General features: G+C 44.6%; 11 protein-coding genes and 1 non-coding gene across 21 annotated transcripts in view; 6 read left to right on the top strand and 6 right to left on the bottom strand.

Annotated features, from left to right (window-relative positions):
- Positions 1–21,360, top strand: part of nr4a3 (nuclear receptor subfamily 4, group A, member 3) — a 23,882-nt gene extending 2,522 nt beyond the window's left edge. Inside the window, exons 2-9 of one of the 4 annotated variants that reach the window (XM_071916789.2) lie at positions 1,358–1,528; positions 2,546–2,627; positions 6,127–6,962; positions 12,148–12,277; positions 13,135–13,298; positions 13,438–13,637; positions 17,306–17,484; positions 19,391–21,360. In XM_071916789.2, coding sequence (XP_071772890.1) covers positions 2,564–2,627; positions 6,127–6,962; positions 12,148–12,277; positions 13,135–13,298; positions 13,438–13,637; positions 17,306–17,484; positions 19,391–19,653 — 1,836 coding nt within the window. In that variant the 5' untranslated portion in view covers positions 1,358–1,528; positions 2,546–2,563 and the 3' untranslated portion in view covers positions 19,654–21,360. Of the gene's footprint in view, positions 1–1,283; positions 1,529–2,545; positions 2,628–6,126; positions 6,963–12,147; positions 12,278–13,134; positions 13,299–13,437; positions 13,638–17,305; positions 17,485–19,390 lie in introns of those variants that run through there. The other 3 variants (XM_078287118.1, XM_078287117.1, XM_071916788.2) reach the window with 3 other exon arrangements.
- A 2,928-nt stretch (positions 21,361–24,288) lies between these two features.
- Positions 24,289–33,605, top strand: stx17 (syntaxin 17). Its single transcript, XM_071916817.2, has 7 exons — positions 24,289–24,418; positions 25,190–25,400; positions 25,510–25,575; positions 27,821–28,141; positions 28,406–28,456; positions 30,259–30,345; positions 32,372–33,605. The coding sequence occupies exons 2-7, from the start codon at positions 25,278–25,280 to the stop codon at positions 32,627–32,629; spliced, it is 906 nt and encodes a 301-aa protein (XP_071772918.1). The 5' UTR covers positions 24,289–24,418; positions 25,190–25,277; the 3' UTR covers positions 32,630–33,605.
- Positions 33,606–33,710: 105 nt separating this feature from the next.
- erp44 (endoplasmic reticulum protein 44) lies at positions 33,711–42,918 on the bottom strand. Its single transcript, XM_071916800.2, has 11 exons — positions 42,778–42,918; positions 39,610–39,682; positions 39,321–39,360; positions 38,659–38,774; positions 37,647–37,831; positions 37,426–37,541; positions 37,094–37,268; positions 36,660–36,771; positions 36,396–36,537; positions 35,397–35,499; positions 33,711–35,281 (listed from the first exon to the last, which is right to left on the bottom strand). Exons 1-11 carry the CDS (start codon positions 42,835–42,837, stop codon positions 35,171–35,173), a joined length of 1,233 nt encoding a protein of 410 aa, XP_071772901.1. The 5' UTR covers positions 42,838–42,918; the 3' UTR covers positions 33,711–35,170.
- A 221-nt stretch (positions 42,919–43,139) lies between these two features.
- invs (inversin) lies at positions 43,140–62,812 on the top strand. Of its 2 annotated transcripts, none has more exons than XM_071916827.2 (19): positions 43,140–43,184; positions 43,777–43,891; positions 49,414–49,513; positions 50,286–50,452; positions 52,336–52,509; positions 53,298–53,465; positions 53,658–53,838; positions 54,396–54,505; positions 54,737–54,908; positions 55,922–56,077; positions 56,286–56,407; positions 56,506–56,613; positions 56,760–56,866; positions 56,987–57,196; positions 58,548–58,753; positions 59,185–59,779; positions 60,411–60,565; positions 61,939–62,025; positions 62,117–62,812. In XM_071916827.2, the coding sequence occupies exons 2-19, from the start codon at positions 43,889–43,891 to the stop codon at positions 62,230–62,232; spliced, it is 2,937 nt and encodes a 978-aa protein (XP_071772928.1). In that variant the 5' UTR covers positions 43,140–43,184; positions 43,777–43,888; the 3' UTR covers positions 62,233–62,812. The 2 variants fall into 2 exon arrangements, with proteins under 2 accessions (XP_071772928.1, XP_071772927.1); XM_071916826.2 differs by lacking the exon at positions 43,140–43,184 and adding an exon at positions 43,213–43,328.
- On the bottom strand, positions 61,623–61,695 carry trnat-ugu (transfer RNA threonine (anticodon UGU)). The gene has a single exon. It is a non-coding gene; the product is annotated as a tRNA-Thr (tRNA).
- An 80-nt stretch (positions 62,813–62,892) lies between the features above and the next one.
- On the bottom strand, positions 62,893–73,815 carry tex10 (testis expressed 10). Of its 4 annotated transcripts, none has more exons than XM_071916811.2 (16): positions 73,688–73,815; positions 73,125–73,328; positions 72,817–73,004; positions 72,373–72,699; positions 72,063–72,275; positions 71,701–71,953; positions 71,497–71,609; positions 70,771–71,018; positions 70,311–70,446; positions 69,414–69,583; positions 68,099–68,276; positions 66,808–67,030; positions 64,896–64,976; positions 64,527–64,711; positions 63,550–63,760; positions 62,893–63,384 (listed from the first exon to the last, which is right to left on the bottom strand). In XM_071916811.2, the coding sequence occupies exons 2-16, from the start codon at positions 73,305–73,307 to the stop codon at positions 63,262–63,264; spliced, it is 2,832 nt and encodes a 943-aa protein (XP_071772912.1). In that variant the 5' UTR covers positions 73,308–73,328; positions 73,688–73,815; the 3' UTR covers positions 62,893–63,261. The 4 variants fall into 4 exon arrangements, with proteins under 4 accessions (XP_071772912.1, XP_071772911.1, XP_071772908.1 ...); XM_071916810.2 differs by having other exon boundaries at positions 73,125–73,332; positions 73,658–73,809; XM_071916807.2 differs by having other exon boundaries at positions 73,125–73,332; positions 73,662–73,809.
- A 419-nt stretch (positions 73,816–74,234) lies between these two features.
- On the top strand, positions 74,235–82,157 carry LOC139925437 (uncharacterized). The gene is made up of 12 exons (XM_071916815.2): positions 74,235–74,392; positions 74,722–74,818; positions 75,715–75,745; positions 76,926–77,003; positions 77,093–77,232; positions 77,852–77,977; positions 78,345–78,390; positions 78,495–78,563; positions 78,677–79,164; positions 79,284–79,388; positions 79,594–79,705; positions 81,732–82,157. The coding sequence occupies exons 2-12, from the start codon at positions 74,729–74,731 to the stop codon at positions 81,773–81,775; spliced, it is 1,329 nt and encodes a 442-aa protein (XP_071772916.1). The 5' UTR covers positions 74,235–74,392; positions 74,722–74,728; the 3' UTR covers positions 81,776–82,157.
- A 773-nt stretch (positions 82,158–82,930) lies between these two features.
- Positions 82,931–85,283, bottom strand: rbm12ba (RNA binding motif protein 12Ba). Its single transcript, XM_071916828.2, has 2 exons — positions 85,119–85,283; positions 82,931–84,903 (listed from the first exon to the last, which is right to left on the bottom strand). The coding sequence occupies exon 2, from the start codon at positions 84,876–84,878 to the stop codon at positions 83,223–83,225; it is 1,656 nt and encodes a 551-aa protein (XP_071772929.2). The 5' UTR covers positions 84,879–84,903; positions 85,119–85,283; the 3' UTR covers positions 82,931–83,222.
- Positions 85,284–85,700: 417 nt separating this feature from the next.
- Positions 85,701–95,614, top strand: tmem67 (transmembrane protein 67). 2 transcript variants are annotated; one of them, XM_071916771.2, is made up of 28 exons: positions 85,701–85,905; positions 87,168–87,256; positions 87,386–87,476; positions 87,650–87,749; positions 88,400–88,469; positions 88,593–88,664; positions 88,848–88,910; positions 88,996–89,150; positions 89,311–89,419; positions 89,647–89,733; positions 90,197–90,262; positions 90,372–90,525; positions 90,636–90,756; positions 90,869–90,974; positions 91,236–91,292; positions 91,462–91,560; positions 91,723–91,821; positions 92,132–92,218; positions 92,356–92,455; positions 92,600–92,739; positions 92,857–92,997; positions 93,142–93,222; positions 94,115–94,231; positions 94,344–94,460; positions 94,567–94,674; positions 94,865–94,967; positions 95,072–95,214; positions 95,304–95,614. In XM_071916771.2, exons 1-28 carry the CDS (start codon positions 85,701–85,703, stop codon positions 95,382–95,384), a joined length of 2,961 nt encoding a protein of 986 aa, XP_071772872.2. In that variant the 3' UTR covers positions 95,385–95,614. The 2 variants fall into 2 exon arrangements, with proteins under 2 accessions (XP_071772872.2, XP_071772873.2); XM_071916772.2 differs by having other exon boundaries at positions 85,847–85,905; positions 87,390–87,476.
- Positions 95,615–96,388: 774 nt separating this feature from the next.
- Positions 96,389–103,463, top strand: pdp1 (pyruvate dehydrogenase phosphatase catalytic subunit 1). 2 transcript variants are annotated; one of them, XM_071916774.2, is made up of 9 exons: positions 96,389–96,459; positions 98,574–98,888; positions 98,997–99,164; positions 100,158–100,369; positions 100,491–100,572; positions 100,853–100,947; positions 101,346–101,514; positions 101,614–101,832; positions 102,276–103,463. In XM_071916774.2, the coding sequence occupies exons 2-9, from the start codon at positions 98,640–98,642 to the stop codon at positions 102,654–102,656; spliced, it is 1,575 nt and encodes a 524-aa protein (XP_071772875.1). In that variant the 5' UTR covers positions 96,389–96,459; positions 98,574–98,639; the 3' UTR covers positions 102,657–103,463. The 2 variants fall into 2 exon arrangements, with proteins under 2 accessions (XP_071772875.1, XP_071772874.1); XM_071916773.2 differs by having other exon boundaries at positions 96,407–96,459; positions 98,577–98,888.
- A 4,681-nt stretch (positions 103,464–108,144) lies between these two features.
- cdh17 (cadherin 17, LI cadherin (liver-intestine)) lies at positions 108,145–116,181 on the bottom strand. The gene is made up of 18 exons (XM_071916830.2): positions 116,134–116,181; positions 115,449–115,544; positions 115,052–115,189; positions 114,807–114,942; positions 114,210–114,368; positions 113,625–113,780; positions 112,740–112,945; positions 112,454–112,585; positions 112,186–112,336; positions 111,786–111,989; positions 111,586–111,662; positions 111,286–111,474; positions 110,633–110,877; positions 110,118–110,248; positions 109,491–109,715; positions 109,263–109,373; positions 109,037–109,150; positions 108,145–108,236 (listed from the first exon to the last, which is right to left on the bottom strand). The coding sequence occupies exons 1-18, from the start codon at positions 116,179–116,181 to the stop codon at positions 108,145–108,147; spliced, it is 2,610 nt and encodes an 869-aa protein (XP_071772931.1).
- A 3,643-nt stretch (positions 116,182–119,824) lies between these two features.
- Positions 119,825–122,121, bottom strand: gem (GTP binding protein overexpressed in skeletal muscle). Its single transcript, XM_071916832.2, has 4 exons — positions 121,767–122,121; positions 121,265–121,341; positions 120,897–121,101; positions 119,825–120,735 (listed from the first exon to the last, which is right to left on the bottom strand). Exons 1-4 carry the CDS (start codon positions 122,119–122,121, stop codon positions 120,452–120,454), a joined length of 921 nt encoding a protein of 306 aa, XP_071772933.1. The 3' UTR covers positions 119,825–120,451.
- Between the last annotated feature and the right edge of the window lie 5,656 nt (positions 122,122–127,777).

The raw sequence follows: 127,777 nt of genomic DNA, 5'->3' as shown, positions 1-127,777 counted from the left end.
GCTGGTCTATCAAACGACGAGCTGTCAGTGTTGGTCACTGAAGCCGGCGGACACAGAGTCAGGAGAGGACAGCGGGCTGCAGGTGCCTGTAGCACGGATATTCAGTTATCAGGACTGTGGTGTGACTTGTCAATAGACAGTGTTGGGATAGGCTACATAGCCTACTGCGAGATCGGGTGGTCTCAGATTAAACTGTATCCCTGGCAGAGGGTCTGTGTGACGGGTAGCGTGTGTGTGTGTATGTGTTTGTGTGTGTGTTTGAGTGTGACAGAGAGGGGGCGCTCTGGGCCTTGAAATCCTCCGTCCACGGTGCGCTCTGCTGCAGTGAGAGGGAGTTAGAGGCGCACGGCGCACCGAGTCCGCTGGTTTCGGGTCCGACTTTGAAATCTGGAGTTTCTCCCTCTGTCTCTCCCTCTGGATGAACCCTGAGCAGGCGAATACGGTGGTGATCAGAGGCAAGCAAAGCGGTGGCCTTGAGGCACTGGCACAGACAGCTGTTTTAAAAGTTGTCACCTTTCTAGGTCCGTATTTGTGGATTCAGTTGTGAGTTATACGATGTCTGCTGTAGAATGCTGTTTGTGTCTGTAGTTTAACTGATTGAATTTGCCCGTAGCAGCGCAAAGATTCAAAAATCATTTTCTAGTCAAGTGATAGAATGAAACTTATCGCCCACGTCTTTTCTGTCTTGAAATGAACAAAAATGCTTAGTTGTGGTCCTTAGTCTTTTCTTTGTAGCATGGATCCATGGTAAATTTACTGCCAAAACCCGACTTTGTATGGTTTAAATTTAAAAGGCCTCTTTTTCACTTTTCTGCTTCTCTGGATTTTCCATGGATCATTGCAATGATTTATACTGATTGCATTATTGGCGTATTATTATGTTGTGCGCATAGAAGTTTACATTTGACTCTTCTCTGCCGTTTCTCTCCATCCGATGGACTGACTTTTATGTATCAGATTAGATTTGTGCAAAACATTTATCTTCGGTGTAAATTGAAATACTTAAGCTATTTGTTGTCTTGAACTGTTCTATAAATGTTGTTGGCTGCAGGGATGTAGTAGAGTAAAGCTAAGCTCAGGTTACTTTATTTGCGAAATAAAGTTTATCCTCTTTAAAAATCTGTATGATGAAGGCTAAACTCACAGTATGAGTAGCATCAAATTGATTTAAGTAGCCGAAGAAGATGCAGTCTCTTATCGAAATAAATACATTAATTCATGTTTTCCTTAAAGTGTGATTGATTGTTCGTGTTGGTGGTTGTTTGCCTTAGGATGATCTCTGACTGGAGGTGCTGGTTCACCCACCTTTCTATTTCCCGCCACATCACTGGCTGTAACCCAGGCGTCTCTCCTCCAGACCCAGGTTCGGAAGAGCGCGCCCAGCCGAGCTCAGAGCCCCGGCGATCGGACACTTCCTCCGCGGCGCCCGTCGAGTCCTCTTTGCTCCAGGAGCCCTGTCCCGGCCGCAGCCACGCCACCCCTCCACCCCGGACACCCAGCACCATTCAGCGCGAAGCTCTTTCACCAGGTACAAACCGGGACCCGAGTCCTTTTTTCCTTTCTTTTTCTCTTTCTTTTCCCCACCGTCTCTCTTGTCTGAGCTGATGCTTTTCCATTAAACTGTTGTTGGCGCAGGTTTCTTCTTGTGCATTCATTGGATGTGATAGTGTTTGGTTATGCTTGTTTAGTATTGTGGAAAAAATACAAAAGTTGGTATGAGCCTAGAACAGTATTTTACCCAAAATAATCAAATATCAATCCAAGGCTAAATCACATTTTAACGTAGGATCCTTTAGCTCATAATTTTAATTTTAATTTTAATTCTAGGCCCAAAGTAATAAAGTGATAAAGTTTTAATTGTGTGCCTGTGTGTGTGTGTGTGTGTGTGTGTGTGTGTGTGTGTGTGTGCGCGCGCGCGCGCGTTTGTTGACATTTCAATCATTAGACAAGCTGGCAGAAATAGAGACTTCTGAGACGAGAAGCACCGACCACAAAAGCAGAGAGCGAAATCAAATAAGTCATAGATATCGATCCTCCTAATGACTCAACAAGGTCAAATCTCTTCCAAACCCTTTGAGACCAAAATAAGCCAAATTAACCAGTGCACGTTTTTATTTCTTGTTTGTTTCTGTTTTATTTTGTCTTGAACCTGTCAAATGAAGGAATCAAAGGAGCTTAAAGATCCTTTCTGTTCTTCAGTTCTTCACCTGAATTCATCTCTGTGCATTGCAAATAAAACAAAATTAGCAGATGATAAATCTCTTACTGTAAATAGCAGGCTTTAATGCAGATTTTAAAACATCTGTCTATTGTGACTGGTATGACTGTAAGTGTAATTGTGGCTCTATGTGTGTGTGTGTGTGTGTGTGTGTGTGTGTGTGTGTGTGTGTGTATGAATATAAGCACAGTCTTAAATCAGTTTGCTCATTGTGTGAGAGGCCATCGAATACAAACAATTTATTTGATAATTCATTGACAAGAGAATCACTGAATACGAGAATGTGTTTTTGTATTTATGTCTGCACTTCATGTTTTTATTTGTTAGATCTATGGCATTCTGACAATGAACAAGCGCGCTCAGTTATTGGAACAGCTGCAGTTTGTCCAGTTGAAATGCACACCTCGAGGTTAGAGACTGTTTCCCTTCACCTCACTATACTGCACCACCTATGTCTGACTCTGCTTGGGTTGTCTGTCCTCTCGCTTGCATACACACACACACCCACACACACACAAACACACACACACACACACCTGCTTGCATGCAAGTGAAATAAAAGCAATGGGATGGTCTCATGGTGGTGTTGGAGTTTAAAAGGTCTTCTTAAAATTAAAGAAACTCAAATGTAGTCTGATATAACTCTATTTGTATTGGTGAGTGTGTGTGAGAGGGTGCACGCTTGTGAGTGTGTGTTACTGAGCGTATACAGGTGATAAAGAGGATGAGGTGTTTGCAGAAACAAGCCGTGCAAGTGTGTGTGGTTTTACAGGATCTGCTCAGGATAGGGGCACATGTTATTACTGTAGCAGAATACGGGTGTGCACGTTAGTGTTTAGATCATGGGCATCATTAGTGATGAAAATGTGTGTGTGTGTGTGTGTGTGTGCGCAAGTGTGTGCAAAAACAACTCCTCAAAAGCTTCTTTTATCACCTGCCACACAATCATACACACACACACACACACAAATTGTAATCCATACAGTTTGAGGTAATTGCCAGCTGTGCAGTATAGCAGTATATATTTTACAGTTATTTGTGATATAACATCTCTCTGCTCTTCTCATCCTTTCTTCTCTCTTCAGCCTTTTACTTTTCTCATTGTTGTTATGAGTGCAGCTTAGTGTGAAAGATCATGCACATCCACTCAAAATCCTTTTTAAAAAGGATGGTATTTAAAAAGGGTGGTATTCATAGGATTCTCCTGTTTTTCCATGGATATCCATCACTCTTATAATGAAGTGCATATGTCTGTTGGTGTAATATGCCAAGTGAGAACTTTTTTAGGGAGATAAAGACCTCACTCACACAGTCCCACCCACACACACACCCACCCACCCACACACTCAAAGGGGGGCACCGTGCCCACTCATCTGAGGCTTGACCTACTGACACAACAAAACTACACGCACAGCAGAGAACAGAGTTCACCGCTGCGCTCTGCCGAGTCTTCCTCTCACACTTTTGTTTTTGTCTCCGTGTCTGTCTTGCTCTGTGCTCGGTTGCCTAATCGGTTGCAAAAGCCTTGGTAGCCTAGAAAGGCCCCATGACGCCTCTGACGGCGCGTGTGTGTTTTTCCACGTGGGTTGAGGAGCTGGTCACTTGTTGAAAAAAAAAAAAACTCGATGACGTCAAGAATACATACGCCATGACTCACGTCCCTACCGAAAAAATCCCTCTAATATTCCTATAGGGACTTCTAGTATGTCTGTTAGTCAGTAGTAAACTTATCATACTTTAAAGTATTTTAATCTTTTATGTTATCACTGTGATATTTCTATAGGGAATTATAAATTTCCTGTGATATTTAGGCTATATAGGATCCTTCTCAAATTAATTATAGGGTTAATATAATTTTGCTTCCCGGTTAGCGCACCAGGTGGGCAGGAGAGCACGGAGCTGTCCTGCAGTCCAGTTTGAGAGCTGACCCCCAGCCTGTTGGTAATAATAATTAGGCTACATGGGCAGCTCACGGTAAAAACAAGCAAAAAAAAATCGTGACATGTAGATGACTGTCCCTAACATTGATTTTTCTTTGCTTAATTAATGCTTTGAATCATCCTATTCTTGTTTACCGCTCACAGCCAAAAACTAGGCTACCCTCAGGTATGATTTGATTGTGGTTAGAGCGGCTCTAATGAATGTGTCACTCCGCTGCTTCTGCCATGGGTGACATTTATTTATGTGACCGCAAATTGAAAGTTATATTTTCAGAATGTATTATTATTATTGTTGTTATTGTTATTATTGTTATTATTATTATTATCATTATCATTATTATTATTATTATTGGGTTACGATACTGTGATTAGCCTAAACTGCTTTATTGAATCGAACTTTTATTTTGGTGAAAACGGAACGAAGCCGCATTCTTTACCTTTGCTGTAACAGAACAGGCCATATAATTCACTAAAGACCTTCAATCAGTTTGGATGGAGCTGTTAGTCAGACTTCACTAACAGCAGGACTGAGGCTATGTCCCGTATTTGACTAGATAAACATGACGCGCGGGGAATGGGAGCGATTACGGCAGAGCGCGCGCAGGGCGTCAATGGGAGCAGCGCTCTGTTGACAGTTCCCTGCTCAGGAACGACGAGCAAACATCACAAACCCTGGCTGCGCTGACACTCACGACTGATTACACACACACACACATACAGTCTACACACACACTCACACACACACACCCGCATGCACGCAACCGCACACACGCAGGTGGACTGTATTACGTAACGGGTTTGATAAGACAGAGCATATAGTCCCTTCCATAGATGTGGGTGGGTGGGGGGGGGGGGGGGGGGGGGCAGCTGCTGTGGCTGTTAGAGAGTTAAATCAAGGGAAAACTCAAGCACCAAATAAAAGACAGGGCATCTGCAGCAGTTAGGGGACATGTCTGTGTCAGTGTGTGTCTGCATTTGTGTGTGTGTGTGTGTGTGTGTGTGTGTGTGTAGGCTACATGTGTGTGTACACTATTGTGTGTGTATCCATATGTGTGTGTGAATATGTGTGTAAGTTGTGCAGCAAGGGTCCAGCACCACCATGGGGTTCCATTATTATTTAATCTTATCTCATCTGCTTCGCCATCAGACTAACTAGAGCATGTGCGTGCGCGCGCACACACTAGACACACACACACACACACACACACACTAGTAACAGAAATTTCAGCATTTCAGTAATTAGTAGAATGGATTGGGTCTTGCTTTGATTGCTTTGCCTCAGAATTGTGCATTGATGAACTATGCAGCTTCTCTAACTGAGCAATGTATGAGACTTGGCGGTGTCTGAGTTTGTGGGCGTGTGTATGTACCAAACATTTCTGCTATACTTCTAACATTCAGTGAAGGAACAAAGTGCGAGGAGTTCTAAAGCAGGAAATTGAGTAAAAGGCAGTGGAAAGATTTGTTCAAACTATTTCACATTTCTTGTTTGTGGAACACAGAAAGGTGCATTCGGAAAGTCAATCCTTTTTTTAATGTTGCAAATCCTCTGCCAACTCAATAGCTGAAAAAAAACAAATGCCTGTTCCAATAGAGCTGTGTAGTATTTTGCATTCAAATTTTGGATGCTTTTTAGCACTACCATTGTGTGCATGTGCTTCCCTGTAGGTAGAGATTGCCTTTATCCCCTGGATATCGGGTCATTTGGCCCTCCTGATTCCTGTAATGTGCTTATGTGGGCAATCTCTTCCTTGAAGTCCTGCTTTTGTGTTCAAATCAGCGATCAGCTAATATGTCATTGCATTTTCTTCGCTGACTAATGGTTGTTGTAGTTTTAGTGTTGTAGTCTACTAACACCAGATTAAAGCTACAGTGCATTTGAATAAAAATGAGTGAAATCTATAACAATATATATCCAGGGTCTGATGCCCCGCACCTCTAACCTGTGTGTGCTGTGTCTCCTGGCAGACATGCCCTGTGTGCAGGCTCAGTACGGGCCCGCCCCCCCAGGCTCAGCCTACTCTGGCCAGTCCTTCAGTTACCAGGGCGACAGCTACAGCTCTGACCTCATGACCCCAGACTACACCAAGCTGGACCTGGGCGGGGGTGAGATCTCCGCCGCGGCCGCCACCACCTCCCTTCCCAGCTTCAACGTGTTTGTGGAGGGCAGCTACGAGCCCAAGTCCTCCTGCCTCTACCAGATGCCTGCGCACAGGCCCACCATCAAGAAGGAGGAGGAGAGCTACCCCACCGCCCCTCCGCTGGAGGCCATGTCCTCCTCCTCCATGTACTTTAAACAGTCGCCCCCCTCCACCCCCACCACCCCCTCCCTGCCACCGCAGCCCGGCACCTCCTTCCTGTGGGATGAACACTCCCTGGCCCCTCCGTCGCACCCCCACTCTCTGGGCTCCAGCCTGGAGACGGGCCCCATCAAGTCCCCGCGCTTCCCCCACTTCTACCAGCACTCGCCGCCCCACAGCGGAGGCAGCGTGGGCGGCTACGAGGGGCCGGGAGGGGGACTGGTTCGCACCTCGTCTTCTTCCTCCTCCTCCTCTTCCTCGGTTTCCCATCCTCACGGCCCGCCCCTGGAGCAGCACATGTACCAGCTGCACCGCGGGGCCGGGGGCAGCAGCCTGGCCTTCCGCTCGTTGGCTCTCGGGCCCTGCGCTCCCCTACTAGACAGCCTGCCCTCGCCTCCGCAGCGCGGCCCCCCAGGAGAGGGCACCTGTGCAGTGTGCGGAGACAACGCCGCCTGCCAGCACTACGGCGTACGCACTTGTGAGGGCTGCAAGGGCTTCTTCAAGGTAACGACCCTTCACGAAAAATAAGTTCATGTTCCACCCTCTGTCTCTGTCTCTCCCCTGTAGTCTTTCTAAAAATCATTCAACAATGTCTACTCCTACACCCAAGTAAGACTTTCACAAACAGACACACACAAATAAACACTCACGCACATAACTGACATTCCTCCTTAAAAAAGCACCTAGTATTTGTGATCTAGCTGCGCACTGAACCTGTATTTCATTCGAAACTTTTTTCTTGCATTTGCCTCTCTCCCACTCCGACCCCTCCCGTCGCTCTCTAAATCGTCTTTAGAGTCATTACGAAAGCACAAGACACCCACAGGGGTCATCTCCCCCGGCAACCAAGTGGGCAAAGTGTGCGTATGCATGGTCTGCGTGTGTGTGTGTGTGTGTGTGTGACTGCTCGAGTTGCGTGAGAACAGAGGATGATAAAAACACATATCCTCTCTCAGACGACCAGGGAAAATTGCCCACCACGCTTGATGTTCAACCACACAGAAATAAAGTGTGGTAAGAGGGGCAGTGGAAATGGAATCCTCCCTGAAATCAAAGTTTCCTTTGAGTGTGTTTGTGGTGAATCAGTGACCGCAAAATTGATCACAACGCATTTACAAATATTTGGGACGATATGAGTCAGTTTGAAATTCCGTCCGTCGCTGATTCAATCAAACCCTTTATGACTGTTGTCTCACATCCCATATCACCACACACACACGTGCACACACACACGTATATATACACACACACATACCACTCATTGTTCAATATCGCCAAGAGCCAGTTTTTAGTCAGACAGATTTTTCATTTTCCCTTTGCATGTCATAAAACAACAATATTTCATGAAGCCAGATACTTTCAGAAGACATAACTAACAATTTCTGTGACACCTGCCAGTATTTGACACGTAGTGGCGCAATACTTAAAACAAATCAAATTAAACTCATATTCACTTACATTGAAGTAAATGTTTTCATGCAGTTTTTGTATGCCAACATTTTCAGGCACACTTGTTAAGCATTCTATTGGTTGCATGGGAGAAAAAGAGAGAAATTAAGAGACGGGGAGCAAGAAGGAGGGTGCAAACACAGAGGTAATTGAATAATGCCTCTGGTAGGTGGAAATGAATTATCCCTCTTTTCAATTAGTTTCGCAATTTGTTTTTATTTAGTAATTAATGAAAGCAGCGTCTGGTGGCAGCAGGCCGCGGGCTGTGAGCTCGCTACAAAGCTCAGCACCCACACAACCTGTCAAACCTCAGCATGTCTGCCTCTCACACACATGCAGATGCAGCCAACCACACACTCACACTCACACACACACACACACACACACACATATCTCTCTCTATATATATACTGTATATATGTATATATACTGTATATATATAATTATACATATTTTTCATTCTGTTACACAGCAAATCCCAGATGCCACATCTGAAACCATTAGAAAATGTGCATTTCACACACCTATTCCTTTTCATATTCATATTATCAGGCACATTATGCCAATTATTCTGATGGTTTTATTGTCCCTTAAATATATTTCTCCTGATTAGATTTAATTATGCCTGAATACTTATTAGGCATTAAGTCATAAATAGTAGCGGGTTTCTGGGAATGATTGTTATTTCATTAGTGCAATTTGAAGCACATTTTCACTATGAATTAATTTTACCTCTTACACAAGTAGTCATTTATTTTTGCAGTTTTTATATTTGCAGATTAATATGGTGCCTTATTTATTTATTTTTTTAGAAATATGTCAACTTGCATTCACTAGTTTCCATTAATATTGTGAAACCTTTCAGAATGAAAAAAATAGTATAATACCAAAATTATGCCAGAAGCAATAAATAGCATTAAAACAACCGACAGATTTTTACTGAGTTCTGTTCTAACCAGTATGTCATTTTAGTTGTACTTTACTGTTCATTTAGTGTACTTGATTTTCCTTTACCACTAGTTAGTGGTAAAGGAAAGTATAGTATAGAAGTACAGTATAGAAGTCATATTTGAGAGAGGAGAGAGAAAACCAGTCCAGTGGCGAAAGAAGACTGAAAAATAGTCAGAGGGGTGAAATAAACAGAAGTGATATTTCATTCATTCACAAAAGTAATGCACACACACACACACACACACACACACACACACACACAGACACACACACACACACACACACACACTGTGTCTACTGAGATAGGAAACAACAAAATTAGAGTCAAGAATAGATAAATATTTTTTTATTATAAATCACTGGACTTGAGCGGAGAGGCAGTCATACAGACTCATTCTCTACAGAGAGAGAGAGCGAGAGAGAGAGAGCAGTCTGATTGCCCCTGATTAAGGAGCAGAGGGGAGGGAGGGAAGAGAAAGAGGGAGTAAGAGGGGGAGGGAGGTCCCTAAAGGCTTTTAATTTAAGCCAAGGCTATTAGCACATGTTACATGTCATGAATCTGCCTCTGCATGCCTCTACCCAGCCCCAGAACACCCGCGGCATGTGTGTTTGTGTGTGTGTGTGTGCGTGCGTGTGTGACAGTCCGTCTGTCTGTGAGTGTGCGATTGTGTGTGTGTGTGTGTGTGTGTGTGTGTGTCAGTTTGTCCATGTGAGAATGTGGCTTTAGTGCATATGGATTAACTTATCCCTACATTCTGACTCTCAACATTTAACTTCTGCCGTCGGATCATTACAACATTTTCATTCTTAAATTTAGTCCTCAAATTACTGAATATGGCCAGTAAGGCATAAACACATTTCTGTTTCTGTTTAAGCACTTTTACATTTGTCATTTTTTCCCAACAGTACAATACAGATGGCCACATTGAATGTGATTAGAATAAATTACAGGACAGATCAGATGAATTAATAGAGTATACACCACACTCTCATCCACCCATGTTCAAACACTGACATACACACACATGCACACACACAAACACCTACCCACATGCACGCGCACGTACACACACACACACACACACACACATACACACACACACACTCTTTATTATATAGCCTGACTAAAATAGTCTTACTTAAGTACCATGCACCATGCATAAATAGGACCTACAGATTTGATAATCATATTGAGATAATCTGATCTGGCTGTGTGTGTGCAGTGCATGTGTGTGCGCGCATGTGTGTGTGTGTGTGTGTGTATGTGTATGCGTGCACGTGTAGGTGGCCCATTGATAAGTATCAGAGACTATTGAGTTAAACAGCATTAGCTCAGATACGTAGTGTCTCTGCAGAGACGCCAGTAATACTCCATGCTCCTTATTAGAAAGCAAAGTCACAAGAGTGGAGGGAGACAGGAGACCGGCCAGCACTCACTCATGAGGGCTCAATTTATCAGAACCTTATTGATCATTTCAAACGCAGGCTTTTCCAGGAACCAGCTTCCTTATAAATTAGGCTCTGGGGTCACACACTGAGAGGAAGTATTTCCCCCTCAACCGACCATGAGGGGTCGACAGTGATCGCAGCTTACACCAGTCCTATCTGAATCCCCAATGTATTACAGGAAAAACTCTAAGTCTTATGCATAACATGGGTTTTGGGGAGGGAAAAAAAGTTGCAGGTATCTATAAAATCCAAACCTCAAAGTATCACTCTCAACAAATCTGTAAACAGATCAATTTCTCAAAGCAGACAGAATTTCAGCTCGTTAATTGGATTTTACTGTTGGAAAATACTGCAAATCAGAAAGATTGGAAAAATATCTTGTTCCTTAAGTTCGTATTGGCCTTATAGACCACAATATCTCGAGGCTGCGTGCGTCATCCAGGCAACTGCCTTCTCAACTTTATGTTTAGTTTAAACTCCTATAAACTAAACGGATGCTATTCTCCCTCAACCACATTAGCTTTGGTAATGACCATAACTAACTTATCCCCGCGCGCACGGGTCATTGACCATTGAAGAGATGAGAGGGAGACATTCACAGCGATCAGCGGTGCCATGGCAACGTCTCTCATCCGGCGCTGGCCCCCATTACGCGCCAGTTCCGCCCTCGCGCCGGAGCATATGGAATAATTGGTGTGTTATTGGTCTCCCGGGGGGGACGGGCATGTGTGGCGCGAGGGGTTCCTAATTGGATTTATTTGTTTTGATGTGTTTTAGAGGCGTTAAAGAAGGGGAGGCCGCGACACTTTCCGTGTGTTCCATTTGTTTAATTTACGGTTCGTTTTGGTGCTCGGTGCTTGGATGGACTTGGTAGAGCCAGTGCTACAACAGCGAAGAAAATGTAAACAGTTTGCAAATCATGGTAATTATAGGATAATTGCAGCAAGTTTTGTTGTAGCACTCAGAGTTGCACCCCAGGCGAGTTCTAATTCTGTTTCATGTCAACGACGCCCAAACAGATTAGCAATAGGCCCCAAGGACCCGTAGTGGATAAGATTTATCCCTGGAACCCCATATCTGGAAAGATGGCTGTTAGATGATATAGAAAATAATTATCTAGTTTATTTTATAGTTGGGGAGAGAGACACTTAGGATCAAAATGCATTGTCACACTGTACTAACCAGAGCCATAACCCCTGCGCACTTTGAGAACCACCGATTTAGTCTATACACAACTTTATCCAGTTCCAAGCGCACGGGATAGGTTAAGTGGCGCGCGCACGGGAACGGGATAGACAACTCACTACCACCTCTGTTATTATTGTCTTTCATCCACGCCCGGCCCCACGCGGCCCGTTTCTGATTTCATTTTAATAAGGTCAGTAATAATCGCGCGAGCCAGCCGAGGAGAAAACAGCTCCCGCGGGGCCCATTGAGAGGCGCGATGCGCGAGGCCCCGGAGGTGCCACGAGCTGACCCGCGAGCTTCACAAACAATCTGATCACGCAGCTCTGCGGCCGCTGTCCCCTGTCTCGCGGGACCCGCCTCGGCACGCCACGCGCTCGTCCCCATTGTCAGCTCCGGCGCTAATAAAATTGTCCCTCCTGCAGGCGAGGCATGTTGGGAAATTAATTTTATCTAATTATACTGATGTCACCGCCGCCTTTCAGCGCGTAATTAAAATCTGACCTGCGAGCTTCCGCTTTCATTCTTCGTTGGGGTAGAAAAAAAAAAACAGAAATTGAATTAAACAAATCAAGTATTTGGTGGTTGATTGTGTCCCTCCACTGGCGAGTGTTTGAAGGCTGATTATCGGTATGCCTGTTTCTGCTTTCTCCAGCGCACCGTTCAGAAAAATGCCAAGTATGTGTGTCTGGCCAGTAAGAACTGTCCGGTGGACAAGAGGAGACGCAACCGCTGCCAGTACTGCCGCTTTCAGAAGTGTCTCAGCGTCGGCATGGTGAAGGAAGGTAAGAGAAACCCGGCGACCAGACACCTTGCTTCCACAGAACACACACGATGTCGGCCAGCAACCACACACACACACACACACACACACTGTTGATGATGGTGCAACACAAACCCTAATAGGATAGATTTGACCCCGAGTCCACATGGTGATGAAGTTTGTCTCTCTAATCAGGGTTTAACAGGCCGGTAATGACCTGGCCTGTGGTACAGTCACACACACACACACACACACACACTCAAGCAGCAGTCACTCATCTCTCTCCCATCGAGCAAGGAGAATGGGAGAACTCACATCCTTACCAGTGACCCCCGACCCCTGACTTGCGAAACCGGGGTGTTATCAAGGTTATTTCAAGAGACACACAAACTGACCATCCTGTTTTGGGACTCTCACACTGATCCACTGTTGAGTTCTGCATCTGTGTCATCAGCATCTGATGCTGGAGTCAGCCTGGTGCTTACACTGCCCCGATCTGTAAGTCACCAGTTCTCTGAGGTTTCTCACCTGTGCCGTCTCACACATCAGTGTGCGTGTCAAGTGTACACACACACACTTACACACAAACGCAAACACACCCACACACTACTCTATCCCATTAACTCCTATGCATAGTATACAGCCCGTAAAACAGCTCCACTGCCATCTGCTGGCTGGTACCATGTAGGGATTGTGGGAATGTTGGAGAGCTCCTGTGGCAAATTTCTTTTTTCAGTCATAATTCCATTTCTATGAAATACTGATAAAATCAATTAAAGAAAAGAAGTTCTGTTTACATAAATATTTTCAGATTCAAGTGGACAACCGCTTCATTATTGTCTCTTGTCTGCTCCCTCTCTCTCTCTCTCTCTGTCATAGTGGTGCGTACTGATAGCTTGAAGGGGCGCAGAGGCCGTCTGCCCTCCAAACCAAAGAGCCCCCTGCAGACAGAAGCGTCTCCTCCCTCTCCCCCCCTCAGCCTGCTCTCCGCTCTGCTCAGGGCGTATTCCCACTGCACACCCCGCGACCTCGACTACAGCCAGGTACCCCCATCCCCCTGCTCGTTTTTTTAGGTAGAGATATACATACATTCGAAGAGTGAGATGTAAGAAACTCATTCCTCTCCTCTCTCTCTCTCTCTCTCTCTCTCTCTCTCTCTCTCTCTCTCTCTCTGTCCCACAGTTCAGTGCGGCGGACCCTCCCACCTCCTCCTCGGACGCCCAGCACATCCAGCTCTTCTACCGGCTGCTCACCATCTCGATGGAGACCACGCGGTGCTGGGCCGACCGGCTGCCGGGATTCTCTGAGCTGCAGCGTGACGACCAGAACCTGCTCATAGACTCCGCCTTCCTGGAGCTGTTTGTCCTGCGATTGGCTCACAGGTGAGACGGTGGGGGACGGGCGGCCTGATTTGGCCAAATTTGGATAAAAGTTTGCTTCTTTGAACTTTTCCAGTGTACAAGTCTACACCCATGCACACTTCGAAATATGGACTGCTTCTTCCAAAATACGCAGTACACACCTACGACTTTGTCAGCGACTTTGCTTGATGTGGCATCTCACTTCGTGTTAGGAACAACAGGCAGTGCATATCCTTTACCATTACAGTACAGCGTGTAACTGTGCTGGCATAGCTGTCTGCGCTGTGTTGGTGTATCTCCAGAGTAGGAGGAGTGGAGCTGAGTAATCGCCATATGAACCGCATTATGAATGGAGTCTGTAGCTATGACAGCAGCTACACCCACAGAGTTCCGCTCATCTCGTCTGATATCTGACGCACAGAGAGCTCTGTGTGTGTTCTGCAGGCTAAAACTGTGCTAACATTGTGAGCTGTGAATTGACAGGATCAATTCCATCTAAAAGCTAGTCAGCTGAGAGACTGAAAAGGGCTATTATGGAAAAAAAAAAAACATACATATTCAATTCAGCTGACTGAAATATAAAGGCAATCGACTCAAACATCATTGAACTTGTGCGTTCAGTGAGCACCCTGTGTGTACGTGTGTGTGTTTGTGTGTGTGTGTGCACGTGTGTGTGTCACTGGTGGATACCTGCGGTGCCATTATGACTGCCCCGGCCCGTCTTTACCCCAGAATTGCCCCGGGTTACCACTCTGTCCCTGCAAGGCATGTGGCTGGTTAAATTTATGGGATGGAGGGGGGCCGGGCTACAAGCTCATCCTTTTGTCTGGGCTGTCGTCTAGGGCAGAAAACCAACACAGTCAGACACACAAACGCACTTACTCACACAAACACACACTGATGATGTAGAATCCCAACTTTCTCTCCTTCTCCCAGTGCAGGTCCAGGTGCAGGGTGGGTAGAGGATGGGTGGTGGCATCACAGCCCCAGCAGGGGGGCATCAGGCTGGGACTCTGACTCACTCTAAACGGTGGACTCATAGGGGCCTCTATCAAACACACACATGCTCACACACACTGCTCATCTTCCTATCAGCCAAACTCCCACAGCACAGAGGAAATCACACACAAGCGCAGCACTGTCTTACTTTCTGCCTCTTCCGTGAGAGCAATTGATGTGGTCCGCACTCAGGCTATCACAGTGTCGATGCAGCCTTACATTGACCCTGTGTTGAACCCAGATGCCTTATTAGACCCCCATGCAAGCTTGTGTCTGTGCGCTTGTTAGTGTGTGAGTGTATGTGTGTGTGAGTGTCGGATGTGTGTGTGTGTGCTCAGTGTGTATAGAGTAAATTTGCTCCGCTCCTCTGGGCTGGCATTGCTGTTAGTGCTCCGTTACTAAACAGTTTCTGTGGTTATTGGTTGAGTACCGTGGTGACAGTGTCGTCAAGGGTGAGCGGAATGTGTGGCAGATATCCAGCTGTGTATAAGTGTGTGTGAGTGTGGATGTGTGTGTATGCCCGTGTCTGCCTGCCTGTCTGCAAGCCTGTCTGTGTAGTTTTGCTCATGTGCTACATGCAAACCTGGGTCAAATAGTATTTGCAAGTAATTCCTAGCATTGGTTTTAACCTGCTTAGTGTACCAGACGGGTGGGCTTTACTACATCAGGACAATAGTCTTAGGTAAGTTATCTATCACAGACGTCTATGGTAAATTGGCTTCCAAATATTTTCCCTTTCTAAAATTTCTGGCGCTCACTGTCTTACGTGGCAAGCCCCACCCTTTTGGTAGTCGAAGATGATTTAAACAACACTAAGCATTAGTGTAAAATGCTATATGAGGGACTGTAGCTGTGACTGGAAGGTTGCTGATTTGAACCCCAGCCTGGAAGGGGCGATCTAGGTGGTGAGAGTCAAGGTGTGTGTGAGATGTGTGTGAGTGTGGGTGGGGGGGGGGGTCTCTCATCCTGCCACTTGCCCATTCCCTTTTCCTCCTCTCTAACGCCATCTCCCAACACCTGCATCCACCCCCTCCTCTCATCTGTCTTCTCTCCTCTCTCTCTCTCTCTCTCTCTCTTACCTCTCCTTCCCTTCGCTCCAACTCATGGGAGAATATTTCTGTCCTGACGGCCAGGGCTGAGTGTGTTTATGTTTGTGTGAGAAAGAGAGTCGCCGCTGTCGGGTGAAAACCTTGTATCTCCAAAATGTCAACTTTTCAAGAGCTAAGAAATACAGCCGTGTTTTTAGCGTGACTACCATGCATTTTTGAGTTTATTCCATGGGTTTTAAATGGGTTTCATCAGCCTAAGGGGTTGCAGAATATTCTCAAACTATAGAGGAGCATGTAATCCCTCAATTGGAGTTAATATGAAAATCACCAAACTTGCATTTATGAGGTTTTCACCCGACAGCAGCGGAGTGCTTATGTATGATGGACAGAGCTGATGATGTGTGTGTGCGTGTGTGTGTGCGCTCTGCTGCACGGGGGTGGAGTCCCTCTTAAACTGTAATGAGGATAATTAGACGCACACAGAATTTCATCTCCTTCTCATAACTGCTAAACCATCAGAGAGCCAATGTTTGTACAGGGTGTAATTTGAGGCTCACCCCTTCTCCCCCCCTCCCTCTCTCTATTCTCACCCTCTGCTGTTTTTCCGGGCGCCCTCTTTAGCTCTTTAGCTCTTTCTCCTCCCTCGTCCATCTCTCTTAGTCTCCTCTCCATATAGCAGCCTCTTGCTGTCTTCTTGAGATCTACCCACCATGTCTCTCTCCACCCTCTCCCCCTTTTTGCCTCTTCTCCCCCTTCTCTCTGCTGTAACTCGTCTACTGCCTCTGTATTAGGATTTTTTTTATGAAGGATTTTAATATGAAGGAAGCCATGCTCTTCTGTTCGGCACTAATAAAGAACAGTCATCCAGCCACTCTGTCTCCCTCTCTCTATGGTGGAGAAGTGGGATGGTTGTGTGTCGTGAGTAAACGATGGTTAAATACATCTGAGAAGCTTTTTCATTTCCTCATTAAGGCTCTGTGTTTCCACTGCACACCACAGCCTGGGCGCATTAAACAGTTCACCTATACACACATATACATACACACACATGCACACACACACACAAACACACACACATGCACACATGCCAAGTATTCACACAGCAGCCCTCTGCCCTAACCCTTCACCCCACACCACCAAAAGGAAACGCAGGAATGTTTTAAAATGCTATAATTTGGAAAACACAACCTTAATCAGCTGCATGCCCGTGTTTGATGTGTGTCCCGTTTGTGTGCTTCAGTGTGCATACTGCCACGTTTTCTCATTGTAGTTATTGTAATTGTTTCCTTGCCCAGTAGCGCAGGCCCTATTTACAGTGCACAGGGGAAAATACAGCTTTTCATTGAAAAAGAGCTCTAGCTAAAGAGAGATGTTTTTTCTAGTGTTAACTTGCAGAATTTGGCTTTGAATCTATCTTTAGTCAGCCACCGCCATAGGTAGCCAAAGACAGATTTGACATTATTTAGATCAAATTCCTCCCAATGCATTACCGATCTTCATGTACCTTCTGGCCACGTTGACCAGGTTTCCTCCATAAAATACCTAAAGGATGACAAAACTAACCGGTGTCTCCCTCTCTCTTTCTCTCTCTTTCCTCTCTCTGCCTCTGTCTTCTTCTCTCGCTCTCTGTCTCTCCCTCAGGTCCATGCTGTCGGAGGATAAGCTGGTGTTCTGTAATGGCTTGGTGCTGCACAGGTTCCAGTGCCTTCGTGGGTTTGGAGAGTGGCTGGACTCCATCCGGGACTTCTCCACCCACCTCCAGAGCCTAAACCTGGACGCCTCTGCCTTCGCCTGCCTGGCCGCCCTGGTGCTGCTCACAGGTAAAAACACAAGCCAGTGCTGCTCTTGACTCTTGAAAATAAAATCAGAATATATTCATATAGTGTAATGTAGATATGTAGGAAACAAACCGATTTTTATACTTTTTGGATGAAAAACGTCTTGACAAAAATAGCCGTGTGGAGTCTGGTTTCAAAGTCTTTGCTCTTGGACCTTGAGCTGCTCTTCTCCACTCACACTCATACAAGCTGCTTATGCGTAGGTGTAAGGATACCGGCCCTCACACACCCTCTTTCCTTTGTCCAGAGCTTTGCCTTTGGTGATTCAATGTGACAGCGATCAGGTGGATACATCCACTAACGTCACAGATACGCTCAAACACACATGTGTGTGCATTCGTGTTCCCACACACGTCCGTCTGCAATAAGAACCCGATACCCAGAAGCACCTGCTGCACCTGCCGCACACCTGGCCCTCTAATCAGTGTGCAAGTGTGAAAAACTGAGGAGCATCACGGCTCTCACTGTGAATGTGTGTGTGAGACACAAGAGAAAAGACTTATATGGTACAGGAGTTTAGTTAAACTGCATTAGAAATGCATTAGAAATCGTCAATTACAATTACAAATGTAGCCCAAGGTGATGGAGGAAGCATTTATAATTAGGCGCTGTCATGTAATTTTTTTTTTTTTACATCCTCAAGTCAGAGTCAGAATCTGTACATAAATTTGTAGTGGGTAAAATGCCCCTCCCCCCACGCTCAGCTTCGTCTCCTCCACCCCCCTCCTCTTCCTCCTCCTCCTCCTCTCCTTCCCCGGTCTAGCCCCTCCAACCCCATTCTCCCTCTCTGGGGGAGCACTTAACTCTGTGCCTGATCGACCAGCCCACCGTGGAGCGCCGCTCTGGAATGGCGTCTGCGCTGTTCTCAGTGGCGCTCTGCCACCTCGGCAAAGCACACAGCACACTGCCACCGTAGAGCCGCCAGAGCCACCAGGCGATCGACCGCTTCAGAGTGGCCTGTGCAGAAAGGCAGCCATCGATCCCTCCCCGGGAGCTCGCGCAGATAGAGAAAGAAGGGATAGGGAGAATGGAGAGAGAGAGAAGCGAGAGAGCGTGTGAGAGGTCTGAAAGCCACGGTGAAAGGAGGACTGGAGTGACTCTGCAGCAGCAAACACAGAACAAACAAAAGAGTCACATAAACAAACAATAAATAAGCTTCAGATAGTGGATACCTCAAACTGAGACTGGTCTTACAGCCTCCCTGCAGCACAGGCGGGCTTCGGTGTGTGTGTGTGTGTGTGTGTGTGTACATGCGTGTGTGTGTGCGCGTGCATACACATGCACATGCACATGCACACAGTGGCTGGACACCCTGTTCTCTGCAGAATGAGTTAGTGTCACATTAAGCCTGGTACGGGTGCCATTGGAGTTGCTATGGGCAGCAGGGTGTGTGTGCGTGTGTGTGTGAGCGTGTGTGTGTGTTTCTAATTTAATTTGGCTGCTCACAGGGCCAAATAATCAGCTAATTGTTGGACACTTTTGTTTCTGTCAATGTCTTAGATAGCAGGGAGTATTTGTCTGTCTCTTTGTGTGTGCAAATGTTTATATATAGTGTGTGTGTGTGTGTGTGCATTTGTGTGTGTATGTGTGTGTGTACACAGTGTGCAGGGGGCTTATTAGGTTAGACTGTGTATTGATCTGTAGTGAGTGAGACAGGTTAAGGCCTGTTAAGAACATGAGCCATACAGGCTAATGAGGTGGAATTCAATATAAAAGAAGATGTAGCTAATGCTCTTTCAGCTGAATGAGCTCTGATGTGTGTGTGTGTGTGTGTGTGTGTCGGTGTGTTACCTCTTTTTCCCAGTGTGTCCTGACTTAATTTTTACAGTGTAATGAATTATTCTCCTAACGTCTCTGTCTGTCTGTCTGTCTGTCTGTCTGTCCACAGAGCAAGTCCCCGGCCTGAAGGACTCAAAGCGGGTTGAGGAGCTGCAGAATAAAGTGGTGTGTTGTCTGAGAGACCACCTGGGTTTCGGCCCCTCTTCGTCCTCGTCCAAGGCCGCCCCCCCTCTGAGTCGTGTGCTGGGCGTGAGGGCGGAGCTTCGTTCCCAGAGGACCCAGGGTCTCCAGCGGATCTTCTACCTGAAGCTGGAGGACCTGGTCCCACCCCCGCCGTTGATTGACAGGTTCCTGGACACTCTGCCCTACTGACAGCCGGGCTGAATCCACCGGCAAACACACATCACGTCCTGTTTAAGCCTTTGCCCCCAGGAGCACGCATACACATCCAGAAGAGAGACTCACTCCCCTCTGACTTATGCAGAGCAGAGCGAGAGAGCCAATCCAACGCTTTTCACTCAAAAGGACAACCAATCGAGAACGCCTTTCACTCAAACGGACAACCAATCAAACGCTTTTCACAAATATAAAAGACAATTACTCAAACGCTTTACCACTTTTTATTTGATCCTCCTGTTTTTCTCACATGGGGAAGGACGAGGAGGCCGAGGTGGACGACGGAAAAATGAAATAGACTTTTTACTGTCCTTTCTCCGTCTGGGTGGCAGCTCATCTGGCAAAAAGAAAGAACACCGAGGTTTATGAGCGCTGTGTTTATCTGTGTTCTGGCCGGGCTCGTCCAGTCTGAGGACTTCTTAGTGGGAGGGAAGGGGAGGTGTCAGTGTGACAAATGCAGGCTGTGTGAAAGAATGTTTTTCAAATCTGATGATGTCCCAGCGAAACACAAGCTGCTGTGTATTCTAATTCCTCCCGCGAAAAGGGAGGAAAGGGGGCGTTTTCTTTCTGAAATGTATCATCAGAGATCAGACAGCGTGCGCACATGTAAACATAGATGCAGCGTTGCGTCTGCAGCGACACATCACAAGGCAGGACACAGATAACTCATAAACACGTCAAAGTGGCTATCGAGTTGGGCTCTTGAATCCAAGTGCAATTTCTTAAGTGCTATCTTATAAAAAAAAAAAAAAGGAATAGACGGAGAAGGAACGATTTCATTTCAAACTCTAAATTATTTTAATACAAAGACTCGTCCTGTACTGTCGTACGAGTAGCTCCAAGAGAGAGAGACAGTCTCCGCCCGGCTCTAGAGAGCAGAGGAGATACTGTGCACTAACAATTGATGACTGAGTCACCCAGACTTGAACTTGCTGTAGTATGTTTTTTTTTTTTTTTAATTAACTCATTTTGAAATTAGAGGTTCGAGTAGGAGTATGGAGGAATGAACATGGACAGAATTTGGCTTTTAAAGCACTTACACCCTGAGAGGGGCTAGAAGCACAGACACACACCCTACCTGTTTCCCCCGGGGGGGAGAGGGGGAGGCGGGGAGAGGAGGGTGCTCGACAGATAGCTGTAAGGCCAGGGGTGAAACATTCCGCAGTCATGCTCTTTTTGTATTTGTTTCTATTGTGGAGGCTGTGTGAGCGTGTGGAGGACATGGCTGCATACCGTCTTTGTGTGTACGCTTAGAGAAGCAGGATCATATGCATGGTGTGTTATAAGCTGTCAAGAGCTGCCATAGCCTGTCAAAACAGCTCGACCTGTGTTTGTGTCTCAGACTGCGGCTCTATGGGGATCTCCCTAGGCCTCCACCACCCACTCACACACTCACGGCAGCAGTTTGAAATATGAAAAAAAAGCAAATTCTATAGATATAAATATAAATATATATATATACAAAACTAATATTTTGAAGTGTTTTTAGCTTTTTCAAATATTGTGGTACGAGTTGTGCATTGTTTTTTGAAGAAGAGAAACAAAAAAGAAAAAAAGTTGCTGTTTTTTCAATGTCCCTCTTTGGTTTGAGTTTCCTGTTCGATTATTTTTTTCTTTCTCTTTGGTTCACTGGATTTTCTGTTCAGCACTTTGAAATCATAAACTAGTTCTGATTATTCTGCCCGACTGCGTCCAGTGTTTTCATGATTGCTGTTTCTAAAATGAATTTTACTCTTTCATATTCAAGGGGAAAAAAAAACAAGCTGAATCAAACATTAACAGTGTGTGCAAGACATTTTGAAAGTGAACAAAAGAACAAATGTGAACAGGTATTAGTATATTTTGCATTTGTGTGTGTGAGTGTGTGTGTGTCACCATGTGTTTGGTCGGCGACATGAGCCTCTTGACAGGTAAAAGGCCTCCTCTTTCTCCCAAGGGACCCTGGGCTCTCACAGAGAGTGGAGGGGGATTAGGAGAGTGAGGAGGGAGTGACGGGGGAGGAAGAGGAGAGGAGAGGAGAGCTTCATGTTAGCATGAGGTCCAGATCAGCCTCCAGCCTCGTTAAACACAATCGATCGCCACGGTGACATTTCACAGCACATGCCGTCTATACTGTCACTGCCATCACTCACTCACTCACTCGCCCTCCTGCACGCCGGCCTGAGTGTGAACACACACACACACACACACACACACACACACACACACAGAGACACCCAGGTGATTGATAGTAACAGTGTGGCAGCGACATTGTGGACAGCTCTATCTGTGTGTGTGTGTGTGTGTGTGTGTGTGTGTGTGTGTGTGTGTGAGTGTAAGAAAGAGTGAGGGAGAGATGCACAGTTGCTCTATATGAAACTTATGATCTGACAACCACACTGCACCAAATCGCTATCCCAGGAAAATGTATATTTTTATTAATATTTGTCCCTTTCTAATCAAAATTCATTAGCTTTAGCTTCAGCTTCATTTACTTAGCCACTGTGTGTGTGTGTGTGTGTGTGTGTGTGTGTGTGTGTGTCAGTGATGGCTATGGTAGACAAGACTCTGTCTAACACCTTGTGCTCCTGTCAGGGATCGTGCTGTCGCTGTGTTTCATCAGCATACAGGAAAAGAGCATTCACACCGTTTCCAGATGTAGTGGGATGTGTGAGTGTGTGTGCGTGTGTGTGTGTGTGTGTGTGTGTGTGTGTGTGTGTGTGTGTGTGTGTGCTAATCCTCTTTCTACGGCAGCGACATGTCTGAGTGACGAGTAATATAACATGACCACAGACCAGAGAGCTAAAGACTGAAAACACTCTCTCTCTCTCTCTCTCTGTCTCTCTCTCTCTCTCTGTCTCTCTCTCACACACACACACACACACACAGAAGGAGCTGTCAGTCTCCCAGCCAATCGATCAGTGCTGACAGATAGCAGATACCCCCAGAGTCTTAATTAGAGCTCCCATTAGAACACACACACACTCACACACACGCACACACACACATTCAAAACAGCTACTTTCTGGTGGGTTTAGAACTAATTCTATTCCAATCAGAATTATAACATAAAATGGTTCCTGTAAGACTGCAGTTAAAACATCAGAATAAGTAAATAAATAAATGAACAATGTGACCTCTGTCGCAGTCACATCTTACAGTGATTAGGGCATTTATTGGATGCTGCGTGGTGGAGAGAGACCTATAGGTTATGATCTGGACTCCGACCCACATGCCTGTGAGCACATGGCATGTGCCGCAGCCCGCTGAGCCACCAGGATGTGATCTGATCTGATCACAGCTACTTTAAAAACAGTAAGATGCAGGAGGTAAGAAGAGGAAGGGGCTCCAGCTCCCTACTGGCTTCCTCTCCTGCTGACAAACTTCCTGGATTAGACTGGAACGGATGGCACCTGAGTCCTGGGCCTAACACACAAAACACACGCACACACACAGATACACACATGCACAAACACACACACACATATACGCAGACACATGAACCCAAACATGCTTGATGGTTCACTGTTGAGACGTTCACTGTCAGCTTTGTTCCTCCTCAGTCTGCAGCCCTGGGAGTCCCCCTGGAAGTGGATGGACACACACACACACACACACACACACGCACGCACACATAAACACAAAAGTGTAGAGCACCAGGGGAAATCCCCTATTGATGGGGACTGTATCTTTTACTGTGGCCCCTCGCATGGTAAGCATCCGCTGAGGGAAGAGTGTGTGGGGGGTTGGCCTAAATGTCAAAGGTAAAAGGTGACGAAGAAGAGGAATGGAAACACGCAATAGACCCACATAGACCCGCTCACACAAGTTGATCTAAGAGTAGAGGAGGGGGAACCCCAATTTATCTCTCTATCTCTCACACACTCACACGCACAGAGAGATGTCATGTCATACATAATCAATGTTATTTGCGTGACAGGATCGATGCTGTACATTCATGCTGTCAATAGTGTAAAGCCTAACAGCTAAAAGATGAAAATCAAGTTGACACTTTTGCAAAAGTCAAATCAAATCAAATCACTCACATATTCGCTGTAAGCCATTATTTCCCCTAATCAGCTTTAATAAGCAGGGGGTCTGTGTTATTTAGCGACACTGGGCTGTCACTGCCCTCTCCCTTGGGAAAAAGAAATATAGAAATCCTATGATCAATTTTAGGAAACATCACAGCAAAACTTTAAAACATCATAGCTACTACAGGTCAAAATTACTCCCTCAGAAAATGTATAATAATCCTATAGTATAGAAGATCTTATAGTAATACCATAGGATTTAAACAATATCATGAAGATATGTTCCCTAAGCAGCACGAGTAGCACAGACATACTATGAGTCCATATGGGATTATTATAGGAATATTACAGTGATACCATAGGGCCCACAAATACCATTCAAATACATATAAACTCACTACTAGGAACCACAGACACACTTTAAGTCCCCTTAGGAATATTATAGGAATGTTATGGTGATTTTTCGTTATGGCTGGTATTTTACACGGGACTGCTGTAGATAGGACGGATTACAAGGGAACAGAAAGTGCCGTGACTGTGGGTTTAGGTCGGAAACTATTCTTGTGCGCACTAGGAAGAGAGTTGTTTATAAACAACAGAGTTGCTGTCAGAAACAAAACGAAAGCATTACTGAAAGTTAGCAAATGAAATCGTTGACTTTCTTAACAGCATGCTAGCTGACTCAAATCTTTAGCGAATGAATTACATCCTTCAAAATAATTACACTGGTAAGCGTAAATGTTTGGTAAGTTTCGTTGATCTTAGAGACAATCGACAATGGGCTGTTGGCGAAGTTAAAAAGTTAACGTCTCTACGGTTATTTAGCGGTACACGTAGCTAGTAGCTACACTACGTAACGCTAATGCCACGATAATCAATGAGTTTGATATGGTGATGTTAGCATTTAACAGTTACATAACCAGCTAACTGCTACCATGTGATGTGTATAAGAAGTAACACATTATTCCCATGTTAGAGGACAGTAAAGGGATTGTGAACAGTCAATTCTTTCCCAAAGCTAGAAACTACCGAGAGTCAAGAATAAGATATGTGATGTCTACGAACTGTCCAAGGGCACAGGGATTTAGAGCACCTATACAAGTTGTAATAGAGTGGTATTTCCATTTGGTTATCTATATTATATTTTATGTCTGTTTTAGACACGTTGTATTATATGTCTATATTATTGAATATAGGTTTATCATATGGTGTTATTAATGCACATCTCCCTGGTAAACTCTTTGGCTGTCAGTATATCAAGCAGTTATTAGTTGTTCACTGTCTTCAAGGACAGGATGTGGGTGAGAATCTCTAAAAAATATTTACCTAGCTTATGAAGATGCCTACTTTCAGATAGGTGTGTGTGTGTGTATGTGTGTGTGTGTGTGTTTTTGTGCGTGCGGGTGCGCTCACATTTGTGTGTCTTCTACTGTGTGTCAGAGAGAGTTTATTTGATTTATTTATTCAATTATAATTGTGTGCTCCTCTGGTAATTACAGTGTGTCTATGGGTGCAGAGAGAGAAAGCTGAGCAGGTGCGGAGTGTATCTTAGGCCTAGGTGTTGGCTGTTGGCAGTCAGCGGGGCACATGGCAGAGGAAAGCAACAAGCTGACACTGAGGCGCCTGGAGGCACCAGTACACAAGTTCATTAAAGTGGCTTTACCCACAGACCTGGAAAGGCTGCAGAAACACCACAATAACATAGTGAAGGTAAATCTGGCTGAACACATGCAGCAAACACACTCACATTCACACTCTCTCTCTCTCTTACACCCAGTCCACAGATGGATAACCGATCCTTTTTCGTTCATTTCTGCAGTACCAACGTAGCCAGCAATGGGACCGCCTTCATCAGGAGCATATCAATGCCAGCCGAACTGTACAGGTATATGATGATACATGATCAAATTCACGAAACCACAGATGTGTGGGTGTGTGTGTGAGGAATAGAGACAGAGAGAGATCAGTAACAGGCCTGCCAGTCATTGGTGTTCTCTGGTGTTCTCTAATTTAGTAAAACAAAACATGTGAGCCAATTTTAGCTGCTAACCACTAAGTCATATGATAAGTTCCACTGTGTCATCACAGAAGGTCATTTCACAAAATGAGCAATCCCAGAAAAATGCAACAAAATGTGTAAAAAAAAAAAAAAAAAAAAGCAACAAAAATATATATATATATATGTATAGAATCAGTGTTTGTTAACCTTCAGAAGATACCTTCTTTCTTTATATACACATACATATAGATATGTGTATATAAATACTAGTTCATTAATCATATGAATTAATCAATAAACATTTTTCTGTATAGAAATCCACTATTCTTTTAAAAAAATCAGGGCAAAAAAAAGCTGTTGTGAAACCTCAAATGGACCATCTCTGGTGTGTGTGAGTGTGTTGTGTGTGTGTGTGTGTGTGTGGTGTACTTGCGTACTTGTTCACATGGTGGGTGTGAAATGCCTTAGGGGATGTTGTTGCCTGGAAGCCACCATGTCTCTGAAGGTGAAATAACTCCAAACAGGCACACACCTATCCTCTCACCATTACCCTTCAAACCCCAGGGACACACACAGAGTGCTTTCCCATGTCTGCATGGTGTTAACCTAGGGTGGGGGTTAGTCTACTCTGCCTGTGTGTGTGTGTGTGTGTGTGTGTGTGTGTGTGTGTGTTCCATAAGTAAGATGAATATTGGCGATAATGTACAACAGCATGCCGTCAAAGAGGAGAGAGAGAGAGAGGGATAGAGAGAGAGAGAGAGAGATCACACGTTGTACTGGTCAGGAAGTAGAGTCATTTTCACAGGAAGTGGGCTCTCCTGTCTTTCTGAGAATATCTCTACACTCTGAAATGTAATTACCATATTTTTCTCAGTATTTTTAACTGTTCGGTGTGCCTGCCTGCCTTCCCTTCTGCCTGTTTATTTGCATTGCCGTTTATCAGTCTGTGTCCTCTGTCCTTTGTCCTGCTCTCCCTCCTTCCAGAAAGACAGACAGCAGTCTCTCCCCCACTTGATGATTGACATCTAATAGCCCAGATAACCAGATAACCCCCAGACAAAAGCAGAGACAGACTCAGTAGCCCCACATTAACCCACCTTTACCACAGCAACTACAGCACACACACACACACACACACACACACACACACACACACAGAGGGGAGGGGAGTCAGTAGTGTTTTACCATGAATATCTGCAACTGGGCATGTTGTTTCTCTGTCTGTGTATTTGAGTAACGTATGGTTAATTTGCAGGCTGACAGGTGCATGACCTAACAGTCTCGGTGTTAATCAGTGTTTTTCAGTTTTATGCGTGTGTGTGTGTGTAAGCACGTATGTATGCATGTATGTTTATTCATGTTGTGTAATTAGCAGGATGTGTTATCGGCAGCGTGTTGACCTCCTGAGCCCTGGCCTTGCTGTGGCCTGGGGGGCTGATGGCTGGGATGTAATCCCCCTGTCACCCCCAGGGCAGGGCGGGATGAGGGGCGTGTGTTCCCCAGCCTCATCTGAACCTTATTAAGACCCCCCCCACACACACACACACACACACACACACACACTGCAAACCCCCACCTCCTCCCACCAGAACACAGTTTACTGAGTCGCTGGAGCCCGTTATGTTCAGTGTGTCAGCATGAGCAGTGTGTCAACTGGAGCAACATGCTCACTGAACAACAATCAATTTTTGTTTAGTAGGATTTGTTTAGAAGTGATTATTACAGTTTGGTAGACTTGTTCATTTGAATTATTGTGTAGGAGAATCTTGTTTATAGTTTATACCTTACTATACCAAATGTTTTGTATTTGGGGCTGTTTATTGTGATCACTGTGTCCTATGTTGATATTTTAATAGGTAAGGTGATTGCACAGGTTAGTTATATTATAATGGCTTGTTATGTTGTGTATCGTGTCTCAAGTGTGTGTTGCTGCTGTGATAGTTTATTAATTTACCTACAGGTTTGTCTCTCTCCTCCTGTCTGTCTGTCTGTCTGTCTGTCTATGTGTCCATCAATCAAGTGTCCCAGTGTCCCTGTGTCTCTTCTCTCTTGTAGTTTCTCTCCATCTGTACTTTTTAGTCATGTTAGTCGATCCCACTGAGTAACCTGGTCCTCCTCTGTGTCCCTGCAGCAGCTGAGGGCCAACATCCGAGAGATGGAGAAGCTGTGTGGTCGGGTCCGCGCCGAAGACGCCGCTGCCCTAGAGAAGCTCGTCCAGCCCGTTAGAGACAGGGCGTCGACCGCCACACGAGACTTCCTGCTTTTGCACTCTAGCCCCGCCCCTCAGCCAGCCCAACCTCCCGCCACTCAGCCGTCCAGCTGTCTGTCCAGCGGTTGCCGTACCGATGAGGATGTAGGCGGGGAGCCTGCATCCGTCAGTCAAATTCAGCTCCACCTTCCAGAGATCCCTATTGATCAGAGTGCCGCTGAGTCCTGGGACACCCTGGAGGAGGTTTGTGTGTGTCTGGACCCCATTGTTTACTCCACAACATTTTGGCCCTGTACCCTAACACATAGTCCAGCAGTCATAATATATTTAATATTTATATTATTTTTTTACCCTTGTAAAAGAGCCTACTTTTGGTAAGCTTGGTATTAGCCACTGTGTGTAGCTAAGATATACAGCACATGCAAAATAAATAATGAACATAGCGCTCCAGACATTTGTGTGATCGAAATAGATATGGAAGTGATTATGTGATTATCTGTCTCCCAGGATCTGAAGGAGCTGAGTGGTTTGGTGACGGAGTTTTCTCTGCTGGTCCATGTGAGTAAGACCACTCAACTCTACTGTGTATTTCTACTACTCTGCTGTATGCATTTCACTAACTACATGTGTGCACACCTACCCATGTTAAAGTGCATATCTGAGATCTGAGTGTGACAGAGGTTGTTTTCCTAGTGTTTCTAGGAAGTGGTGTGTATTTGACTGTGTGTGTGTGTGTGTGTCCTTTGAGAGGAGGCAGCACAGCTCAGTGGATGACTACTGGTGGGCCCTTGAGGCCCTCAACTGAAGCAAGAGGAGAGCGGGAGGAGTAGAGGAGAGAGGGAGGAAAAGGGGTGGGGGGGGGGGAGAGAGATGTCCACGGGGGGAGACACAGGGAACAAGGCATACAGCGGAGCAGGTGGAGAACAGACGGCTCAGATTATCGCTCTATCCTCAGGGATGGAGGGAGAGAAGCGGGGAGGCCGGGTGAGAGGAGAGATTAACAGTGAAAGGAGTCAGTCAGAGAGAGAGAGAGAGAGGGAGAGAGAGAGAAAGGGAGGGTGAAGCTACAGTTAGGGTGAAAAGACAGATAGAGGCATTGGGGGGGGCAGAGAGAGCATAGACATGTTGTTGTGGTGTCTCTAGGGTGAAAGGCACCGTTAAGGGAGCAATATTACAGCGCTCAGCCACAGTGGAAATAACAAGTGAGTGTGTGTGGGTGTGTCTGTGTCTGTATGTGAGTCTCTCTGCAAGTGGCTGTTTGTGCGTTTGTGCATGTGTCTTTATCTGTATGCTTTTCTGTGTGTGTGTCTGTTAGGGCCGCATAATTAATCGTATAAGTGTATTTCGTGAATTTAGTTTCCACAATAATAATCATAGAATTCGGCAATATCTCTGTAATCGAAAGTAGTCAGGATGTTGATATACGATTCAAACAGTACAATAAAATAATTTTGTTTACTAAATTATCAAAACTAATAATCGGAATTAATAAGCGTGACCACAATATTTAGCAGAATATTCAGGATTATAATTTTAGCCCGAATCGTGTGCCTCTAGTGTCTGCATCGCTGTGTGTCTGTTTGCCTTTGGGCTTTAGAAGGAGAGAGAAAACAGCACAGAGAAAGAGAAATAGAAAGAGACAGGACTTCTTTCTGATAAAAAAAAATAAAAAAAAGAGGCATGGTGATTTGTGAATCTGACAGCTCTGCCTTCCTTTTAGAGCAGGTCTTAAATCTTCCAAAACCATCACACCAGGAAGCTTTTACGTGGATATGTATAACAAAAGCAGTAAAGACGGACAGGGCCAGGATATAGACGGCAGAACAGAATCTATCAAACGATGGCTTTCAGTTCAGTGTGAGGTGGTAAAAGAGCGAGGAGGGAGGAGAGGAAGAGAAGAAGAAGAAGAAGACGTGTGCTCTGGTTGTTGTTTGGTCACTGTGTCTGTCCAGCGCTCACAGAGAGAGACAGCTGCCACTCTGAATATTTCATGAGCTCTACACAATGCCCAGCACCCCCCCCCACCCACACACACACACACACACCCACACACACACTCAATCCCACCCACCCCACCCCCAATGTAATCCCCCTCAAATCTACCTAGAGCCTCCATATACCCCCATGCCACACACACACTGGCACGGACACACACTCACACACGTACACACACTTCCCATATGAACTGATGGGGTGTAGCAGGATTTTCGGCAGGTAAAACTAACTACATGACAGGTGTTTGGTGTTTTACATATGTGTATATGTGGGTGAGTGTGCTTGCTTGTATGTGTGTGCGTGTGCGTGTGGTGTGTGTGTGTGTGTGTGTGTGTGGTCTCCAGTGTATAACCCCTGTCCATCAGTCCCAGCAGGAGAAGATTGACAGCATAGAAGACAACGTCAACACAGCCGCTGCCAACGTGGAGGAGGGGACCAAGAGCCTGGGGAAGGTGTGTACGTGTGTGTGTGTCCTGACGATGTTGCTGTCTGCACTGATGCATGTGCCCCGGTGTGTGTGTGTGTGGTGTCTGTGTGTCTCTGTGTGTGTGGTGTTTGGGAGATGGGGAGATCGATGGCACTTTGCCTCCCAGCCATTCCACAGCGTTTGTCCCTATTGATCCGTTCGAATACGGAGGAAAGCTGCAATTAAGGAAATAGAGAGAGGAGAGGGATAGAGAGGAGTGGAGGGGAGGAAGAGTGATAGAGAGGTAGGATGAGAGGGGTGACAAGAGAGAGTCTATGTGTTTGCGCGTGTGTGTGTGTGTCTGCGCGCGTGTGCAACATTAAGGAGAGGTTTGAATGACTGTTTAATAGCTTTTCAGGAGCAGCATTTGGGTTTCCATTGTCAATTCAATACACTCTTTTACACTGTTTTGCACGTGCACACACACACACACGCACACACACAGAGTATAATTCAGACAGACAACTCAGTGCCTTTTGCACATATTACAGACTCAAAGTGTTGAACTTTGTATCTGTAATACCCAGGATGATTAGCTTACAATACACACACCTACATAATCTATTTTCCGCCTGGAAAGTGTTTATCAAAAAAAAAAAACTTCTTAGTTTGGCATTACATTATGTGTGAAAGAAAAAAAGGAAAGAAATCAGATGACGTTTCTTTTGATCTTTGCCCTTGCCATACTTTTAGGTACATAGCAATGGAGGTGTGAAGTAATTAGACTGTAATTAGAAAGTAAACAGACGCTCACAGATGACTGTGAAGATGACGATTATGATGACAATGATGATGACTGTGATGATGACGATGATGGTGACAATGATGATGACGGTGACAATGACAGAGTCAGGACTCCTATGTGTCGAGGAAAACCTGTAAATTCTAACACTAGTGCTCATGGACAACACATGGGGAGTAAATAACTGTAAGTAAAGTAACTGTCATGAAAAACTTGGAAAATCAAGAAGGCTGTCACTCTCTGAAAATTTGCTAGAAATAAGCCTTTAGTAGCTATTTAAATAAAATCTCTTCTGGGGAGAGTATTCTTTAGGACTGTTGACCTCCACCTCCACCTCCACAAAGCCTGCAAGATAATGGCTGATAGAAATATCCCTTTTTAAATAATTCATTTCAGTTAAATTCACCCAAATAGGAAGCTGTACAAAGGTTGACCTCTGTATGGTGGGCAGGTGTGGTTGCTGTGTGTCTCAGAAGAGCTAGTAGGCTGCACATTAGGCGAGGGGGTGTGCAGAGATAAAGGAGATGAGAGGGACGTCAGATGTTTCAACGTGTGTTTGAAAGCCTGTTATCTGTCATCAGGTCAGGCAACATTACACACACACAGTCACACAGTCACACTCACAAATACCCACATTTCTCCCATCCTCTACAACCTGTACCCAGAGCCTTTCAACTCAACTTGGATGAAATTAAAATTCCCTCAACTGCCACGGGGGTGGGGACAAGGAACGCTCGCTTTTGAACTAGATTAATTTAACGGTGAAGTGTTAATCAAGTGTGTGTATATGTGTGTGTGTGTGTGTGTGTGCGTGTGTGTTAGGATGGTCAGAGAAGTCACTCATTAATTGCCATCAGCAAAGAGCACCTTCCACTGTGATGATAACAGCCGTAATAACTCACAGGCCACATCTCTCTGATTTCTCATAAATGAAGATAATGAAAACGCTAGGCTTTGATGCAGCTATGGAAGTGTGAGTTTACATTTACGCGTGTAGGCCTGTTTGTGTTTTTTTTTTTCCCCCTCTGTGTGTTGATGTGTGATCATGAAAGGATAGACACATCCAAACACTATCGCATACTGTCTTGAAGCCTCAAAGGACTAACACCTCCAAAGGTGTGCGTGTGTGTGTGTGCTTGCGTCTTTCGTTTTAACTGTTGAATTAGGAGTCGGTGGGGGTTTTTTTTTTTCCATTCTTGTCTCTTTCACTTAAATTCAACAAATTAAACTGCAGTATCTCCTCTTGCTTTCTCTCCCTCTGGCTGTCTAGGCGGTGGGCTACAGGTTGGCGGTGCTGCCGGTGGCTGGAGCGCTGTTGGGCGGAGTGTTGGGGGGTCCGATAGGCCTGCTGGCGGGGTTCAAAGCCGCAGGGGTGGCTGCCGCTCTGGGAGGGGGGGCCCTGGGCTTTGCGGGGGGCAACCTGGTCCAGAAGCACCGCCGAGCCGGAGTGGAGCTACAGATGAAGCAACTGACAGCGCCGCCGCCGCCAGAACCGCCGGCTGACCCACAGTCGAGCAAGGACAAGTGACCGAGCGTCTCCGGTTAGCCAATCATAGCCTGAGCCGAGGAAGGTCCTCCAGGTCGACTGACCAATCAATTGCTGTGACTGGAACTCCTCACAGACTAGACCTCCAGCTCCGCTCTCTTACTAATGAAAGACCGCTTCCAAGACGCTCACTATTAGAACTAATCCCCTAGCACTGCTGTAAAACAATGACTTCATTTTCTTCCACAGCCTTATTTAAGAGTTGCATATGTTGATGTGTTTGTGTGTGAATGGTGTTTCTGTAAGGGTGTTTCTCTGGCTGATCGGTTTTATTCTGAACATGGCAAATATGAAGAAAGCAGTTATTTACACTACAGAGCTTAGTGTGTGATTGGGTCAGTCTGCCATCCCTATGAAGTGCCTTTCTAGAGTAGAAGAAATGTTTGGCACTGGAATAGATTCCTCTTATATCAATTAAACAGACCCAACCCTTCTCTGTCAAACACTACCACTGTCTAACTACAGCACCAAACATGAGTGTGTGTGTTCCTCAAGCTAAGACCCCATCTTTCTTTTTCAGTGTTGAAGTTTTCCACCAGTGTTTGCAAGTTTACAGACGAACATGCCTCAGTATCCCCTTGTTGAGGAAGGGCTCTCTGTGTGAAGTTGCTCTCTGTGCGCAGTATGAAATGCCAGGCTGCTGTCCTGAAGTGAACTCTTCACAACTCACCGCTCTACTACTGAGACTACTACTACTGACGTTTTCCTAACTTCCCTGTGGTGTGTTGTAGTCACATACACTCATTGATGTATATGAAACTGAAAAAGCAGTACTACAGCTATGTTTATATAGAGACTGTATATAGATAGTTTTTTTTTTTAAAGTGTGAAAACCAAATTGTACAAAAAACGCCAAAGTGCACTTCATGGATTACGGTGGTCTACTTCAAACAGCATAAGAACCTGCCATTTATTGCTTACTATGCTGCTGTTTTCTTGCCAAATAAACTGCTTCTATTCAGTCAAAGTCCGTGTCATCCATTAGATGAAATTAACACTCAAGTGATAAGATTACATTTCAGGGAGATGAATGTTGGAATACAAAGCATCAGACAACACAGGATCCTGTAAAATGGTTTTAATTTACTTTTTTCCATTTTTTTACTCTTCCCCTCTGAGATGACTGATTTAGAAATGGCATCACTCCTCCTCCATCTCGACCCTCCCCTCTGTTCCTCTCCTGTATGTGGGCTGATATGTCACTATGCAGGCTTCTGTTGGCCTCTACGGAAGGGCAGGGCGCACAGTACTAACTTAGCAATGGGTCCCAATCTATGGTCCCAGTACTCTTATCTGGCCTCCTGTTTCGGATCCATTCAAACTGATCGGATCTCAGGGAAATAGACTTGTACCAAAACTTCGAGGACAAATGTAAAGAGACAAAACCATTTTAAGAGAACTAGTATAAAGTCCCAGACCGCAAATATTCTGTTCATCACATAGGTTTTTTCCCCCCTAACCTCTCAGCGTTTAAAACTCGGGACCAGACGTGGGAAGGATGTAGTCTTTCTCCCCCGGCATGAAGACATATTTTACAACAGGTAAGCAAAAACAACAGTCATTTCATAGATTCATGTTGCACTACACCTTCATTTTAAAACATTTTTTCCCCCCCTATTTGATTCCCGGGAGCACAGCTCAGAGGCTCTATGGCAAATCAGCGACATAATCATCTATAACCATTTAGTACCAAGGAGAGAAGGGGTGCATCTCAATAGGCTGGAGTAGCTGCGTCTCCTTGTCTTCTGCCTTGGGTCCGATTAGGAATTACATTATCAAAGTATCTCAAAATATCTCTTGCTTTCTATTCTTTCGCAACTCAGCGTGCATGGAGAAGATATGGAGATGACGCCACTTCAGACAGACATGTTATTGTACATTGTGCTATACAAATGAATTAGACTGGACTTGGTCCTATTGAGATGCAGCCATGAGGTCAGAGAGACTCCACAGGCGTCTCCCAAAAGACAGGCTGAACTGGACTACCCACAGATTGGAACCATAGAACTGGAGTGAGGGAACTCTTCTGTTTTTCTACCCCCAAAAAACAAAAAAAACAAAAAAAACAAAAAACAGGGTGATGGAAAAAGAAAGGAATAAAATAAAGAAAACTCTGCATTTAATTTAGACCAATGATGACAGACACGCCCACGTAGCACAAACATATTTACAAGCTCCAAAAAATAAAAAGTAAAAACACTTCTTCTTGATGTCCTAATGCCCCTAACCCCTGCCCACACACACAGTTTTCTTCTTTCCCCCCCTTCCTTTTTATCCAAAATAAAAATTGTACGTGTAAGAGTTATGAAAATATAGGTTATTCCAACATGGTTGTGTCATGGACTGCACTCCTCTCCTCCTCCTCTCTTCTTTTCCTCCTCCGCTCTCTCTCTTTCTCTCTCTCTCTTCAGTAAGGGTGTTGGGTGTTGCTGTTCTGTCCCGCTGGCCTGTCCCAACCCTAACCCCCTCCCTGACCCCCGGGGCGTGGCATGGAGTCACAGGATTACTGGAAGGCCGTTGAGGTCACAGCTCGTCGCGGTCCCTGCTGAGGATGGTGTAGCGAGTCTCGCTGGGCGCCAGCTTCTGGAACGAACTGTCCGGGGGGTTGCTGGCCACTTCTCCTCCCGTCTCCTCCTGAGGGTGAAGGGGGCACAAATACACAACGTCACACTCACAAAAACGGGAGTCAAACTTCACGTGACGTAGCCAACGGACTTCCAAGTGGTGTGTGTTGACGCCGCTGCCTGACCTGTCCAGGCGTGCTGTCCGTGGGGTCGGGTCCGTGGTGGAACTCTCGGTGTAGCTTCCCAGAGTGAAGGTCCAACACAAACTGTCTCAGCTTGCCAGGGACACTGTAAAACACACACACACACACACACACACACACACACACACAGAGATATACATTGATTGCGGCTGCACCCACAACGCATTCCCACACACAAAGGTCAGCAATAAAGACAGCCCGGGTCGAAGTACAGAGCAGATTAACCACAGACACAAAACAATATTGCTTTGGGCAGCAATAGAAGATATTAGTCCTGGTGGTTGTGTCATGAAAGCAACATTAATCCATATCAACCCTGTCCTGTGAAGTGTGCTTATTAATGACAGAAGGTCATGAGCTGTTATCGTATCACACGGGCAAAGCTGGTCCCCAATCACAGCTAACCCTGTGTGTCAGAGCAGCATGCAAGCACACACACACACACACACACACACACACACACACACACATATATATATATAACATACACTGCACTAATGTAATTACAAGCTGTGTGCCACATGCAGTGGTGGGGAGATAGTGATGTGATGTAATTAGGTTGTGTTGGGCTGGTCAGTCCTCGGGGCTCTGTCTATCTGATCAAACTCTGATTGGGGAGGAGGGGAGGCAGAGTGGTGGGGGGCAGAATAAATAAGATTAAATTAGATTAGACTGGATTAGTTTAGCACTAATTGCACGTGCCAAATCATGTCACATTAGCTCCGGTGTCCTGGCCCATTAATAAAGGATTTTAAGAGGTGTGACATTTCTCTGTTGTTCTGTAGGCAGCGTGTCATGGTGAGTGTGTGTGTGTGTGTGTGTGTGTGTGGATGGCGCGATTGTCTAGTGAAATTAACTGTATTTAAGGAGACCAGATCACAATATCTACAATTTCTAAGTACTAAATGGCTGCACACATACAACAAATTCACATGCAATACTACATCGTTTGATAGAGAAAGTAAAAGATGGGGTACTTACGCTAGGTCTTTGAATTCGGGAAAGACATACATGTGTCTGAATGAGTCTATAGCGATGACAGGACAGTCAGCGGGAGTCTTCTGGATGTGCAGCAGAGGATGGCGGAACTTATCGCAGTCCGCATGCAGGAAGTTTATAGACCCTGAGGAGGAGAGAGGAACACAGTCTTGTTGGACCAGGAGCAGTTCAGCTCTCGACAAGGATCAAGGGTCAAGGATCAAGTATTAATGACGCACGCACACACACACACACAGACACACTCACCTTTCTCGCTGATGAGCTGGCGAGCCACCTCATGTTGGAACTTCTCTAAGCTCTGTGTGTCTTCTTTAATATGGAACAAGATGAGGAATGGGATCCCCTCTTCAGTCAGCTCCTGGAAAACACACACACACACACACACACACACACACACACACACACACAGTGGGTCAAAGAAAGATGGAGTCTTCCTGTGGTTCAGTCTGCTGATGGACTAACTTGGACTAACATGGACTGTATCCATCTATCTCTATATGTACATCTACTTCTCTATATCTATACATACAATTCAATTCAATTCAAATGAGCTTTATTGGCATTAAATACAGTATCTGTCTATCTATCTGTCATACATCTACACACAAACGCACAAAAATCCCCACTAATGGTTTATTACCATGCTGACAATGTGCCATGTGCAGAAACGGGGAACAAACCTCTCCGTTTTCGAAGGTGATCTCCCTGACCAGAGGGACACACTTGTCCTGGGCCCAGGCGTAGGTCAGGTCGAAGTTGGTGAGCGACCCCAGGTAGACCATGTCGGGAACGCTCTCCCCCATGGGCTTGTAGATGACGTTGTCTCCACTGAACCTCTCCGATTCTGACACCGTGCTGAAGAGGAGAAGCAAAAAAGTGTAAGATGGCGACAACAAACTAGAACTGAAATGGAAGAATGCCATTTAAAATTTGACCTAAAAAAATTAAAAAAAAAAAAACTATATGGAAAATCTCTAAATCTCTAAAGATGGTGCTCGTCTTTATGTCTCACCCAAAGGCAGCCAGGAACATGCAGTCATCTCGAAGGATGTTGGCGACCTTCTCAAAGGAGTGGTAGTTGTCTGAGTCCTTTTTTTCAAAGTAACCTATGATGTTTCGCTTGCTCCTCTGATGAATAAGAGAGGGAGAGTCTTGGTAAAAGAACTGGCACCATTTATTTTATTAATATTTGCACATTTAGTATGTGTATTTTTTATATTATTTGCCACTCACATCCACAGCATTAACCTCCTCCAGTGAGTGTATCTCTTTGACGGGGTCGACCTTCTGCTGGCGGATGAAGTCGGCAATGGCTGCCACTGACCTCTGCCCCCTGTACTCCCTCTTCATCATCATCCCGTTACGGAACAACTTCAACGTTGGGTACTTGGTGATGCGGTACCGCTGAGCTATGTCGGCTACAGGGTAACGGGGGAGAAGTAAGTAAAGACGGACAAATCAATTGATGAAGAGGGAGAAGCGGAGTAAAAACACATGGGGATGGGAGGCTGGGGAGAGGAGCGGTGACAGAGACGGCGGTTAAACCTCAGTCTGAAAACACTGCCTTCAGTCAGCTCTGATCTCCCACATGAAAGCTGCCCCCCACCAAGAGTAAATATTCTCTCTGCACACAGTGAGCGAGTGTGAGTGTGTATGTGCGTATGTGTGTGCTTGTGTGTGTGTGTGTGTGTGTGTGTGCGTGTGGCAGGTGTCAATCTCCCTGCAGGGTGTCTCTAAGCCTCCAGTCTTCACAGGAAGCAGCAGTTTTGTCATTAGTCTTCAAACAGTTTGCAGGTCATCAATAATTCTCTTTAATTTGCTTTATCTCAAAAGGCTGAGGCTGGCGGTTTATGTGTCTGTGCTTTGGTGTGGTGGGCATCTATGTGTACATATGTGCATCGAATGTAGTAAGGGGTGTGTGTGGCTTTTTTTGTTTGTTACTTGTATATAGAGAGTGTGTGTGTTTGTGTTTTAGGAGTTTGGGGGATCAGATAACCATTGAAAAGGTATTATAATAATATTTTATTAATAACAATAATATTAAGAAAAATAAGAATAAGTCAAGTTTGTTTGTTGGAATTTGTGTCTGAAAAACATTTTTCAACTGTACTGACTCCATTATTTTCACTCTGACATTTACAACGCATAATGTGTTGTTGTTGTTTGGCACTTTTCTTGACAAAGTCACAAAGTGCCGAAAAAGAACAGAAAATAGTTTGGAACTAAATAAGGAGACAAGACTCACGATGTTGGTCACAGTCGACACGAGCAAACACCACCTGCTTGGCGTCAGGATACTCCTCCCTCACCACGTTAGATGCCTCCTCAAAAATTGGATGGAGCATCTGACTGAACCTACACCTGTGGGGAGGTGGGGGGGGAGAGAGAGACAAGAGAAGAGAGAGAGAGAGAGAGAGAGAGAGAGAGAGACAGAAAGAGAGACGAGAGAGAGAGAGAGAGAAGAGAAGAGAGAGATAAAGAGGAAAGGAGTGGTTTGAGGACAGAGGGCTTTGCATGATTTTCTTAAGCAAATTAGATTTAGTTTTATTTTTTGAAGTATCTGCCCCAGCAGTAGTAAATTTTGTAGCATTTGATTATGCTGTCAACTGATTATGCTGTCAGTTGATACAGGAAGCAACACACATCCTAAAGTCAGCTTTCACGCATCACCAGTGAAACACATATTACCTGATGTTGACTGGAACGGTTTAAAATACAAGCACAGTCACAGCCCTCCAATTCATAGTATTACATTTCATTTGGAAGGCAAACAGCAGGTGATAGCAATCAGATTCTGTTTACGGCAACATGTGACATTAAAAAACAGTAAAAAAAATAAAAAGCAGAGGTCCTGAGAAGAGGACTGGGGGAAATACGGTGACAGTGCAACAGCAGAAACACACTTACCAGTCTGCATAAAAATTCACTAATGCCACCCCAGCATTATCTGCAAGGAAACACACACAGGAAATACATATAAGCCTCGACATTTTATTAAATACAGTCATTAACACATATTTTACTGCTAGTAAAATTTCTGCTCAATTAGGCTAATTCTGGAGCTGAAGGAATGAAATAACAAAAAACAAGACAAGAGGAAGGTGGGGAAAATGAATAAGCATCCCTTGAAAACAACTAAGAAAAAGGAGAGAATGGATGGTTTCCATGCTTTGAAGAGTAAAGTGTGATGCCTTACTGAGGATGTCATCGATGTTGCCTGTGTCCAGACTGGTGATTTCTGCTTGTCCAGGAGTAGAGAGGCCCATCGCCTATAGACACACAAGGGAGAGAGGGATCAATAATTAAACAAACACAAAAAATCATGCAGGCATGCTGATAAAGACCACTATGTGGCAAAAACAGAATTTAAGGACAGTTGACTGAATGTTGTTTGAGTCTTGTTAAGTGAATGAGCAAACAAGCTATAAAAGAGGACTAAGCCTGACAGCATAATGTCCAGCATATCTAAACACTGACTCAACATGGATGATGCTGAACACCAGCTTTCATCATGTTCTCAGACTCAAAGTTCACATGAAGGGACCAAGGCACCAAAAACCCCACGGGGCATCTGGTGGTTCAGTGGGCTGAGGCACATACCACGTAAACGCAAAGTCCTGGGTTCGAATCTGGCCTGGGACCTATGTCGCATGTCATCTCCCTCTCTCTCCCAATCTTTTCTTTCTCTCTCTACTTTGAAATATATAAGAATAAATTCCCCAAAATTATCTTAAAAAAAGGAAGTATATAGCTTTGAAAATGTAAGCTTTCATCTAAACTACCAAACAGATATGAATCCATTTTCTTGCCGCTTATCCGGCTCAGGCTCGCAGTGGCAGCAGGGCAGGCGGAGCAGCCCCGACGTCCTTTTCCCTAACAACTTCCTCCAGCTCCTCCTGGGGGATCCTAAGGTGCTACCAGGCCAGCTGGGAGATGTAGCCCCTCCAGCGTCTCCTCCCAGTCACTTGTGCCCGGTATATCTCCAAATGGAGGCATTCAGGCAGCATTCTTAGCAGGTACCCGAACCACCTCAACTGGCACCTCTGAACGCGGATAAGCAGCGTCGACACCGAGGTCCTCCCGGATCGCTGAGCTCCTCACCCTGTCATGGAGAGCGAGCCCAGCACCCCTGCGGAGAAGCCTCATTTGGGCTGCTTGTATCTGCGATCTCATTCTTTCAGTCTCTACTCAAAAGCTTGTGACCATAGGTCACAAAAAGATAATGCACAGTTTTGCACACACTTTATATACATCACCTTTTTTCTCAGACTTTTTATCTATGGCATCTTATCTTTTAGAGGACATGGACTAGAAGCTTGGTGGGTCTAATGCTGCATTCCAGAGATGTTGGAAAGTCGAAATTTCCAGATTCCTACACAGAAATGCAATGGAACGGACCTTCAAGTAGGAATTCCAAGTCAGAAACTCGGGCAAGATTTCTCACCCCCGAATTTTCTGAGATGCAATTATCTGATGTCATGTCAACATGGCAGCATACACTGTAAATGCTACACAGCTTTACTTTTAACATCCTCAAAAGACACTTAACCTTAAATGCATCAAAACACCTGAATGGTAAATGGTTAAACATAGGAATTTGAAAAGTAAAGCTGCACTTAAAGCTGCTAACATTCTATGCTACCGGGCTAGCCAACATTGCCATATATTATTGAAATAACATTAGCTGTTGCATAGGGAACACTATTTTATGTTGGGCAAATTCAGTCTCGCAGGCATTTCTTCCCTGGTTTTTCCGAGCTGGACCACTGTAACACACAGAGGTTGTAATTACGACCTACCAACTGGGAATTTCCGAATTCCGACTTTGAATGTAATGCAGCACAAGGCCAGAGGAGCACACCTCAACTGGCACGGAGTATGCTCTATACAAGGAAGAGGAACTGGCTGGGAAGTGGGAACAAAATATGTGTCAGAGAGAAAGGGCCAAAACAGCAGAATGGTATCCACTGCCGCTACTGTGTGTCAGCCAGGCTAGTTAACACTTCAACATTCATGATGGCTGAAAATGATTCCTGTAGTGTGCGCTTATCTGATCTGATGTCTGCTGACTTGAGATCCTCCTCAAACAGGATATGTGCCAGCCTACCTCCCCCAGGTTGTGACAAGCAAACACATCACAATAAAACAGGTAGAGCTGGCTCTGCTTCAAGCTTTGTTTGTGGAAACTGTGTGGTAAACCCTAAAAATGTAAATTATGTTATCATAGTATAAATATTATAATATAATGTATACAACACAAAAGGTTTTCTGCCCATGCATACATTCACTCACAAACAAATCTATATTCAGAGCTTAACACAAACTGTGGAGTACCAGTATGTTAAGTTGATCTTACAGTATGTGGAAATTCTCCTGACTATCCTTGTTTTAGCATTGGGTTACTAAAATATTTCTTGATTCCCTTTACAAGGAGAGCCATCTCAACACTGAGCACAAAAAGTTGCAACCATGCTTTTTATGACAAAGATACAGCCATGGTCTGATGTGAAATGTCATAACTGCTGTGATTAACTTTGTAAAGGCACTGGTCTGCAACCAGATGGGAAACAAAAGTTTTCATTTCAGGCCCAAACTCTCAAAACAGCAGAACAGCTGCGCTGTGTCTAGTTCCGGGTTGTCAGCCAATAAGAATGAGCCACAACAGAGGAATTCACCAACCGGCTAGCAACATTCCGGGGGACAGATACAGATTCACGAACGAGTCTGGCAATAACTTTATGCATCCGTAGTGTAAATCCATTAAACAAACGTTAAGCCTGATTAAACATAGCAGACACACCAATTCATTAAACAAACAGATTTAGCTAACCATGCTACCAATTAGCAGTTCATGTACAGATGTCAAGATTTGGCAGCAACTAGCTGAATGCTTCTCTTCTCTTCTTAGTTCATCAAACTAAGTTATCAGTAGTCCAACTTTCTCTGATGTATTAATTGGAAATTCAATTAATACATGTGATGATGTAACGCTGTGTGGGCAACATAGCATCTATGTAAGCCGAGTTAGTTAGCTTAACACTGTAGTTAGCTACTAAGTTAACGTTACAGTTGGATAACTTCGTTGTGACAGAAGTAGCTCTGCGTCGCTGGCCGATACACAGTCATAGGGCCACCTCAGTGATCTTGCTAGCTAGCTGCACTTCCAAAAGCGAGTGAGCCGGCTCGCTAGCCATGTTAGCCACTTTACTAGCCATGTCCCATGTCAACAGAGGTATGTCGGCTAGCTAGTAGCTATCTAGCAGCAAGCTAACTAACGTTACTGGGCTAACGTTAGCTTGGTTGGCTAGCTTAACAGCAATGGACTATTTAGTATAGATTACAGGGCTGAGATGCAGATGCTTACCAGCAATATACTCGTGAAGAAACGGATATCGAGAGAGGGAAATATTGGTAACAGTTTCATTGTATAATAGAGTTAGTGGAGGTTATGATGTTGCTCAGTCTTCCCAGTCTATCTCGACGCCACTCTCCTCACTACAGCAGGAAACGGACGGCGAACCAATCTCACGGTGACCACGGAACCGCGAGTGATACTTCCTGGTATTTGTTAGGCTCTGTGGGAATTGTAGTTTTATCAATAGATAAATGACTGACCTCGTAGATGGTAAAAACTTCATTCATGGCGGTTTATTGCTAAACAGTAGGTAATGGGAGTTGTAGTATTTTGTTACCCAGACGGTGGCGATCCAACGGGACGCCTTGGAAGAAAACTTCCCAAAATTTTTCATCTGAGAGAAAGGAAATAGTAAGGTAAAGAAAATACCAACAAAGAGAGTGTGGAAAGAACATTTTAAAACACGATGACATTAACGTGATATCCAGTTTAGCCAGTGCCACGCATTTGTTCTGTGTGCCACAGTACGCTTATGAATTAGTGATTTCTTTAAAACTGGGGTGAGTTGCATCATTTTTGGTTAACTTTGTAACGCTAGCTTCCTCTAAATTTCACCAAGGCGTCTAGCTATGCCTTTTTAGCTCAATCAAACATACCATTAGCCAAAAACATACTTTGTGGTAGACATTTGATTGTGGTGGAAAGCATTCATGTAAGTTACCCTCCGAAATCTCTGCAGATACACACATTCAGCAAAATAGGGTATAGTTTTTTATTCAAACACCATGCCCACAGTTGTCCGTAAACCGTAAAGCACATAAATTATTGTACCTCATCAGATTGTAAAGACTGAGTAACAAAAGTAAATATCTCACTCCGAGACATCTACCCACTGCCACTGTCACCCACGATATAATCAGTGCTGTAGCGGTGTTGTGTTGGCAGTTAGTGTGTGAACAGGTGGGCAGGTCTCAGTATGTGAGTGATCCTCTTTCTCTGTCCCAGCAGGAGGCAGGATCAGGCCAGGTAGGGGACCTGGACGAGCATCCACACACCCACCAAGGATGCACTGAACTGGGAAACATCTGCTGAAGTGCCGCCTCCCCCCCCCAACACAGCAATGGTAAGAATCCAACACACACACGAAAGGTATCCAACACCATTGTAGGCTATAAATCCCAGAAAAGTTTTAATTTCTGCTGCAATTGGGCTTATCCATTTATAGCCTGTGGTTATTTTTGCGTTTGTCATATACTGCCTATTTGTATTTCTCTGTTTAGACTATGTGTGACAAACCTAATTGTGTGTGTAACAACCTAATTGTTAAGGGGATCAAGATGGAATGTTGAATTGAATCCCAGTATTAATATTTTATGGGCTAAAGCTGTCCATAGGGGGTTCCCAGTGTGTGAGCAACTCACAGATGGAGTCAGAGGAAGATTTCTTTTTTTTCCCTTCTCTCTCTCTCTCTCTCTCTCTCTCTCTCTCTCTCTCTACCTATCTGTCTATCTCTCTGTTGGTGGTTGGATGGATGGTATGGGTGGATATGGGTGTGGGTGTTTGCTTCCTCTGACTCATCTTTTTGTACAAGTGCATGTGTTCTTTTTGGGGAGTGTATAATTTCGTTAGAATCTGCCTAATGACGTTGAAAACCAGTGAATGAATTCATTTTGGTGAATAACCATATTTGCATACTGTCTGAAGTCGCCTTCATGTCTAGTAGTCCTTGTCAGTGTCCTATTACACTACAGTGTTATGCAGTACACACTGGCAACCCCCCCCCCCCCCCCCAACATCAGATATCATCTGTCCATCTTCTCCCTATTGCCCCTCTCTTCCTTTTTCTGTTTTCTCCATCTTTTTTCCATCCCCCCCTTGCTCCCATTGATTTTTTTGTTTGTTTTTCCAGCTGATTATGTCCCTGTACTCTGATTCGCCGGTGGGCACATTGCTCTCTGCACTCTAATTGGACATTTAATTAGATCACAGTTTTAGTCCAATTAGACTCTGAGGTATGGGAAAAGGGTTTGAGGGGAGAAAGGGAATGGAGGAGGAGAGGAGGAGAGGAAAAGTCCCCAAGCTGGTCTCTGCACCTCCCCCCCTTCTCTCCCCTCCCCTCCTATCTCTCTCTCCTTCCTTTTTCTCTTTCTGTCTTTCTTTCTGTCTGTCTGTCTGTCTGTTTCTCTCTCTCCCTCTCTCCTGAGGCTGTCTCATTAGTGATATAATGGGATGACACACAACACACAACACAACACCCCCTAACTTTTCGGAGTGGTTTCAGCAGTGGCTGCACCGCACAGACAGAGCGACTGTGTTTCACTGTTTCCGAGGCCATGTGGTAGTTTTTAGGGGTTCTGGTCTGTAATGACTCCCCGTTCCTTTAGAAAGTCTGGTGCACTCCTCCTCCTGTCCGGTGCGAGTTGCTACGGGAGCCGCAAAAGAGAGGAGCGCGAAAGTTGTTTGAGACACAGCCTGGGTGTTATCAATGCCTCTGATTAATCTGCAGCACCGCCTGACAGACTGCCAGTCACAGCAGCATCGACCAGCTCACACCACACACACACACACACACACATACACACACACGCACACACATTAGCGACATGCAGTGCAGAAGCCTATCGACTCAGTGGAATGTTCCGGTATGATATCACTACACCTAATGAGACTAAGATAAGCCTCATTACCAGCAGCACTCGGTTAGATGCCAGTCAAACCCACGGCTGCTCCACACCGGTGTTAGCTCCCCTATGGTTCCACCCTCTTCCCCCTTTGTTGTCATAGTCCAACTCTCAGCTCTCCGACTCCAAGCATAAACAACACTGTGCCCCGACGGACCGAGGCGCTCCGGCAAACACAAACACACACACAGGTACACGCACATAGACACACACGCGTATGCACACACTCATGCTCAGGTGTAAGTCCTAGGAGAACACAAGTCAATCTCAATGTCCCTGGAGCAGTCGAACGCACCGCCTCTCCCTCTGACTCCCTCCTACCCTCCACCCTCGGGAGACAGATAGAGAACCAGCCTCTGCTGTGTCCCCTACCCCACACACACACACACACACACACACGGTGTCCTACACTGCCTACCTGCACCACTGATTTTGTCTGTGTATGTTCTGCGTATGTAGATATATACGTGTGTGCATGTATAGATGTGTGTGCGTGCGTGTGCGCTGAAGACCGACAGACAGCGAGCAGTGGTGTTTTAGCCACAGGCGTCAGTACCTGACCCCCGTGGCTGTGAGATTGACAGCTGTGGTCCCGCCTAATTGCATTACTCTCCCAGGTGATTGGCCCAGACCCTGGGGGCTCATTTGTCAGGATGCATCATGGTAATGATGTAAATTAGCAGATCTATGTGTCACTCAGCCTTTCCCCCCCTGCTGATTGGCCCCGCTGTGCCCCAGGGCTCGGCCCCCAGCTGAGGGAGCCAGCTCATTGGTCCTTGGGGAACCAGGAAGTCCCCCAGAAATAGGGCTTACAGATTGGGCGTCCCTATGGGCTGATATTATCTTTCTTCCCACCTCTTTACCTGTCACTCAAAACTAGGGACAGATCCCCCCAGCCTGTATCTCCTATCAGAGACATAGATACACTCACACACATGCACGCGCGCACACACACACACACACACCCATGCAAGCGTAGGTGGTATAGACTGTAATAGCCCCACATAGGCTGAGGCCCTAAACACACTCTGTAATAACTGTTATTCACTTGTATAAAAATACACTTGGATAAAAAGTGTGTGTGTGATTGTGCGTGTGTGTTTCTCTCTAGAACAGGAATAAAGGCCTCAGGCTCAGGCTCAGTTCCCCACTGCTTACCCAGCATGCCCTAGCTCTGTCCTCCCGCAACACCAGACACCTTCACACAGACAGACAGCCAGACGACCAGATAGACTCACACACACACATGCACACACACATACACTTTGACTCCCTGTTTTCTGTGCCTAACTGTCTCAATAGCGTCCATTCAAGTGTTACTTACAGGCCTGGTGTGTGCGTCAGGAGGCAACAGCGTATATGTGTCAAACACTCCCGTAGTGTTGCTGAAAGGTTTTGTGGGAGTCGCTGGATTCTTTATTACACTCACTGAGGTTATATGAGGCAGAATATGAATAAAGACTAAATAATGTCAGCATCAGCATGAATCGATAGTTATACAGATGCACAATCACTTGGCCTGGACCTCGGCCGTGATCAATAGTTTACTCTGAGTTATTGTCTTCATATTAACAAGTGGAGTGCTCCCTGAGGAACAGATATGAATGGCTAAATGAAACCGCTCCGCTGCTCTCAACAGGACTCGTCGACTTGTTTTTACTCCGTCCTTTGTTTGATCTCAGACACTGCATCTCAAAAGCCTTTTTAGCCAAATTTGGACGCACTGTAGGTGTTTCCAAAACACTCAAGTCCTCATGAAACTCTAATTGCCTACTCTTGGCAATATGAATGTCCCACACATCAATATTTGAGCAAATTATATGTTTTTCTTTTGCATTTAAGATTATTCATAAATCAATTCATATTTTTATTGTAGCAGTTGGGGGCTGTCATATTGACTCCAAAAAGAAAAGAAAAGAAGAATATGTCGGCAAAAGGAAAGGGAAAGTTTGTCGGGGTGTAAAGAGCTCTAGTCATTAACAAGAAGCACATCAAACAGTAGAGAGCAGCTTGGTTAATTTAGCTCCCTGTGTAATGGGTTGGTAACACCAGAAGCAGGATAATACTGTTGTTTTTGAAGGTGCGGCTGTATGGCATCTTTTTGATTTCAGCATGTGTTAGATATTACCATTTGAAGAAATTGTGTGTGTGTGTGTGCGTGCATGCGTGCAAGCAAGATACAGAAAGAGAGAGAGAGTGAGCGCATGCATGTGCGAGTGAGTGAGTAATCTTCGTAAATTAGAGATGTTTGTGGTTGATTTTGGTGAAGCCCCCGTAAAAACTCTCTCTCACGGAAAATCACTTCCCATGACTTGGCACATGTGCCAGACACTCACACGCACACACACATACACACACACACACGCACACGCACACACACACACACACACACACACACACCTTTAACTACTGTACCTACGATCTCTCCCTCCCACCCTCCTTTACACACACATAGACCTACTTGACAGTAAATGTAGTAACTAACCCTTATTAAGTCTCTATGACAAAGCGGGGCTACCTGGCAGAGCGTGAGAAAGCAGCGAGCATGATGGGTAATTGCCACGCGGCACGCAGTGTCTACAGGAGCACTCTTTATGAGGTGAAGGCAGGGAGGGAGAGGGGGATGAGAAGGAGGGATGGAGGACACCATGGTATTCCCTCCTCCCTTCAGCGCCCTCACTTCTCCTCCCTGAGCTCAGAGGTTCTCAGAGCTGCGACTGAAGTGATCGGGGGCGGCCACCCACCTCCATCACTGAAGACACCCAGTGTAAACCCTAACATGCTTCATCAACGCCTCTATGTTTGGGTGAGGGGGAAGCGTCCTATCCTATTGCAAAAAAACCTCTTCTCACAGCAGATTTCTTAAGAATTAGTGGGATGGTGAATCAAGTCTGTTTGTGTGACTGTTAATGAAAATGTCTTGGAGAGAACTGAGATTGTGGCATGAGTTTGTGTCTCTGGCGTTTATGTGTTTAGGGGCAATAATTGATTTCTGTGTTGTGCCCCGCAGGGCTTGTCCCACATCTCTAAACACACACACACACATACACACACACCCGTGGCAAGGCCTGCTGCAGTATTAATGAGACATGAATAAGACATGAAGAGAGACCCCCCTCTTACACGCTCACACAGTCCCCACCAGGGTCTCCCCCTCCCCAGCTGCTTCCTGTCTGCAGATTACCCAGCCTTCACTGGGCTCTGGTTAAGTGGGGCCAGGAAGAGATTTAACCCCCTCAGCAGGGGCAGACACACACACACACACACACACACTCACCCTACTGTCAGCATACATTAGCTCTCTTATTGCCTTATTGGAAAGCATCTGTGTTATCATGTATTTGACTACTGAAGGAGCTTTAGGTGTGTGTACGGGTAAACAGAGCCAGCTATCAGGTTGAAATATGATTGATGTCAAGGGAGGATAATTTTACAAGCTTGCTTCTCTGTGGCTGGTATTTATCACTGCAGCCTAGAATACATAATATATCCAAAAAATGTATCCAAAAAAATTGTCATTATTCGGCAAATTTGTATGGGGTTCAATGATATGGCAGTCAAGTTGACCAGTGTTTCCTGCAGATTGTTTTGTCGATGTGGGGTGGAGTCCCAGGTTCACTCCTGGACACATTCCTGTCGGTGTTGCCGTTTAAGTATGGCTCTTATTTGGATATTTATATCATGATACTGTATATGAACAATTTTGTTGTAATTGCAACTATGTCCTCTCTGTCCTCTTCCATTCATTTTGCTTCGGTGGGGGGCCACCGAAGCAAAATGAATGTAAAGGAAACTCTCTGAGTGGAAAAGCCTCTGAAACAGAATTTATATCATACTCATACATATTTATTGTAGAACTGATCAATAGTACACTGGTTGTCTTAATTTCACTATATTAAACACATGATAAATAAGCTGGAAGTCGCTCCAGCTCGAGGTTTGACCTGACGTGTCTGTGTTGTAGGCATCAGAGCCCTCCGGCCCCGGCCCAGCCTCTCTGGGCTCCCAGGTTCATGCTGCAGCTGTCAACGGAGACAGGAGCACCCTCCTCAAACTCATCACAGGTAGGTAACACAAGCAATCAACACCTCAAATATATTACAGGTAGGTAACACACTCACACTCAGTACTGCAACGACATCACATAGGTATAGCACACACGCAAGGCAGGGTTCAGTTCACTTGAATGTGTGATAATGTGCTGCTTTATTGATCTCAGTAAGGAAATTCACTTTTCACTTGCCCCCTCCGCAGGCAGGTCAGAGTGCAGGGTGAGCTGCAGCTGGTAGGAACCCAGGGTGTTGTGCAGGGACACTACAGCAGGGCAGGTGCTTCTCAGCATGGGGGCTTGAACCCGGGTTGAAGGACCCTCTCCCTATGTACTATGCCGCCCCGCTGCCAAAGTGTTGCCGTGGGCTTGACATTTAGCTGTGGTGATATTTAAACCTGAATATGTGGACAATAGAGTATCAGTATTGTTCATATAGATGTATGAAAAATGATGTATGCATCAAATGAAGATTGCGACCTCTAAGTGTCAGGGAGGCAACATGGTCTCCCATCTCACTATGCCTCCCGGCTTCCCCGGACAAAGTGATTCATTTCAAAAAGTGGAAGCGGGTTTCTACAAAATTTAAGCAGTAAAAAACTTTAAGCATGAAGAGGTTGTCAAAACCAACCTTTTAAAAATTGTTGATAAATGCTCCATCATAAGCAACAGAATTGCAGTTTCTGTTTACATTTTGAAAGCGAATTGACTCTCTCAAGTAATGCCAACCCACCGTCTTAAATCTCTAACCCTCCTTTGTTTGTATGTGTGTGTCCGTGTGTGTGTAGCGGAGCCCTCGCTGCGGGACCGCGAGGACCAGTTTGGGCGGACCCCTTTGATGTACTGTGTGCTGGCTGACCGCCTGGATTGTGCGGAGACTCTGCTGAAGGCTGGAGCCTCAGTCAACAAGACAGACCACAGCCAGCGCACCGCTCTGCACCTCGCCGCACAGAAGGTACGGCCTGGACACGCACACATACACAGGCATACAGTATACAGCAACACACACAAATGCTGACATTATACATGTGGCAAAGTTTTCACCTGATGTAGTGAATGTCAAAGTAGGAGCTGAATAAATGTGACAAATTGATTGATGAATGATTGCAAAAGAATGGATGAATGGGTGATAAATGGATTTGTAATGGAGGAGTGGATGGGAGACTAGATGAGATCTAGTAGAGGTTTGGTGGCAGAGAGAGAGTTGAATGTTGAGTTTGACCGTCTTTAAGCTCCAGTGGGAAGCCAGTGCCCCCTAGTGGCTGCAGTTATGGCCTTAGGGCTGGATGGGGGAGCAAATTCTCAACTCTAAATAACCCCCAGACAAACACACATGTACACACACACACACACACACACACACACAATGATGCCAGGTCTTATCCCTCTATCCATCCCATGCTGCCTCTTTTTTCTCACGACCATATAGCTGTCATTTTCACCAGTACACACTCGTGTACACACATCACACATGGTGCATATGACGCAGTTTACATACTGTAGTTTCCTTCAGGAAAATGTCTTGGTAGGGGAGAAAGGCCTCTTACACAGAATGTAGGCCATGTAGCAGACAAAAACTCCCCATTGAAACCAATAGTAATAATTATACTAGTAATAATAAAGACAAAGTTACCAAATGCTTTAGTAGCAAAAAAGTAGACAGTAGCAAAAAAGAACTAGAGCAAATACAGTGTGACAATAATGGGCTACAAACATATTTGAAAAGATACAAAATCATAATGTTAACAGTTAAATACAAGTTTATAAAAATGAGCTTTTAGCTGTTAGATAGAAAGATAGAAAATTGACTGTCTTGATTTCATCAAGTAAGTTGTATCAAGGTTTAGTGTCCCTGATTGCAAATGCTCGATCACTCTTTGACTTGAGTCTAGGCTTAGGAAAAGTCAGAAGAGACAATATTAATGAAAGCCCATTCTGCCTATTCAGTAGCATGGGAAACAAATGAATGTGGTACAAATAATTTCCCTTCATGACTTAGGTATTTATCAGTACCTTCTTTTACGGAGCTGCACTGCTGATACAGGATCATCATCATTGAAGTAAAGGGGATCGTAATAGGCTATGGGGGTCCCTCTCACAGGCTGTGCACGTGTGTGTGTGTGTGTGTGTGTGTGTGTGTGTTGGGAGGGGGCTAGTGATGGGAGGCCCTGTCTCTCTGACATCTGATCAATAAGTGGCTGAGACAGGGAGAGAGGCCAGGGATTACTGATCTAATTGGACTGAGAATAGGGAGGATGGAACACACACACACACACACACACACACACATACGGTCTAGATGCATGCTCACACACAAGATAGATTTGTCAGACTGTGACATGGTGGTCACAGGATGGCAAATATACAAAACATACACACGCATACACGGACGTGCGCACGCGGACACACACCCTGCAGTTCTCTGGCAGCTGTTGCACAGTACATCACCCAGCAGGCCGGTGGTGAGAGGTTGAGAGTTGAGACCGGTGGTTAGTCTGAAGCTGAGGATGAGGATGATGATGATGATGATGATGTGGAGGGGATGACAGGCGGAGAGTGGCTGTTTAGCCCCTGTTTACCGTTCAGCAGCCCATCACACACACACACACTGAGGAGAGAGGCAGGAGGAGAGAAGATGGATGACCTACAGATTGAACCAGACACCTCTAAAAGCTGGGGAGTGTGTGAGTGCGTGTGAGTGTGTGTGAGTGTGTGTGTCAGTGCTGCTGTCTGATGCTCATTGCTCATGACTAATGTTGAGAAGAATGGGTGATGTCTCTGCTACTTAGGCTAGTATACCTTTTTACAGTTGTGTGTGTGTGTGTGTGTGTTTTGCAGGGGAATGTGCGCTTCCTGAAGCTGCTGCTGTCTAGGCGCGCTGACTGGCTACAGAAAGATCTAGAAGAGATGACCCCACTCCACCTGGCCACTCGACACCCCTCCCCCAAAGCCCTCGCCCTGCTGCTCAAACACATCGGACCTGGAGAGGTGGACACACAGGACAAGAACAAGGTACTGCGGTACAGACACACACACACACACACACACACACACACACACACACACACAAACACAGCGTCAGAGAGCGTTGGGAAATAGTTTGTCTATACAACTGTCCATAGTTTGTGTTCAGTTGGAGAACCAGCCGGTCTGGGCGTCTGACCAATAACCCACAAAGAGATAATTGACCGACTGAAGATGGTTCCCCAGAAGCAGCAGGAGTTTGAGGTCACAGGCATACGTGCACATGCACCTACAGGCACACACACACACACACACACCACACACATAAACGTACACACAGAGACACACACACACACAGAGCAGTGAATGATTGAACAATCTGTGGCTTTGTCCTGTGTTCCGCTGATAAGACTACAAACACACACACACACGCACAAACATACAGTCTCCTCTGTCTGTAGGAGCTGATGTCTATCTGACATCAGTAGTTAGTTTTGTAATAATCCAATATGCATCATCGTGTCAGATGACAGTGGTTTCAGTAAATCTCAGAATAGCTTACGGTTTCAGCTCACTGCTGTAACTTCAATACAAAGCTTTGTGTAGCGTGTTGCCCTCACATATCCTCGCCATGTCATTGCGCAGTGATCGTGTTTTACTTATTTTTATGTTTATCACACGAATAAACAGACACACACACACACATTCTTACACATATAAACACAAACACACAACTCCCTACATCACCTTTCTCTCTCTCTGTCTCTATCCCTCTCTCTCCCTCTCTCTCTTTCTCTCTCTCTGTCTGTCTCTCTTTTTTCTCTCTCTCTCTGCAGCAAACTGCTCTCCACTGGTCAGCCTTCTATAATCGACCAGAACATGTTCGCCTTTTGATCAAGCATGACTCCAACATCGGCATCCCAGACAGTGAGGGGAAGATCCCTCTGCACTGGGCTGCGCACAGCCAGGAGCCCAGCGCCACGCAAACCGTCCGCTGCATACTGGTACACACTGTCATGCATGTACACACACACACACACACACACACACAACTGAATTTGGTTGTCATCATCGTCCCCTATCCTCACGTTACCAGAAGTCTGCATTGCTTTTTCTTTTGCATGTATTGATCTGGTTCTCTTGTGTGTGTGTGTGTGTGTGTGTGTGTGTGTGTGTGTGTGTGTGTCCATGTGCAGGAGGCAGCTCCCACTGAGTCCCTGTTGAACTGGCAGGACTATGAGGGTCGGACGCCTCTACACTTTGCCGTTGCCGACGGTAACGAGGCAGTGGTGGAGGTGCTGACGTCGTACGAGGGCTGTAGTGTGACAGCTTATGATAACCTGTTCAGGACACCGCTGCACTGGGCTGCTCTACTCGGTGAGGCAACAGGCCTAGATGTGTTTCTTCTGACCTACAGAAGCCTAGACTGCTTGTCTCTAGCCAGGGATGGAAATTAAAGATTTCAGGCACTAGCTCAGCATTTTCACTGGGATGCAATCTGCAGATTATTTCCAGTATCCCCAATTCAAATTCTGGCTTGTGATTGGCCACTGGATAACAGGATTTGTGAAATAGTTTTTGTAAAAAGTTTATCTCCTGTCTTGCAGAAAGTGTTATATTGAGGTCTGGACTGCATGTAATTTTATAGTATTTATGGGTATAATTTTTGTTAATATTGAATATAAACCCTCGGCATGACTGTTGACCTTTAAAGCACACAAAAACAAATTACAGCTGTTTGCCTTTGTACAGCAGTATAGTGGAGCATTTGTCCCACCTCCCATATCACACGTCAATCTGACATCCTTGTTGTTATCTTTCACCCTGACGAGCGTTTGTCTGCATTGTGTCTGTAGATATTTGTCTTTCTCTGTGTGTGTGTGTGTGCGTGCATGTGTGTGCGTGCCCCTAATTTACATATGAGTGTTTTTCAGGCCATGCCAGGATTGTGCACCTGCTGTTGGAGAGGAACACATCAGGCACTATTCCCTCAGACAGCCAGGGAGCGACACCTCTGCACTATGGAGCTCAGAGCAACTACGCTGTGAGTCAAACACACTCCGACACACAAATGCTGGAAAATCAGTTGAGTCAGCATCACACAACATCATCCGATATACAGTATTCCTGATAATGGAATAAAGCTATTTGATATTCTGAATACTTCTGAGAATATAGGGCTGTGAAGGCAAAGGCGAGATATTGTTTTATTTGCTTGACCTTTCAGCATGTGTGATCCCAAGTTCCTGAACGTCATCTCTGTGTGTGTGTGTAGGAGACAGTGGGTGTGTTTCTGTCCCACCCATCAGTGAAGGACGAGCCCGATTTGGAGGGGCGGACGGCTTTCATGTGGGCTGCTGGGAAGGGCAGTGATGATGTCATCCGTACCATGTTGACCCTCACCCCTCACATTGATATCAACATGGCCGACAAGTACGGAGGCACCGGTGAGCGAAACATGCCCGTTTCTGCTGTGTTGTTTTTCTCTGCAGGAGGAACTGAAGCTCCTCTAACTGCTTTCATTGACAAGGGGAACCCCACCCACCCCAACACCCACCACCCACAACCACCCCACCACAGCCCCCACCACTCCTCTGTGTGCTCACAGAACATGGTGACGTAAATGCCCCAGTGACACACATACGCACACACACACATTCACACAGACCTTGGTGTACACCTCTGTGCTCTGTTTGTTTTGGCGCGTGGTGTCTGAGGTTACACAGGTGCTTGTTTGAGGCTGGGGATGATGATGTCACAGGGGATTCCCCCCGGGTGCTGGAGCAAGAGAGCGGAAGAGAGAGAGAAAGAGGGAAGTGATACTGTCAGAGAAATTAGTGTATCCCAGTGAGTTCATTGAATAGACTGCCACCACTGCCAACTCTGTCCCATGACTTCCTTGTGTGTTGATCACACACACACACACACACGCACACACACACAAACCCCCACACATGACTTTCTGCCATGCTTCGACCCCTGGGCTGTTTGGACCTCTAATCTCCATGGCGATAGCCCCTCTGCTCAGCCAGGCAGTCATTGTTTATGCATGCATAATATGCGCTGGTTGAGTCATGCTAATGAGACGGTGTGAAGGGCAGTGGAGCTGACTGGTGCCCAGATCACTTCCATGCACTTGACTCTAGTCCCTACTGTCTGGGGATCTGTGGGGGGGTGGGGGGTGTTAGCCATGAGGAGGCTTAAGTGGATTGCTCCTCATTGAATTTCTCTGTCTGTTTAACCCTCCATTGACCAGGATTTAGCTGCAGCCCAGAGAGGAGCTGCAGTTAAGGGCATGAATGAACAAACAAGAGACAGAGGAGGAGCAATTGGCCTGGGGGTATTTATTGTCCAGTTAGATTCAGGGCCTCATATTCTCATCTGATGGTAATTCTTTTCTGTGTGTGTGTGTGTGTGCGTGTGTGTGTGTGTGTGCATGTGCGTGTGTGTGTTCACGCAGCGCTGCATGCGGCCTCCCTGTCAGGCCATGTGAGCACAGTGAGGCTGCTGTTAGAGAGGGGAGCCATGGTCGACTCTTTGGATGTGATGAAACACACACCGCTGTTCCGCGCCTGCGAGATGGGACACAGAGACGTCATACTCACACTCATCAAAGGTGGGTGTGTTCGGTATATACGTGTGAGCCAATAATTACGCTCTCATGTTTTTGCGTACGTTAATTGTGGGGAAAAAGGCTTTTGTGGCTTTGTGTCTGTATCTTTTAGGGTCACAGGAATATTGTCGGGGGCAAATTGCTCCAACCCTTGCACTTGCACGTTGATGATCTAGGAATTGAAGCGAAATTTGACTTTTGTATTCTGTAGGTTCTGCGCGTGTGGACCTGGTTGATGTGGATGGTCACACTGCACTTCACTGGGCAGCGCTGGGTGGGAATGCTGAGGTGTGCCAGGTACTGATGGAGAATGGGATCAGTCCCAACGTACAGGTATGAATGCACACACAATTGATGTTGATACAATATTAATCATTCTTTATCCGACTGTTGGAAGAGGTTTGTTATCTTATATGTGACTCACTGTCCAGGACCAGGCGGGGCGGACTCCTCTACAGTGTGCTGCCTACGGAGGCTACATCACCTGCATGGCTGTTCTCATGGAGAACAATGCTGATCCAAACATACAGGACAAGGAGGTACGAATCCGCTTACACATCCACAGAACCATACAGAACATATGCACACAAACTTCTACGCATCTGTACATATTATAGGAGCTGTTGGATACCACTAATATATATACTACAGTATGATTTTGTGCTTTCTTTGTATGCGTGTACAGGGGCGGACTGCTCTCCACTGGTCTTGTAACAACGGCTACCTGGATGCGGTGAAACTGCTACTGGGCTACAATGCCTTTCCCAATCACATGGAGCACACCGAGGAGAGGTGAGGAAAGAGAGAGAGAGGTTAGAGAGGTAGTCATGGAGGAGGAATTGGCAGCAGAGGGGAGGAGACAGGGAAGAGGGAAGAATTGATGTATGAATTACATGTGTGTGTGTTGCGTAGGTACACCCCCCTGGACTACGCTCTGCTGGGGGAGCACAGCGAGGTGACTCAGTTCATGCTGGAGCACGGCGCTCTGTCTATAGCAGCCATCCAGGACATCGCCGCCGCCTCCATCCAGGCCGTCTACAAGGGCTACACCGTCCGCAAGGCCTTCAGGGAGAGGAAGCAGCTCCTCATGAGGCACGAGCAGCTGCGCAAGGACGCCGCCAAGTGAGAGACGAGCACACACACACGTCTACGCAAACACACACGCACAGGAGTATTTACATATCCGTGCTCCTAGGCGTACACAGAGCCACACAAGACTTTCACTTGTTTCAAACTCAAACACATACAGGTATTAATGCCTTGGTCATTGTTTCTCTTGCTCCATGCTGCTTTTGTTCATTGTAATGCACACTCACTAACGTCTCTCTCTGCGTCACACAATGCCTTTTTGTAGTTTACAATTACAGGCGTTGTATTCATCTCTCATTCTTTGGTTTCTATCTCCTTTATCTCTCTCTGTCTTCCTCTCCTCACCCACATAGGAACAGTCACACTCCCTCCATATCCATCTTTCTTTCTGTCATCCCTGCACACACATACATCTTCCCCCTGTCTCTCTCTTCTGGTTTGTTCTCCTTTTGTCATTTGCTCACCGTCACACCTTTAGTCTTCCACAATGCTATTGAGATGTAAATTTGTTTTAAGAGGGCGCATTGCTTTCCACTTTTGCTCTGTTTTTCTTATTTGAAGCAGACGATAAAAGTCTCTTATGAGATTTTTTTTCATAAGATATAGTCAGAAAATTCTACCACAGCTTCTCTTCTTATTAATATGATTTTTTTTCTTGCTAGAAAATAGCTGTGGCCAGATGTATAAAACTTTCTGTGGCACCACCACAAACAATTTGTGTAGGCACAAAGGTGTGAACTGTTCTGAATGAATCAAAAATCAAGTCTGTCTAGTAAAGATGCTGCTATATAGAGGCATTAGTATTGGCATTACTAATAATATATCAGATATGTCAAATGGTAAGAGCTGCTGTTCCAGTAATATAGACAGTAATAAAATTCTGAATTGTGCTTTTCATCAAGGGCCAGAAAATCAGCATGACCTCAGAATACACTTAAAAAAACACGCCCTAGTGATAGAGATTTTACGATTACCACAAATGTTAGTATTGAATTCAACTATGTAAATTATTTTAGTCATTATTATTATTAGATTATCTACCCTTCTTAACACAGGGTTTGAAACCAAGTGACAGCAGTGGACACAGGAGCATTGGAAGAATTGTGTTCAATTAAATAAGCTCATAAATTGTAATTTAAGTGTCACTGAAGGTTTTCAAGGCAGCACACATGTACTAAATAGTTTTCTCATTCAGTTTATTTCAGTTTTTAATTTAAAACCAGATATCACCCATGGTCCACGGTGTGTGGAATCGTGTACACATTTGTTTATTTATCTGACCCTTGGCTGTTAAAGTGGTGCCATTCAGACAAAATGGCCTGTCATGTTTAGGTTTGACTGCTTCATCGAGATATTGTTAAATTATTTTCTTCTCTGTGTTCAGGAAACGAGAGGAAGAACAGCGGAGAAGGGAAGCAGAGCAGCAAATCTCGTTGGCCAGTGCAGAGAAACGAAAGATCTCACTGGCACAAGCGGAGCAAGAGAAGCTCTCCTTGGCGAACATTATGAAGGATTTATCAGTGAATGACTCAGTGGTGGAAACAAAGAAAAAAGTTGAACGCACTAAGAACAAAGAGGAGGGACACAAAGGTACAACACATACACAAATCCCTAAGGTTGTAATGATATGCTCAGCTCACAATTTGAATCAGTATATGATGTTGGGTTGATGGTTATGATATTGTGTTAATATTTGAGGGTAAAATAAAGTTTTAGCAATGTTGCCTGTGCCAGTGAGCAATGCTATTTGTGTCTTCACTCACATGAGAAATTAAATGGATAAGGAAGAGTGTCTTGCTAATTTGATATTGATTATGTATAATAACTCATCAAAATGCATTTTCAACTCGAAGATATATATTTTTTTGTTCCAAAATAGCCCTATATTGTGACAATATATTCTTGCATGCCTAGAAGTAAATACTATAAAAGCACATTAAAGCACAAGCATTCAGCACAAAATGTCTCACATATCTCTCTTTCTCTTTTTCTTCTCTCTCTTTCGCTCACCACCCCAACAGCCCACAGGAGCAGATCCTCCAGAAGAAGTAAGGAGGCTGAGCCACGTGACGCCACTGACACTCTGACCCGTCCCTGTCATGTGACCTGTGACCCTGCGCCCGGTGCTCCCCAGACCACCAGGCTGAAGGAGCGGCTCTCACCTGCCGGCTGCAGCCGTCCGGCCAGCCCCAAACACAGACCCCCCACCACACCCAAGGTCAAGAAACGACCGCCCTCGAACGCATGCACTCCTTCCACGAGCTGCTCCATCATGGACCGAACTGACGCCATCACTAAAGAACGCATCCCGCTAAACAAGAGAGACACTCACACCACTGCGCAGACCGCCCCCAGCAAGACTGACGCACACACCTCCCTGCAAAAGCACAGAAACAACAAGGCGCACAGTTCAGAGAGAGCCGCTAAGAGCGACCAAACACACACTCCCTCATTAAGATGCCGTTCTGCCCTGGACCATAAAACCCCTTCCAGCAAGACACACACTCAGGCTGCCACACACATACCCATCTCCACGCGCACGCATAGGGAACACGACAGAGAGCAGCACGGGAGGAGGAACGAGGCTGCGCGCACCATCCAGCGAGCTTGGAGAAGGTCTGTTCCTGTGTGTCTGTTTTTGAATGTGCGTGTGTGTGTGTTTGTACCTGGTGGGCTGTTTAGTAGCTGGCTCTCCGCCGGCCGTGGGAGATTGGCAGTGCCATGTGGTGCCCACATGTGTGCCCCCTGCCATCTACACGCCACCCCCCATCTCATCTCTCCCATAACACCCCCTCACCCCTCGTCCATGGTCTGGATGCCATCAACACTTTAGCGATGGGGGAGAGAGCGTGGGAGACAGGGGTGAGACGAGGAGGCCGGGGACAGACAGGGGCTGTAATCTAGAGCTCTCATACTGTTTTAACAAGAGGCTAAAAGTTCAGGCGTGCCGCTCTAATAGCTACCAGCAGCCTTTCTTTACCTTTCTCTCTCTCACACACACTCTCCGTCTCTCTCAGGGCCTGCCAGCCCACCCCAGGAGGCCCTCTGTTTCCATTCAGCTTCACAATTATATTCTGTATGTGCCGGCTATTAACTGCCTTGAACAAACTGTTTCTGCTTTGTTTATGCTTTAGTGAGTATTAGTGTGAGGAGTTGCCAGCTTTTAAACCTTTGAACGCTCTCCCCCCAGATTTTTAATTTAACCGCGTGTGCATGCGTACGCGCTCGCATGGATGTGCGCCCACAGGTTCCATGCAAGAAGCAGACTGAGAGCGTCCAGGACCTCTGAAGGGGTGGAGTCAGCCGATCCGAACCACGCCCACACCCGGAAGAAGACCGAAATCCGAGCGCCGCCTGCTAAACCGACAGCGAGTAAGAGCTCAGTGCTACAAAGCATCTATGGTAAGGTTATTCTGCGTAAAACCATGTTACGGTGGGAAAAGCGCGTCTTTTCATCTGAATTGAAATCGCTTGAATTAAACGGAAACCCGACACTGGAAACAGACTTAGAATGGGATTCATGTGAGAAGTTGGGGTGGAAATCAGGAGGCTTTCTAAGGACTGGGACGGTAGTCGGACCAGTGTAGAACATTAGTGACTAATTGAGGGGGTAGGAACACGTGTTAAGTGTCTGGATGATGCTCCGAGCCACATTCCAGGACAGTATCAGCCTGGTTGTAGGGTTTCACCCCACAGACAGGCCTGACCTTCATCACACATCACCAGGTGATGACGGGAGAATGGGCAGAAACCTTGCTGCGCCAAAACATACAAGCACGCACGCCGTCTCCCCCCCAACAGACGGATAGACCCCCACCTACTCACCCCCCCACCCCCACCCCCAACCCCCAACCTTCTGACGTATTATCCCCCCTCCCCCCTTCTCACCTCACCTCCTTCTCTCTCTCTCTCTTTCTCCCCTTCTCTCTCTCTCTGACAGTCCTGGCACTGTGAAAAGTTCAGAGCTGTCAGGGGGAATGTCAGACGACTGCGTGGAGCTATCTGCTGAACACACACACACACACACACACACACAAACCCCCACACGGTGCCACACACACACATTCATGAAACTCATTCTCTCGCTTGCTCTCCTTTTTTGTCGTCGGAGGAGACAGACGTTTGGCCCACAACTCCAGACTGGGTCACACATCTCAGTTAATCATCATAAACCTTCTTTTTTTAATTTGCTCATTAATTATTTCATCTCAAACATATCCCAAATATCTCTCTCTCTCTTTGTCTCCGTCTGTCTATCCGTCTCTATCTCTCTCTCTCCCTGTAACACACACAGAGAATTCAGTCCTCGACCGTCAAACTGATTGTTACAACTGACGGAAAATGAGCGATGCATTTTTCCATGACGGATAACAAAACCACGCGTGTCCAAAGGTTGTTATATTGAAGTGTTGGTGTAGCTGTTTGTTACAACTATTTGGGAATGAAAATGTTCACCATTAGGCCCCAGCGAGAATTGAACTCGCGACCCCTGGTTTACAAGACCAGTGCTCTAACCACTGAGCTATAGGGCCTTACCTGACAACAGAGTCATCAAATGAGTCAGATAATGGACACACCTGAGACCATGAGCCATGGGTGTGAAGCCTAACTAGATAGACCGGTTACTGCAGTAGCCTGAGTGTCCGCTAGTTGAGCATGTGAGATAGATTTGTCAAATCTAAATGGATATGCCATCCAAGATAAACAATATTTATCTCCGTAGCCCTTTTAAGTGTACCGTATAATTCATATTATGTTTATTTACTGTCCTTCAGGCAGCTCTATGGCCAGGCGAGGGCGTTCTCTTCAGGGCTCTCAGTCTCAGCTGCTCCTGGACTTGTCTCTACGCACCCAGAGCCAGTGTAAGTGTGTACATATATACACACACGCACATACACACTTTCTTGTCCAGTATAAGTATCTAAAAGGTTATTTTATGTGTTTGTGTTACAGTGAGCGGTATAGAGTGTGTGCACCTGTATGAAACAGTGAGTCAAGCCAAGCAGTACTCTTACCACCTGAGACCCCGCAGTGCTGGACAGGGGACAAGAGGCCGGGGGAAACATTGAGACTGTACATACACACACACACACACACACACACACACACACACACACTCTCACAGCTCACGTTCTTTGATGTTTTCTCAGCTGGCTGGCGGCCTTACCTCTATAGAATTACTGCGCATATTGTTCCCGCAGTGTGCCAAGTTTTCTAAAATTAAGCCATATGACATCACAGCCATGACCTCACAGGGTGGGGTTAAGTCTACAGTAATGGTGTGTGTAAAAGATAACCTTTCATCCATTGTGGAAGGAACACACACACTCTCCATCTCCCTCATTCTCCATCTCTCACACACACACACACTGAGATAACCTTTCCTCCTGTTGTGGAGAATGAGGCAGTCTATCAACAACCGGTCATACAGCTAGCCCACCTGCAGCCACACACACACACACACACACACAGACGCACACACACTTTCTCTATTACTCTCGAAACTTCAGTCTGGTCTCTCAATGCCTTCCTTCCCAAGTGGAAGGTGTATTTCTGAACTATGCTGTTTTTATTTACTCACATATGTATTTGCACAAAAATAGTCCTTATTCTATTGTAACTATTGTGTAATTATAAATATATACCTCAATGCTGTTTCTTGCTTTTTTACTGTATTAGAAAAAATGCTCAAAATTAATAAATGCAAAATGACACCAAAGGCAGTGCACTTTCAACTTTATTTTTTTCCTTTTTATTAATGAAAAGTCACCAGGTAACCCAGTAAGCACTGGACCAACATACAGCAATAACAATATTCAGAAGGAGCAAAAGGGGAACAAACGATTTCCAGGCTAAGAATGAAGCAAAACAGAGCAGCAAGTTAAGACAGTAAAAATGCAAAGCTCTCGAAACAAGAACTTGCGTTATTCGTCATACACACAATAGAAAACACTTTTCCTCTGTATTTCTGTCTGAATGTTTCATCTCTGTACACACGTTGTTGCCAGTGAGCTGTGTGAGTGTTTGTCCTTGTCGAGGAAACTGTGAGATGTCTGAGAAGGTGAACAGAGCGAGGCACCAGGGGCCGCTGGGTGCAGTCAGTACATGTCTCTAAGCCCCAGGTTTCCACGGTGAGTGGAGGAGCCATGAGCCACGGTGACGCTGTAGCAGTACAGCAAGTCTGTCAGCCACTGTTCCCTGGTCTCGCCCCGGGAGTACCTCTGGAACACACACACACACACACACACACACAGTGACATTAGGTAACAGTCTCCATGGGGGGTAAAGCAGGCAATCTTTATAACTGTATATAACTCCCATTATATAGAACTCCACAATCTGTCCCTGTTTTTTCCTTGTAATTTAATTAAATGTGTGCTGTTTACCGTGAGGTCTTGTATAATGTGTTGCAGCAGAGCGGCGTTGGCCAGCAGGTGATTGCGGAGCGGCGTGTGCTGCAGCAGCATCGACAGGATCTGTCCGAGCTGTGGCAGCTCCTCCTCACACAGATCTCCGACACGCAGCGACTGCAGAACCATCCGCAGTAGGCGGGGGATGGTGCTCAGCGCCGACACACACGCACCCCATATCGCCTCCCTGCAAAGGGTGGCAGAGAGGTCACAATCTTTGTTTAACGCACTTGTCATCGATCTTTACTGCCTGACAAAGGCAAACAGCAGTAAACAGTTTTTGTGTGTTTTAACAGTCAAATGCCATTACGAGGGTTTAGATTTCATATCAGCAAAAATTAGGGATGGGACGAAATTCAATATATCGTAATACAAAAATATGACAATACATCTGGGGCAGAAAAATGAATTGCGGTATTAGCTTCATTTTATTCTGCTGTAGTAATCACAAATGTGATGCAATTTCACAACCTCTCCATCCAAATTATTTGCACTTTGTAATTACATTTTAAAATTGTTGTTTACATTGTAGCAAGCCAATACCAATATCAAATCGGGAACCCCATATCGTATTTCGAATCGTATCGTGACATAAGCATATTGTCCCATCCCTAGCAAAAATCATACCCATAAATATTATTAAATGATATAGAGTCCACTTCCGTACCAGCAATTCTTTTGTCAAGACAGGAGATATACACTGAAGACGGAGTGTCAGTTTCCACTGTCATTCTGTTTAAATATCAATGCAGCTAAATGTTGAGCCTACACTAACACTCGGGCAGAAGGTGGTGTAGTGAATAGGGAAACCGTCCTTCAATCGGACATGAGCGAGACACTGAATCCTTACCAGCTCCATGGTTGCTGGTTTGTAGCTGACCCTTTGGAGGAGGATAAACGAAAATTATTTCTCTACAGGGATCAGTGAAGTGTCTCAATCGTTCAACACACACCTTTTGTGGTTGGTATCGGAGGGAGCCTCCTGCTGCAGGGTGACGAGCAGAGCCAGCAGGCTGAGGCAGCACTGACACAGGAAGCGCAACACAGGGTCACTGGGCAGGACAGACAAGTCCAAGAGTCTGGCCACTGCTCTCAGCAGCCCCGCCGCCATACTGTCAGGCACCACCCCTAACCTGGTCTGAGACACACACACACACACACACACAGACACACACAGACGTTACAGGCTTAGTCAGTTCCACATCATCCAATAAAGGCAGAAAAGCAATTCAAGGAATGGAGCAAAGAAATGAGAGCTGAACAAATCAATTATAGACAGAAACCCTCAATGTTTTTCCCCTTAATGGAAATTTGTTTCTTACCAGGTATTTGCAAATGCCATTTTGCAAAATGTCGAAGCATTGAGCCTGTGAGCCCAGAGTTTCCAGACTGTGGCAGACCTCCTAAGGATGAAACACAGTTCTATCAGCATAAATAATTTCACAGCCTCAGTTAGAAGAGGGTGCAAGCCATATTGTACCAACCAGTCTTAAAACAGACATGCTTTTCTCTTCAATTAACGTAGATTTAAATTTAGACATGTGATTTCCTGTATTGAAGATTCCTTCATTGATATACTGCTGCCAAATCCATTGTGATGGAGCATTCTTATTGTAGCAATGCAATGTGACCACAGCCTTTACAAAACAGATGCTTTGTGCTTTCATTTGGGAGAATTTGGGACATTTCCAGTCTGATTTTTGTTGAAATCTTTCAAGTCTGTCCAGCAGAATACAAAGTGATGTTTCTAAAATGGCATAGAGGGAGCAATACACTATTCCTGATGGCTACTGTAGCTGTGATGGCTAGGTTTTCTTCCTGGAGCCCACAAGAGTTACAATGAACAAATTCTGCATCACGTAAAGCACATTTCAATCAGACGAATAGAATGAGCATGGGCTCTTATCACAATTCAAGGGGGTTAATATTTGCATAATGGAGCAACAGAGACCTCGACCCAAACCCCACTGTTCCCAACTTCCCAAGGCCCTCCATTTCCAGAGGTGACAGTGTCCAGAGCCATATCAGGTAATGAGAGGTGATCCATCGGAAAATTGGACAATCTTTTTAAACAATGTTTTATGAGCCAAAACAATAGCAGGAGGGTGAAATCCAACAGCAGTAATGATATTACTGGGAGACAGAATTAAGGAGCAAATGAATGAGAGCCACCCTCTCTGCCTCAATCAGCTTCAACTGGCATTCATCAGACAAACCACATTACTGCTGTGCACCAACAGAGTGTTGTAGCATGATAAAAACAAATGTGAAAAACATACCACAGTATTCCTATAATCTGTGTTTCAATGCCGTCATGAAGCGCTGCCTTTCCCACAAAAGAATCAGTAAACAATCTCTGAATTTCTCTCTTGCCATGATGGAGACGAGATGGGTTTAAGGTGAGACAAGAGGTCGTCCATCACACCATCAACTTTTAAAAGGTGAAAAATAATGCTCAACTTTTCCTCATTAATTTCAAATCAAAATCAAATTTCTCATTAGCTTTTATCAAATTGAGGTATGTGTGTGTGTGTGTGAGTGTGCTACAGTGCTGAAGTGTGTGTCAGAATCATGCACCTGTTGGCATTCTCCCCGTCATTAAAAACAATCCCATCTCATTAGTTGAATCAGAGTTGACACAGTCCGTCCCTTAATGCCGTCCCCCCTGCCGCCCCATGGCCCCTCCCTCCTCCTTCCCGCCACTTGGCTGTGATTGACTCAGACAGGGAGATGAGAGAGGCAGGATCTGAGGCCTTAATTGAGGAGCTGAATTAGTGATTATACCCCCCCACCCCCACCCCCATACACACATACTTGCCCCAGGGCACAGTTACGTTAACGGTAATTTCTGTGCAGAAATGTCACACTCCCATCATGCCATGGGCTCTCATTAGCATTTCTGCATATCCGCTGTGCCCGATAACCACGCATCTCCAACCTGCGCAACGCGATAAAGGTTCCCCTCTCAGCCGGAGTGCCACGATAAAGCTTCCCCCTCTGAGCTCTATATAAGAAAAAGAGAGACCAGGGGGAACTGAAAGACCAGCGCTGTGTCCAGAATATCAACACTTTTCTAAACATAATGTCTCTCCTTCCTCTTTTCTCACCTCCTACTCCCTGCAAATTCATTGACACGCCGCTTAAAAGTGTCGGTGGGTGGTCGGGGTTTCGGTAAATGCTAAGATGTGTGCAAGTTTGGGTTTCTTACTGGAGGGAGCGTGCAGTGATACTCACCTCAACGACGTCCCAGTGGTGTGTGAACTGCTCCAGAGGGGTGGGGTAGAGGCTGAGGGGGGACAGTGGGGAGGGGGGGAGGGCGCTGTCATCGCCGGCCTCCTGCAGGGTGGCCAGCTCGTCAGACGAGAACCCTGTCAGGGTGGAGAACAGGAAGCTGATGTGGTCCACGTCCTGCAGAGCTGCTTCCTGGCTCCCGACTGACCAGCCACTCAGAGACGACCTGAAGAACATTATACCCAAACGCATGAACTTGCAGTCCGCATTAAACAGAAAGTCGACTAACTATCTTTCTGAATAGCAGAGTTTTTCCAGCTTGTAGAATCTGTAAGGATGAGACTTTTCAGTATTATACGTCTTTTTAGACACACATCTTACATTAATTTCTAAATGACAGTTTCCTGCTTTATCTATTCCTGATCACAGCTCTGGGGAATACTCTGAACTGAAGTGTTTTGTACCTGTGTGTGTGTTGTGAGTGCATGAGGGCACACAGTGCATGCGGATACAGTGAATCATTTTGATAGAATGCCTCCCTGTCCTGAAGGGAGGATAGATCTGCAACAGTAGGAAATGCGTGTGAATAAAAGTGTGTTTTGTAAAGGCCCTGGAGGCACATACAGACAGAACCATTTTCTCAATGTTCCATGACGAGGCTGCATTCCAACCTCCCAAAGAGCTCTTTGTATCACACACACACACACATCCCTTCCCATACGACTGCAGCACCCCCCTCTCAAGATTTGTATAACACTGCCCCACTGACACAAGCGAAAGGTCATACACACGCGCAAACACGCATGTATGCATACGCACACACACCAATGCAGGGTTATGTAAAGCTGGAGATGTGTGACAGAACATCACCAAACTAAGTTTTCATTGTCACCAAGCAGCTGAATATCAAATATACATCCACATCAACACATGTCAAGAGGCAGGTAAGCAACCAGATAAACTAGCAGGGATTCACTTTGAAGGCGCAATACTGCCATCCAATGGTTGCAGGCTGCAGTTCTTTCCCTTCAGTCACTGTCTGCATGTGTGTGTGTGTGTGTGTGTGTGTGTGTGTGTGTGTGTGTCCACCACTTATCTATTGCCATGATCTGCTGCTCTCCTGATAAGTCAAATTGTTTGATTCCATTACTTGGGGCATTCCATTACAGTCGGACGTCTCCTTCCTCAGCAGGAGTGACTGAAGTCTGTCTCCATACATACTCATAGAGGCACGCACACATCTACAAAGTGAGTTCATGTACCCCTTTGCAGGTCTAGGGGTCTTCAAGCTCACCTAAGGTGTACGATACGAATCAGGGAGGCAGCTAGGCCGGCAGAGATTCGCCCAGCAGTGCAGCAGCGGCTCAGATTGGCCAGAAGAGACTGAGACATCTTGGGTAGGAAGTAGAGCAGCTGTACCAATCGCTGCTGAGACTCCGCTGATAAAAGTACCACAACTCCTTCCTGTGGATCTGCACACAAACACACACACACACACACACACACACACATACATAAGCCACATGTAATTACATAGACACAGCAATGCACTGCCCGCCTAGGGACATAACGCTGAGTTACAGCTCTATCAAGGAAGAGACAGATACCATGAAAACCAGACCATGTTCAGGCTAGTAAAGAGAAAGAGAGAGACAGACAGGCAAAGCCACTATAGAGAGTGATCAGATAATAGTCTGTGTGTGCGTGGTGTTCTGTCGGTCTCTGACGCACATGCTGATGTCAGAAGCCCCTCAGACAAAAGGAGTCTTGTGATGGTGAATTGCTGGCTCTGCGGCAGTTTCTGTCAGAACGCTGACCCCCCTCCTTACACCCTAACCCGTCCCCGCCCCCCTCCGCTCTGTCACACCAGCCCAACTATCTGACCATTCTCCAGCCGAAGGATGTGGAAGGGCTTCCAGAGCTCTCTGCTTTCCGCCTCTGGTTGAAATTCAATTTTACAAAGTTGTCCTGGGTGGGAAGCATAGAGTTCTACTGCCCCCTAGGGAAAACACTGCAACTTGGGTCTGTAGTTCAGAATTCTGCTGGACTAGTAACATTCTTGTCTTCTGTAATGTGACCATTGTTGTTGCTGCATTCTGTACTGTTACTGTTTGTGCATGATGCTTATTTTACACATTTATTTTACAATATAATGCCACTGTTTTTTTCTTTCTTTCTTTTTTTGATTGACCTTTTGCAATTAATAGTATTCCCATGATGTCACATGCATTTCTCACCAATATGGTGCTTTACAGTATAGACAGCTCATTGGCTGTGGCTGATTATAATTACCTGTTATTTTCCTACCCAGTATGGTGATGTAAAAGAATACTATGAATAGGGAACATCTGAAAAAGAGCTTGGTCTTGGTACATCTCCCTTGACTTTAATTCTCCTAACTCATATGCAGTCAACTGGAACTGCATAGTAATTGCATCTGATAAGCCATGTAAGCCATGTAAGTATGGTTATGACCATGCTTACATGGTCAAATTTCACAGAAAAAGAAATTACGGTAACATGTTGCCCCAACCCCCAAGTCACTAATCACTGTCTGTGTCTTGCTCCTGTCTCTGAGAGTGTGTGTGTGTGTGTGTGTGTGTGTGTACCATAGAGCCTGCAGGCGTGTGTCTGTAGGCTGTTGAGCAGGTCCTTGTTGCCTCGAGAAGCAGCAGCCTGGATGGACAGGATAAGTCGGGCAGACAGAGCGGGGTTACGGTGGCCCAGCTGGGACAACTGCACAGGGAGAGCTGCCAACCACCGACACAGCATCTTACTCCTGCAGAGAAGGACAATTAAAAGCATACACATTATGCAAGTCTCAGTGAACAAATGTTTTTCTCATAAATTGGCCTTTATGACTAATTGATAGTGCTGACATCATTATGCTTTGAAAATAAAAAAAGGAAATGACAAACTAGAGCCCAGATTGCCTTTTCTTAGTAAAGCTGAGAAAGAAACGCAACAGACTGGTTCAAAACCTCAGGGGTGATAAGATTAATTTCATTGACGTCAGCTCTGCCTACATGCACAGACATAAAAGTATCATCTCTGGAGTGCAACATTTCAAGAGGGCCACAGATCTGATGGCTACTCCGAGGAGTTGGGTTTTGGTACACAAACGGCAGATTTAATATTTGATTTTGACAAAAATGGTATTACATGTAGAATGTCTTCATTGATTTGCCAAATCAACTGAAAACATGTTACAAATCTAGCATTAAAACATGGCTACTAGCATCACAGACAGTAACCCCTATAAGCTGTTTCATGTGTTCATTTAGGAGGATTTGGGAGGCTTCGGGTTAGATTTTCTGCAGAAGCTCAATAGTCCACTGCAAACAATACGGTGATGATTCTAAACCAGCAGAAAAGAGAAATACACTGTCCCCAATATCTACAGGTCATATTGGGTTAATCTTGATGTGATGGTTACATTATTTAGTAACGTACATGATTTATCGGTTATTAGAAAAGTTAAAAAAAAAAAAATGACTGAGGTTTACCTGGCAATGTGTGCGTGTCCTTGCTCCTGCAGGTAGAGCTTACTGTAGAACGACAGCAGTAGAGATCTTGTCTGCAGCGTCAGGTTCCTCTGCTGGTAGTAGACATACACTGCTGCCAGCAGGTCCTCTGTCACTGCTGCACAAACACACACATACAGAGATTATCAAAAATGTCTTCACATTGATTAACAAATTACCATCTGGATACCTACCTTGCACTCTGACATAATCTTGCGTATTTGACATATGCACTGAAATAATATACCTGGCACTTTAGCATGCAATTTGCACCGTTACAGTCTTTATGCTTGTGAATCGTGAATATGTTCTGTCGCTCATATTGCCTAATTAAGGGCATTAAAGTCTTCTAAACTCCTAGAATTCATGCTTACATATTTAATGAGTCAGACACACAGGCAGACGGACAATTTCACACATACACCTCACCACACATGCTTACTTTTGCTCCTCTGTGTGAGCACCATCCTCCACACGGTGCCCAGCAGCATGTGCAGTTGTCTGTAGCTCAGCTTTACTCCGCTGGCCAGAGTGTCTCTGACAAACGACCTCAGGGGGAGCAGCCAGTCAGCGTCAGTCTCCCGGCCGAGCCCCTGCCCCTGGCTGAGGAACACCATGACCTGGCACAGTGTGATGTTCAGGGCTAGAGGCTCCACCGTCTGCCCCGGGACTGCTGTGGCCTGCTTAATCCTGAAGGCGTGACAGTAAAGTTAGGGTACTCACACCCAGTTTGGGTACTCGTATAGGTATTATGACCCAACATGGAAAAACAGGAATATTGTATTTCATAGACTGCTGATACTTGCATTCAAAGCTTTAAAACTGTATTTTAAACATAGGGGTCAATACATTATTTTGTTTGAAATATTAATTACTGAATCGAAAACTGCATTTTGATCAAACTTTTCTGACATAAAATGGGTTTCCTGTAAAGTTAAATGAGCCTTGGTTTCATGGCATTTGGTCACAAAAACACATTATGTCACACCCACTAGTACCAAGGTTACTACAGGTAGGTAACAACTTTCAAATTCTTTTCTTCACCTCTCACATCACCTGCACAGCAATGTTCACCTCAAGAAAATTGGAAGGACGGAAGGAAGGAAGGAAGGAAGGAAGGAAGGAAGGAAGGATGCTCCCTTGACATGTAAACACTTAAATCCCTTACCTCTTGAGGTCAAGCTTCTTCTTATGTTTGGGTGTGTCCCGAGTGCCGTAGGGAAAGTTCTTCATGAAGTGCTGCTTAAAATCTCCCAGGTACTCATTACGGAACCATACATCCTAGACAGAGACAGTGCAGTCTGTCACTTTCTGCAGAACCATTTTCTTTAACAAATAAACTGTGTGTGTGTGTGTGTGTGTCTCGTCTCACCAATGTATCCTGGTGCTCCCTCTGTGGCGCCAGCTTTCTCAGCAGCTGCAGGATGGATAGGACCTGGAACATGATTGACATGGAATCTGGGGTGAGCAGGTGGGACCCATCAGCGCTGTTCCAGGGAGAGTCACTGGCACTGGCCTCTACCCAAACCTCCAGCAGAAGGGGCACCAGAGTTGCTGCAAAGCTCTGAACTGCCTCAGCTGAGCCCAGCCCCTCACCCACTCCAGCTCCTGGGTCCACCTCCGGTCTGCACAATGACGGAGAAAGAAAGAAAGAAACAGGGAGAGGGGATAATGTTGAGTATTCCCGTCTGATTCATATTCCGCGATGAGCACAGGAGTTTGCGGCATCCGTACCTGAGCCTGTAGGTGGAGTGTGGAGTGGGCTTGGCCCCAGAGTGTTCGTACACCTTAACTCCGGTCTTGCTGTAGGTGAGCTCTTCCCAGTTGAGATCCAGAGGTGTGAGCCCTCCCTCTCCACTGGAACCAAACACCCCTTCAGTTGGGACAGACACATCACCTTCCTCCACTGGCCTTTCCTCAACTACTGCCTGCAGAAAACGCCCCAGCCTGAAATAGAGTGACACAAACCTCAAAGTTAGCAGTTTAACTCATTTCTTTAATGAGTCTCATCACAGAATCTGTTTGTGTGCATGTGCATCTGTACCTGAGGAGCACAGTGAGGCGCCACTGCTGGCTGGTCACGGCCCTGTTAGGGTTGACTGACAGGGCCCAGCTCCTCCCCTTGGTCTCCTGAGCCTTTTTGGCTCCTCCGCTGGTGCGTCTGTGGGAGATCAACTCCAGGAAGTTGGTGAGGAGGATAGCAGGCCGCGCCGCCAACAGGGCAGGGTAGTGTTCCAGCAAGACATCCAGGACCTTCATGGCGTCCTCCTGGATGCCTGTCTCAATGTGGGTCATGGCGCAGGACAGGTGGGCGCTGAGGAGGGGGAAAAATGGAGCCACTCGTTCTGCAGGCACACACTGTGCAATGAACCTGGAGGCAGTGCACAATTTTAGACAGGTTAGCCTGTGTGATTTGAGAAAGAAACAGAAGGCAAATTTTCATTATATTGTATTGTGATAATCCAGTATGACTGTTGCTTCTTCTAACCTGAGCAGACGTGTGGCCGCCATGCGAACATTGCCATCCTTGTCTGTGAAAACAGCTGCCACTTCGGAGAGCAGGCGGGAGAGATGCTGCTCTAATAGAGAAGGATTAAGAGACAGCAGCTCTCTCAAACCCAACAAGGCACTCTGCTTCACATTGCCATTGTAATGGTGGAGCTGGGACAGGAGGTCCTAGGGGAGGAAGAGGAGGAGAAGGCACACAATTAGTAACGCTCAGATACAGTGAACATTTTGTGAAAGCAGCCTGATGTGTGTGCGTGTGTGTGTCAAAGAGAGAGTGAGAGAGCTTACATTGATGCCAAGCTGTCTGTGTGTGGTGGGGCCACTCGTGTCTCTCTTCAGCTGTTCAGATAGATTGATTCCCTTGGTGCGGAAGTTGGTGTTGGTGGCATTATCAGCTTTGGGCTTCTTCTTTCCCACCTTTAACTTGACTTTCTGGAAGTCATCCTGTCTCTTCTTCTTCTTGGCCTTCATCTCTGAAGTCTATACTGGTACCTGTCTTAGATGGGAGGGAGAAGGGGGTTAATTGAATGGAATGAGTGCGTTGACTTCCTATTTCCATACAGACCATCCATACAGACCACTAGCATTAGATCATCAGTCGGGATGTAGTGTTGGGTGGCTACAGCATTGAAAGGATTACTTTGTTTAGCAGCACAAACTACACACACTACTCTGGTGCTCTCAGGCTAATTAAGCATTTTGATTAAAAATTAGTACAGCGGAGCAATAATTATACAAACGTTAACGTTAGCTAACTAGCCAGCCAACCCCCTTGCAAGTTCAGCACCATGTGAAGCAGAATGCCTGACATTTTGTTTTACTTACTGTTGTAAAAAACCTTGGCTACTCACGTCAGAGGTTTATAGCACATCAAACACTCGTCGGTCCTGAATAACAGCTAGCCTGCTGACAATTATCAAAACACAAAAACAAATATGTTCTGCATTCAAGCTCGTGTTGATGAATTGGGTCCTCTGACTTCATGTACGCATGTTTAGAAAACCAGGGACGCCCTGATGCTCAGTGAGCGGGCGGTGCACGAGGGTTGCGGATATAAATTCTGTGGAAGAAGTTTTCCATGTTATGCTTTAGGTAAACGTCTAAATCTAAAACGAGCGCACTGCAAAGTTGTCTTCACATCTGCCTGGAAAGTATTGTTGTTTTCAACGCATTTTTCCTATTTTCTAAGCAATGCGATAGCTAAACGCTGGTGAACAAAACGAACGCACTGCATAGTTGTCTTCACATTTGCCTTGAAAATATCGTCCTTTTTTAATGCCTGAACTTGATGGATTTTGAGGTAACGTAAACGTTTTTGATTTTTTTTTCATAGTGTCATTTAGATATTTACCTCCTGTTTTTAAGCTCCCGACGGGAGGGGCAAAGACTGTCTGTTTTTAAACTGGCGAAAGTGCCAGAGTCTCAAAGGGCCTTTCAACTCGCATCCATTGTGGTTTTCCTTTTTTTACAACCTAACAACTAGCAGGCTGTTCTCCTGACCTCGCAGGGTTATCTGCTGCTTCAACCAACTTGCAGTTTGTATGAAAATTAACCAGGTAAGTTGGTAAATGTCACTTTACCTTTTAACCAGTCATGGTAGCTATGTTATTTGATGAATACTTACTAAGCTATTACGTTTTTTGACAGCCAGCATGACGTTAGCAAAACGCTGGTAGCCTAGTACCCAACTAGGTCTAATGTAAGTTACAGGCCTGGGACGAAATGAAACAAGTCGGATAACCTTCATAAATTGAGTGCCTCTTAATCTAGCTGTCTCATAACCAAATGTCGACTTACAGGTGGTATGACTGTAATCTTCAATAGGAATTCAAAGGGATTTAGTTGGTATAAGAATGATTCTGATACGGTCTTCCGTCTGTCACAGTTCAGGAATGGAGGGAATCGAAACTGAACTTGCTGCGCAGCCAACAAATTCGCAAAGTGGGGGGCCGCCACCTGCAAAAAAGTTTAAAAATGCCAGGGTAAGACATCACCCTTTCACGATGGAAGGAACAACACACAACTAAAGACAAATATCAAAATAAAACGTATAGCCTTCTGTCGAGTTCTCTCACACATACATGAATTTCACGCACGATAACGGGGAAATGTTTTTTTCTTCCCTGATATTATGGTTTACAAAGATTGCTGTGATGCCTGAAGCGGCAGAGACAAGTGGCAAGAGCCTCTGGAACTGTTGCCGGCCTCTCTGCTCTCAAACCTGGTTATAATTGCACATTGGTTCAAGAGGACCCCACTCAGTGGTTTCACCTCACAATTATAGCCTGATATCAGTGTTCCTGTATTTAAGGAACTTTTCAGCTCCAGTGTTGCAAACTCCAGGCTCTTTTGCTTCACAATGCAAACATTTCCTATTCAGTGTTATGCATACAGTTGTCAGATCTTGCAGCCCTTCAGATTTGACATCAATGAGCTTTACGCATAACGTAAACTTGGTTCTTCAGTGGTTCACTGAACCTTTAGCTCCTGGCAGGCTACTCAGATTTTACTTCTGAGCGCTGCCACTTTGGACATGTTTGTATATTAAACTTTAGTTATGTACTTTAGGCTTCATTCAGTGTCTCTTCTTTCTCTTATTTATCTATTCAACAAATAATTGAGTGCTGCTGTTCTGTTCTCATTTAGTGAGAATTCAATGTGATCAGCAGAGTACAGATTTTGACAGCGATTAGACACTTGTCTCAGTGACATGCCCCTGCCTGATGCAGGGAACATGTAGGATGAGCTAAATTGCTCCATGGCATATAAAGTGTGGAGGACAGGGATGAGGAGTTCAGTCCTCTGCAAAGCGTCATCCTGTCACTAATGCCTATATGTGTCTCTCTTCTCCATCTGGGTTTATTCCCTCCACTGACAGAGAAAGCAGCTGCAGCATTCTGCTGACATAGGTAAGTCCTTGCTACTCATGGTACCACTGCCAATGATGAGAGTTAAAGGCTGAGACCTTGATCCCCTGCTTCATTTGACTGCTGATCGAGGTGGTGGCATGTTCACCACTCTTGGAGATTCCCTCTCTCAGAGGTGGGGATTTTTGTGGTGCCATCCATGGATTTAGACTTTAGGGTTCAGTGTTTTCCACTGCTGAAATTTATTTGCAAAATATTTTCTAATGTCTTGCATAAATTACAAATTTAGCTAAACCCATTTAATGCAGTTCGACATTTTAGATGTTTCTAAGATGAACAAAAATACTGAACAACTTTAGAAATGCCAACCCATTCTTATAGGATATTGCTACAGTAAAGACCAGCATCTTTAGCCCCTGGCGACTGTAATGGTGAGAGCTCTTAAGACAGGGTTTTTAATCAGTGGGGCATAATTGCTATCAACCATGCATCTGTGGTGGTTGTTGATGAATACCCTTAATGTTAAACTGCAATGCACTTTTTGTGCTGGGTGATAATTGTGTGAACATACATTTTTTTCTGTCAAAAATATTTTTTAAACACTGCTGATTGCAGTATTCTCTTTTTTCACTCTGAGGCCTGTGCCATCCTGGCTTGACTTGAGTGATTATGTGATGAATTACATTATTCCTCAATTCTAGTGAACTCCCCCTTCCCTGGTTACCTGAGTATTTTAAATTATGCCAGGCTTTTATTGTTCTCCTAGAATTGGACTGCTTCATCGATGTCCACACCGAAGTTTTACTTTTGTGGATGGGCATAGTGAGAAGCAATGCATCATAGGAGCTGGAGTCGTGCAGCCCAGTTTGGGTCTGTATGGGGGTTAGCAGAGAACTGCTGTTCCCAATCTTTCCTGCTTCAAAAGCACACGCGAGGAGTTCGGGTTTCTAACGGTTGTTCAGTTAATATAGGTCCCATAAAATCCATGCCTGATTTAACAGGCCTCCTGACGCTGTAGTTGGTATCAAACCACAACACATTTGTTTCATTGCAATGTCTCCTTTTTGTATATGATTATCCTCAGCCACAGGCTGTGTGAGGGTTAGTTGTCTGGACGTGAACCTTGAGGTCTCACTTGTCCATCAGTTGTGGACCACTGTAAAGCTTCAGCTCTAGGCAAATCTGTTTATGCTTTGCACTGACCACTGTTGTGTTTTCCCAGTCTTCACGAAAGGGACAACCATCCAGACCATTGCCTCTCTCACCAAACACTTGAAGGGCGTCACTGAGCCTGTCATCGGTAAGTAGAAGAGTCAGTTCCTCACGTACTTCTACCTCCTCCTCATTCCATGTGGAACTACTTGACTAATGATCATTACATATCCACAGGTCTTCAGTATGTATGGGAGTACCGCAGCCCCAGTAAATCTGTCCCGCCGCACTACCAGTGTAAACTCTGCACCGTGTCCCGCTTACAGCATGACATGTTGGCCCATGTCAAAGGCTGGAAACACAGCTTCAGATATTTGGTGAGCGCAGTGGTTCCTTGGTGTGTCCAGTCAAGTGTTACACTGTATACTGGTGCTGGAAAAAGTACTGCTGTACCTAATTGTAGGTCAGAGATGTTTTTTTATTAAGACTGTCATCTATTTTACAATCATAGCTTTTAAGGCTACATAACATACCGGTGTAAAATTTCACCCAACAGCTAATCTTATAGCCAAGATTAGCATTAGCATTGCAAAAGAGGTGATACATTTTTACAAGAGAGGAAGGGTTAGAAGTTAAAAATTGGCTTAGAGATTCCCTTAGAGTTTTGCCACTGGCATGCAAGAGCAGGGAAGCAGTGCAACAGCAAAAAGGCTCCTTCAGAATTACTATCAGTGGCTTTTTGATGTAGAAAAAATGTCAGGTAAACCCTACTCATCAATTGCAATATTTTTTCATGTTATCTACTTAATTTATATGCCATTAAGATTAGTGTGAGTATATTTCTTTCATTTTACAATTCATGCTGTGATACTTTGGCTGGTATCTGGGCTAAAATCACAATTTGGGTATCCTGACAACATTAGTGCAGTTGAAATTGATTTTTTTTTTTCACTTTAACTGGTTCCTTATTTTGGTGCGATGCTCTGACATGTACAGAAACGGGCCCACCCTGATAAGGCCGCCTGTGAGGAGGAAGAAGCCATCAAAGACCCTGCTGTAAGGAAGAAAATTAAAGAGACTGCAGCCGAGGTGGAGAAGACGGAGGGGAGGGGTCAACTCAAGGTGAGTGTCGGGGAGACCAAGACGAGATCCAAGATGTACCGCCGCTGCAATCATTTGGCTAGAAATGGTCTGTAATATTGGCTAGAATACAAGATGGACACTGTTGTACACTGGCTGTACATTGTAGCAGAAGCCCAAATTTTTTGGTATATTCACATCCACCCCCCTTGATTTACACACTGATGAAAAGCATTTGCTGACTTTCTTGACCTATCACCACTGGAAATCTAGGTCTGTTTTACACTAGTGTTTCTAAACCTTCTAATAAAAAACAACCTTTTCATATATCCATATCTTAAAAATGTCCCATGATTTGGTTTCAAGTTGTGGATCTACTCTTTATTTACATTTTTGATTTGGGTTTTAGGTGATCCTGAAGGAGCCCTGTGATGTTCCTGCCTTCAAAGGACTCCGTAAGTTACTGTGTTGTATGGATTACTTCAGTGTGAAAGGTTTTCCAGATGTGTTGTGATTCTGAGTTTTGTATGTTTCTCTGGCTCTCCCCTTTCTGTCACAGGTTCTGCTATTCCCAAGGTTGTGCCTCCAGGAGGGCCACCAGGGATGGGACTAAAGGGGCAACATTTTGGTGAGGCTTTTTCTGTTTGTGAAGCATGTTCTGTTCCATCTGGTATTATGCATTGCAAGCCTTTCGTCTACATCATTATGTGTATAAATGTAATGAACATGTCTCTCTCACAGGTGGCAGGTTTTCCGACAGTTTGTTTCCAGGGGAGTATCCCCCTCAGGGACCGCCTTTCTCTGACTACCCGATTGGCGAGCTTCGGGAGCCTGGCATGGGAGGCTATTCAAACATGCAGGTTTTCCCTGGACCTGATATGGATCGGAGACTGTTCCCAGATGGTGCGGGCCATCACCAAGGGGGAGGTGGAGATGGTTTTGGAAAAAGTGGTGGAAGAGATGGCTATGGAAGGGGTGGACTGTTGGGTGAGAGTCCTGGCAGATGTTATCCTGATGAGTTCAGGGGCAACCAAATGGGGAGTGGCTTAATGGACAGACCAATGGACAGACCAATGGACAGACCAATGGACAGACCAATGGACAGACCAATGGACAGGCCAATGGACAGGCCAATGGACAGGCCAATGGACAGGCCAATGGACAGGCCAGGCTTGATGGGAGCAGCTCCAGAGACTAGCAGCCTCCCCACTACACTTCTCAGTTACCTGGTTGGTGTCGCAATTTATACAAATGGATCTGAAGTGTTAATTTTACTCTTAATGTAGTCATATTTGTACGTTTGTTTGCATTCAACCAAACATACAACTTTTCACAATGTGTGTTTTAGGATACCTTCCGGATAGAGAACGAGAATGATGCGCAGATTGTGCTGAAGGTGACGCAGAAATTAACAGACGTGCTGATGGAGTACAGACTCAGGAGTGTATCTTCGGTATGAAACTATATATGAATCCTGTTCTCAGTACATCTAGAACTTTAAGCATAATGTCAAGGATGGAATGACCTGTAATCTGATAGCAATGTGAGCAACAATCTCCTGTCACTTAATGCAATATCAGGTCGCTTGAAACAAGTGTAACCATAGTCGTAGACTGGCGAATTGTCTCTTCCTAAATTCTGTTTTTCCATGTCTCCAGGGTTCTAGTCTGAGCAGCAGTATGAACAAGTCATCATTGAGCTCCATGGGCTACTCCTCTCCGCCTTCCAGACTGTCAGGCCCTGGAGACCGCTACTCAGGCAGCCTCTCAGGTACACAGCATTGTCTTGGAGCACCAAGTCTCCTCTCACCTATTTCATCTGAAGTATGCATGACTCAATGGTATCATGGCATTGGTTGAGTGGAAAATGCACTACATTGCTATCAGACGTCTTTGTCATATTTGAAATAAGTTGGAAGTCATGGCCCTTTCGCAGCATCTTTCAGTCCTGGGCTGCATTCAGATCTACGTAAAATACTTTCTTCTGGATGTTGTCTTCCCTTGAATCGAGGGGGGAATCTCCAAAATGCCCGGATGAAAAATGGCTAACAAAGTGGAATTCGGTTTCAACTATTGTTCCACAAGGGAGCATGTATCCTCCCTTGTTCCCTTGCGTTTTCTCCCTCCCACAAAGGGTAGAAAATGCAAGCTTCCAGCATGAAGTGTCTCCAACGATCCACTGCTCCGCTCCGGTCGCTGAATCCATGCTGAATCTAACAGAATGATGGCTGGTATTACTTGTGCATATCCTATAAATGTAAGCTGATTTGACGTTTTTTTTTTTTTAACTCTTTATTTATTTATTTTCAGTTACTATTACACTGAACAAAATCCACAACAAAACGATTGATGTCAAAATTAGAAATAAAAACATGTATAAATAAAAATATAAAAGGGAAGGGCACTACTCTCTCTTTACAACCTTTGATCCATTCTTTTCAGACCAGCTAAGAACACGACCCATCTTTTCTCTTGTATGCAGTCCATTTTCCCCAGCGTTGTTCATGGATCCCTGCTTTAGTCCTTAGATAATAAGTCAGTTTTTCCATTGAGTATATTTCTTCTACAATGTCCAGCCTGGTCCTGGAGGGTCACTTTTAAACCAGCTCCTTGTGATGGCCTTTTTACCTGCAAGTATCAGGATTTTGAAGAGATAGATGTCCTCCTTTTGAATTATGTCATTGGGTATCAATCCCAGGTACACGATCCGGGGGTCACTGGGAATCTTATAGCATAAAATCTCCTCAAGAATCATAGAGAAGAAGAAATAACCCTGTCCCAGAATGTTTGTATTTTTATACATGACCAAAAAATATGTGAGTGATTGGCATTCATCTGCCCACACTGTCTCCAACATTGCTGCTGTTCACCCAATTGTTTATTTTTTATGTGTGGTGTAAAAAAGCGGATTAAATTCTTCCAACCGAATTCCCTCCATCTTATAGAGCTAGTGGAAGTTTGTTGCGTTCTACACATGGAATGCCAATCACTTTCCAACAGTTTAATGTTCAATTCTAGTTCCCATTTCAATTTTACATATAGTGAATTTCTTCAATTTCGTTTTTGTAAGCTACTGTACAGTTTAGAAACAATCCTTGAGGGGGTTTGTTTGTATGCACCTGTCAACACTTCAACCACTTCATTACCTTCTGCTGAAATTCCTTTTCTAATTTCTGTATCATAGAAATGTCTTCGCTGTAAATATCTGAACAGGTCCCCATTTTCTAAATTAAATTCTCCTTTGAGATTTTCAAAAGTTTTAAAAGTTTGTCCCTCTGAGTGTACATACAGCTGTTATTCCTTTTTCTCTCCACCTTACAAATGTATTATCTATCTCTCCAGGTCTAAACCTGGGGGTCTGAGAAGGCCAAATCAGAAGTTTACTGTCTCCTGCCAATTTGTATGACAACTTAGTTTTGATATCAAAAGTGGGAAGGATGTCAAAAGATGCAGCGTTTTAAGTATTTCACTATCTTCAAAAAGGCTGATTTATAGAGACTAAACAATTTTAGCTGAAATTTTTTGTCTTCAAACGTGTAAAACTTTTTTTTTCAAATTCTGTTTCTAAGAGTAAATGTATAGTACTCCTTCCAATAAAAAGCAGCGGGGGCCGTTCATTTCTGACTTGTTGATCCCTCGCTTTTCTTCCCTTGCTGAGAACCAGAAGGGTTTACTTGTACGTCAGACATTTAGTCACAAGGACGCTCGCTGAAATGAAGACAGCATGGTAAAGTGGATCCGAATGCAACCCTGTTCCCTTTCCTCTTCAGTGTGCTCAACATGTCTTCTTTCTGCAGGTTCCTCCAGGTACTCTGATGGTCCATCAAGGTTCTACAACTGACAGTCACCGGAAGCTCATTTGACACCTCAGTTCTCACATCTCCCTGTCCCATGTGGGTGATTCACTCTCCCAGAGATGGGAATCAGTCATGTCTGTCCACAGAGAGGGTAGAAAACTTTAAAATCTCCATTGTGTAAATTTATGTGCTTTTAGGTGCAAGTTTTTTTTTTTTTTTTTCTTACTGTAGCTAATTATTAGCTTTTTTTGAATGCTTTTGACCTTTTTAGAACTTCTAAATATGGAAAAAAACGTCTCTCAGCTTGTTTGAGGCATCTTTTACACAAAATGTGATTTATGCATGACGTCACCATTTGTACTTTTAATTGGTCTCAATGTACAGCTATCATGAGTTTCCCATTATGTATTTCTTCTATTAAAATAGATGGAGAAAATGACTTGTTTTTGTGTTTCCATAAGTGAAATGTGACATCATGGTGTGAATCACCCACAGATGGTAAATGCCGGGGAATTCCCCACCACTTGGTAGAACGGATGAAGCCTCTCAGATGAGTGGCAAACGTCAACTAATCTTACTACTTGGAAGACTATAGACATAGTGCAATCCGTATTTATTTAAAAAGGTGATTAGTTTAGATTGGTAAAATTAGTTTCTCGGTGCTCATGCTATATTACAATAACGGGTATCAAGGATGTGGAATAGGTAAACAAGGTCCAAGTCTGTCCACTCAAAGGAATGACTCAGCTGTAGACCTTTTTAAAAGTCCCTGAACTTCATTTTGGGACTATTGGCCCTACTGATGTCTACAAGATCCTAGAAGTGCTTGAGATACTTAATTGGCTATTTGACAAGGAAGACTGTTCCTCTGGAGTAATCTTGTAATTAGACATAACAAGAAATTCCATCATAAAACGTGTCTGTAATCAAGGCTGTCTCCTGCCGCCTGTGTAGTTAAGCAGCGGATTCATGTCAAGTTAGATTTCCGCCATCTTTGAGCCAGGCTGAGTGGTTTTCAGAACTCCTAGTAGCTTCAAAGTGCGTCCTGTTCCAACACCGAAACAACATGACTGCAGCCATACATTAGGGTCCTCAATGTCCATTTTTTCCTTACACACTCAGTGAGTTTCCCCTTTCTGACTCCATCTCTGACAGTCAATTGTTTGGGTTACAGACATAAAACAGACCATAAAACAAGGTGTTTTGGCAACATTTATTTCACAGTGTAAAAAATAAAGTGACTTATTGCTCACAAAGAAGGAATGTCAAGAAAAACAGTATTGATTAAACACATTCTTTAAACCTTTGTCTTAAACATTGTTCAATTTAATCGCTCAAAGTTCATCGGCTCAATGAAATCAAGCAGTTACTCTTGAAAAACAACATGAGTTTTGTAGAAAAATAAAGGTCCCAGAACCAGGCTTCAGTGAAAGTGTCCACATAAAAATGGTGTTCCGCAAGACTGCCATGGAAGGTATCATTTTCCCTTCCTCAAAAGGTTCCCCTCAAGATACGTTTCATCTGCTTCACACTTATGCAGGTGAGAAGTACGTTTGCCCCCAGGTAGACCTGACCATGCAGCCTCTGAGCCAGTGCAGCAAGCTTGTGTGATTTAAACCGAACCACTGCCTCACCAATACCATTGCCATCATTGTCATGCAACAAGGAGATGTTATCCTCCCTCACTTTATATTTGCAGAAAAAGTCTTTCACTTCAGTTTTCTGCACGTCTGCTGGCATGTTTCTGATATATAAGCATGTTTGACCGGGTAGGTTCAGGTTCATGCTTGGTCTCTTTCTCTTTGGTTTCTTCATTGCATTTGTCCTTGAATTCAGACACTGCTGAACACGCCTGGCGTAGGCACTGGCAATCATGGCCTTCATCCTCTCCCTGGTGATTGATGAGACCTCAATGGCGTCAGAGCCTACATGGCAACCAGTGAGATTCATAGCATAGCCATAATCCTCAGCCTGGTCAAAAATGACAAATGCTGTTTCTGTTCTGTTGCCTTCCTCATCAAGAAGATGTATTACCTTGTTGTGTGGAATCGTTGGACATCCAAACAATTCCTTTATTTCAGTCTTTGTTATATTTTTTGGTAGATTACTAACCATGACATTGTACTCATTAGTTGGTGACAAGCCAGTTGTGGAGGTACAGTCAGATCTAGGCTTCTTTTGTGGCTTTAAGAGCAAATGGTCCTTAGGACGCCTCTTGGTTGGCACTGTGAAAGTGGCTTTTCGTTTGTGTAATCCCGTTGCCTCAAGAGGGCCTTGGTTGGGTTTCATTGGATCACAAAAGGGCCTTGTTTTGTGTTCATTTTGTGTCTCTGTAGGCACTGGTACGTCAGCCATTGTCAAATCATTACAGCTTTCACATTCTTGTACGGCACTAGTCCACATTTTCTCAGAAGCTCCACGGACCTCCACGCAGAAGGAGCCCAGCAGCTGATTGTTGAAGCGAAGAGCATCACACCCATCCTGGTAGTCTGCAAACTTCACAAGGCAGCCGCGACTAAGCCCCAACTTCACATTCACTATGGCTTCCTGAACTAACAGCCCTTTGAAGAAATGGCAGATTTCCTCTTTTGTAACTGATGCTGGAAGACCAAACAATCTGACGTAGCCTGGTCTTGACTTGAGAGCTTCCTCCGGTGGCCTGAACTCATCAGCCACAACAGTTGTGCCATCAGCCTGGGAAAACTCTGTTGGCTGTTGTGCTGTTTGCTGGTATGACTGGAAACCTTGAAGGACAGTGACAAGCCCTGCAAGCAGAAGAGCAGTCTCAGGATCGGGTGAAGGTGCATTCGAGGGTGACGGATCTGCAGCTGAAGGTGGCTGAGGCGTCTTGACAGGAAGCTGCGGTGCAGAGGGTTTGTTCTTCTTTAACTTTGACGTTAATTTTTGCTCCAGCTCTTCCATGCTGCTTATGTGCAGAGTAACCTTTGATCCTTTGAGGAAGCTTCCAGTGTAACGCATAGCAAGCTGGCCATCTTTTTCAGTGGTGAATGCAATGAACGCTTCTCTTAGATTTCCTCCTATGATAAACACTCCCCCATCAGGAATGAAAAGGCAATCAAAGAATCTCCGTATGTCTTCAGCACCTGCCTTCACATCTAGACCTTGTAATCGCAGGACTATGGTCATTTTGTCATACTAGGCCAAAACGCATCTGAAAATGGAGAAGAGAATGGGTAACATGAAGAGAAAAATGTCCCACAACAGCAGTCATCTGTTCTTCCTTTATCACACGATGTGTTGTAATGCGCGGAAAACCCCTCGTGCGTCATACTAGGGTTGAGGGGAAAGAGTGATGTGAAAAGTTGGAGGAAATGTACAGGTAAGCTCCTCTATCATCATTAAACATGCCCAAAATTAATTACTCACCACAGCGATTAAACATATATATATATATTTCCGTGCGTTTTTTGGTTTGTTTTCGTTATTTTTGCTGTTTGTAGGCTGTCCTGTTACGCGCCAGACCTTGCATGTTGTGATTTTCCTTTTCCCCGTCTTCTTTTTCTTCTTCGTCCTTGGCTTTTAAAGGCAGTTGGCAGCCAACGTTAAGATGTATTACCGCCACCTACTGGACTAGAGACAAGAAAGGGATAAACCATCTGCGCAAAACCACTATACAAAGTTCTTATTCGATTATTAAACATTTCTGGTGCATCCTTATCTCTGTCCCTCCTGACTAAAACGGGTCTAAAATTTAAAATAATCCTGCTGAACCAGCAGCCAATGTGGATGTCTTGGTATCACAGCTGTTGGATCAAGTACCAGCCCTTCCAATCCCATCTCCTTACCTCTTCATCTCCTGTTCGGCTAAAACTCCTATTTAGTGGCTTGGCCTCTCTCGCTGTGCTGCACGCGGGAAGGATAAAGCGCGCCGAGTCGGGGGATTGGACGTAACGTCATCATGCTGGAAGGAATTGTGGGTAACTAACAGGAAGGGTGATGTTGTTTACCATGGCGACGGGGACGCTAACGTTACTTGTTAGAAGCTACAGACTGACTCTAATGTTATTTCTTTTAATAGAATTCGATTCGCTTCGCTGCCAGCAGTTTATTATCCCGTATCAGGCTATTTCAGACTGTGGCGTGGAAAAGTTTTTCGACATCTCAAGTCTGTCTTGTGTTACGTGCGGCCCAAATCAACGGGCGAGTAAAACAGGTCGGTCATCATCACATCGCCAAGTTAACGTTAGCTAACGGTAGCTGATTCGCTACAATGCCAACAGTTTTTCTAAGACAAGCTAACGTTAACTGTAAGGTAGCCAGCCATGCATGCAGCAATGAAACGATAATGAGCTGGGTAGTTGCAAATAGCTAAGATCAATTCAAGATCGATTCAGTAGCTAGCTAACGTTAGGATTTGGGGCCAGTTGTTACATAAACTTGGTTTAAGACTAGTCTAAGCCTTAGACTGGGGCCAGTTGCATAAAGATAGACCTGGTCTTAGACTTAAATGTGACTTTAAGTCAAACTTGCTATAGACATTTATATTTACCTGTTTCTACTACTTGTGGGTTGTTGTAGATCTCTAATGGGTTGTTTCTGTCTCTAAAGACTCGCTCTCTTCTTCAGACTCTTCCCAGAAACCAAAGATTTGGCATCTTGTATGAAACAGTTTATTTAAACGTCCCACTCTGACAGTTAGGCCGACTCGTTGCCATAACAAAATTCTAATAAACTCAAGATTAGCCGGGGGGAAGGTGGCGAACATTCCTACCTCAAAATAAGTCAGTTGTAATATTTAAGTAACAGACAGTCTTAATTAGACTAGTCCAACCTGAGAATCTAAGACCAGTCTAAGGCTTAGACTAGTCTTAAACTAGCTTTATGCAACTGGCCCCTGGTCTTACATTGTCTGGTTAGACTAGTTTAATTAAGACCTTATATTGCATAAATATAAGATTGACTTATTTTAGGTAGGAAAGTTCCCTCCCCCCATAAGCTGGAGTTAAGAACTTTGTTGCTTTGGCAACAAGTAGGCCTAACTGTCAAGAGTGGAAGTTTAAATTCTGTTGCTATTTCATATTATTACAAGCTATTTTTTACAAGAAGGCAAATCTTTGTTTTTTGTAAAGAGCCATAATAAGGGAGCAAGGCAGAGACAAAGACAACCCATTAGAGATCTACAACAATGAAGAAGTAGTGGAGCGACTGTGATTTTCCTATCCATCCAGCCATCCTTATGCTTAAATCTGACTTGAAGTCAGACTAGGTCTATCTTTATGCCACTGGCTCTTGGTTACCATGAAATTAATATGTTAAGTCCGAAGTATGCTTGATGGCAGAGTGAAAATTATCTTTATAGGTATAATAGGCCACGCGGTTAGTTGATTAACTCACAGCTTGGAACTCAATATTTCAGCTAACCATACAGCCGTTTGTGTGCATACCAACCTTGTACTGTTTTCCCTCCCTTTGCAGGACTGAGCTGTGATTGCCAAACCGGGTACCGTGTTCTCACCACTAATGGAGCGTCCAGTACTTGCCAGCAATGTCCCGCCGACAAGTCTGTATGTACAGTGTACAGTTTCTGTGCTGTTTACCTCATGTCACAGATATTGCATGTCACACTCCCTACACAATCCACTCCAGTAATCTGCAATGACGTCTTGTTGACACGCTGTCTGTCTTCTATACAGGCAGTAACAGAAGATGGGTTTGGATGTATTCGCTGTCCAAGCAGTCTGAGTGATGGCGGGACGTGCCAATGCCCACAAGCGGCTGTTCTGGGTAAGTCACTAATGAGAGGACTAATTTTATGAACTGTGCTGATAACAAACACAATCATTAATGTTGAAAGTGCTAGCTGCAAATATAGCATCACAAGGCAATGACATAGACTTATTTTATGCATAAATGCCCAAATATGAGCTGGGGTTTTTTGTAATTTTTTTTTTTTTCAGTGGAGAGGGATGTCCAGGGAAACCTTCTAGATGAAGCCAGGTGTGAGCTGTGTAATGGAGGTGACCCTGCCCTCTCAGTACCTAACAGCAGCGGAGACAGGTATCAACACCATACAACAGAGACAGTGATCTTACATCGCACACATCACACTCGTTGACATATTTCTGTTCACAATCACATTTAAGTGCTTAAGTGACTTTACTCTCCTGGAACAACAAATAAATGAAAATATTTAGTTGTCTGGCTCTCAGTGGAACTGCAATTGAAGATGGAATGGCCAATTGGAGAGCACACAGGTTTAGCAATGTACATGAAAATGATGGGGATATCTACTTAAGACTAATATAAAATACCTGTGTACCACAACTACTCATTGTTATTTCTTAGAGCACTTGCTGGTTATTGTTCCACCTCCCGTATCTCTTTTACGTCTTCCCTGTCTTCCTTCCTCCGTTCCTCCCATTAGGCTGCACTAGTTTGGAACAGTATGCTCATGAACCTCTTTGTTGTGAGGGCCAACCTGAACTGTAATGAAAAGAGAAACACAAACATCTGAGCGCCTAGACACAGTTTTCTCTGACTAATGGTTTATGCCAGCCCACGCTCTTAGCACCACTGGAACGGTGTTGTCAAACAAGAGAAACAGAGTGTGAAGAGTGGGATAAGTAAGCTACATGTGCACCGACTTGAGTCCGAGCTTTCTTTGTGTATGCAAGGTAGATGGAATAGACCGTGATATTCTCTTTCAGGTGTGAGAGATGTCAGGCGTCCTTCGTTAACACCTCCCTTTCCTGTGTGTGTGGCTCTACTAATGTCCTGGTGAGTTCAGCCGGCCCTCTACCTTCAGTACCTTCTCAAACATATCATACATACCTGAGTCAATAACAGGCAAACTGCTCAGAGAATTCATCTGTTATTAACAGTTGATATGAATTTTCTCAGGCGGGAGGACTATGTTTCCCTCCAAACAGTCTCCCCTCCAATGTGAACCCCAATGTCAACTTTGCTCAGTTGGTGAGTCTCTCTCTCTCTCTCTCTCTCTCTCTCTCTCTCTCTCTCTCTCTCTCTCTCTCTCTCTCTCTCTCTCTCTCTCTCTCTCTCTCTCTCTCTCTCTCTCTCTCTCTCTCTGCTTTCTCTGTTTTGTTACTCAGAACTGTATTTTCTGATTTTTGTTTTCTATTGTGTTTACCCCCGCAGGCTCTCCCAGTCCAGTCTGCGTGGTTCCTCAAAAACCTGTACTCCTCATCAGCAGCCTGCCTCGTAAATCCACTATCTCTTTGTCTCTCTCTGAGTTTCTCTATGTGTGCTTCAGCTGCTGTGTGTAAACAAGTTGTGTGTTTTACAGGTCTTCTCCAACCTGACAGCGTGCCAGGCTCTAGGGAACATGTGTGTGATGAACATGCACTCCTTCAGCAGCGTGGCCAACGATGCCTGCGGTCTCTTCAACTCCATCTTCAGATCCACGGCTGCTTTGGGCTCGACGCAAGACATTTCCTACTGGTAATCATCACCGTTATGGCAGCCCTGACGTGGACTTATTACTAAAAAAAAAAGATTGTTTGATTACATGGTTAAATGTAACAGGGCTTCATTCTCCTATAATTTAGTTTCACCCAAAGTAAGCTGCAATGAATATGTCCTTTGTTTGCTCGGTCCTCAGGAGGGCCAATCTGCCGTGGCTTTACTATGGGGACCAGCCAGGTCTGGCCAGTCGAGTGCTGCAGACTGATCCGCTACCCACTGGGTTCAGTTTCAAAGGAAGTAGCAAGGTAAATAGTGAACCATAATCCTCTTCCACAACTGGGTCAGCAAATAATCTTCAACAAACAAAGAACTCCAACCTTATCAGTGATTTAAGGACGCAATAGAAGAATAACCATAATAAAAACAGTACTCTATTTATTAATTTAATAAAAACTGAAACTGAGTAGTAAACCTGCCACGGTACAGAAAATGTAAAGTGTTTTGATGTGTGTGTCGTTTTTGTGTTTCTCAGAACACTGACATTAAGCTGCTCGCTGCTGTCTATAACGCCAGAGGAGAGTTCCTGAGATGGGAAAACATAGGAGGAGGAAATCTCCAGGTAAGATGCTGAATGAATCGTCATAAACTGGACGCTTCTTCTCAATACACAGGATTAGTTGAATTTATGGTGAAATGTTCATACAAACACATGGTTCATCTGGATACTTTAATGCTAGAGCCAATTGACAAGTGTCACTGACCTCCTCTCTTTTCCGCGTTAACGTCACAAAGTTTTCAATTCTTACTATTTTACAGTCTGTTGATAGCAGAGACAGACAAATATATAACAAAAGTAGAAATATATTGATTTTTACATGTGGTTCACCAGTAATCTAAATGATGTAGGTTGGCTGGTAATCTTTCAGTGGAAAAATTGTGTCTTTGTGTGTGTCTTTGCTAACACTGTAATGGCTGTGACAGCCACAAGGTGGTGGCACCCGCTGTTCACACAAGTCCAGTGATCCTTTCATGTGTTGTAATTACTCCAAAACATCTTATCCTCCTCTCACCCTCTGTTTTAGCTTTGTCCTGATACTGCCACCAGACAGAGGGCAGCCTTCTCATTTGGAACCGCTTACCAAGAGACAGTAAGTGTCTCTTATTTTATTTTCTCAGACATTTTTGTTGTTTGTTTGTTTGTTTTCCATTGTGCAGTTGTGTTACATGCTGTGTGTGTGTGTGTGTGTGTGTGTGTAGTGTGATCTCTCTGTAGCAGAGTTGTTGAGTGCATACCCCGAGCCGTTATTCTATGACATCTTTGTGGACCTTGGTGGAGGAGAGAACAGAAGACTTCTTCCGCTCCCCACACTAGTCCTCAACCAACAGTACAATGGACGGTTCATCAACCAAGGTGGGACTTTATTTCTGTGCATGTGTGTGTGTGCTTGTGTGTGTGTGTGTGTGTGTGTGTGTAAATTTTACTCAAATCATTTTAATCAAATGGATTTTGTCTTTGTACAGAGAACATGAAGAACTGGTATCTGTCTCGTCGTGTGTTCCTGGTTGACACGCTGAGTGGAAGGGAGAAGAGCCTGAGCTCTCCGCCTAAAGTCATCCGCGTTGCCAGCAGCATCAAAATAAGGTGGGTTGCAAACGCACGCACAACCTTAAAAAAATATTCAAATGAGAGCCGCGTTTTGTAACTGGTTCGTGAAGACGTGATGTCTATTTGCCTACGTGTGTGCGTTCGTTAGGTTCCAGCTGGTGGCAGGAACCCAGAAGGGACAGGTATTCCCCCCTCTGATGTCTGTGTCCTACAGAGATGTTCTCATCACGGACAGCAACACACAAGTCGTTTCTGTGAGTCAGTCTCATCCCCCCACACACACACACCTTCAGCTCATATTTTCTATCTCAAAAATGGCGTTAAAGTTGCAATAACATGATGACGCCAGACTTTATTGGTTTAATCTAGATGATCAGCACACATCAAAAACTGGGTTTTGTCTCTGGTCTTAGTAGACTCTGTAAAGAATCTCTTTTGAAGAAATATATATAAAAAAAACTGGAAAACTCTCTTTTTAGCTGGCTTATGCCTTTAACCCATTTATCTATTTCCAGGTGTCTTTTGCTGTGGAGTATGAGATGGATCAGAATGAGGCTCGCATGAAGACAGATGTGAGTAGAAAAGTCACTTATGAAGGAAATGTTGTAATCCTAATTGGTTAAATATGATTATTACATGAGAAAGAGAAGTACTTGTGGATGATTGGTAATTTTGAGCGTCCATGATGGAACAGACAGAGATGTGATAACTGTGGCTGTGAGTATATTTGTGTGTGCATAGACTGCTCTAGGTGTGATGGGTGGTCTGGCAGTACTCTACTCCCTGCTGAAGACAGTCAGCTGGAAGAGGAGGATCGCCTCTCCGCTCATTGACATGGAGGTAGAACAGTTGCAGCTGGTTCTTGAAAATGTCAAAATTCAAACCACTTCAATCCTTACATGTGTGTAAAACATTAAAGCGATGTAAGTCTGTCTCCCTTGTCATCTTCCCCTCTCTCTCTCTCTCTCTCTCTCTCTCTCTCTCTCTCTCTCCCTCCTTCAGACCATGCTGAAGTTCCTGTTGTTCTACGCTGGAGATCTGGCCAATGTTTTCTTCGTCATCACTGTGGGAACAGGACTGTATTGGCTTATCTTTTACAAGGTGCGCTTCATTTGCTTTAACCATAACGATTGCTTTCATAACCATAACGGTTGCTTCCTTTGAGCCTCTTTTCCTTCAGTTTCTTTTCAAACCAAGGCTGGGTGGGTGTTTTGTTAACTTGCACTTTTCTTTTGTTAATTTATTTTTTTCTCTCTGCACTCTTCAGACGTTGGAGGCAAGTCTTTTTCCTGACCTTTCCTATCCATTCCTCCCTGACCTTCTTTACCCCAACATTTTTCATGAAATCATAGGTGTATGTGCGATTATTATTGGCTGCTGCCATGACTTATTGGTGTATGTGTGTGTTTAGGCCCAACAATTTGTGTCTGTGCTGTTACCATTGCCTGCTCAGGAGGAGCAATTCGTCACGTACATTGGTTGTGCCTTCGCTCTCAAGGTGAGATGACATCATCGACATAAGACACACACACTGAATTGATGTGGAATGGTTGGCATTGGGTTTGAAAGCTATGCGGTATGTATGTATCAGGTATATTGTGGACAACATATTGTTTGTATATTATCTGTATCCAGGCGGTCCAGTTCCTCCACAAGCTGATCCTGCAGTTGTCAGTTGATGTGTTCTTGATTGACTGGGAGAGACCGCGAAGCAAAGCCAGCAGGACTGTCCAAGGTACAGACATGTTTACCCCTTTCTCACAAACTCAGACCTTTAGTCACTCACATTCTTGATTCGGAGCTTATATTTTGCATTCATAGGATTAAGTAATCACCCAGCTATGTGAAGTCCATTTACCATATCCATTGTTGTTATCAGCCTCTGGCGAGCCGAAACGTGACCCCTCCCCAGTCAGCATCTGGAGGACCTACTTTGTGGCCAATGAGTGGAATGAGATCCAGACCATCCGCAAGATCAGTCCAACCTTCCAGATCATGGCTGTGCTCTTCCTCCTTGAAGTACATCAACAACACACTCTTCCTGCTTTCCTTTTATACCTTTGGTCTCTCCCTTTTCTCATTCCTATCTCTCATTCCTATTAATGTCCCTGTTTAATGTCACCCTGTGTTGTCTAGGTGGTGGGCTTCTCCAGTCTGGCCCTGAGGGACCCCTGGTCAACATTAAAGCGCTCCCCTCTGGTGTACACCCCTCCCTACAGCCTGACGCTGCGGTACGGTCTGGCAGCCACACTCTGGCTCTGTATCGGACTTCTACAGGTAAAACTACCAAGAGCTGTAGTCTTTATTGTCTGACTGCTGACAAAAGCACCTCCCTGTCGGCTCTCACCTCTACCAGTCTGTTTAAAGAAATGTGGGGATACATAAATGTGTTTTTTAAAAGCTAATTATTTGTCTTTACAGGTGATATTCTTCACTGTGGTCCATGAGCGCTTTGTGGAGGACAAAATCCGTCAGTTTGTGGATCTTTGCTCCATCAGTAATGTGAGTAGCACTGTGTAGACTAGGATGCCCCGATAACGTTTTTTGACGCCGATCGTCTATGAGCCATATCTGCCGATACCGATCGGCCATAGATAGTTTTTTTGTTTTGTTATAGCAGCTGGTATAGCAGTATTATAGGTCAGTTTCCATTTTACATACATTTCATCCATCAAATTGAGTCCTGGTTAAAACGTATCCACATTTTCTTTTTTTCTACCTCAATATTTACTTGATCATTATGTAAACAAAACCATGTGCGTTCTAGGTAGCGCAACATGATTTAGTGAGATAACCCAAGCACAAGACTCAGACTGTTGCCACTTGCCTGTGTTGTTGAGTCGAGTTAAATAAATGGAGACACCCTCCGAAGATATATATCCGTTTCAGTCTTTGTTTTTGTATAAGTGAATGTTCTTAAGAGAGAGAGAAATGAGACTTTTCAGTTGCCTCTCCGCTGTTAGGGTCTCGACCGTCGTCCAGTACGACGCGGACAGCATGCAGAGTGCAGAGCATTATGTAAACAAACGCACATGGCATGCGATGAATTGATGCATTAAATAAGCAGAGAATTAAATGAGGGGAAGTAGCAGGCGTGACGGACTGTGACGTTACTGGTTGTCCAGGAAGATTTGTGTTTTTAATTAACATGTAGCCTAAAGAAATATGAATTCAAGAAGTTCAAGAAGAGAAATGGCTCACGTGTTTTGCGTCATCGACCGGTTTTTGCAATCGGCGACTATAAAGCATTATCGGAATTCTCCGATCTCATATTTATACTGAATATCGGCCGATTCCGATTGCTGGCCGATCGATCGCGGCATCCCTAGTGTAGTAACTATTCATCTGTTTACTTGAATGCATTTGATCTGTATACCTGCGTGTTTCTGTGTAGGTTTCCGTGCTCCTGCTATCCCACCGCTGTTTTGGCTACTACATCCATGGGCGCTCGGTACATGGCCACGCCGACACTAACATGGAGGAAATGAACTCCAACTTGAAGAGAGAAGCTGTGCGTACAGTGACAGACTACAGACTAACATGTTTGCTACATTATTGCTGTTCCACTATATATCCACCCTCTCTCTGTCTCTGCCTGTCTTCCTTTCTCTCTCTGTCTCAAGGAGTCCCTGTGCGGTCAGAGAGGGCTGCTTCCGAACACAGACACCCAGACCTTCCAGATCTCTATAACCAACCGTCTCCGGCTGCAGTATGATAGGATACGGGAGCCGCTCAGCAGGGTGTGTGCTCGTCTCCCTTAACATGCGTAAACTGTGATGTAACCTCTTCAAACAAAGCGAAAAACGATTCCGCGTTTTTAACGTTTCATTCTCTTGTGTGCTGCAGAGGAATGGGCCGTCGCGGTTGGTGGACGCATCCTTGGCCAACCCGTTTGAGCAGAGCACCAGAGCCTACAACACCATGAACCGCTTCCTGGGATCACTTATAGACCATGTTAGTACAAATACATATATGTAAACACACACATACATGCACACTGAACTCAGCAGAGAAATTGATGTGACTGAATATGAATTAGTTCTTGAAAGGAAGAGTGAATGTGTGTGAGTTGTTTGCATTGTCCTAGATGCATTTGATACCGACTAGCTTTCTTCACTCTCATGTTGTGTTTTCTTAACCTCAGGCCCACCGCGACATGGACTATATAGTGAAGGACAAGCTGCTGTTTGAGAGGGTCTTAGGCATGGAGTTCCTTGAGCCCAACGACAAAAGCATCTTCTACAATGGTAATGATCTCTGTCCCACACACAGATTTGTGTGTGTGTGTGTGTGTCTGTGTTTGTTTATGTGTGTACATGTGCGTAATGTCTGTTTGCCTTTCTCACTGTAGACGAGGCCCACTCCTTCAGTGACGTGCTGTTTTATGGAAATGAGGCCACACTGCTGATCTTTGACACTTTGTTCTTCTGTGTCGTCGACCTCGGATCGCAGAGCTTTGTCCTTGCAGCTGTGCTTACGTACATACAGCAAATGGTCAGTAATTTGTGCGTGTGTATGTGGTCATCACCGTTTTTTTTTATTATTTACTCATGTATAATAAAAAAATGTTTCATTCATTACAGGTATTTCGCTTGATCCGCAACGCTATCGGAAGGAGAAACCTTGCCAACAAGACTTTGGTAGATGAGCGATTTCTGATATAAAATTCCCTGCTGAGTAATTGATAATGCCAATGTTGCATAGCGGTGTGTGTCAAGAATATGTTAATTGTTTACAGCTTGTGTGGCTATTTTTTTTTTTTTTTTTACTTTTTATACTTTTTTTTTTTTTTTCACACAGTATTTTTCACTACTGGTTCAATGATGTAAATATTATAATTCCATTTTTGTACAGTATTTGATGTTTTTATTGATTAAAACTGTATGTTTGATATGAAGACAGTTTTGTTTCATGATATTTGCCATGGTGTGCTTTTTCATGTTGGAGATAGAGATTAGGCTTAGGCAGGTTTTCATATCAGGTCAGGAGTTCAAAGAACAAGCATACACACAAGAACAAGGACAGTTACATGAACTCAAACAAAAAGTTGTGCTCAGAACATACCCCCACCCCCACCCTTTTTTTTAACAATATTTTAGAACCTGTGCCAAGGACACCACTGACTGGCCCGTAGTGATCACTTATCACTGGTATGATTTAAATTGTTTTACTCAACATGGAAAAACAGACACATTGTGGGAGACATTGTTTTGTTTTGTTTTGTATTGGATATCGATCTTAGCAATCAGAGCTATAAAATTAAATGTTATTAGATATTAAGGTTCAGTAAATCACTTTGAATTGTTAATTCTTGAATACAAAAAGTGAATTTCAATCAAATATTTTCTAATGTAATATGGGTCTCCTGTAAAGTTAAATGAGCCTGGGTTCAAGACGTTTGGTCACATTCATTTCCATCTCACATTACAGGCAATATGAGGTTCAGTGTGGTATTTGTTAAATATCAGCGCAGGTTTAAACAAGTATTTAATGTCTACTTGCCTGTGTAATTAATTGGATTTGCATTTACAACGCTCAGTATGCTGTAAAAGCACAGACCGTGAGGGTAAAACCTGTAAAGGCTCTTTACATTTAAGTGGCTAATTTGACGTCATCGCGGCTGTCAGAGCTAAGCCAATCAGCGCTCACTTTGCGCCCCGGCGCTCATGAATGATGCAGGACAGAGGGCTTGGTATTCAGCTATGAACTTCAATAACCACTTCGGATCTGTCGGATAAGGTGAGTGTGTGTGTGTGTGTGAGTGACTTTTCCTTTGCATTTACAATGTTTGCGTGCAAATAAGAAATTATACGGATTTGCAGCTGGTGCGATCATTTCTTATATGAGCAAACATAATTCGGCTTGATGATAGTTGGTGGGTGTAACGTTGACGTTACTAGCTAGCATAATTTTGTCTGCTCTGCTAGGTTGGCTGATTCGTGTCGTAGCTGCTAGACAGCCAACATTATTTCAAGTGGCGTATCGTGGCACCATGTGGTAGATGCTCAACTGTAAGGCAATGTTTTTTATGGTTCACGTCCAGCTAACTGATTTGAGGTTGTGTAGATAGCTTGCCAGCTAGGAGGCTAGTAATGTCAACAAACATGGCAACTTTTTTTTTGTAGCGCTGGGAAAGGCCCTGTGTGGTTTCTCTGACTCACACACAACTTGGGAGGATTTTAGCTGGCCAATACGGTCCAACCTTGCGGTGGCAGTTCAGTTTCTAATCCCGGTTCACTTTGTCTTGAACTAGATTTTTGTCTGAATAGTCATCACCCCAGCTGCTGCTGTGAGTAACGTTACATTGGCTGGAGGCTGTGTGCAGCTCCTCCGGCCTGACCGAAATGAGAATACATCCTGTCGAGCTGCAAATAGACTGAGCCTTTAATTATGTAATGAAGAGAGAGACAAGATGGAGAAACACCGTCAGTCAGGATCTAGTTCAATAGGGCATGGCCAGACAGGACATTTCATAAGATGCATAAGTCAGGGCCAGAATTCATACCAAAGCTATTAATAGTAGGGCATTCCACCGAGCTTGACCTGGAGAATAGTGCCAAGCTGCAGCTGAAGCCAGACACCAGTGCATGCTCTGTCAGTTGACCTGTCTCTAAGTTAGCACACTCTCCTGAAACTTCAAGTCAGCTGTAGCCAGTCACTGTCTTTGCATTTCTGAAATAAGGCAGTTTGACTCTCTATTATATCACCACCTTAAGCTATGACATGTCAGCACTGAAACACAATTATGATATCTTTGACGTTTCAGCATTGAATGCACAACCCTAACCTTGTGCAGGATGTTGCATGCAAGATAAGTAGACTAGAATTATCAGAGAAATGTTGCCAGATGGCATTTCAGCTACTTTTTTTGCAGTTACTTTTTTTTTTTTTTTTCCCCACACACACACACAAACACACACCCACCCCACCTCCTGACCTTCTCTCCTTTTCCTGTTCCTCATTCCTCCCATCCAGTGTCCAAAATAACCATTTTGGCTGACCTGCGAAGGGCTGGCAAACTTAAGAAAATGTGCCTGCCAGGAATAGTTTTTACTGGCCAAAATAGTTAATTTTTTCTTAGAATGTCACCTTACCCATTTTCAGTGGTTTTTGTGTACAGAATCAGATACTGTGTGAAACATTTAATAAACAGACAAGAGCACATTTAAAGTTTTAATTTTTAAAACTTGCTCATTCATTTATAAAGTGGATCTTTTTTGTCTTGCTCTTCATTTTCCCATTGGCTGCACACCTACCATATGTCACCACATGGGAATGACATTAAGTTTCATCTTACATTAGGCAAGTTAACCGTCCAGGCAGGAGGGGAAGTCTGTATAAGTTTAGACGCTAATGCTTTCTGCAGAGCCAGTGTAACAGGCAGCCAATCAACAGTCTGTTTGATACAGGTTTTTGCATTTTGCCTTTATTGGACAGAATGCAGTAGAGAGACAGGAAAGATTGGGAGAGAGGGGGATTACATGTGAAAGGTCCTGGGCTGGATTCAAACCCAGGATAGTTATATGGTACGCGCCTTAGACCACTGATCCACCAGGACACCCCGATGATACAGAGACATTGTTTTGCTTTGATTTTGATTTGCTCAAGGTCAGAGAGCATGTACGGTGGCCAGCAGGGACAAAGTTTAAAAACAGGGGAACACTGTATATAACCGAGGTATTCAAATGTTATTGTCTCAAAAAGTGACTGACCAGTGCAGAGGGCGACTCTTATTGATTTATCCACCAAACACACATTTTACCAGCATGCATCCATTCAGTGACATCCAGCTGAGAGTATTGTTGCTTTCTGAGTGCTGTGCCTCTGAGTTCTGTATGTCTGTGTCTCTCCAGTAGGTGTGTATACATCAGTGGTGCACTGTGTGCGTGTGTGTGTGTGCCTGAAGTGCACCATTGGCCATGCCTGTGACATCACAGCTGCTCCGGGGTTTGCCCCGTGCCAAGCTCTTGGCCTCCAGCCTGTTACCATGCCAACACCAGTCCCATGTAGGGCCCGTTTCTCACCCACCTGCCTCAAGACACCCGTCCCACGTTTGGCGGCACCACCTGCCCTCAAGAGGTTACCGGACCACCTCGGACCTCCGCAGCTACACCCTCACCCCTCCGCAGGTCAACTCCATTCTGAAAGCCAATGAGTACAGCTTCAAGGTTTGTGGGCTCACGCATTCATACAGAAAACACTTTTTGCCTTTCTGCCTCCAGTCCATCTCTACATTAAAGCTGTCATATTGCCATTTTTGTGTCTCATGGTTCTAGGTGCCAGAGTTTGATGGGAAGAATGTGTCATCAGTGATGGGTTTTGATAGTAACCAGCTGCCAGCCAATGCTCCCATAGAGGACCGTCGCAGTGCGGCCACTTGCCTGCAGACACGAGGAATGCTGCTGGGCGTGTTTGACGGTCACGCTGGCTGCGCCTGTGCCCAGGTAGAGCTCATTCATTTCAATCTAGTGCACTTGATTTAAATGTTAACTGGTCAGTCAATACAAAGGGTTCATGGTGTTAGTATTTCTCATCCAGTGGTAAACCTCTCTGCTCTGCCACTGGCCCACTCTCCTCCCTGTTGTTCTTTCTCTAACCTGCCAACTCAGAAGTGTGTGGTCATGGCAGCAGGTTGTTTGAATTACCAAGCAAATAGAAAAAGAGTGTTTCTTTCATTGTGGAAGCAACAGTACCGTTGGGGTTGAAAATGTTGAATCAATCCCAGCAATGTTTTGTAGCATTTGTTGGCCATTTCCAGTAATATATTGGCAAGATGGATGAATGGAGAGATTTAATACCCTCGTAAATTTCCACTCTGATTTTTGTTTTATGTTTTGCTGGCTGCATTTACAGAAAAGCTTTTATCGGTTGGTTATGAGAGCTTGTCTGTGAATCATTCAAACTTAAACATTTTAGATTCATTAATAGTCAACCAGCTATTTACTTTTTGGTGTTTTCTCAGTCATTTTGCAGATGTATATTCTGTCAATATTGTACATTTTATGGTAGTAAGTTACTTATATCTATGTAGAAGTGGTTATTTTCATTTTTGCTGGGCCAGTGAAAATATAGTAGGTCAAGTGGGGAAAAAAAATCTTAACTTTGAACCCTGCCCTACTTCCATCTGTAAATCTGATATTGTGAAAAACTAACAATGTACACTTGCGTACCTGCTCTGTAAAGTTTAGATTGGTAAACTACAAACATCTGGTAACCTGTAAGTCTGTCAATAGTCATCATAGCAGCAATTATTTCAAGCAAGTAGAAGTTCTGTAGAAGCTCCATTTCTTGTTATGTTCAACAGGTTTTATTTGTTACACTCTTAGCTATATCCTATTCCTTGCTGCTGCAGTGACCCAATTTCCCCCATTAGAATCATTAGTTTCATATCTAAAAATGAATGTTCCTCTCTCTTTCCAACCCTGTCTCTCCGCCAGGCGCTGAGTGAGAGGTTGTTTTACTACATAGCTGTGTCGCTGCTGCCTCACGACACCCTGTGCGACCTGGAGGCGGCGGTGGAGGCCGGCCGGGCGCTCAGCCCCATCCTGCAGTGGCACAAACACCCCAACGACTACTTCAGCAGGGAGGCTCAGAGCCTCTACTTCAACAGCCTCCGCACCTACTGGCAGGAGCTGATCGACCTCAACAGGTGAGGACAGGGAAACGCAGCAGAATATGCACAGAAAAGTCTAGCTCTGCTCTCCTTCTCTTCTCGCTCTCTGGCTTTCTGTCTCACTCTTGCATATTTTGCTCTGTCGCTCTGTTTTCAGCCCAGGCGAGATTCCAGACACCAAGGAGGCGCTGCTGAATGCCTTCAAGAGGCTGGACAACGACCTGTCCCTGGAGGCTCAGGTGGGGAAACTCCACTGTCTTTATAATCGAACACAGCTGGTTCTCCCAAAAGCATCCTATGTTTGTGAGGAACACATTAAGATACATGCTGAATATCACCTCTACTCCGTGGCAGTGGTGCGCACACACATGCGTGACCATCCAGATTTAAACTTTTATTGCTTTGAAGGGAGCTCAGGTCTCTTTCAAGGGAGCTCAGCTGCCAGTGCCTCTCTCTGTAATTTAAACCCAGCATGGACCGTATCGTGACTGGAGGCTGATGCTGTTTTTTCCTGTCTAGGTGGGAGACCCGAATGCTTTCCTGCACTACTGGGTTCTGAGAGTGGCCTTTTCTGGAGCAACAGCATGTGTGGCTCACATCGATGGATCAGACTTGTACGCATGATACATCCATACACATGCTTCTCTCTGTGTCTTTTCAATTGATACTTTATAAGTATCTTATATCTTATCTTATATATCTTATAGTAGCTATGTTATTTGAGTAAGAAAAAATGTGACCAAATGTGGAGAAACAGACACATTGTGTTATATCATTTATTTTTTTGGTGGATTATTGATTACTATGCATTCAGAGCTTTAAAATGTTATATTTTGTTTGGATTTTTTTTATTACTTATTGAATAAAAAAGTGCATTTTGACAGAACTGATGTTTTCTGATGGGTCTCCTGTAAAGTGAAATAAGCCTAGGTTCATACAGGGTTTTTTTGTGACAAGGAAAAATATTCTTAAGCATGTCTCTGCCTTGACTCTTCTCCTTTCTGTTCCTAAGGTATCTGGCCAACGCGGGGGATGGTCGGGCAGTGCTGGGGGTGCAGGAGGAGGACGGCTCATTCAGCGCTCACACACTCTCTAACGACCACAACGCCCAGAACGAGGATGAGGTGACTCGGATACGGAACGAGCACCCACCGTCAGAGAGGAAGACGGTCATACGACAGGTACGACATTAGTCTGTACCTTTTGCTTCGTTTGGTTGTTGTGACCATGGCACGGTTAGTGAATCCTCTCCTCTGTCTGTCTCCCTCTCTGTATGTCAGGAGCGGCTGCTTGGCCTCCTCATGCCGTTCCGTGCGTTTGGGGATGTAAAGTTCAAGTGGAGTATTGAGTTGCAGAAGCGTGTGTTGGAGTCGGGACCTGATCAGCTCCATGAAAATGAACATACAAAGTTTATCCCCCCCAACTACCACACACCCCCCTACCTGACTGCTGAGCCTGAGATTACACACCACAAACTGCGGCCACAAGACCGCTTCCTGGTGAGAGACGAGGCCGCAGCACAATTTATACAATTTGTCACCTATTATCCCTCATATACCTCTGTTACCAAAACACCAAGTGCTGTATGACATTTCATTCTAAAATGAGATTTCTACTACTTGGAAAAAAAGTCGCAAAATGAATGCTGTCATGAAAGTAAAGCACATTATGGGTTACTATGAAATTTCATTGTATGATCTTTGCTTTCAAAAGTATTGCTGTTTTTATTTATTTTATTTATTTATCATTTTATTCAAAAGTTATGTTTTAGAAGATTTTTTTTTTCTCCAAAATGTATACAGTATATAGTGTAAATTCAATTGATCTCACTTCAGGTATGATAATTCAATGATGGCCAAAAGGTATTTCTGTTACTTCAGTATCTGACAGAATGGTCATGTGTTTTCCGATGGCTACAACTCTCCACTGTCTGTCCCTGCAGGTGATCGGTTCTGACGGCCTCTGGGAGACCCTCCACAGACAGGAAGTGGTTCGTATTGTGGGGGAGTATTTAACGGGGGTGCACCAGCGCCAGCCCCTCACAGTCGGAGGCTACAGGGTCACCCTGGGACAGATGCAGGGGCTGCTGGAAGAGAGGAAGGCTCGCATGTCTTCGGCTTTCGAGGATCAGAACGCGGCGACCCACCTGATTCGCCACGCGGTGGGGAACAATGAATTTGGCACCGTGGACCACGAGAGGCTGTCCAAGATGCTGTCGCTGCCGGAGGAGCTGGCTCGCATGTACCGCGATGACATCACCATCATCATTACTCAGTTCAACCCTCATGTGATAGGAGCTCAGAGACAGGAAGAGCAGTCCTGAACCGGAGCTACAGATGAGCCGACAAAAGCCACACACACACACACACACACACACACAAATGCTCATTTCTTTAACTGTGTACATCTACCCATAAGCACACCTTCTGTGAACAGACATATATTGTAGATTGTATCTCTCCAACAATTGGAATTTGTTTTAATAATATTTATGTAAAGAATTTGTGTGTTTGTATGCAGTCCTGGAGAGATTCAGCTCCCAACATGAAGTTAAAGACTGGGTGGCAGTCTCTCGCTCTCTCTCTCTGTGTTCTGGACCATTTTCACACTCTTACTCAAGATATTTATGTCGCCAATATCCCTGTGTGACCGGTCCATACAGACTTCTCTGCGTTGCTGGGAATTATCAGTCGCGACTGACGGGACGCTGTGACAAACTTCTGTCTTCCGTGCCAAAAGATTCAGCCGCCTCGCCCTCTGAAAGGCTCGGTGGAGTTGAGTTTATGGGATTTCCGAAGGGGGTGAAGGACAGGACTTGACGGGGAAAGAGGCCTTGTGGGACACTGAACCGACCTCTTCAGAGATGGACTCTGTCTGTGCTGTCTGCTTGTGTTATTTGTACCGCTTTAGTGGGCAGCACCAGGCACTTTCCTTCTCACCTTCTAGGCTGCTTCTGCTTCTGAGGGATTGATGTTACAACGGAGGACTGTGCGTCTCGGTTTGCGTTTCTCTCCGTGTGTGTGTGTGTGTGTGGCTGTGAGAGATTCTTAGTATTTTCAAAGCACACTCTTCAGTTCTTACTTTTGTTTTGCATACATTTTTAACCAGGCAGGCATGAACCCCTGAAAGACTCACGCTACAGATGGAATGTTACCAACCTGGCTTTTCTAAGACTTTGCTTCAGAGAAAGATGTAATCGTGAAGTGAATTATGCCCTGTTTCCCACGCACAGTAGAGAGTCAAGGTCAATATGTCTGCCACAGCAAAAGACGGGAGTCCAGTGACAGGAATTGCAATTTTGCAAAACTGCGCTCACTCATGATTCTCTAAGCAGAGGCACTGATTGAAAACTAATACACAATCAGTCATAAAAACTCGCTACAGCTCTGGATCTTGGTAAATAATACTTCTGTTTTTGATAGAGTTAGTGGTTATTGTCCAGGGCTTGTAGGTTATAGGGTTAAAAGGGACGCGTGTTTTAACCTGTCAAGCATAAACCTGTCAGTGTTTCTGTGTTGCTTCTTTTGTCGTCCAAGATGCACGGGAAATACGTAAATTATTATTCTGTAAAGGTTATTATGGCTATATGCAGGGTGTGTATTTTATTTTATTGCAGGGAAACTGTATATTACCTTATATATTTTTTTATGGTGGGTCATTAGTAGCCTGGTTGACAGTTAGTTACTGGTTAGGATGTTATCGTTCATGACAGAAACATGAGATTGGCAACAGCAGAAGCAAGCTAGTCTCCTGACATCATCACCATTAAAACGCTAATCACAGGCTCCTGGCTGTGTGCTCTAGCTGTATTTATGCCCAAATGAGCGCAGAGAATGTATATCTGAAAGAAGCTGTCTGAATACTTGAAGGTTATTTATTCAGCTTTGGCAATATGTTACACATCTTTATCTACAGTTGTATGTATACGTTGTAACTTATGTGGGCTACGTTTTTGTATTTGGAATGATTTAATAAAACACCGAATACACGCCAGCCGGTAGTGTTGTGTGTTTGTGTGTTTGTGTATTTGTGTGCTTGAGTCTGCTGAGTCGTACAAAGCAGCTGAACCATCCCACTAACCTGCAGCCACCTGGAAGGTCGCTGTGGTGTCAGGTTGCAGTGTGAAGGTCAGTGACTCCTTGGTTTGGCATTATTCAGTATTCACTATTATTCACTTCAGTTGCTTCACTATTACATGTGACAGCGACACTATAAGCAATAGTAACACAGTGCTTTGATGTTGCACCTAGATAGTTATTTTGATGATCTCTTGGCAGGATAGTTAGATCCAGTTTAATGTATTGACAGGCAGTGTCACAGATCAGTATGGTGACATCACTATCAGAGGAACATTTACCGCCACTAGATGATGCTGTGGTACCAGACAGGCCAGCTGTCTGACAGGCGGGAACCGGACAGAGGCGTCACCGTGTTGCACTCATCCAGGTCTGGCAAAGTAGCACCATCTGGTGGACAGAGTGTATTTGTAGTCCATCTTTCTACACTGGTTATGCTGTAATTTGGCATAGAAATCTGATGTCTATTTAGTTTCAAAGCACAAAAGACAGAAAAAAGGATTTCAATAATTTTATTGATTTTATGTAAGTGTATGCCATCTACTGTGGTTTATAGAGTATATTTTTGAATCACAATCCAATTTCAATTTATCTGAAAGTTTCAAAGCACAGTTCAAGAAGTCACTTTGAAAAGGCGGCCATTCATTCACAGTAAAATATTTATGGGGTGTAATATTAGAGAAGAAAAAACACTGAGAAACAAATGGTTTTCAAACTAGCCATAAATTCTTTGGACCATTATTTTCCTCACCAGTACAAGTCAATGAAATTAACTTATTATTATATATTATATTATATATTATATTATCATTGCCATACATACTAGTGGAATTTTAGTTATTCTAAAAACATACTTACAGGCAGAATTGAAACTATCTTAGTAAAGGGTCATATAAATTATTTGTGTTTTAGGAACAGTACAATCAAACAGTATAAAAACATGAAACGGGAGACAGAAGCTCCTCACTCTGCCAGACACAGCGACCTATAGGTAATATTTGGGGCTATGTTGATGGCCAACATCAAAAATATGTTCACGTTTCCTGGCAACAACATACAATGTGATTAAAACAATAACACTTCCTTAGATTCCCCCTGTGTGTTGCTGCATTTAGAGAGTTTCCTGAGGGACTGTGGGAAATGTCTGTCCCTGAAGATACGAGCCTGTTGATAATCTGCAGCCACGATTCACAAAGAATACAAGGATTTATTTATTAGAATTCTATGGACATTTTTGGAAAGGGGGGGGGGGGGGTATGTGGCCTCAGTAAAACTCTACTGTGTGACACTCATGAAAGGATTGAGGAGAGTTTACCTCCAGCCAGCATCTCCTTTTTACTGTCATCATTTTGATGTAGGTGTCCAGGACAACTGGTGTATTTGGTTTATTGGTAACCAAAGACATTTATTCAGGTCACTGGAAATAAACTTCTCTCTGTAACACTTTTGGTCAGTTGAGTGCCTCATTTCCGGCTTATCGCGGATGTCATTCCAGGACTAGTGCGTAAAAGCAGATGGTGTGACATATATTGGACTCATCTTGTGGAGGATCTGCGTGTCTGAGCTTTGTCCCCTGGCTGACCTCTCCAACCCACACACATTGAGTTTATCAGACCATCTTGCTCATGGAATTTATTTACATGCTTGTACAGCTCCTTGAAGTTAATATACAGGATGCTCAATAAGAATCATCCCACATAATCAAACTGACGCAACGCCACATTCCTCGAAGAAAGTGAGGCGCTGCTAGGGGCAGCCACAGCTTGTCAGGTTGACAATATTTGGAGAAAATTGTTAAATATTTGTAGATCTTTTTGATTGCAGAGTTTTTTCCAAAATGAGATAACAACAACCATTTAAAAAAAAAGTGACACCAAAAAAGTGAAACCAAACTTTGAAGTCCTTGTTTGGCCAAATGATAACGCTTTTACAGACTGAATTCTCTTTATCTAAAACTTCTGAATGGTTAACTTCAAGATTTTTTTTGTATCCCCAAAATGCATGAATAGCGTTTTCAATAACTCTCGAGTTGTATCTTTGGAAATATAAAACTCATACACAACCTAAGTCTTCCAATTAAATCTCAATGTTCTGTATTGTTAAACGCTATGTGAACTGGTGATTAACCAATTTATCTTTATGTAATAATTGATTTTGACTGTGAAATGCCAATATATTCCGTTAGTATTTCAGAATTAGGATGAAATGGTTCCCAACACAAAGTCACTAAGACCGAGAGCAGCAGGTGGAATCGCTTGTGTGTGTTGACAGTGCGGTTAGATATCCAGAAGTAGTCAGGTCATCCATCACATAGTTTACTCTCTGCTTCTTTCTTCCATCTCTTTTCTTCTTCTCTCTCAACCTTTCGACCTCTCCCACCAGCTCTCCAGGACTCACTCACTGTGTGTGTGTGTGTGTGTGTGTGTGTGTCTGTTGTTTTGGAAAGTGTTGCCGGGATACAGGTGGAGAGAGAGTGCAGACATAAACACTGGAGAGGTTCCATGTTGAGTTTGTCTTTATGAGGTTGCAAGTCAGCCCACTCCTCTGCCTCTCAGGCTCCATCTCACACATCTGACACCCTTCTCCAGTGGCTGTTGAAGGCTGTAGCAGGATGTTTGATGACTCATCCCACACACTCACACACACACTCACAACTCACAAATGTGGCACATGGCTTGAATGGATGTGTGGACATGGCAGCACATGTAGCGTCCACATTCAACTCTCACATGTGTGTGTGTGTGTGTGTGTGGCTCTTCTTGCCACGCAGAATGTATTGTGTTGCAGTCTCTTTGTGCTGCATAAAAGCCCACAATCATGCCATCCTTCTCCTTTCAGTGGTCCGTCTCCCACTGTCTGAGATGACTCAGAGCATTACCCTCCACAACACCCTGGCCTTGAGTACCGAGTGGCAGACCAGGAGGGAAGCAGAGAAAAAGAGGGAAGTAAGAGTACTTACTGTACGTGCCAAGTGAATTTTTGTCAGAAAGCAGGACAGAAGGCTATTTGATGAGGGGAAGCTGTTTAGGCAGCATGATTGACTGTGACAGGCACAGAGCTGAGGTGCAGATGGTTGTTGCTGATGTCTCATGTCACCAATCACCTGTAGCACCACGCGTCTGTCTTGACATACACACACGCAGACACACACAGATACACACACACACACACACAATGATGATGATGTGAAAACTACAGTAGTTCCCAGTTGTTCGTTTATTGCGAAACAGAGAGTCAACACAAAGTGTGGCCTTTTTCCTGTTACTGACAGCACCAGTCATTCATTCACCTAGTCGTCATCACACAGATAGCACTGTGGCTACTGTGATACTCTGGGTGGAAGGAATGGTTTTAACATTGATGATAGTTCCAGCTACCCCATAACTTTCAACAGTCAGCTGTGAAGGACAATTTTCACTGATATAACAGCACATCAAACAACAGCTCTGAATTCATCAGGCAAATAAAAGCAGAGGACAAATAGCAAAACAAGCTCTGGGCCGAAAACAAATTGAATCAAATGAGATAATGAAATTAATGAAACAATGAAACAACCTGAGTCCAGGTGTCGAATTTTAATAAATTAAGTCATTGGGCTGCAAAAATGCATGATTAGGATGAGACAAGATAGTATAATAAAGTATGCATACGACCAATTAACCTACCTCTCCCTTGCAAATAAAATAAAATACACTAAAGTGTGTGTGTGTGTGTGTGTGTGTGTGTTTAGGGTCTCTACAGCATGCCGTCCGTATCTGCCTCTTCAGCCAAGGCTTTCTTCTTGTTGTTCTTGTTTATGCGATTAACGTATATGATGAAGACCAGAACTGAACCAAGACAGAGGAAACAGAAGTCAACTAGAGCAGGCAACACTGACAACAAAAGTAATAGCAAAAGCTACCGCTGGGAGAGTGGATGGAGTCAACACCACCAATATTATTATATTTTTATTATATTTTTTTTCATATTCTGTATTATTTACATTTCTTGACTTTCTTGACTTGCAGTACCTACATACCAAGGCAAATTCCTTGTATTGTGAAAACTTACTTGGCAATAAACCTGATTCTGATTCTGATTCTGATTCTGATATGAAGCTAGATGATGACACTGTTGTAGAGTATGTGTTTTCAAGTAGGGTTTCTTTTTTTTTTTTTTTTTCTTTTAAAACTTCAACAGTTTTAAAGGATAACACCGGTGTAATTTAGTGTCGCCTTAGTATCGCTCTATCGCCTTATTGCCCCTGAAAAAGTATAAACCCACCGATGTATTTGCCAGTCAGAGGCTACTACTGTCTGTTCTACTGCAGGTTTGCCTTACTTCCCAGAAGTCATAGGCTGTTTTCAAAAACAAATTAAAAACAGCTCGCAGAGACATACTGCTGACTTGACTAACGTATTACATCATGTTGAACAACGTGTATTGCAGTTTTCCTAACATGACTTTATCACGCGGTTAATTAGCGCCTTTAATGGGGACTATTTTCACCTTTCCATCACTGCACAGAACAGACAGTAGAAGCCTCTGACTGTGGCAAATACATCGGTGGGTTTAGACTTTTCATCGGCAATAATGGCATGAGGAAAAAAAAAACAAAAGTTGCCTTTAAGAAGTTTGTCAGACTCACCGACAAATCCGAGAGTTCCAGCCAGGATCCCGATGGTGGCTCCCAATCCTACCTTGGAGTGTACTTCCGGCGCGGTGTAGCAGTATCCCAGCTCTGTGCAGTTACATACTTTCACTGGTGTGCAGAGAGTAGAGAGCGACACACACATGCATTAAACATGCATCAGAAACATGATATATTGTGCCATTAGACTGATTAAAAGTGTTATTTGTAACTAGTCACTCACCATTAAACGTGTGTGTGACGCCCATGCCTGCGTTGTCTGTGATGGTAATGGGGACACGGAAGGTTTTGTCTTCGGTTGGCGTTTTCTTGAGGATCAGTTTGGCTGATGTAGCTGCACAACACACACAAAGTGAAAAAGGAGGAATCTAACAATCTGAATGTAAAATGTTTCGTTTCAACACCACCTTCCAACATATCAGCTTGTGGATTATTACATGTGTTGGCGTACCATCGATAGTGCGCAGGTCCCAGTTGGGGGATTTCTTGCCCTGGGCCAAGGAAAAGGTGAAGGGCTGGGAGAAGGGGGCGCTGTCTGGGTCGTGGGCATGAATGAGCACAGGCTGGGGCTTCTTCACACAGATGAAGGCCTGGTTCTCTTTCAGCATGGGGATGTTGTCGTTCACATCCAACAACCTCACAGACACAACACGCTCTGAAGACTTCTCTGGATTGGCTATAGAGGGAAATCAGAGAGGATGAAAAGCTGCTCTGACTCCGGATTAGACTGCTGTATGAAGGCAAACAGCAGTAACTTTTTGTGTTTTAAAAGTCAAAGGTCATACCTACAGTTAAGATTTAATAACATCAGCAATTATACCCATAAATGCTATTAAAAGATATAGTATCCACTTCGTTACCAACAATACTTTTGTCAGAACAGGAGATAAACACTAACAGAATTTTTCTTGGTTTCACTACTAACTACTCATGTAGTTACTGCTCTTTGGCTTTGAAGAGCACTAAACAGCAATATGAACTCTAAAAACCTGTATAACAAATGATTAACAATACATATAAACGTAACAGTCTGATATGCTATGATATGTTCAGGAAATGTATGTATGTATTATCTCACCCTTCTCAAAGGCAGTGACAGTGACTTCGAAAGCCTCCAGGGTTTCTCTGTCCAGCTTGGCTTTGGTCTTGATCTCTCCTGTGGCAGCATCGATCTCCAGCCAGCCACGGGTATCTCCATCCATCTTGAAACTGCACAACACACAAGGAAAGTACTCACAAACCTATACACGAATTGAGCAGACATCAGAAATCGTCCATGATATAACAAACACAGAATTTGTGTCAGTGGAGCTAATAGTTGTCAACACAGATCGACGGTGCATATTGTGTAGCAGTGATGACGAGCTGAGTAAAAAAAAACAAAACAGTGGGAAGTAGTACTGTTACCAACTTAGCCAATGCTGCTATAGTCGAACAATTCTTCAGCTGTAAATCTGTACTTGTAGTGTCTCTATGTTCAGTCTATTGTCATACAGATCATCTTGTCTGCACAGTATGTGAGGTCCTGATATTGTATTCTCTATTGTATTCTCTATTCTGATCCCGACTGTGAGCAACAGTTGGTGTGTGTACCCGATCTCTTTGCCCTCTGGGTCCTTGGCCTCCACTGTGAGCAGCAATGTTCCCGCACTGGTGTCCTCAGGCACAGTCACATCCAGGACGTCCAGGCTGAATTCTGGGGCTTCATCCACATCAGTGACAGATAAAGAAACGGAGGTGGAGGATTCACTGCCGTACTCCAGACCTTTCATCAGGGGCTCTGGGTTACGAGCGTCAATCTTGAGCTGGTGGGAGGGAGAGGACTCAAAGTCCAGAGGCTGTCAGGAGAGAGGCAGGCCAGTTAGAGGAGGCTAAGAGCTAGAGAGAGACAGAGAGTATGTTGAAGGTCACAGCAGAACCTTCTATCTGGAAGTCATTGAGCAGTCTGGACTTTTTTTAACAAAAATCTTTCAGTGGGAATCTGTGAAATGATAAATGTTTGTCTGATTCCTAACATTTGTATGATATGCATCTTAGTAGCCAACAGTAGGACGTAGCTGGGCTGCACTCGCTCCTCTGGGTAGTTTCACACCCCACAAAGTGATATAAGTTCAAAAATAAGGTCCATTGGGAACTTTTTGAGGTATAGAAGTGCTTGCAGATTTCAGGATAGAAGAGTATGGGTTGTATGAAACCATCTTTGTGTGTGTGTGTGTGTGTGTGTTGGGGGTGGGGGGGTCCCATACCTTGACCACAACCAGTCTGCCCTCACCGTTGCCGTCTGTTTCTATGGCAAACACTTTGTCGTCGTTACCGGCAGAGATGTGGAACTCGATAAGGGAGCTGCCGCTGCCTGGGTCATCAGCATCGGTTGCTTTCAGCGTCAGCACGGTGTGTCCCACGGGAGTGTCCTCCGCGAGAGTGTGACTCCCGTACTACACACCGGCACACACAGGCAAACACAGAAACAATTGAATATCAGCAAACCAGCATCAGAGATAAGAGACAGCAGCTTCTACTACGTGTCAAGTGGTTAAGGTACTCACATCATTCTTCTCAAACAAAGGCAGCTCATTGTTGATGTCAATGACCTTGATGAGGACTTTACACTGCGTGCTGAAACCTGTGAGACAGAAGCAATAATCACTTCAAAATGGAGTGAAAAATGATTTATTTGTACTTGTACCAATGTGTTTCAGCTTGTGTTGTGTGTGTGTGTGTGTGTGTGTGTGTGTGTGAGTGTTACCTGGGTCGCTGACTGTGACGGTGAGGTGGTACTCTGCAGCATCTTTTCTCTGCAGCATACGTCCTGTCTGAATGTGTCCAGAAGCTTCATCGATAAAGAAGGTATTGGCGGCCGGATGTTGGGACAGGATGGTGTAAGTGAGCAGAGCATTGGTCGTTCCAGCGTCATCAGCATCATGGGCCACCAGCTGTCCTATTTGGCTGCCTGGAACCACAAGAACCAGTGAGAGACCAGAAACAGAGATAGCACAGGAAATAGCAGAACCAACGGTGAAAGGCCCAATGAGACAACAGATGCAGTCTACTCGCTCTCCTGCAGGCACATTCATCCCATTTTACACCATGTGCAGGTTATGTAATGAGTGCATATATGAATACACTGACATCCATGCATATCTTACCTACAGGCTCATTCTCCTGCACCTCAAATACACTCTCCTCCTCCACACACATAGGTGGGTTGTCATTCACATCCTCCGCCACGACTTGAATCTCCATGGGTGGGTCCACCTCGTTACCAAGGTAATCTTCTGCAAACACCACCAGGATGTACTGAAACAGACACATGGGTGTTTTTAGCAAGACAAAACCAAGATCAAAGAGAAAGGTCCTTGGACATCCTGGGCTAATATGTGTGTGTGTGTGTGTGTGTGTGTGTGTGTTGTTTACCATGTCCTTCTCTTCTCTGTCCAGTTCCTCTGTCAGCTGAATATCTCCATCCTCCGTGATGCTGAAGGGGAATTTCAGCTCTCGCTCTTTCTGCACTAACCTGTAGACAGCGCTGGGCTCGTTAGACTGGACCTGGATCCAGAGGGGGAGGGCGGAGATGGGAGATGGGAGATGGGAGATGGGAGGGGGGTTGATTACCACACATAGCTGTAGTGACTATGTATTTGCCTCAATGTGTCTGCATTTGTGAGATTTGTGCAGTGTTGTCATGTGCGTGCCGCCACACCTTAGCGATGACCATGGGGTAGGTTGTGGCAAAGTGCTCTTTAACAGTGATTGGTCCAGGGTTGAACCACAGGTTCTGCTGCACAACGATGTTCACCCTGGTGTTTCCACTCAGCGCATTCTCCGACGCTCCGCCCAGGTCCTGCACGCGCACGATCAGGGTGAAGTCTGGGTCCTCCAGGGGGTCCACGTTCCTGCGCCTCATCTCTGGCACCACAGAGGAAGACGCAGGTTCCATTTGCAGCCATTGTACAAGCACCAACAAATAAAAAGTTGAACTCATTTACAACCCAGCAGGGAAACAGTCATGAAGAGTTTTGGTGGAGTGATTAAGACGGACTTTGACACCACAATAAATACAGTGGACTTGAGGGGGGAACATTACAGAGGGTGAATATCACAAAAAATATGCAGTAGATCTCTAATTTTGGAACGCTGAATCGAAACGTCATGCTGACCTATTTTTGAGGCTCTAGTCTCGCCCATATTTGAAGAGTCACATGGATACTGAATTTACTTTAGCCGCATTTTTGCTGCACATGATCCTTGAGGCTTTTCTTCCTGATCCTGCCATAGAAATCAGAGGCTGACTGACCACTGGCTCCAACCGGACTCATCAACACAACACCCTGCTAATCACACTACTAACACCTTACTGTGTAGTCACTCTCAGTCACTTTTAATTACTCTCTATGTTTCTATCTAGGCACCATCCCTTTCTCCATTTCATCACATCTTTTCATCACACTCAAGCTTTGAAGCAGAACATGCAAACAGACACAGATCCCTTGACTGGGATCCCTCATCACAAATTGTAAGACTCTGGAAATATGCATGCATCTAAATAAACACACACACTCAGGTCACACTCTAGACACACACACACCTGCCCTCTCCACACAGTTGTAGAAGGGGTTGTGCTCATAGGGGATGTCCTCCGTCGGAGAGCAGTACTCGTCGAACTTCCTCTTCAGAGCCTCACTGCTGTGATCCTCTCCCCTGGCGTACTGGATGCCCTCTCTGGCCTTCAGCATCTGTTCCCCTGTTAAAGAACACACATACACACATCATCAGCCATGCTACCACACATGACATAGATATGTTTATATATAACACCGGTCCACAATATCGCTGCTCTCAAAGGGGCCTAATAATTTAGAAAGCACAACATTCAGCACAGGTATACTGTATATGCACATACACACAAACACACTCATGCACGCACAGACACAAACACAAAGTAATCAGTGATCATCATCACGCGACACATTTAGTCAATCTGCCACCAATCAGCGTAAATCTGGAGCACAAGAGCTGAGCTGTGTAATCTGGGTTTACAGTGGCACTATACTGCCAGATTACAGGCAGAGATGGACAGATTATAGACTTTCCCACTGAGAGTTCACCTAGCGCCGCGTGTCTGTCTGTGTGTGTCTCTGTCTCTGTGTACGTGTGTGTGTGTGTGTGTTACCTTCTTGTGTGGTGGAGATCTCTCCAGTGACAGGGTTGATCTGGAAGAGGAGTGTGTTCTGTCTGTTGGGGATCTGGTTGACCAGGCTGTATCTCAGATGAGCATTGGGAGATTCGGGGTCGTCCCGGTCCGACGCAAACACGCGGGTAAATGGGACATCTGGAGCAAAAGTTAGACTGATGTTATACACATATCAGCATGAGATGCTGGACTGGGTAGAAAAGTGAACAGAAAAGTATAAAGCCAGATGCAACACCAGAAACCCTTAGAATACAATCATGTTGCCCATATATACTGTAACAGTACAGAAAAATAAGGGGAGGGGAACCACTTTTACCATAACAGGCCATGATTTCTGCATGTGGAAGGGTGTATCTACTCAAAACACAATGCCTAAAGTATGCATATACTGTTTAGCTATATTTACTGTTCCATAGCCATTGTACATATTTTTATTCATGGTACTGGTTTCCTTTTTGCATTAGGAGTAGTTCCCCTCCCCTTATTTAGGTATAACATACACACACATATTTGCTGGCACACATAAGCGTGCAAATACTTTCACAAGCACACTCACACACACATGCACACACCTACCTGCAGGACTGTTTTCTCTAACCATAGCAGCATAGTCAGTCTGGTTGAAGGATGGAGCGTGGTTGTTGACATCCAGCACATTTATGGTCACAGAAACTGGGCCCTCCACTACTTCACTGTCTACCAACGCCTCCACCTGGATATGGTCACACACACACACAAAAACATGAAGTTGCTACAGTACATGTGTGTGATTTCTCTTAAGTCTGTGTGTGTGTATTAGTAGGTACAGATGACCAGCTTACCCCAATAAGATAATGGTCATTTTGGGCCCAGTCCAGAGGCTGTTCCAGGTAGAGCCATCCATCATCAGAGATCATAATGGCTTCTCCTTCTTCTCCACTGAGCCTGAACCCATTCACACCTTGATGGGATGACTGGAACTAGAGAGAGACGGACAGAGTTGTAACCACAAAAAATGGATTAACTGATTTACAGTGTTTTGAGACTGTGGCCACTTTGATCTGATCTGGGATCTGACGTGGAACACCAAAAAGCAGGAAAAAGGCAGTAGCATCCAGTTAGAAAATAATGAGTGTTGTGTGTCCAGAAAACCAGAAATCCTGAATCAAGACAGAAAAATCACATCCCTGGATGATATATTTTACATAGTGGATTTTGACCACAGATCCTTTGTATTACCTGATAGATAGGATAGGGCACTGGAGTCTCCTCTGGTACGTCCAGAACCTTGTTCTCTAATGGGCCCTTCTTGTCCTCCAGACCCCTCCCCCCAGCCTATCAGAACACAGACACAGAGGTCAAGGGTCATCAAGTACAGTACAGGCAGGGGCAAAACTGTACTCATCAAACTCACTCCCACCTTTCCCCTCTCTGTATAGACAAATGAAGGCGGACACGGACAGTGAGTTTAAGCAGGCCGGTTATTTATTGAACCACACTTACGCTGCAAGTGAGGGAATTCTTATAATCCACTACAGGACAGGAGAGCAAAGTCTACAAACTGCCACTCACAGTAGTACTAACATTCAGTTTAGTCACAGTTTACAGTTCCCTTCAGTGATACTTTAATAAGTTACCAAAGGTTTCCTTGCACATGAACCCATTTCTTATCTCCAGATGCTCACTGACATTATTTTCTTTCCATTTTACTTTCTATTATCTGTATATCTCAAGCGCAAATGTCCAATAAATCTGCAGATTTGCTCTTCCTATGTCCCCCAAACTGTTAAAATATATGAATAAAATAAATCATTGATTCACACTGAATGTTTCACAGATCACTCAATAGGTTTATATATTTGAATATTTACTATGAATATGCAATGCAGGACAAGAGTGGGATCTGGCTGAGCTGTGTACTCACAATGCTGAGCAGGAGCGGGAGCAGCAGCAGATGCACCATGGGTGTCATGATCAGACTCTGAGGAGGAGGAGGAGGAGGAGGAGGAGGAGGAGGAGGAGGAATATGGGGGAGAGGAGTTAGTAAAAAATGGTAAGGGAGGGAGGAGGAGGTTGAGTAGGAGGAGTGGTGAGATGAAGAGAAGGATTTAGATTTTGTCACGTAGTGATTGTCACGTTTTCACAAAGCGTAGTATAAGTGCTCTCTGTTGAATACACTTCTCATGCACATGGCACACAGTGAAGAGTGGGTTTGTATTATCCAGCTTTTACTCCATCTAAAAGCTATTACTATTAAATCCAGCACATCTCAGCACATTCGCTTGTCCATTCAATACAGCCCGTTATTGATTTCACCTCGACAAGCACCACTCACAGACACTTGAAGCTCATTCTCATGCAAAGAGAATCTGTCCGCCGTCCCTGAGGATCCCCTCATGCACACATTATCTCTCTCTCCCTCAGACTTTGAGCTTAAAGCCCTTACATGTGTAGCTCCACCTACACAGCCAGGTAAACCACCCACCTCAGCTCCTCTCCACGCGGAGAAACTGAAAGTCAGAACATAAACGATCATCAAGTTCCTGCCAGTAACTCGGGTCCCGGTGGGCGTCCATATGATTCAGGTATCCAAAGGTCGATCTCAAGTGTGTAACCCCAGTGACTTCACTGTAGTATGTGTGTGTGTGCATGTGCACGTGTGAGTGTGTTTAAAGAAACAGTTTTCATGTCTATAGTGAGTGATCACTCATGCATTTAGTGTTCCACCTTCATCAAAAAATCTTTATATGGAAGAGAAAACGATTGTCTTATCTCCCAAAAAGTTTGCTGCTACTTCAGTATGTTCCAAATAACTGATAAGCTTAGTTTTATCTTCAAGATGACAGTAGTATATGTGTATATTTCAGAGGAATAACATTACTAATGAGACTGCTTTGCATAACTTCAGAAAAAAACATTATTAATACTCATAATTGTCAAACAAAACTCACAAACATTTATTTAAGTAGTACTCAACAACCATACACAAAATGACTAACTGTGTGCTTAATCAATATCTCTGTATCTCTGTAATGTATTAACAAATAAGCATGTTTGGGATTCCTGGACTTATAGAGTGCAGGCGAGAGAGAAGGGTGAAGCAAGTGCCACAGAAAACTGAAGGTGACATTGAGTCATGGGTAATGACCTTTTCTAGCACAGCACCCTTTGATGTCACCGACCTGTTACACTCCCTAAATAACTGTTCACTCCACGCCTTATCAACTGAACCGGACTTTGATTTAACCTTACCTGAATTTGGTTGTACCATTTATCAAAACTTCTGGCTCCATGTCGACAACTGAACTAGCAACGCAGACTGGCATACGTACAGTATATGTAGTAACAAGCCATTCAATGGCATTAACAATTTATAGGCACATACCTATACTGAGACTATGCTTTCCTCATTTGGAAAATAATAGAATCAATTGTGTCTAACTAGAGATCGATTGACAAATTGGCATTGTCTTCAGACACTGAAGAAGTGGGCTGTTTCGGCTCACTTCACAGGCCTCTTTTAAAGCACACTGTGACTGGATGACCTTTGCCAGGCTAAATTTCAGCTGTTATGATACCAAACCTATTAAAGTGTCCCATACAGGCCGTTTTTCCAGGTTTCATGCACCGAGGACGACCGAGAAGAGCCACTAAGAATCTCAGTGTTGGTTATCACAGATATGCCAACACCTGACACGCAGGCCCTGCCAAAGTCAAGTCAAGATCACAACGCTCCCACGACAAACTTACAGCATCAGACACACTAAACACATTGTACAAACACAGGCCAATAAAAACCGACAGATGCAGCCTACTCACAATCCAAAAGCCACATCAAATACTGACCAAGTCCAAAACTGGGAGACGGGAAGAGTAAGGAGACGTACCTTGCAGGAGAGGTCGCGAGTCACTCCTCAGACTTCAGAGTGATCCCAGCAGCCCCATCCTAGCTGGTCAAACGTTAACCAAGTGTGTTAACCAGCAATGTTTTATTGAACCTAATGATTGTCTAATCACCCTGCCCTCATGCTTACCTAGCCAATGGGGAAGCAGCTGACAAGAGAGAAGGAGACAGGAAGAACAGAACAATGATATAGTGTCATAATTCGGTGAAGGTAAAGGACAAATATGATAAGCGAATATCATTCACTTAATTTTCCATATCCCCTCAAAGCTTATAGCCTCAGCACCATGTGTGTGCTGGTGTATTAAAAACTCAAACTGGTTATAGAAATCTAACAGGTTTGGTCAAATGTTGTTCTTGTTAGACCGTGCCATCCGTGTGAATCATGATACATGGTCAGAGGCTAAGAATAGGGGTCAATTTCTCAAGAAGTGTAGGCTGCCATAGAATGGAAAAGTTTCTCTTTTCCCTCAGACTTTGACCTACGAACTTCTGAACTGTTTCCTGTCTGATTTTCCATTGGGGGTTGTGCCTGATAAGGAGCTGTGTGTAGACAATAGGACAAACAGAAGACACCGACAGTCCACTGACTCATAAGAATGCACAACTATGGGACATCCGGGCGTTTCAGCGGGTGAAGGCACCTATCATGTAATCATGAAACAGCGGGTTTGATTCCAGCTCACGACCTTGGTTGCATGTCCTCCCCTCTTTCTCATATGTCCTCCCTCTCTGAAGCGTACAATCGAATAAAGCAGAAATGTCTTAAAAGTAATCAAAAACGAGAATGCCGGACTATATTTTGACAGTGAGCATTATCCTTATCTTCTTCACTCATCCTCACAAATTGACAGTGTTATCTTTACATCCTGATACACATGCTACCAGTCTGAGCTGAGAGCAGTGAGCTTACTGGCTATAGAGGGCTGCTTGGAGCCAAGGCAGAGATTTATGTGAATCTGCAACCACAGAAAAACAGGCTGTGAGTGAGTCACTGTTTCACAGGGCCTGTATTTAACTAGAACCTGTGATTGTAGTGTTGATGGTTCGGGAGATGAGGGCATTGCTGAAGATGGATCTGCCTCTAATATGTACACTTGTCTGCTTTGATCCTGTGTCCAGGCAGCCTGGTAGATATTCTGGCCGACATGCTCCAACACCATCTGCCTGAAACACCCCGGTCTGATCATACAAAACACACACTTCCTAGTCTCATCCGAACGTTACCTTGGCAACACATTTCCCTGCATTTTACTGCTTTCTAACAGAGTTGGGGCTCTGAGCCAGCCGGTGTCTGAGTGCGATGTTCACTGTCACATTGTGACCCAAATCTCTAATCTGTCCCCGAACAGTCAAATCACTGTACCCAATCGCTGACAGGGCCCGCTCTGACAGACACATATGGGACTAATTTGGTTTCTGAAAGTTCAACTTTAATGTCACCACCTGACTCATCTTCCATCAGCTCAGTAGTGTTGCTGTTGAAAAGAGTGTGTGTGTCTTTTGTGTCAACGCTGAGTCACCCATGGCAATTTTTCAATAGCTTAGATGACAGAAAAAAAGGACAGCTTTTTGTTTCTAAGGGAAAGATGTCACTTTATTCCAATAAGCAACACTGAGGCAAGAATGGAAATTACTTCCAACTAGCGAAATATTGTACATTATCAACAATCTGGGAAGTATTCACAAATAGCAAAATACGTCACATTATAAATAAACTGAAAGTAACTAATTAATTAACTAATTGGTCATCATACAAAAACATTGAAAGACCACACATAATCATCAACAAAGCTTACAATTGGTAATCTTGGCACTTTGGGACACAGAAGACAAATTTGGCAGGGACGAGAGAAAAAGAGCAACAGAGACGGGGAAAAACAGACAAGAGAGAGAGAGAAATGTGCAAGGAATCTAACACGAATGTCTTTGTTCAAATAGAGAAATGAGCGAACGCATGAAAACATCCTTCTCTCAAGCCTCCATCAGCTGCTCTCTCTCCAACTTCCACAGTTTCTGCCCCACAGACACGACACGGCAGGATAGGACATTTCCATTGGCTGATTATCCAGTCCATCACAGAGGCTGGCGAACAGAGCTCAGGAGAGTCCGTCTAATTTAGACTGCAATATAGGGAAAGCGGTGCAGAAGTGCTAGATTCACTTCTCATGTACACAGTGTTTGGCTGTGCCGAGGCTGGGTGTGGACACAGTGAGGAGTGGGTTCCAACCATCCTAGCCCTATTTGAACGCAGGTTTCAATCCAGTCCACCTCGACATCCTCTATTATCCAGCCCGTAGCTGCTTCACCTGCTGTGAGAATGTGTATCTCCTGGCTCCTAGAGCACAGAGAGGTCATGGCAGGATTTAGACTTCAGCCGGAACGCCGCGCTGGCATTGTTCTTTGCCACCATCTTGTCGAGGAAGCGCTTGGCCTTCATGGGCAGGCTCTCGCGCCGCGCGTTAGAGTTTACGTGCCTGCGGCGCTCGTTGGCTTCCTTGGAGTCTCGGCGTAGACGCATCTGCCGCACGATGCCGTGGAAGGCTTCCCAGACGTTGTGCTGCATGGCGGCTGACGTTTCAATGAACTTACAGTCAAACACCGCAGCACACGCACGGCCCTCTGAAACAGGCAGAAACACAGAAAGTTAAAAAAGTAGAACAAAGAGGAAAAATCCAACCTCACATCAAATAATGCTCAACACACAGAAGCAGAGAAAGAAAGAGAGAGAGAGAAAGAGAGAGAAAGAGACACAGACACACACAGGGGTTATGTGTCCTCACCGCTGACTGACACCTCTCTGCGTCGGACCAGGTCACACTTGTTCCCCACCAGGATGATTGGCGTGTGCTGGGCAGGACGGTGACAGCGGAGGGTGATACGGAGCTCCGAGGCGCGCAGGAACGAGGCCCGGTCAGTTATAGAGTACAGCAACAGGTACGCATCGCCTGTCTGCATGCAATGCTCCTGAGCCCACTGGTTCTCATCCTGCAAAACACACACACACACACACACACGTTAGAGAAACAATGTACAGTATGTGCACAATTTCTAGATATTCTATGAGGCTGACATACAGGCTGTAATGCCCTCTCTCTGATTTACACAAGTCAAATAATCTCACATTGCAGGTGTTTTGTTTTTTCCTCACCTCTGCATCCCATGTGTCAAGCAGAGTTATAGTTGCAGTCTCTCCATCCACTTCAATCGCCTTTTCACACACTTCATCTGAAATAATCAGGAGCAAACAATTAACATTTGTAAAATAAGAGAAAGATTCTATAACAGATAGTCTTGCTGTTGACTGCAACTATTGGCAAATCCATAATGAAAGAAATTCTTATAATGTCCTTTTGATATTCTTATAGACTTGTCTGTGGTAGGCTACTCAATACTGTAATATAGTTTCTTTTATTTTATTTTCAAACTTTATGGCATTTTATCTATTCTTTATAGGCCTATATGGTATCAAAATAATATTCGCATAATTCCCCTATAGGGACCTCCAGTTTTGCTGTGATGGTTGTATAGTAGTCCTCTAAAATTTATTACAGTATTAAGACCGATCTTTTTCGTTAGGGGTGACAGGATGATGAATGACAATGATCGGACATCATCAAGTAACACTGGTCGAGTCATCAACATTTTCTCACCTCCGTAGAGCTCGCAGACATCACTGTCCATGCTGTCCGCCGCACCGGCGAAGATGCTGGCGAACGCCGTTTTACCGACTCCGCTGGCCCCCAGCAGGACCACACGGAGCGGACCCCGGCGTCCCGCTGCCTCGCCGGTGGAGTCGGTGGAGATGACCGAGTCTGAGGACGACCAGCTCCCGCGGCTCAAGTCCGACTCCCCGGTGGAGCTGATGCAGGACTTGGAGCGGGAGATGCAGGCGGGGACCCGGGCCAGCAGGCTGTCCGACAGCAGGTGGCTGCCCGGGTCGCAGATGCTCCACCGGTGCAGCTCGGTCTGCAGGCGGAGGCTGTGCCGGCGCACACTGGACAGCATGGTGCTGATGGCAGTTACTATGAACTCTTAAACAAAATAACCCACGCCTGGATTAACCGGTGGGACCAAATCCACTGTTTTGCACAGTGATGTAGCGGTAAATAAAAAGGTGGGTAAACTATGACCTCCAGTCGGTGATCATCATTAGGCAAACAACGTTTTTCCTTGGAAGACCTTATCTTCCTTCATTCATAAATTTACCGCATACAGATTTTACAGCCAAAAAAGATGGATAGTCCTAAACTCTATTCCGCAAATAAAATCGTCAGTAAACTGAGTTTGGGTCAGTTTGCTCTCTTACATCCCCGGTTGCGCAGCATTTAAAGCTCGAGATATTAAGTTACTCCCAGAACCTGCAATGAAACTGATGAAAGCCACACGCACTTTTACCAAAGACCGAGCGCGCTCAGATGCAGACGTGTCCCAAAAAAAAGTTCTGTGAGGTTTAATTCGGACAATTCAAAAAAATATTTGATTGGTTAGTCCCGGAGTAGACACTTTTACAGCTGTTGACTTGTTGATGTCGCTGCCACCGTCTGTCCCTGTAGTCTCCATCTGAGTCGGTCTCTCTCTAATGCTCTGATGGGGTTTCCCTGCTGCGGTTTATATGAAGAGGGAGGGAGTCAGAGAACGAGAGAGAGAGAGAGAGAGAGAGAGAGAGAGAGAGAGAGAGAGAGAGAAACCGAAAGAGATGGTCTCCTTGACATCATCCTTCCTGTCCCCTGCTCATCCCCGTGCTCCTTGTCTGAGGCCAGTTGAAGTGTTCAGGTGCGGACCTTATTGTCCGCTGCAGGAGGAATAATGACAGGATATGGCTGAAAAGAGAGCTACTGTAGTAGGAAAAAGTATCTCGGCAACAACAGACCTTTATTATCTATGTTTTCTTGCTTTCATGCTTTGCACTTTCATGTCAAAAAGGGAATTTAAAGGAAAAATCCACCCTAAAACACAGTTATTGTCAATGTACCTTACATTTCTGTGCCCATTTGGTTGATTCGTGTTATATTTTTCTTATTTCCATGAATAACTTGGCCAAATGTAGACATCACATCGAGATATTTCTAGTGCAGCTACAATGGGGTTCCATGGCAGAAATGTTTTCAGCTATCGAAAACATCAGGTTTGGGGTCAGCCCCTTAAAATCAATGGGCTTCATTCTAGACTCAACATTTAGCACCGACACTCCACACTCACACAGGGAGAAATCCATTGTAAAAGAGGCAGAGAGACCAATTTCTCCACTGACAGCCTCAATAGACCAGAATGCAATGCAGCCACAACATGTTGTGTTTTGAGTAAGGGCCTACAACACACTTTTTATCGACTGGAAAAACTCGTACACTTCCATCACGATCGCTCTCTCCACCTACACATATAACCCACAGCTGAGTGCAACAAGTTCATGTCATTCTCTGGGAGTTGTCGAAAGGCACTCTGGGAAATGTAAGAAATCAGTTACTCAGGTAGAAGTAAACACAGGTTCAGGAAAGTAAAGTATAAAGAAAATTGCAACACTTCATCACAAAATAACTCCTGGAATGCATTGAACATCACAGACTGATGATACGTAACAGAGTAAGAGCATCCGAGGGTGGAAGTTTCCCTTAAGTGGAACTCTTTAAACGTCAATACATTGCAAAAGAGGGGAAGTCTGCACTGCACTCTGGGATTAACTGGAGTGCAGCTAATTTATAAAATGATTTTCTTTAACAATATGAGCTCATCCCAGTCAGTCACAAAATATACAACTAATTTATTAAGTTGTCAGAGTGATGTGTAGGAGCTGATAAGAATATCCGATCCAAACCACTGCTGCTGCCTGTCCAACCTGAGAGATAATGAACAGACGTACTAGATTACAACACAGGGCAAGAGAGTGTAAATTAATCACTAATCCCTAATGCCAGTTTGTCTAATCTTGAACTCTGTCTTGATATCTAGCTGGCTATGGATCACATATCAGGAAGTAGCATTTAGCAGCCGATTCAGATTCACTGAACTGCTATCTAGTGTTTGGATTAATGATCTAACGCCTTTGACAACCCAGTCTAACACAGCTTTCTACCAGAAAAGCTAAGTGATTCAGCAAGGTTGCACTCCACGGCTTCCAAGAGCATCTCCAACACAATAAAAAAACATGTTCACACTGATTTGGAACACAATCTGTACAGAGACATGTTGCCGTCTCATTGTCACAGACACTATGGTGAATGTGGGAGTGCCAGGCAGAGTTCAGCAGATTTCTAAAGCAAACATCTCAAGGCCTCGCAAAGCTGATAACTGAGTTTGATATCAAAGGATTCAACACACCCTGGGAGCGTTATATATGACGGTTTAACAGCTGAAGCGCTATCAATACTTGAAGTGAAGACAATGGCCTATCTGACCTACTTGTGTCTTTTTTTCAGGAGAGGTTCTTATGGTCAAAGCTATCTAAACATAGCTCATACATTCTGTCACCATGGCTGCAGGAGCTATTGAATAAATGCACTGAGAGGAGGCTGAGCATCTAAGCCTTAAATCTATTGTCACCACCACCAACAGACTGTTATGGGTCAGAAACCATCAGCTGGTATTTTGTGAATGGCCCATCTAAGAATAAACATAAATGCCCGCAGAGCCCCTGCATCACATCATGTACTCTCTCAACTTATTAACATCAGAATTTCATTTGCCAAAGGACATTGCATGCGTGTTTGTTTGTGTGTGTGTGTGTGTGTGTGTGTGTGTGTGTGTGTGTGTGTATGGGTTTGAGAAAGAGCGAGTGAGAGCTGGGAGAGTTATTACAGTAATTGTAGGATTATGCTGCTTATGCGGCTGTTGTTTTTCAGGACTTCTGTAACGGGTTGTGGCCTGATCCAGGGGACCTGCTGCTGTGTATTACAGCTCTGATCTGATCTGCTGGACAGATGATTGGGCGACATTAAATCCTTGTTAAGTGCTGGAGCGGGACCAGGGTCAGGAGGGAGCGGAGGGGGAGCAGCGCTCTGGCTGGCTGGAGATTGGCAGGGTGGTGGAGACAGCAATAGATGGTTGTTGAGTGGAAAGTCAGCTTTTTCTTTATAATTTCCATGTGAAACATGTTAGAAAATAGACAGGGGACTAACTTACAGTCAACAACTCTGAAGTTTGCAACCCATCTACCCAAGAGAAAACCCACTGCTGAAGTCGCCCAGTATAACCTGATGTCTGGTAGGGGCACAGCAACCATTTCAGGTTGGCATCATAGCTCAAGTCCTGGATATCATGTGAGGGCAGGGATTTATTCAACACATTGCACTTGTTACTGTAGGACATACTTTATCCTACAGATCAAATCCCATCAAGATGTATTGTTGTGCAAGAAGCTTAATTTTGGACTTGGCAGAGCCTCTCAAACGAAGAGCTGAAAATGGGTCACAAATGTCATGCATTTAAATTAGTATACTTGAAATTAATTTGTCAGTATTTAAGCTTGGTTAAAACTGATTAGACAATATTTAAGCTCAGTTAAAATTAAGCAGACTGGCTGCAACAACCAAGATGTTTCAAATGTTTTATGGGTAAGCAAATCTATAATTATAATCAATATATAATCAATGAGTCTGTTCTTTTGCCTCTTATTCATCGCTTGCTCAGAAGTGCAAAATGCATTAGTACACAGCAATCTCACACACCTGCCCCAATACGTTTGCTACTGACTGTGTCAATAACCAGTATCTTAAAATGTTCTCAAACTTACATTAGCTTCTCCTACTAAGGTACAAGGCATTGACAGGCTGTGTGTCAGGCTAAGAGCAAGGTCAGTCTACCAATAGTTATTATCGATGTGTACACTAGTTATTGCTTGGCTTGGTGTTTGAGGTGCAAAAATCTCATTACAGATTGATTTCACTTCTTTTTTTTTTCAAATGTGGGCCAAGGAGACGATTACACAGTCAGAGCCTTGGTCTAGAAATCGTTTCTATAGAATATTTCTTCTGACTGAAGAGGTGAAGAAGGTGTAATATAACAAAAAAGCCCTGGAATAGAAGAGGTGAGACATAAACATTACATACACGGTAAACCAGATTAATGGATGTTTTTGTCCATAGAAAGAGAAGACATTAACTCTTGGAGCTCATACTGTTTCTTCATTTCAAACCCAGCGGTTCTGATGCCCAGAGAAGTCCAAGAGTGAAAATGAATGATATATAACGAGAGACACAGAATATCACAGGATAAGCAGAGCAATGGGTGTTACGGTCCCTAGAACGAGGGGACAGTCAAGCAGATTGAGCCCATATTAGTATTTCTAGTATTTCAAGGGTCAGTCTGTTGTATTACCAGTGAGCGCTGGTACAAAAACATTGTGCTCCTGTGGATTTCCAGACTCACTAGTCCCTAATGGATGGCTGGATTAGTCTCCTAAAACTACAGTGCGTCCAATCTGTGTGCTATCACCCCTGGAGACCAGAACTTTAAGCCCTGTGGCCTGCTCAAGCCTTTTCCAGACTGTACTGCATTCACTGCTAGTGCTAATGCACAAGCGTGTGTTATTAATAGCTCTTCTACAAATGCATACAGTTTGAACGTCATTCACTCTAGGACTGACATTTAATGAATGGAGTATAAGAACTGTGACCTCAGGGTTAATGCCAGTGGCTTGGTCAACCATCCATCCTCTGCATTCACATCTTCCAGAGAGCCTGGGATCACAGGGACTAAACTTCCAATTTGTGATTCAGTCTCTCCATCACAACAGCAGTATCTGTCTCTCCCTCTCCAGCTGTGAAAAGTCATTCATTCAATCCATACGACAGACAAATTCCGCCTTATGCACCCGGCAGCACATGGTCTCTGAGACGGATAGAGATGTGTTTGAATCAATATCCTGCTTGGACATGCGATGCTCGTCTGTCCGACACGTCTGTACAGTAGCATTGCACTGCAACACAAAATGTGATCGCCCTGAAACAACAAAACAGTATCTCACATTGCAAAGGCATGAGCTGGGCCGGGGCAATAGCTGTAGTAAGTTGCCTGGTGACAGTTGCCACCACTGGTTTTTAGTCTGGACTCACGTAGTTAGTATTGGGGCTGAGGTCTAGTGCATTTTCACTGTCCCACAATGATGAGGGCCTGCATTGGACTCTACAGAGAGAATAAGTGTAAATGTAAGTAATATGTCAAGTGTATATCAGGCTGGACTTATCTGAATTATGGCGTAGGACTGGCTTTACCAATTTAAATTCACACTGTAACCACAGAGAAACAGCAGGTGCCTGCATTATCACCATAACTGCCTCAAACACTCCAGAGGCTCAAACAGGCCACAGAACAAGAACTGCCATTCATAATGCGTAAGGTTGACATCACAGAGACCCAGTTATTACACAACAATGTTGCTTAACAATCACGCAGAGTGGTGATGATCGAATAAGTAGTAATTATCTTGTTTATGTAAAGATACATTATATTGGAGGCTATTCAATCTGACAGACCCATACGCAAAATCAATGGACACACACACACACAGAAAAACACACAAACACAACTCCATAACTCCCACGCAGCAGCTTTGTGTTGAGGAGAATGAACAGACCAATGTTATCCAAAACAACAGACTGAATAGATCGGACTGTGCCCTACATCTACACCTCAACTGACTCACTAGACAAGGGACGTGCACAGTCAC

This window comes from Centroberyx gerrardi, chromosome 12, assembly GCF_048128805.1.
Source record: "Centroberyx gerrardi isolate f3 chromosome 12, fCenGer3.hap1.cur.20231027, whole genome shotgun sequence".
Taxonomy (NCBI): Eukaryota; Metazoa; Chordata; class Actinopteri; order Beryciformes; family Berycidae; genus Centroberyx; species Centroberyx gerrardi.
This window is presented reverse-complemented; position numbering and strand designations above follow the sequence as displayed.

Excerpts from the sequence above, each read along its gene's own strand:
- rbm12ba (XM_071916828.2), bottom strand. The coding sequence starts at position 84,878 with ATGACCATAGTCCTGCGATTACAAGGTCTAGATGTGAAGGCAGGTGCT.
- erp44 (XM_071916800.2), bottom strand. The coding sequence starts at position 42,837 with ATGAAACTGTTACCAATATTTCCCTCTCTCGATATCCGTTTCTTCACG. Across the intron at positions 36,538-36,659 it reads CCAGCTCATCAGCGAGAAAG|GGTCTATAAACTTCCTGCAT; the intron begins GTGAGTGTGTCT and ends TCTCCTCCTCAG. Across the intron at positions 35,500-36,395 it reads CCCGAATTCAAAGACCTAGC|TGTCCCTGGCAAGCTGAGAC; the intron begins GTAAGTACCCCA and ends TGTGTTTTACAG.
- cdh17 (XM_071916830.2), bottom strand. The coding sequence starts at position 116,181 with ATGACACCCATGGTGCATCTGCTGCTGCTCCCGCTCCTGCTCAGCATT. Across the intron at positions 115,190-115,448 it reads TGCCCTATCCTATCTATCAG|TTCCAGTCATCCCATCAAGG; the intron begins GTAATACAAAGG and ends GTCTCTCTCTAG. Across the intron at positions 112,946-113,624 it reads CAACTGTGTGGAGAGGGCAG|AGATGAGGCGCAGGAACGTG; the intron begins GTGTGTGTGTGT and ends CTGTGGTGCCAG.
- tex10 (XM_071916811.2), bottom strand. The coding sequence starts at position 73,307 with ATGAAGGCCAAGAAGAAGAAGAGACAGGATGACTTCCAGAAAGTCAAG. Across the intron at positions 63,761-64,526 it reads TCCGATACCAACCACAAAAG|GGAGGCGATATGGGGTGCGT; the intron begins GTGTGTGTTGAA and ends CACCCTTTGCAG. Across the intron at positions 63,385-63,549 it reads ACATTATACAAGACCTCACG|AGGTACTCCCGGGGCGAGAC; the intron begins GTAAACAGCACA and ends TGTGTGTTCCAG.
- invs (XM_071916827.2), top strand. Across the intron at positions 54,506-54,736 it reads GAGCTCAGAGCAACTACGCT|GAGACAGTGGGTGTGTTTCT; the intron begins GTGAGTCAAACA and ends GTGTGTGTGTAG. Across the intron at positions 54,909-55,921 it reads CGACAAGTACGGAGGCACCG|CGCTGCATGCGGCCTCCCTG; the intron begins GTGAGCGAAACA and ends GTGTTCACGCAG.
- pdp1 (XM_071916774.2), top strand. The coding sequence starts at position 98,640 with ATGCCTGTGACATCACAGCTGCTCCGGGGTTTGCCCCGTGCCAAGCTC. Across the intron at positions 99,165-100,157 it reads CTGGCTGCGCCTGTGCCCAG|GCGCTGAGTGAGAGGTTGTT; the intron begins GTAGAGCTCATT and ends TCTCTCCGCCAG. Across the intron at positions 101,515-101,613 it reads GGAAGACGGTCATACGACAG|GAGCGGCTGCTTGGCCTCCT; the intron begins GTACGACATTAG and ends TCTGTATGTCAG.
- stx17 (XM_071916817.2), top strand. The coding sequence starts at position 25,278 with ATGGCAGAGGAAAGCAACAAGCTGACACTGAGGCGCCTGGAGGCACCA. Across the intron at positions 25,401-25,509 it reads ACCACAATAACATAGTGAAG|TACCAACGTAGCCAGCAATG; the intron begins GTAAATCTGGCT and ends TCATTTCTGCAG. Across the intron at positions 28,457-30,258 it reads AGTTTTCTCTGCTGGTCCAT|TCCCAGCAGGAGAAGATTGA; the intron begins GTGAGTAAGACC and ends CCTGTCCATCAG.
- LOC139925437 (XM_071916815.2), top strand. The coding sequence starts at position 74,729 with ATGGAGGGAATCGAAACTGAACTTGCTGCGCAGCCAACAAATTCGCAA. Across the intron at positions 75,746-76,925 it reads GCAGCATTCTGCTGACATAG|TCTTCACGAAAGGGACAACC; the intron begins GTAAGTCCTTGC and ends GTGTTTTCCCAG. Across the intron at positions 77,233-77,851 it reads AACACAGCTTCAGATATTTG|AAACGGGCCCACCCTGATAA; the intron begins GTGAGCGCAGTG and ends TGACATGTACAG.
- tmem67 (XM_071916771.2), top strand. The coding sequence starts at position 85,701 with ATGGCGACGGGGACGCTAACGTTACTTGTTAGAAGCTACAGACTGACT. Across the intron at positions 88,911-88,995 it reads CCTCATCAGCAGCCTGCCTC|GTCTTCTCCAACCTGACAGC; the intron begins GTAAATCCACTA and ends TGTGTTTTACAG. Across the intron at positions 94,461-94,566 it reads TACGGGAGCCGCTCAGCAGG|AGGAATGGGCCGTCGCGGTT; the intron begins GTGTGTGCTCGT and ends TGTGTGCTGCAG.
- gem (XM_071916832.2), bottom strand. The coding sequence starts at position 122,121 with ATGCTGTCCAGTGTGCGCCGGCACAGCCTCCGCCTGCAGACCGAGCTG. Across the intron at positions 121,342-121,766 it reads TGTCTGCGAGCTCTACGGAG|ATGAAGTGTGTGAAAAGGCG; the intron begins GTGAGAAAATGT and ends TGATTATTTCAG. Across the intron at positions 120,736-120,896 it reads CAGAGAGGTGTCAGTCAGCG|AGGGCCGTGCGTGTGCTGCG; the intron begins GTGAGGACACAT and ends TGCCTGTTTCAG.